At 33.9% G+C, this 144,179-nt stretch overlaps 4 protein-coding genes and 1 long non-coding RNA gene across 5 annotated transcripts; 3 read left to right on the top strand and 2 right to left on the bottom strand.

Moving 5' to 3' along the window:
- Positions 1-282: 282 nt before the first annotated feature.
- LOC123656786 (patj homolog) lies at positions 283-35,018 on the top strand. Its single transcript, XM_045592436.1, has 16 exons — positions 283-372; positions 707-863; positions 1,274-1,446; positions 1,735-1,864; positions 2,786-2,898; positions 6,113-6,249; positions 19,450-19,598; positions 20,487-20,564; positions 21,272-21,473; positions 22,697-22,837; positions 25,717-25,862; positions 26,307-26,492; positions 26,917-27,116; positions 30,767-30,902; positions 34,070-34,236; positions 34,414-35,018. Exons 1-16 carry the CDS (start codon positions 283-285, stop codon positions 34,570-34,572), a joined length of 2,364 nt encoding a protein of 787 aa, XP_045448392.1. The 3' UTR covers positions 34,573-35,018.
- On the top strand, positions 12,294-14,300 carry LOC123656817. The gene is made up of 2 exons (XR_006743605.1): positions 12,294-12,904; positions 13,862-14,300. It is a non-coding gene; the product is annotated as an uncharacterized LOC123656817 (long non-coding RNA).
- A 1,036-nt stretch (positions 35,019-36,054) lies between the features above and the next one.
- LOC123656802 (long-chain-fatty-acid--CoA ligase ACSBG2) lies at positions 36,055-65,506 on the bottom strand. Its single transcript, XM_045592437.1, has 16 exons — positions 65,276-65,506; positions 55,949-56,041; positions 54,347-54,548; positions 53,053-53,187; positions 50,646-50,847; positions 49,362-49,463; positions 46,954-47,103; positions 43,689-43,798; positions 42,830-42,970; positions 42,531-42,596; positions 40,846-41,064; positions 37,774-38,008; positions 37,324-37,464; positions 37,002-37,127; positions 36,517-36,637; positions 36,055-36,275 (listed from the first exon to the last, which is right to left on the bottom strand). The coding sequence occupies exons 2-16, from the start codon at positions 55,989-55,991 to the stop codon at positions 36,199-36,201; spliced, it is 2,070 nt and encodes a 689-aa protein (XP_045448393.1). The 5' UTR covers positions 55,992-56,041; positions 65,276-65,506; the 3' UTR covers positions 36,055-36,198.
- Positions 65,507-74,498: 8,992 nt separating this feature from the next.
- On the top strand, positions 74,499-80,530 carry LOC123669564 (Golgi phosphoprotein 3 homolog sauron). Its single transcript, XM_045603167.1, has 5 exons — positions 74,499-74,801; positions 74,891-75,038; positions 75,821-75,919; positions 76,242-76,417; positions 80,204-80,530. The coding sequence occupies exons 1-5, from the start codon at positions 74,616-74,618 to the stop codon at positions 80,450-80,452; spliced, it is 858 nt and encodes a 285-aa protein (XP_045459123.1). The 5' UTR covers positions 74,499-74,615; the 3' UTR covers positions 80,453-80,530.
- Positions 80,531-86,644: 6,114 nt separating this feature from the next.
- Positions 86,645-133,714, bottom strand: LOC123656824 (C-Maf-inducing protein-like). Its single transcript, XM_045592448.1, has 15 exons — positions 132,585-133,714; positions 126,866-126,969; positions 103,993-104,226; positions 100,624-100,752; positions 100,471-100,521; positions 100,317-100,388; positions 99,009-99,098; positions 93,404-93,642; positions 92,546-92,764; positions 91,506-91,776; positions 90,699-90,797; positions 90,465-90,620; positions 89,495-89,650; positions 87,767-87,911; positions 86,645-87,528 (listed from the first exon to the last, which is right to left on the bottom strand). Exons 1-15 carry the CDS (start codon positions 133,240-133,242, stop codon positions 87,404-87,406), a joined length of 2,748 nt encoding a protein of 915 aa, XP_045448404.1. The 5' UTR covers positions 133,243-133,714; the 3' UTR covers positions 86,645-87,403.
- Between the last annotated feature and the right edge of the window lie 10,465 nt (positions 133,715-144,179).

Genomic DNA, 144,179 nt, shown 5'->3' on the forward strand with positions numbered 1-144,179 from the left:
ATGTCAGTAATTTAAGGTGTTATGGTATTTAGTACCTATTTACTATTTGGTATTACTTTTTTAACTGGATTCTTGGATACGATAATTTTTAGTTTTATTTATTGTTTTGTTTATATTGATAATTAATTTAAAGGGTCTTTCTTCCAGACACTGGCGAAACTATTTCATTAAGGGGGTGAGTCACACGGTATTGTATCTTTAAACATTAATTTGTGGTATTTTTGTTATCAATGATATACGTAATTATATTGAAAGTTTTTTGAATTTTTAGGAGGCACGACAATGCATCTCGGTGTGAATATATCAAACGCTTTGCAGCAATTGGAAAGTGTAAAAGCTGTTGTCGATCAAAGTGATGATCCCAAATTAAAGGTGAAATACAAGAAATTAAAAATTGTATCTAAAATTTTTAACATATGCTTTAATTTTTGGCAAACTTTTGTCTAGTACAATATTTAAAAAAAGCCATTTTGTATTAATTCTAAGCATCAAATTTTTAACAAGATAATGTTCAGTATAATTTTAATGCATTATTTTTTTAAAAGTTTAATTAGTTCTATGTTCTATGAGACAAAGTGCGATCTTTCATAGTCTACATTTTACTACCATACCATTAACCAAAATTCAAACTCAAGCCTTCCTTTGCTGTTTTACACTAACATTAATATGTTAATGTAATAATTATTAACTTTCTTCAATTTCATAGGCTGCAACAAATGATGACCTAAATCTTATCATAAATCTTTTGGAAAGTCCAATATTAAAGAGTATTGCTACTCTCCATGACTCTGTTGGATTGCTTGCAACTCAAGTGGCACATCATCCATCAATACTACCTGGAGATTTTGATATCACACCAGCTGGTAATTTATTTTAAAATGATAAATTTTAAATAAGCTATATTTTTAAGTGAATTTGTATATTGTTCTCCTTTATTCTCTATTAAGTTTACTTAGTAGAGTGTGTATATGGCAGTAATATAATATGTAGTGCAAATTTAAAATACCCTTTGAGGGAATATGAGGTACAGGGTGTGAAGTCCCTCATCCCCTATTGAAAAGGGAGGATCCTCCGACCAGGCGGATGTTGTGTCTGGAGTTCGTAGTTCGCATTTTGCACGATAGATATCGCCACAACCCTAAAATAATTTTATACTTTGTAACAATACACCAAACTAAGTTAATTAACTTAGTTTGATAGTAAAATTTTTTAATTTGTACATTTTGCTGTAAAAACAATTGAATCAATACAAATTAAGGTTTGAAATTTTTAGGTGACTTAGCTATACAAACTAAAAACCTTTATGGTAATCATGAGGGTGAGGAAGAACAACGAGTACCTCAAGTGTCACCACCGCACAGTTTGGAGTTTGGATCAGGCTCAGATAATGAACGCATTTTAGGTCTAGATTCTGCTTCTGTAGATTCTAATATGTCTCCCAAACAGGTTAGTACTTACAATACTAGTCTATTATTGCAGGAAACTACAATAAGTGAAACAGCATTGAAATTTGGCAACTATTTACCTGAATAGGCTTTGAGTGAATAAAGTAATTTGTGATTTTGGTTTAGAGTGTAAATATGTGAGTATAAAAATTCCATTAAAAGTGTGTTGTAAACTATTACGTAAACAACAAAAAAACCTAAAATTGTTTTAAGTACAGACTTATAATATTGTTTAAATTTACATCTACTAGATATTTATATAATAATTGCAATAAAATTGCTTTTTTAGAATCGAGGTTTGCATGACATGTCTCGAAATGATGATTCGTTAATATCTGGTTCAACAAACATTGTGGCCGGAGATTGGGCTCAAGTTGAGATAATAAATTTAGTGAATGATGGCACTGGACTTGGATTTGGTAAGGACTGTTTATAGTTTTTAATAATAGTAAATAATTGTGTTTGCTCGCAAACGAAAAAAAAACCGACTTCAATTACATCGACGAGTAATACAACGTAGATCGACGAAAACATAGTCAAGTACTATGCGTTATCAAAGATTACTCAAAAAGTAGTTATCAGATCTCGATAAAATTTATATGTGACCACATGATAAACATCAGCTTTCGATTAAATCAAAAATTATCAAAATCGGTATACCCAGTAAAAAGTTATTGCGGATTTTCGAGAGTTTCCCTCGATTTCTCTGGGATCCCATCATCAGATCCTGGTTTCCTTATCATGGTACCAAACTAGGGATATCCTCTTTCCAACAAAAAAAGAATTATCAAAATCGGTACATCCAGTAGAAAGTTATGCGGTATAATACAACGTAGGTCGACGAAAAAAGCGTCAAGTAAAAACGCATTATTAGATATAACTCGAGAAGTAGTTGTTAGATCTCAAATAAATTTAAATGGGACCAATTGGCACACACCACCTTTCGATTAAAACAAAATTTGTCGAAATCGGTCCACCCGGTCAAAAGTTCTGATGTAACATACATAAAAAAAAAAAAAAAAAATACAGTCGAATTGAGAACCTCCTCCTTTTTTTGGAAGTCGGTTAAAAATTAATAAGACACCAGGAAAACAAAATATTGTATTTCTCAGACATACTTTCGACTGTGGTGAAAATATACATACATATCTATGTACAAACTCAGTTTATTAAAACTTTAACTTTCCTTATATTTAGTGTTATCGGAAATTTGAAATAAGTTTGAGTTTTTATACTCTTCTCTGGTACGATATTGGAACAATATTGGAATTATTCCTGTTCCTGATAATATGTGGTTATTTAGAATAACTAAAATATTTTTTTGTTATATCTTGTCTTAGGTATTATTGGAGCCAGAACTAGTGGTGTGATTGTAAAAACTATATTGTCGGGTGGTGTAGCTGACCGTGATGGTCGTCTGAAATCTGGTGATCATATTTTACAAATTGGAGATGTAAGTAATCTTAAAGTAGAATTTTAAAATACACAAAATTACGTGTTTTACAATATGTCTGTGTGTATAATTAATATATTTTTAAAACATAAATTGTGTAATTTAGTGATAATTTTATTTTTCATTTTGTTGTGGGTGTACAAAATTACTTATAGACTAAATAAAGGATGGGTGTTAAAAGGTGCGTGTATTGTGCCTCGGAGAGCATGTTAAGTAGTCGGTCCTGGTTGTTATTATAAATACCTGATAGCAATTGTTACTCATGATAGAGAATGTATCCGCCTACTCTCAGTGGAGCAGCGTGATAGATTAAGCTCCAATCCTTCTCATACAAGGGGAAAGAGGCCTATGCTACAACAGTGGGATATTACAGACTGAATGCAATATTTTAGTTGTATGTTACACATACATATATGTATGTATGTAATAAGAAAATGGAAAGCGTTAGGTCTCTTCGTAGGTCACAGAACTCTTAGATTTCGCTTATTGGTGATTATGTACCTAAGTGTTTTTAGTTTTCTATGTATTGCTATTTGCCCTCATTGAATATAAAATAGTCAAAAAGATAAAGTTATTGCTAATAGAAACTTCTTCCTATAAAACAAGCCCATTCCCTGTCTTGATTAAAAAAATACCTCAAGGTGCACTATTTGTCACTTAGTATGTTTTTATATCTCTAATAATTGTTTTTATATCTCTGCATAACATAATGTATGAGTATTGTTGCACTTGTATTTTGTATTCTATGCTTTTATCCATATTATATGTATTTCGTTTATAAGTAGGTATAGTATATTTATGCATATGTTTATATATGTTTATATATATATATATATATATATATATATATATGTCTGTATGTATGTATCTATGTATGTATGTATTTGTGCTGTATATGTATGTGTATTTGTACTCGATAATTGATATTGTTCTAGGTGACACTAATTGTCACTTCTCTGTGTATACTTCCCTACCGCTTTCACTATGCTGTGTCCTATATGCCCAAAAGTTGTCTGGAAGAGATAGCTCCTCTAGCGATAAGACCGTCTTTGTACAGCTTTTTATGTGTAATATGTTATTGTGTTGATTGTTGTTGTGTACAATCAAGAGTATTATTATTATTCATGCTTAGTTTAGTAACGCAACCTAATAAGTTAAAAAATTAAATAAATCAGAAAGCTGGATGAAACGTCGACTAGTTTAAACAAAAACAGATGCTAATATGTTAGAAGATTGTTTTCAATTGTCTACAACAGAGCTGTCAGATCTGACACGATGAAAAGTCAAACTGTCACTTATAGTGACCACATAAAGGCAGGTTTCATCAGTACTGACTTCAATATTCCCGCTTCATATTTTTCGGCGTCAGTCCGCGCCCTCCACAACCCACGCTAGCGCAACTGACGCCTTGTAAATGCCGAAGTCAGTCGCTGCCGCTTTATTGTACGGGGACCACGCTGCGTTGCACCACATCACAAAATGACGCGAAAATTAAGCGATACGGATCACTTAAAGATTATTGAACTATACCGCGATAATGAATGCCTGTTGGACAATAAATTAGGGCAAGGCGTCTCTCATAAATGTGTTTTGACGCTGAATAGAGCTTGATAACAACATAAGCAAATCATCAAAGTCTTTTGGCGTTATTCTCAAAGCCAGTTTGTATTCCCCAGGATCTTCAATTCTCAACTGGGATAACAACAGCTGAGCCTCCAGTTTGATCTCTGTCATCTATCCATTTTCTTACCCACATTCGTTTCTTTTTGGATTTCTCTTCTTCTAACATACCAGTTAGTCCTTGCATAATCACAAAGGTACATTTTCTCAACAAATTATTAACTCTGATTTTTAGCTGTTTTCGAGAATTCATTTATCCGCACTCACTTTACAAACGTGTGTACACCATAAAACTACTGACGAAATACTGACTGCGTGTAAATCGTATGAGTCAATTTTCGGCGCTAGCACTGGCGACAGCTACTGACCCTGTGTAAATCTGCCTTAAAAGACTTTATAATACGTCACAGTGGTCTGATGATAGTGATAGTGACAACTCCAATTATTTATATTTACTACTAGCCGACCTGGTGAACTACCGCCTTATTTTTTTTTTCTTGAATATCGGTTTAAAGAAATTTATTTCTCATATCATAATAATAATTACATATATTATATATATTTCAAGTATTCAAATTTTAATATCAAATTAATAATAATCTAACTTGTTTAACTACATTGTCAGATTATGCTTGTGGTGTAGTTTTTTTTTTTTTTTTAATTTAACCGAGATCTAACGAATAGTTTTTTAATTATGCTAAATAATGCGTATTTAATTGACTATTTTTAAGTCGACCTTATTTAACTCGATTATTTCTTTTTAGTAACATAATGAAACATTTTATTTGGCTTTTATTTTAAATACAATTAGGTACACTTAGTTTATAAATATATATTAATACGTGAAGAAAAAACTTTGTACCCCCTTTTACGAACATTCGCACGGACTAAGGAGAATGAAATTTCGTTTCTCTTGAGGGGTCCGTGGATCGAAATTAATTATTAGACAATACTCATTTTTTATTGATATTACAATAGTTATATCTACACACACTTTATTATTTATAATCTAAGGTCTTCTTGAGGAATTTGTAGAGCGATGGAGCGACACACAACCGGTAAGCGGACATGACACAGGAAGAGTGCAGGGTTGCCCGGTGTAAGACATCAAAGAAAGAAATTAAATAAATATAAAGTATGGCCAGCTTCAACAGTTTCATTTCATTACACACACTACCATGTATTTGACACACACACACACACAACACACACACACACACACACACACGCATATAAACGCTTTTGTTTATTACAATTATGGTCGAATTTCAACCACCGGGCGACCACTAGTATTAATAAAAATCCAAAATTCTTCTGTGGAAAATACACATATCTAATTGACATCCACCCTTTTTTCATCCATCTTTTAACTTTTAACTTTTAATGGGTATGATAATTTAGTAATTTTATTTTTCTGTTTCAATTATTGTCGATAGCTAGTTTCAATTGTTACACCGCTAGTGGGCGCCACTGGGTGTTTTTTTATTATTATTGTGGGGTTGATTAATCAGTGGACTACTAGTGAGTAACAGTGGCCGGTTGTTGTATCGCGGGTCGTGAGGTAGCGCTAGTATATTGAGTTCGTGCGGCGCAGACTCACCTGATGGAGATGGGGTCGGAGCAGGTGGCGGGCGTGCTGCGCGCGTCGGGCTCGCGCGTGCGCCTGGTGGTGGCGCGCGCCGTCGACCCCGCCGCCGCGCACGCCTCCGCCGCGCCCGTCGTGCCCTCCAGGTGCGCGCCACGCACGGTTTTATTTATTATCATTATTACTCTTACTGAGGTAGGGCACAGCAGGAATTTCCTGCTCAAAATATGGAGCAGCCCGACTGGGGTAGTACCTCGACCTTACAGAAGATCACAGCTAAATAATACTGTTTTCAAGCAGTATTGTGTTCCTGTTGGTGAGTAAGGTGACCAGAGCTCCTGGGGGATTGGGGATTGGGTCGGCAACGCACTTGCGATGCTTCTGGTGTTGCAGGTGTCCATAAGCTACGGTAATCGCTTACCATCAGGTGAGCCGTACGCTTGTTTGCCAACCTAGTGACAAAAAAAAGATATATATATATATATATGTCAGATATTAAAAAGAGGAAGAAGGTATACTTTTCGGCTTGAAGGTATATTTCTCTTTTTCATGATCTCAGAGTACTCACTCAGTCTACTGTGGGCATAAGTGGGTAATGTTGACACAAGTAAACACAATTAATGATATCACCAAATTATTATAACACAGGAATCAGTTAACAGAAAGGTAACGCAGTACGGAAGGCGGGTAGTTATTAGTTAAGGGGGCGAAGACTAACTTCTTAGCATTCGATGGATTCACGGTTCACCGTGCGGGCACCGAGTCCATCGTGTGGCAGAGGAAGTAACTCAGAGCAGTGCCTAGGACTTGCGACCCAGGTGTAGGTTTAAGGAGATCTCCTTTGAGATGCGCATCAACGCTCACCTTCACTGCTCGAGTTATCCGCCATAATATGTAACAATTAATTCGTATGCACAAATTAATTATCGAATGAGTCTAGGTTAAGCTACTAGCAGGATACAACAAATGTATCGTGCCAAGCCAGAGCCAAGACTACCTTAGCCGAGGTGACACCGTTCGTTTTATACACGTCAGAACAATTCGAGTAATATAATAACTGAGGGTAGGTGACTATGGAACGATGTGCTAGGTGGCGCGTCGATCACCCCACTACTCTAACAGCTAATAATTGACAACTGACATTATCTGAATACACCCAAGTCAAACACTTGACGTTCCGTATTCATACTCTGCGACATATATATATATATATATATATATATATATATATATATATATATATATATATATATATATATATATATATATATAATGTTTTATTTTATATCTTGTATATTTTGAACAGTAAAACAATAATTGTGTTGCTCTGAAAAGAGAAGTTTTTTTATTGTAACATATAAACTAATTTTACAAAATATTATTTACTATTAAATTATTTACAAACTAACCTGAAAAGAGAAACAACATTTAAAGCTATTGCTTCACCAGTTCCTTATAATAACTATTATTTAAATATTTACAATTACAATATAATTCTTACAATCGTTTAATATGAAAAAAACAGCTCCATAGCAACCAATTCGCAGATCAAATGTCCATCAAAGAACAACTACAAATTATATTAATAACTACTTAAATGAAGTGTCACGCACTTTGTTTACATCTCCCCCCCCTTTTTTTTTCTAAATTACAAAGTTTTAGTGTCATACTTTACTACTGGAATTAGTTTTGTAATATGGAAGAGGTTTGATTCTGCCTTTTTGTGACCCGTGTCTACTTTATAAATTGAATTGGATATTTTGTCTACAATTTCATAAGGTCCTATTCTCAATTCATCAAGTTTTTTTCGGTTTAATTGGTTTCCGTTTTCAACGTATACATAATCTCCTACTTTTAGTTCGTGATGTTTTCTGTTTTTATCAAATCTTTTTTTATTATAATTGTGTGATTTTATACTATTTTCTAAGGCAATTTTTCGGTCTTGCAAAAGACAATTATGTGTTGTATTTTTCTTCAGTTCATCTGGTAGAACGTCAAATTTTTTTCCCTCCAGTAAATATTTTGGAGAGAACCTTGTTACACCATGTTCAGTTTCGTTATATTTTTCTGTGCATTCGTGAGCAATAGTTGTCCAAGCAATTTTGCCCTTCTTTTCATTAATCTTGCAACGAATTTTATTAACCAACGTTTGGTTTAACCTTTCATTTAATCCGTTTGAAAATGGTGCATTTACTGCAGTGAAAACTATAGGTATATTTTCTTTTTCTAAAAATTTTTTAAAATCTTTTGAATTTATGCCTGGATATTGATCCGATAAAATCATGTCAATTTTATAATCTTTTGTTACTTTTTGGATCAGTTTTATAAAATCATTCGCACTTTGGGTTTTGGATGTCAAAATATAGGCGTAACGAGTGAAGTGATCTACTAGAAGATGTAAATATTTTTTGGTTGAACGAGTACCACCAAATCCCCCTATAGTATCTATAGACACTATTTCAAACGGATAAGTAGCGGGACCTAAGTGAGACATTAATCCAAACTTGTATTTTCCTCTAGATTTATTTTTTATACAGACATCACAATTTTCGCAAACTTTTTTTATATTGTCCAATAAATTTTTGGCGTGATAAAATGGTTTAATCTTGTTTTCCATTTGTTGTCTGCCTATGTGACAGTAGTAGTGATGTACATGTTTTATAATATTTTTACTAAATTCCTCAGTTAGATAGATAGATAGATACTCTTTATTGTACACAACAACAATCAACACAATAACATATCACAAATAAAAATAAAATAAAAATAAAACAGTGTACAAAGGCGGTCTTATCGCTAGAGTAGCGATCTCTTCCAGACAACCTTTGGGCATATAGGACACAGCGTAGTGAAAAAGCGGTAGGGGAAGTGTATACAGAGAAGTGACAATTAGTGTCACCTAGAACAATATCAAACTATCGAGTATAAATACACATACATATACAGCACAATACATACATACATACATAGATACATACATACAAACATATATATATATATACACAGACATACATACACATATATATACATACGCATAAAAATACTATACCTACATATAAACGAAATACATATAATATGAATAATAGCATAGAATACAAAATACAAGTGAAGCGATACTCCTACAATATGTTATGCAGAGATAAAAACAATTATGACGTACTAAGTGACAAATAGTGCGCCTTGAGGTATTTTTTAAAGCAAGACAGGGATTGGGCTTGTTTTATAGGAAGAGGTAGAGCGTTCCAAAGTTGAACAGCTTTAACTGAAAAAGAATTGGAGTAAAAAGAAGTAGTGTGAGCTGGGGTTTCGAGCATCAAAGTAGACTCAGATCTAAGGGTGCGTTCGTGTGTATTACAAAGATACTTGAAACGCTCCTTAAGGTACAGAGGTGTATCAGAATGAAAAAGTATACAATATAGTAGCGAGAGTATGTGAGTATTCCTGCGAAAGCGAATCGGAAGCCACTTGAGACAACTGCGAAATTCGGAAACGTGGTCATATTTGCGAAGACCAAATATGAACCGTATGCAAAGATTTTGAAGGCGCTCAAGCTTATTTAATTGCTCCTCTTTAAGATCAGGATAGCAAGTGTCAGCATAGTCAAGAATTGGTAGAAGGAGTGACTGTGCTAATGTAATTTTGGTAGGCAAAGGGAGGAAATATTGCAGTCGTCGTAGTGATCCGATAGCTGCAAATAGTTTACGGCTCATCTCACTCAGCTGAGGTGCCCAAGAAAGATGTCTATCGAAGATAATTCCGAGGTTTTTGACTGTGTCGCTGTAACTGATTACGGCGTTGTTATAAACGACTGGTGGTATAAGTGACCAATCTATTCGACACACAAGCTTAGGACTACCGATAATAATGACTTGACATTTTGAGGGATTTATGTTTAATCCGTAGGAGTTACTCCATCTATATATGTTCTTCAAGTCATTATTTAAATTACTTATTGACGTAGGTAAATCTGTCAACTTAGCGTGAGAATAAATTTGAAGATCATCAGCATACAAGTGGTAGAGAGAAGATATGCGGAGAGTTATTGAATTTATGAAGATCGAAAATAAGAGCGGAGACAACACGCCACCTTGCGGAACGCCAGCATTAACGTTGGACCAGTCTGAATATGAATCCTGGACACGAACGCGCTGCCGACGACCAAACAAGTAACTATGAAACCAATCAATTGCTGATGGAGATATGTTAAGTGAGCACAAAACAGCCAGCAGTAAATCAAAATCCACCGCGTTAAACGCATTGCTAAAGTCCAGCAAGGTCAACACGGTGAGATTCTGACCGTCCATTGCCCGCCTAATGTCGTCAGTGATTTTCACAAGGGCCGTTGCCGTACTATGACCTTTACGGAAACCGGACTGATAAGGATTTAGGAGATCATTGGAAGAAAGAAATAAAGTTAGCTGTTGATGGACAAGACGCTCTAAAACTTTGGACAGGAAAGGGAGAATGGCTATCGGGCGAAGATCGGAAAACGTAGAGGAATTAGGTTTTTTAGGTAGGGGAATGATTTGAGCGTCTTTCCAGCTAGTAGGAAATGTATTGGAACTTAGGGATTCGTTGAAAATATGGGTTATGACAGGAAGGACTGAGTCTATTATAGGAATGATCATATTACGGCTGATGTTATCGAAGCCCACTGCATTAGAACTAACAGCTAATATGCTCTTCTTAACATCACATTCAGACAATTGTGTGAAGGTAAAAGTTGACGAAGAGTCAGGAGTTTCAATGGCAGAGAGATGACTAAGGGTATCGGCTTTAGTCGCACTGTCTATAGTGACAGAAGAAGTAAAATGTTTATTGAGATTATTGAGATCAAAGGAATTTGAAGGCACGTATTGTTTGACTTTGCCAACTCCAAGTGTTTTTAGAAATTTCCAGATTTTTCCAGGATCTGCTTCCTCTGATATAGATGTGTGGATATGGCGTCGTTGTGCATCTCTACAAGCCTTGTTGCAACGATTTCGATGAGTTTTATACTTCTCCTTATTAGATGGGCTCGGACTAGATTTATATCGAGCTTTAGCTTTATTTTTTAACTGCTGCAGTGCTCTTATTTCAGCTGTTAACCAGGGAGCAGGAGCATGCTTAATACGCACAGGTCGAACAGGAGCGTGTATATCGAATAGCTGGGTCAGGAGAGAATTAAAAGCTGCCAATTTTTCGTCCACCGCAGACGCGACAAATACTCTATCCCAATCAATCCCCGCAGCATCTTCACGTAAACGGCTCAAGTCCATGCCTCCAAAACTACGCTGCAGAAAAATTCTTGACTTTGCCTTTGGGGGCCTAATTTTATAGGAAAGATATAAGAGATCATGGTAAGAGAAAGCATCAGCTGGACACTGACCATGCTTTTCAACGTGATCAGATGAAGAGACAAGGATCAAGTCAAGAAGAGAGGGAGAGCAGTTAGGATAAGAGTGAGTAGGATTCAGGGGAAGGATGGACAAATTTGTGGAATTCACAAGAGAGCGCAAGCGTGAAGCTCTGCAGTCTTGCTTAAGCAGGCACGTGTTAAAGTCACCCATCACTACCGTATGGCTATATTGAGGAGTATATAGTTCTAACAGATTTTCGAAGGATGCAAAATAGTCAATAGTAAGTGATGGGTTATAATAGACACCTAGAAGGAGCTTTGTGCTAAATAAAAGGAGTTCAAGGAAGAGGTGATCAGGGCCATGTCCATCGTGAGAAATGGATTTGCTGATGATGTTAAAGGAAATGTGTGAGCGAAGATAGATGGCAACGCCACCACCAGTTCGCCCAACACGGTCGTTACGGATTAATTGGAACCCTGGAAGGGAATAGGAAGATGATGGCAGACAGGGTTTAAGCCAAGATTCACTTACCAAGATCGCATGAATGTTTTTATTTTGAAAAGATGACAGAATATCGGGATAGTGTGCAGGAATACTCTGCGCGTTAATGTGGATGATATTAAAGTTTTTTGAAACATCTTTAAATTGAAAGTCAAGAGTTTCGCTAAGAGAGGGAATGCTAAAAAAACTGGAGTCATTACTCCGAATTGCAGAAGAGGAAGAGGAAATAGAATGGAACGAATCATCATTGTCACTTGTCATAGATTTAGAAATAGAATGTTAGTAATATAAATATATAAATAACAGGCCTATAATATAATAAATAAGTATTAATAACTAAAAATAATTAAATTAAAATAGAATTAAAAAAATAAATATATAAATAGAATATAATAAAATAGTATAAAGCTGTGTCTATAATGTGGTCCATACACCTGCCGGCTGTAGTGGAAACGGTGAAATATCTTTAAGTTATGCAAAGAATTAATAACAAAAGAAAAAAAAAATTAAAAAAAAAAAAAAACAACAACATGATAATGACATACAATAAGAAATAAAAAGAGAAAAAAGAAAGTCAAGAAAAGTAAGCAGGTAAACAAAGTATTAGATCGTTCGTCTTAAGTTATAAAAAACAGAATTAAAAATACAGAAAATTAACATTAAGGCAGAAGCTAAGAGAATCTATAGTTACTATTCTTAGTTGACAATAGTTGTATCCGAACGAGCGACATTGACAACAAAATCTTTACAAAGATATACACTATGGAATTTCAATGTCAGTACAAAAAGCATAGTGTCAAAGTCAATCGACAAGTATGCTGTCAGTTGTCACCAATGTCGCAAATATTTAATGTAAACAAATTTGTAAATATAAGGAGTATAATGAAATACTTATGTACCCTTCAAGTAAAACAAAAGAGAAAAAAAAAGATTAAATTTACAACAAGGTAACAAGGTACAGGTAAGAGATATAAAGGTGAGTAAAAAGAAAAGTGAGAATAACTTAATATAGTAATATAAACTAGCTAAACACAAGCGAAATAATTCGCACTAGATGAGTATAGTAATTATCACTTCACAAAATTATAAAAACAAAAGTATTTAAATATAAGTTGATTTGAAATTGAACAAAAATAAAATAAAAAGATAATTTACCGACCGTCAGACATGTTGACGCTGTATCAAAATTAAAGCCTAAATTTGTAATTTTAATAATAATAAATATATAATTTTAGAAATTAATTATTTTACAAAAGAAAAAAGCAAAAATAAATCCTTCAGCTGTTTATGCCGGTAGCAAGCAATTAACTATAAAATGATAAATAATTTATATGGAGTTATTGTGAGGGTTCTTCTAAGAAGTGAGGCAAACAACTTAAACTTAGCGTATTAATAAATATGATGTTACTACGAGGAGATAACTAATGAACAGTATACTTAATTTACTTATTTTTTAAGACCCTTTTCGTGCGCGACGTTAATGGTTTTTGCTCGACACTTATACTTGCTGTAGTCTTCTCCGGTGTTGGGAGCTTCTGGGTTGTTGAGCTTGGGATGCCCTGGAGGTCCAGCAAGCACTCCGCTCTGTGACGCTGACCGTCTGACGTCACAATGTGAATGTAGCCGTGTCGCGTCCAGCAATTCGCTATGCCAAACCGCTGCCTTGCCTCCAAGAAGACTTGATGACGGGTCCGAGTTAGAAACTCGGACTGGGTGTATCCCGTACCCTTGAGTTTTGTCTTTGCGAACCAAACCCTATCACGAACAGCATTATCAGTAAACTTGATCACAATGGGTCGAGGTTTTTTATCTAGAGGTCGACCCAGCCGGTATGATGATTTGATACTGCTGCTCGAGAAATTGGCGAGGTTGAGGTGGTCCGCGACAATAGTGGTGACTCTTGCTGATGTGTCCTCAGATTTCTCCTCGGGCAGACCATGTAGCAACAGCATCTTGCGTCTCCTTCGCATCTCATGGCGGTCAAACTCCCTGTCCAGAAAATCAACCTGACGTTGCAATGCACTAAGGGCAGAGAATACAAAGGATCTAAATTTGCAGAAATCAGAAGTCAGTGATGTTGTAGAAGCTGGAGAGTTGGAGTTCACTTTCTGTAGGTCTCTCTGGAACTCATTCATAGTATTGATGAACATATCTGACATAGCAGAGATAGACTCCTTCACTGATTCCATTTTTAGTTGTCTGGTGATATGTATTAGTTCTGAATTTTACGTTTAAATCTAGGAATGAAATAGCCAGCAGGTAGTATGAACTGTTACTATTAAGTCTTCATAAAAAAACTAGTGAAACTTTTGGAATATGAATTAAAATTCAATTAAAAATATAGCACTAACAAAAAATGTGTATTGTCACTTTCACACCAGTTAATACAATCTTTTCATTTTTTCCTATCTTTTTATAATATATATTATTTTTTAAAATAAGTTTATTTATATTTTGTTTTATTTTATCATTTTTATCTTGATCATTTCGTATGTCTTCTAATTTTACAAAATTTACTATTTTTAAACTACTATCTTTATTTTCATACGATTCTAACACTGGGTTTCTGCTTAGAGTATCTGCCTCTATATTATATTTGCCTGGAGAATATATTATTTTAAAATCGAACTGCGACAAATAATATGTTAAATCTCCTAGTTCTTCGTCCGTTCTGGCTTTAATATTCATTTTTTCTAAAGGTTTGTGATCTGAATAAACCGTGAATGTTTTTCCCATAAGCCAGTGCTGCCAGTATTTTACTGCCTCTTTTATTGCCAAGCACTCAAGATATATTGCTTTTTTCTTTTTTTGGGAGTCATTTAATTTCTTTGAAAAGAATGCACAAGGTTTTTCATCACCGTTGGGTTGAATTTGTTTTAAAATCGCACCTACACCTTGTATGCTAGCATCTGTATATATATGTATTGGCAAATCTGGATCAAAGATGGCTAGAATAGGTTTTGAGCAAAGTAATCTTTTTATAGTATCAAAAGATTCTTGGCATTTATCTGACCAAACAAATTTTTCTCCTTTTCTTAATAAATTATGTAAAGGGTCCAGTATAATTGAAACATTTGGCACATATTTTCCATAGAAATTAATCTTTCCTAAAAATTGTCGTACGTTTTTTTGTGTTTTTGGAGTTGGAAATTCTTTTATGGCAATCAAGTTATCTTTTAATGGAGTGACAGTATTGTTTTTTATTATGTGTCCTAGATATTTTACAGAGTCCTGTGCAAAATTACATTTCGTGAATTTTAATTTAAAACCTTCTTTTAAAATTGCTTCCAATAACAAAGATATGTGCTCAATGTGTTTTTCGAACGTTTCAGAAAATACTAAAATATCATCAATGTAATTAACAGTAAAATTTGACAGATTATATTTTCTTATAATGCTACTTAATATTCTTTGAAAAATAGCGGGAGCAGTTTTTAAACCAAAAGGTAAGCAAGTCCATTGGAAGTGTGCCTCTTGAGTAACAAATGCAGTTTTATGTCTATCTTCAATTTTAAGAGGTATTGACCAGAACGCTGAGTTTATATCGAATGTTGAAAAAAATTTACATTTCCTTGTTTTAACCATTAGATCCTCGATTAGCGGAAATGGTTGCGTTTGGGGAACTATAATTTTATTTAATTCGCGAAAATCTATACAAAGCCTCGATCTCCTTCCTTCTTCTTTTTTAAATGCTAGTATTACCGGAGCGGCAAAAGGGCTATATGACTCCTCAATTAAATTATGTTTTAGCAGTTTTGATATTTGATGTTCAATTTCTTTCATATCCTCAACAGAACATCTATACGGTCTTTTACTACAGTATTTATCTATTAACAAATCAATATGGGCTTCATAGCCTTTTACAGTACCTATATCATATTTGTCTTTAGCAAATACTGAATTATATTTGCGTATCATTTTATCAATTTCATATTTTTTTTTATTGTCTAAGTTATTTAATGAAATATCAAAATTATCGACTATTATATTTTCATTAAAGTTTATTTTATACTCATTATTTATAGTTTCTTTTTCATATTTTTTTGTAATATTTACACCTTTTTTTTCATAAGATTTATCTTCTTTATTCTCTATAGCACTACCTGAACTGCCAGGAATTTCTTCAGTGCTATTAGGTTGCTTTTCTTTATCTTTTATGTAATCTTTATTATTATTGCTGATAGCATTTTGAGTTATACTTAAATTCTCATTTTGAGTTAAATGATATTGTTGTATACAGTCTAACCCAACAAGAAAATCATAGTCGAAGTTGTTTTCATCTATAACAAAAACATTAACATGTTTTTCGATTTCAAAAATTTTAATTTTTAAATTTACCATTCCTATTGATTTTTTTACGCCATTAATAGTTTTTAAACCTGCATTTTTATCGTAAGTATTTATTTTTTTCAAAGATAATAACCTTGAATTAATTAAAGACACATTAGATCCTGAATCATATATTCCTAATGTTTCTAAAGTGTCATTAATCAGTAATTTAATTTTTATTAATGGCGGCACTATTAGTTTTTTTGGTCGATTTCATTTAATTCTACCTCTAATTCAGAATTGTTAACACTCCTTATTTGAGCTTGTTTTGGATTATCGTTATTTTTATTTTTGAACCAACATAGAGATTCAGGATGGTAACGTATACCTTTATTCTCTTTTTCACAAATTTTACATGGGCTAACTAAGGGCTTCACATTTTTCTCTATAGTTTTATTTTTCAAAGTTTCTATTTTTTTATGAAATACTTTTTTTTGTACCATATGCTCTAAGCTTCTTAAGTTATTAAATAAGTCTTCAGTTTCCTTTAAACTATTCCTATCAATCATATCTGCAATAAAGTTCGGTAATCCGGTGGCAATCAGATCAATTATAGTGAGTTTATTTATGGACTTATTTATTTCTAATAGTAGTCTCTCTTTCTTTAATGCATACTCCAGTAATGAGCCTTGTCTGTATTTAAATAGCATTGCATACCTGATCGGCGACCAACCTTTATCCGCATATGTTTCACAAAATTTCTTTTTCCACATTGCCCATTCTGAATTTATTGTATGCTTTATAAGCATTGAACTATACCAGTCTAAACAAGAATCTTCTAAAAATAGCCTAAAAATTTCAATTTTTTTGATATCTTCTTCTATTCCTATACGGGTACATTCCGCTTCAAAGGTAGTCATCCACTGCGACACATTGGTAATCTTGCTATTAAATTTTTCTATTAGAAATTTTTCTACCACTTTCCCCATATTAAAAGGTTTTACTGAATCTTTCTTCATTTCAGCGAAGTTTTCTATGATTTTTGCTAGAGATTCTTCTGAAAACCCTGGTGTAGTTTCTGGTATTGTTTGTTCCTCCAGTATGTATCCCATAAATTGTTTATTTCCATCTTCATCACAATAAGCCGCTTTCATCTCCGGATTCATGGATATCCATACCTGTCGTTTCTCATGCCGTTTTTGTAATGTGGACTTTACTTTCTGAAATATTTGGGTATGTACTATTCCATCATGTAATTTTACAGGTTGTAACTTATCTGGGATCGCAAAAGTCCGGCCATCTAAATCCGTGATTCTAGTTACACAAATAATATTTGTTTTCATATCTTCACTGGCTTTGACTATGAATTCGAATTTTAATTTTTCCATCTTTTCTGGTAACAAGCTGTAGAAATGTTGTTTTATAATGTTTTATTTTATATCTTGTATATTTTGAACAGTAAAACAATAATTGTGTTGCTCTGAAAAGAGAAGTTTTTTTATTGTAACATATAAACTAATTTTACAAAATATTATTTACTATTAAATTATTTACAAACTAACCTGAAAAGAGAAACAACATTTAAAGCTATTGCTTCACCAGTTCCTTATAATAACTATTATTTAAATATTTACAATTACAATATAATTCTTACAATCGTTTAATATGAAAAAAACAGCTCCATAGCAACCAATTCGCAGATCAAATGTCCATCAAAGAACAACTACAAATTATATTAATAACTACTTAAATGAAGTGTCACGCACTTTGTTTACATATATATATATATATATATATATATATTACATATTATGTGTATAATTATTATATGCTTATTCCTTTTTTATTAAATAACTAAGTATCTAAATAAATATCATATAACATACACGCACGGTCGCCTGTTCCAACGGTAAGCAAACCAATGCTTTTGTTCATAGATAACGACCGACTAATATTTTGAATTATTCTCTTTCAGATTAAGCCTCAAAAAAAAAATATCCTCTTTCGACGCGTTGGCGCAACGGTCACAGCACTTGCTTGTGACTGTTGCGCTGATGGTTGCTGGTTTGTTTCCCGCACATGACAAACATTTGTATTGGCCATACAGATGTTTGACGTGATCTGGGTGTTTATGCAGTCCTTGTGGGTCTCCCCACCGTGCCTCAGATAGCACGTGGAACAAGCGCTCATGTGTTTTTTTGTTTCAAGCGCGCAAGGTGGATTAAGCGCTGATCCTTCTCTTACATGGGGAAAGAGGCCTATGCCCAATAGTGGGATATTACAGGCTGAAGCGTAACTAAGAAGAGAATTCCGAGTTTAGTTCCCATTCCGCTCTATATTTTTGTTCATATTTGCGCTTTATAGTGAAACAAACGCCACAAACCGATCGAAGTAATCGAAACACAAATAGGCACCAAATAAGGCAAAAATCTTGCCGTGGTCTGGGTGTTTGTGCAGTCCTTGTGATTCTCCCTACCCTACCTTGGAAAGCACGTTAAGTCGTCGGTCCCAATTGTTATCATGTACACCTGATAGTGATCGTTACTCATAGTAGGGAATAAATCCGCCAGCCCGCATTGGAGCAGAGTGGTGAATTAAGCTCTGATCCATCTATCTATCCACCCACAAGGACTGTACAAACACCCAGACCACGGCAAACACTTGTATGGCCAATACAAATGTTTGTCATGTGCGGGAATCGATTCCGCAACCGCCAGCGCAACAGGTATAATCCATGGCTGTGACCGTTCCGCCAACGCGGCGTTTACTAAAGGACTGTTAAATTTTAATATAACATTATCGAGAATGAATGGTTTGTTAGAAAATAAAATGGTTTACTGAATATAGGAAACGGCCAAAAAATATGTTCTAAATTTAACGGTTCGCATGCAAAACGTATCGTTTTATGAATATAGGAACCGGAGTAGAGCAACTGGAATATGGTTCATCTTTGAAATACATACAAAATCGACTGTTCCTAATGTACGTAACTTAACAAGCAGGTAGTTATCTAAACACAACAGTGTTTTAGGTAAAAGCCGACTGATATTTAAAATTGTAATTTATTTTTTTGCGGATCATAACACATAATTGTATAAATATTACATCCAGATTTCAACCCTGGAGTGAAAAGCAGGATGCCAACTGTGCTAAATAATGCATAATATTATATGTGATTTACGAAATGCGAATGAAGTTAATTGCTCACTTTTAAATAAATGTTATATCTTACCTTAGACTCCTGTCAAGCCCCGAAGCTTTGGACCGCTACTTAATGGAAGCTGGTTTCGAACAAGTGTTCCACACGCAGCCGACTCCGATCGCCTTAAACTCTAACGTGTCGAGATTTGTATTCGACGCATCCATTACACCCCCACCAGATACCGGTAAAAATTAATAATCTATTGAATATCATAATAAGATATATTAAATATCTATATTATAAATTAATATTTATTTACAATTATCCATACTATTAAAAAGATTTTTGATTTGAGATGATTGAGCTTAAAGTTAAAGTCACAGAAATCCCATTTCAATAAATTTATTAGTGCTTGGAAGTAATATTGAAAAGGTCAAGCATCAAGCTATAATAATTGGAAAATATTATAATACATTTTGCTTAATACTCATAGTGCAAATACATGTTGCACTAAAGGTAAGGTACGGAAAAGGAGGAGGTTACTCAATATATATATATGTTCGGGAATAACACTGCCACATCCAGTAATACGAAATCTTAACCGTGGTTGGCAGTATGTGATACAGTCATGTTTTTATGATGTACCCGACATTAGTAATTCTACTCTTATTTTGTTGTCTTGAGTGCTCATTCCTCTGTTGCTTATTTTATAATGTATTTTCCCAGTAAGTGAATTAGTTGTATTTCGAGAAATAAAGATCTAAAACCGTTATATATGTACATTATCCGTGGTATTAAAATGTTTTTGATCTTTTATAGTAGTAGTAGATTAAAATCTCGAAACTGACATCCGACTTCAATAAATCTTTGTAATTTAATAAATATGTGTAACACATCATGCTATTGCACTTAAAGTAAGGAAAGAAATTAGATAACAATCAGAATAGACTGATTGTTATTGTTTTAATTTTGTATATACTTAGTAGGTACGTGTAATATGTAGAACAGGCTGTAAAAGTTTCATACCACAAGTTAACTAGGGTGTCCTTGCCTAACTTTTTTAAATTTACGACATCTGTCGGGTAAGCTAGTAATAACTATTATAGAAGTACAACATTAATGTACGTTGCAGATGCCGAGTCACCCGAGGTCGACAGATTTACTGTTCAATTGAAGAAAGATGAAAACGGCTTAGGAATTACTATTGCAGGTAATATATTTTGTTTGTTATATAATTCGAATTATACTTAATTTTTTCAATTTTACATGCAAATGTTAGGGTACCCTAATCTGGTGTTTTTAATCAAATCAATCAATCAGTTAGAGAAATCTTCACTCTCAGTAGCCCAAACTAAGATATTATGTGCTCAACTCACAGAGAGTTTGGAAATATGTTCAATAAAAACCATTAACCCATTTAAATGCTTTTCGTAAACTCAATGTTCAAGGGCCTTCACATCTTCAATGCGATATGCGTTTATGCGGTTTATTCGTCTGCACAAGACAAACGGTGTAAGATTCTTGATCTGGGTTATTTTTTGCTTACTTACTTTCCTTGTATTTATATGTTTTTGGCCGATATTGAAGGTCACAGGTAAATAATACTGCTTTTAAGCAGTTTTATGTTCCTTTTGTACGATTACTAGAACTCTTGGTGTCACCACATTTTGGGTAGGTTCGGCAACACGTTTGCGATGCTTCTGATGTCGCAGGCGTCTATAAGCTACGGTAATTGCTTACCGTCAGGTGAGCCGTATGCTTGTTTGCCGACCTAGTATAAAAATCACACCCATACACACAAACACACAAATAAACATATTTGGTATATATCGGCACAAAGTAGATGACGTTTGATATTGTAATTTTGCGCGACAATGGCATACCGTTTCCACTACTCGTATATTATGTTCGCTGCAGGTTACGTGTGCGAGAAAGAGGAGCTATCGGGAATATTCGTGAAGTCGGTGACGCCGGGCAGCGCGGCGGCGCTCAGCGGCAAGGTGCGGGTCAACGACCGCATCGTGGCCGTGGACGGCGTGTCGCTCGCCGGCAAGTCCAACCAGCGGGCCGTGGACGCGCTCAAGCAGAGCGGGCACATCGTCACTCTGGAGCTCGAGAGGTATTTGATACAACTGGGCGACTGGGACGCCCTCCGGCCCGCTGGACCGACGATCCACTTCAGATCTCTGGTGGGGGCTGCGTGAGGACTGCCGAGAACCGGTTTGGCGCGAACTCGGGGAGTTCAGCAGTGGATTACGATACGCTGAAGGGATGGGACAACTCGACATCCGCTCTATTGTAGCTGTGGTCCCGGTCGTTATGCTGATAGCGATCGAAACTCATAGTAGGAAATATTAGCCAACTTACATGGAACAGCATGTTAGAAAAAGCGGCCGCTACCTACCTCTTCTTCGTCACCATGGAGAAGAGTTCAGGCTCTCACCAGTCAATCCGCGTACTTTCTTTTTTTATGTATGTTCGGGGATAACTCCGTCGTTTCTGAACCGATTTTGATAAATCTTTTTTGTTGGAAAGGGGATATCCTTGGTGTGGTACCATGCTAAGGAAACCAGGATCTGATGATTGGATCCCAGATAAATTGAGGAAATACCGATTTTAATGATTCTTAAGTTAATCGAAAGTTGATGTTTATTATGTGGCCACATTTAAATTTCACCGAGATCTAATTACAACTTTTGGAGTAATCTTTGATAATGCGTATTTACTTGACTATTTTTTCATCTACCTACGTTGTATTACTTGTCGATATAATTGAAGTCGGTTTTTTTCGTTTGCCTGCAAACACAATTATTTAGTGTAGATTGTTTGATTGTTCATGATTTTTAAATCATTTAGATGCTTATTTGTATTGCTCAAAATGAGTAAGCTCAAGATGAAATATGAGTACTATGTTATAATTAATTCTAAATCAGTGAAACCCAAAAATCGCATGCGAATTCACCTACTCGCTCATATCCACCTGCTATACTTTAGAACTTAAGTCATATATTCAGTAAGTTTTTTATTGAAGTAAAACCTCTTTACGCACGTTTGATTTGGGGAGTAAGCTGGTGAATGCGTGACGAGAGCGTTACGAAAACTGTGATCGGGTGAGCCAAGCAGAGCAAGAAAGAAAGGCGAGCATACCATTTCTTTCTCTCTTTCTCTCATAGCCAGTTAAGTTTCGTATATCTAAGACACATTGCAAGCCTATTGTGCAGGTCTATTGCCAAAGAAGTTTTACTTCAGTCGTGTGGACTAAAGCATCTAATGCAGACTCGTTTTGTTGTTATTATAATTTTTTGAAACAAAGAGCGATGTAACAACCAGAGCGTGCGGCAGGTACCTCCGCGGGCCGAAGTTCGAGCAGCTGCAGCAGGCCATCGCGGCGGGCGAGGCGGCGCCGCACAACCCCTTCCTGCACATGCACCGGCCCGAGCCGCCCGCCGCGCACGACATACAGATGTCGCACCTCTCTGCCGCGTGAGTATCACACGACCCTCGATCTCTATCTAACCTCGCACTCGGACAATGGCCATTATAAACTGGTGACACAGATTCAACTTTAAAAGAAGTATCAGAAGATGATTCTATTTCAGACTGTATGCCGAGTGAGTATGAGGATTCTGTAGAAACTATAGATGATGATTATCATAAAAGTCAAGACCTACAAGAGAACGTCACGCTCCGGCTATCTATATGACGACGTAGCTCTCGTAGCGACGGAACGATTCCGATACGGCTTTTTTAAAAATAAAAGTGTGGTTTAGCTATCTTTGGTAAAAATCGATCTAGCAGTTTGAACTACACGAAACTAAACGAATGCGTGGTTGGTTCATAAAACGTTACGGTAAATTATTTATATTTTATGACAATGGCGAAACTATACCGGCCGTTTTCAATCATCTGTCTATCTCTGGTTTCACCTATTAGCAATAGATTTTTGAAACAATTTGTATGGAGTTAATGTCAACATTGAATCTCTAGTAAGCAAATTCAGAGATAGATAGAATATTGAAACTGATCGTAAGTAGTAGTACCGATATAAACCCGGACCTTATATTTAAAGATTGTTACGGTTCACTCACAAAGTAATAATTTTCAAAATAATGTTCTAAATTTAGAGATGTGTCAGCAGGGTCAGTTAGTGAGCAAGTTAAGAAACGGCTCATGTGATATGTTTAGTATGGCGTCCTTTAAATAAAGAAAATGTCCGAGTTTTGACGACGTGGCTCAGTGTTGTATCGGTTTTAAAGCAATTTGAAAGTTAATTTATGTACTATGAAATTAGAATAGTGGAGACACTATGGACATATTAAAAAGCAACACGTTAGCAACATTCGCTAGAATTTTTGTATCTTCAACTGAATTCAAGCTTTTTATTTAATATAACTGTACTACATATTTCATTTACGCAGTTTTAATATATCAGTAATAACTGTGTATGTAGTAGGCGTGCGCGCAGGTGCATGTGTGTGGGGAAGCATACATGTAGGTGAGTGTGTGTGTTATACGGGTGTGTGTGTTAGTTAGTTCATATGTATAAATAAAGGATAATGGCTAGTATTATAGTAATCACATGTGTGTTTTTTTTAAATAATCTGCCAGTAAAAAAAAATCAGTTGGTAATGCTAGTCGAAATATAAATATTTTGCTTGTAATTAATAAAAATCTAACTATAATCGTGCAGACATGTAAAATGTGTCAAAAACAAATGTACAAACGGATTAGATAGAAAAGGTTATATGTTTTTTTATACAACTATGTCGGTAGCTCACCTGATGGTAAGCGATTACCGTAGCCTATAGACCCCTGCAACACCAGAAGCATCGCAAGCGCGTTGCCGATCTTATCAATATCTTATATATGATCTAATGGGCATTTTTATTTACCATAGGAGCACATCAATGCTTGAAAGCTTTGTGTTATTTATTTAGCTGCGATCTGTAAGGTCCGAGGGACTTCCCCAGTCGAGCTGCTCCAGATTTTGAACAGGATATGTCCTGTTATGCCCTACCTCAGTTCTCAAATATATACAAATAGTATACAAAAATCAATTGTAACATTTAATTGTTAATCAATTAATTATTTTACCGAAAAATAATTAATTGTTAATCAATTAATTATTTTACCGAAAAATATACAATATATTTTTAGTTCACATACAGTATTCGTAACTTTATTATCTTTTAATTGATGGTGTGGATAAGTAGATTAGAGAGAGTGCTAAGTATTAACAGCAAAAAAGCATTTTAATAAAAGATGACTGAGAAAGTATTCATGAAAAGGTTTTATGAGGCTAATAATATGCTATTGCTTGTGTAGTTTTAGTAAGTTTTTAAATTAATGGTATTTTAGGGCGCAATATATTTTGCAATGCAGTACATTTTGCCTATTTTTTACATTTATATAAACGAAAAAATAATTTTGGAGTTTGATTTTATAATTAAGCTGGCTAAATTTCAACCAAGGCCCATTCCAAATCAGTCTAATCATTCTCAAGTTATGCGCTTGCGCTATGCGCTATATATTTCGTTAGAATAAATTTGTTAAATTTATCCGGTTAAATTATTCCTAATTTTTATTAATCATACAATTTTAGATTTTTTAAATAACCAATTTTTAGTGTTCCGTAGCCAAATGGCAAAAAACGGAACCCTTATGGATTCGTCATGTCTGTCCGTCCGTATGTCACAGCCACTTTTTTCTGAAACTATAAAAAGTATACTGTTGAATCTTGGTAAGTGGATAAATTCTGTGAACCGCATTGAGATTTTCACACAAAAATAGAAAAAAAAAAACTAAATTTCGGGGGTTCCCCATACTTAGAATGGAATCTCAACATTTTTTTTCATCAAACCCATATGTGTAGGGTAGTATATAGATAGGTCTTCAAAAATTATATTGAAGTTTCTAATATCAATTTTTCTAAATTGAATACTGTGCGCGAGAAACACTTCCAAAAGTGGTAAAATGTGTCCCCCCTGTAACTTCTAAAATAAGATCATGATAAAACTGTACAAAAAATATGATGTACATTACCATGCAAACTTCCACCGAAATTGGTTTGAACCGAATCTCAGGTAGTTTATTTAATACGTCATAAATCGTAAACTGTAATTTACCTTTTATTAAATTAACTCAAATATATATTAAAAAATATATTTAATTTCATAAACATTAACTTTATGCATATATTACTTACTGTTACGGAACCCTTCATGGGCGAGTCCGACTCGCACTTGGCCGCTTTTTTAACTGAAAACTTTCTTATACGTGTCTGTCACATTTGTCTATAAAGCTATTAAAAACAATAACCTTTCAGTTAAATTTACCTATATATTCTACCAAAACGTGCACAGGTTGGAAACAAACGCGGAGGAGAGTGAGCCGTCCCCCCCTCGCAGCCCCACACTGCCGCCGCCCGCCCCACCCGCGCCCGCCTTCGAGATGCCGCGCACGCACGAGCAGAAGGAAGCCATTAAGAGGAAGTGGCAGGCTATACTCGGTATTGTGGCTTATCTGATATTTTAATAGGTTTCCAAATTGCATCGAATAAACATTGCTAGCCTGGTGCCAACTATATGATCGGCTCGTTAGCCAAGTGTGAAGTTGCCCTGCTGCCCCGGGAGTTGTGGGTTCGATTCTCGCCCCTAGTCTGGGTGTAATATACGTATTATTTATATTTGTCGAAAAAAAATTTTTTGCTAAATCAGGCGGCTGTTACTATAACACAAGCAAGGAACAGTGTGTGTTATGTTAAAGATGTTTATTCGTTTATTGTTATTTACTTTTTGATAATTTTGAATATGGAAAAGTGAAAATGGAATGAATAAAACATAATCTAAAAATAAAATAAAATATTAGTAAAAACTTGTCAAACCACTATGGAATAAACGATATATGTAAGTATAGTTAAGTAATGAAAGAGTTTGACACGAGTGTTTGGCAGGTGATGAGGTGGAGATAGTGGTGGGCGTGGTGGTGCGCGGCGGCGGCGGGCTGGGCATCTCACTGGAGGGCACGGTGGATGTGGAGGGCGGGCGCGAGGTGCGGCCGCACCACTACGTGCGCTCCGTGCTGCCCGAGGGGCCCGTGGGCCGCGCCGGCGTGCACCGCCCCGGCGACGAGCTGCTAGGTGACGCCGCCACGCGGCACTTACCTTTTAGCAATACGCTTCTATTGTTCATTGGCGCCTGTGTCGATTCCTACGTCAAGGGACCAATATTGTATACCCAAAAGGTGCTAAGAGACCTTATAGAGCCCTTATTTATTAAGTGTCGCCATCGATCCATACGACATTCTATATAGAAATTTCTTCTAGAATTCTGTACTTAATAGGCGCAGGATGATTTTTATAATGGCAGAGCAGTTGACTCATAAATCACGGAACAGTATTTTTGGAACCTAATGTGTAGCATTTTGAAAATTTTATGAATTGATTTTTAAGGCTATACAAATAATAATAAAAAAAACTTTAAGTTTAGGGCCCCACAGAGCTATCTGTATTTACACACGTTCAAAACTTTTATTACGAGTAATTAACGTGGCTGTCGTTCCAGAGGTTAACGGGCACCGGCTTCTGGGCATGAACCACCTGGAGGTGGTGTCGATCCTCAAGGAGCTGTCGAGCGAGGTGTGCATGGTGTGCGCGCGCCCGCGCCCCGCGCCGCCGCTCGACCTCGCGCCGCCCGCCGCCACGCTCGTCAAGGTGCGCGACACGTACACACACACACACACACACATGAACCACCTGGAGGTGGTGTCGATCCTCAAGGAGCTGTCGAGCGAGGTGTGCATGGTGTGCGCGCGCCCGCGCCCCGCGCCGCCGCTCGACCTCGCGCCGCCCGCCGCCACGCTCGTCAAGGTGCGCGACACGTACACACACACACACACACATGAACCACCTGGAGGTGGTGTCGATCCTCAAGGAGCTGTCGAGCGAGGTGTGCATGGTGTGCGCGCGCCCGCGCCCCGCGCCGCCGCTCGACCTCGCGCCGCCCGCCGCCACGCTCGTCAAGGTGCGCGACACGTACACACACACACACACACACATGAACCACCTGGAGGTGGTGTCGATCCTCAAGGAGCTGTCGAGCGAGGTGTGCATGGTGTGCGCGCGCCCGCGCCCCGCGCCGCCGCTCGACCTCGCGCCGCCCGCCGCCACGCTCGTCAAGGTGCGCGACACGTACACACACACACACACACATGAACCACCTGGAGGTGGTGTCGATCCTCAAGGAGCTGTCGAGCGAGGTGTGCATGGTGTGCGCGCGCCCGCGCCCCGCGCCGCCGCTCGACCTCGCGCCGCCCGCCGCCACGCTCGTCAAGGTGCGCGACACGTACACACACACACACACACACATGAACCACCTGGAGGTGGTGTCGATCCTCAAGGAGCTGTCGAGCGAGGTGTGCATGGTGTGCGCGCGCCCGCGCCCCGCGCCGCCGCTCGACCTCGCGCCGCCCGCCGCCACGCTCGTCAAGGTGCGCGACACACACATACATAAATGGACAAACGTACACGCATTCGTACATGCACACGCACACGCACATTTAGGCTAAATACTCATCTAACGATTTCGGTGCACGCCTTAGCACACCTTTATATAATCATGGTGTTACCGTTATAGCCATAAAACATTAAGTAACCATTAACACAATTATTAATCTATAATAAATATCTCTTTATTCGTGAACAGTATTAATATAGTCTCCAAAGACGAAGTCATTGTTGAATTTTGCTCTCTTTACTTTAATAAGAGTATTGTAAATGCTTCTTTTATGATCATTTTTTTACTCTCCTTTGTATAGGAACAAACAGTGATCTTACTTACGGATAAAAAGTATACAAATTTTCTAAGTTCTGACATAGTTTTAGGGCAGTGGTTCTCAAACTTTTTTGTGTTGTAGACCCCTTACCATGTTTTTCGATTTTGGGTAGACTTATTAGGAGGTTACTCAATTCGACCGTATATATATATATATATATATATATATATATAATGTATGTTCGGGGATAACTTTGTCGTTTATGAACCGATTTTGATAATTCTTTTTTTGTTGGAAAGGAGATATCCCTAGTTTAGTATCATGATAAGGAAATCTGATCTGATGATGGGATCCCAGAGAAATCGAGGGAAACTCTTGAAAATGTGCATAACTTTTACTTCTAATTGAAAGCTGATGTTTATCATGTGGCCACATAAAATTTCATTGAGATCTGATTACAACTTTTGGAGTAATCTTTGATAATGCGTATTTACTTGACTATTTTTTCGTCTACCTACGTTGTATTACTTGTCGATATAATTGAAGTCGGTTTTTCTTCGTTTGCCTGCAAACGCAATTATTATAAGTTCAAAATGTATTGCGACCACAAAGCAAATGCCTACATCCTACAGCTTACACAATTTTATAAACATATACCTATAATACATTTTTTACTTCATAGGTACTTTTATAAATAATGTATATGTGTTAATATTATAAGATAGTATAATGCAAGTAAATAGTTACTATCAGTGTGTGTTGAGATCCACTATCGTGGACCCCCATTTTCATTTCGTAGACCCTAATTTTTTTTTCGCTGACATAAACTCCTTGCAGGTTGTCATTGACCCCCGGGGGTCGAAATAGACCACTTTGGGAATCACTGTTTTAGGGGTATCTACTTTATGATAGTAAATATTATATTCAATATATTTATCAACTTTGCAGTGATCAGCAAAATCGACATATTTATCAGCTTTAAATAATTTCAAGGTATCAACTTTTGTATTATAGATATGAATTTGATAGCATGAAGATTAGTGGTGCATCTACTAAATATTGTGAACCATAAATGCATAGCATGAATAAATAACAATGACAATTTAAACCATTTGCCAGCGAATGTTAATGGGTTATGAATGATCATTAAAGTTTGTATGGACTGTTATATAGTGTTATTTTAGCACATTGAAACCATTTTTCAAACTACAATAAAAAATTTATGTTTTTAAACTTTCACGGCTATACTTGATTCTATGGGACTCAACCTTGATCATGGCGTTTGCAACATCGCTTAAATATCGAGAATTTCAAAATGATAATCGCTGCAATTCCCGTAAAACTAAAAGTAAAAAATTGTTGTATAAATGTAATTTTGAAACCCGGTTATATTAACGGACTGGATATATTAAGTCTATTGATGTAATTATTAAGAAATTAACAATATTGTTTACGAACCCATGGAATGAAGCAACAAATCTTAGCTTTTTGGTATGATTTGTACTATGTTTGATTTATTTCGTCAGCAACTAATAAATTAATAACAGTTTTGAGAACATTATTTGAATTCGTTTTTACGGGATTTATACCATGTACCTTTTTATCTTTGAGGCTGAGTTTTGAGAACTTTATTTATAATGATTAATTTTATAAAATACTCGTGTTTAATTAACATTTCTATGCCAATTTTTTTCATCTGCATCATTTCCATATACTAGTTATAAAATAGACGATCTAGATTATCTTAAATATACAAACGTTTATTTTATTTATAGAATTTTATGTGATTTATATTTTAAATAATCATAACTAACTGTATGCGGTTTTAATATTCGTTTTAAATGTCGTAAAAAAAGACATGATTCGGTTACTAAGCCGCCATTCACTGTGTGAGGGAGGTGTCGATGTCGAGCCCGTTGGCGCAGTTTGTAGTGTACCCTACTTCCTGCTTGGTAGTGTGGGTGCGATTCCCGCCTGAGTCTGAGTGTAATGTTTATATATACATACTAGCTAACACCGCAAACATTGTTTTGCCATATATGTTATTAACCCCCTCCTTATAAATTAGGAGTATGAAAAATAGATGTTGGCCGATTGTCAGACCTACCCGATATGCACACAAAATTTCATAAAAATCGGTCCAGCTGTTTCGGAGGAGTATGTTAACTAACATTGTGACACGAGAATTTTATATATAAAATATAAACATTTTTGAATATCATATCAAAAATTGACCGCTCCAGCGGGGTTCGAACCCGCGTCTCCGACTGGCCGTGTCATATAAAATATATTTAGGTAATATGTATAATATGTACGTGTATATCGAAAATAATATATATATCAGTCGGCTGTTATAACTGCTAACCTATTTAAATATATATATAACACAAGTTGCGGTCACCAACCCGCCTGCCCAGGGTGGTGACTATGGGCAAAACACATGAGTTCACGTTATTTTTGGCGTAAACTTGTGGAGGCCTATGTCCAGCAGTGGACTGTATAGGCTGTAATGATGATGATGATGATAACACAAGTCGCTTAGCTTAGGAACAGACGACCGCGTATGTATGTTCAGATATTTTTATATTAATAGGGTTAGCTTTTTCGATGTTTTTGAAGTGTAGGTTGTAATGTTTGTAGGCGAAGTCGGACGGGAGCCTGGCGGGCGCGGGCGCGGAGGAGAGCGGCGCGCTGGGCGCGGGCGGCAAGGTGCGCTCGCGCAGCCTCGAGCCGCTCACCGGCCTGGCCATGTGGGCCTCCGAGCCGCAGGTCATCGGTGAGCGCTTGCGCGGCTATACACGCCGACCACACCAGGAGCGTCGCGAGCGCGTTGCCGACCATACCTCCAACACCCCCCAAGAGCCCTGGTCACCTCACTCACCACTGGAACACATGCTGTTTGAAAGCAATATTTATTTATTTATACGTTACTGCCACAACTACATTTTAAACATTAAACACATTTAAAGACAGTTATAGACCGTGGTACAATGGGTGGACTTATGCATATTTAGCTATTTCTTCCAGATGACCCAAATATTACTTAGCTGTGATCTTCTGTAAGGTCGAGGGACTTGCCCAGTCTGGCTGCTCTAGATTTCAGCATGATATTGCCTGCTGTTCCCTACCTAGCTTATCGGTATAATTATATCGAAGACAATGTTTTACAATCGTCATACATCGTGTACGGTGTATGTGAGGTAATCGAACAAAAAACTACGACGTAACTGACATAATCTTCCAATTTAAGATTTTTACAAATTTCTTAATTGACGTCTCGCCTACTTTGATTGAATCGTCCGACGGTACTGCAATCCTCCGAAAAACTGTCAAAGACGTGAAGTTTAAGTAATCGTTTCCGTATAATGTTGACCAGTTTTCTGCGGAATTTTTTATTTTTTTATTCCATGACCATATTCAAATATTATTCAACAAAAAAAAAAAACAAAATTGCAATTATTACATAGTCTTGCCTTAAATATTGATACAAAGAAAAAAAAATATTTTTACTATTGCACGTAACATTTATTACTATTACAATGTGTTAGTTTAATACATTAATATAAAACTATAAAAATATATAAAGCCTATTTGTAATGGTCTCCATTGGCTGCAATACAGTCCTTTAAACCTTGAAGCCAGTTATCAATAGAAGCACGCACTCTTTCCATTGGAAAATTCTTCACTGCCAATCGTATGGATTTTTTAGGTACTCCAAATTATCATGGCATTTAGAGCAAACCTTTAAACATCTAAAAGCAAAAAGCTCTAAAGCTCTAAAACACCATAAATCATAAGCTAGCGGTTTAAGATCGGGACTAGATGACGACCAGTCTCAGGTCTGATTAAGTCCGGAACGTTGGTTCCTAACTAAGATTGGGTGGATCGAGCATTATGACCTGGCGCCGAGACTTGCTGAAAGAACCATTCCTGTGGAACATGGTGTTTTTAAGGGGCTTAATTACCTTCTCAAGAATGGTATCTTGATACACTTGTACCGATGTTGTGATACCCTTTTCACAAAAAAAAAATGGCTGCCCCTCCTTCATAGCTAACACTCCACCAAACCATTACTGAAGTCGGATAATGCCCACGTTATACTCTTTTGACTGATTGAGAAGCTTCCTTTGAGCTTTGAGCATAAATACGGTTATTTGGTTTGTTAAAACCCAATCAATCCACGACAATTCCAAATTCAAATGTAATATTTTGTTTATTTTTAATTGTAACAGTATATAAATACTAAACAACAAAAAAAGCTTGCAAAAGTGAATCCAAGAGCACCTTCACACAGACGACGGACGGTACTTGCTTGATGAGACTACCCCCGCGCCGCGTCCTTCTGAAGTAGAGTGGGGTCGCTAGTATATAATAGTATGACACGTAAATTATATCTTAGGCACATATATTGCCTTTTGTGTGTGTGTTTATGTTACATCACGATAATAGCAAAAATGTTGGCTTCATTTATTATCTTTGTAAATTATCAATACCAATAAACGTTATGAAATACCGATAGTGTATATATCACATGACAACGGCGTAGGTAATATTAATCAATAAACTATTTTTATAATAAGTTGATTCCTATCTAATCGCACCTCAGTATTATATATTCCAGTAACATTATTTATATTACGATAATTAAGTTATGACTCATGAATGTAATATTTAATGACAATCGTTGAATGTAATATAATAACATAATTTAGCCATTTGATTGACTAAAATATATCAAAATCTTTTAAATTTAAGTATGCATCAAAAGAATTGAAATCAATCATCATTTGAATCGCCATTTTACAAATTGATTTTTTTTATACCACTAGTACAACGACAAACAAGCGTACGGCTCACCTGGTGGTAAGCGATTACCGTAGCTTATAGACACCTGCAACACCAGAAGCATCGCAAGAGCGTTGCTGACCCAATCCCCAATCCCCCCAGGAGATTTGTTTTTAATGAATGATTATTAAAGTGAAGGCACCGACGATTCGCAATTAACATTCTTCAGAGGGGACTCGGGCATAAACTCCGCAGTTGTTCATTAAATTAACTCAGTTATCATCAATTTAAATTTCGATTTGTTTGATTGACATTTGTTGTACTCGTGTCTGCATCGTCCCTATATTATGTATATAACTTTTTTTTTAAATAGGTCCAATAACGCGATGCCAAAGTAAAACTTTACGCCACAGAACAGAAGTTTGTCAAATTTAATAACATAGTTTTTATTCATACGATCATAATAGCCATAGAGCGTTGTTTATATTTACCTAACTTCTTCTACCTCTGTGCCTATAGTTTTGTCGCTCGGTACAATTAACAATGTTTGCAAATGTAAATTTTCTGGTTGAAACTTCATGATGGAAAAAATATGAAGACTAATTAATAGTTTTCTGTGGGTCAAGAATTTTTAAAATCCTACAATATTTTTATTATGTTCATTTGATAAGGGAAGTTAAGAATGTGAAATAACTAATAGATTATCTTATTGACTCACATTTCCGATAATTTTTAATACATACGTTTTAAATAACTATAAAGACGAAATTATCTTTAGCGCACGATTAAAAGTAATCCTTTTAACACCATTAATTGTAGAAACAATATAACGATACCTAATCTTAAGCACATACATATTTTACCTTAATCTACACTATTATACGCTTATATCTTGCTATATCTTATTGGATAAAAATACATTTAAATTTGAGCGAAATGTGACGGAGTAGTTTTAGAATTAATTATCCCTAATAATGAGTATTAAATTGACTTCGACTATGATGATTTACTCATCGTTAATGAAGTTTTCATTTCATTACTTGTCGATGTAAAGTGAATAAAAAACCTGTATAGGATGGTTTGGAAAATTTTACACACAGTATTTATTATATAATTGAAGTCTGATTTGGAAATTATGCCGATTTTTTTTTTTTCTAGAATTGGTGAAAGGGGAGCGCGGGCTCGGTTTCTCAATCCTCGATTACCAAGACCCCCTCCGTCCATCCCACACGCTGGTGGTGATTCGCTCGCTGGTGCCGGGGGGCGTGGCGCAGCAGGACGGCCGTCTCATCCCTGGAGACAGGCTGCTGTTTGTAAACGATCAAGTGAGTTTATTGTTTGTTTCATTTTTGATTGATACCGTTCAGAGATTAACTATTTATTTTGTTGTTAAAACACAGTTTTTAGGTTTTTGTAATAGGTATCATTCAAAACAATTTTCTCAGGTTCTCCGTTTCTTCAGGTTCCTTCTAACTAAATATATTCAACTCATGTTTGTGCAGAACCTGGAGAACGCGAGCTTAGAGCAAGCAGTAGCGGCGCTAAAGGGCGCGCCCCGGGGCGTGGTCCGCATAGGCGTGGCCAAGCCTCTGCCGCTAGCCGACGCGCCGCCCCCGCTGCCGGCCAGCGCTCCCCCCGCGCCCTTAACCCCCACTGACTAACTCACATGTACAATAAATAGCTATAGCTAATTTCTCGCGCTAGACTAGAAATTAAGTCGTTCAATTTTAAAAACAATATTTAATTATTATTGTTCAGTTCATTAGCCAGATACTCTGATACTTGACAGAAGTTCGAATGACTTTTGGTCAATATTAAGTAATGAAATGCTTGCTAAATTACTTTCTTAATTAAATTGAAGCCTAGCGCAAACTAGTTCCAACGATACACGATGAACTGCAAAAAAGCGGAAAATGTAAACGATAGCGACGAAGATGTCACGCGAATAATCACTGTTTTATTATATAGTTTTCATATTAATACTGAATTTATATTACCACATTATTGAGCGATTATCTTTTTTATTAATGACACAGTGTGCAAATCTGTATGAAATTAAATCTAGTATAAAATGATTTAGTTAAATATACAAATATTTTTATATAAATGTAAATGTTTTATTGTTCGTTTATTTATAAGCGTGTCACACTATTGGTACCTACGTCAATTAATTTTTCATATACACTAATATTATTTTTGTAAATGATAATTAGTGGTCTAATTCGGGCCGTGACGCGCCGACATCTATTTTATCGCATCTATATTGCTTTTTTATTAAAAAAAAAATCGAGTGTGCTCTAGACCACACGAGTGAAGTAAAACTTCTTCAGTTGCCCCTACAGTAATATACAAAACGTGACTCTCTCTCTCTTCCTATCTTCACAACTTAATCTCCCTCTAAACTTCCGTTCGACACGCCCGATCACACTTTTTGTAACGCTCTCTTCCCGTAGATTACTCCCTAAGTCAAGCGTGCGCAAAGAAGTTTTACTGCAAAAACATATGTTCTTGATTTCATTTCCAATACTATTAAATGTTCTATCTTACATTTTTATTCAAAAATAATTCTATATGTGTAATAATACTATTTGTTTTTTTTTTTTTTTTTATTTATAAGCCATGTTTTTTTATATATAAGCCATGTTAGTAAAGTATTGTTAATTCACACGCCGTATTCGAGTAGCGTATGAGATCTTAAATACATGGCGTTCGTTTCCTTAGTAAAAAAAAGAGCATCGGGTTAAAGCAACGCCAATGCGAGCAACCAGGTAATTGCTTATATTACAGCGACCATATTTTTTGCATGTATATTACAGAATGATTTCATTATTCAGTATTACTATGTATCACTAATTAATTTTTTATAGTTCTAATATTGTACTTAAATATTCTTAGCTAGTTAAATATTTTATCAAAAATTTTCATTTATCTCTATACTTATTTATATGACACGTTATATTATAGGATTAAAGAAAATATATTTTATTAAACGTAAGTTTTAAATGAATTTGACTATTAGAAGTTTGTTATTGTTAGTTCATGTTTTATTTTAAATGCGATTTCATCTTTGTTATAAATGTATCTATGTGTCAAGCTGATTTTAATCGGAAATAAAGGGTTGAAAAAATAAAAACTTTGAATTACAAAACTATATATAAATATTTGGTAACAAAAAAATATTACATTTCGATGATCACAACTGATGGAACTATTATTCTATTTGAGCAACATGATTGTATAAAATTTGTTCATTTCTCCCATTTCCCTAATAACAATTAATCTAAATATTAATCCTTGTAGAATCCTTCAATTATATCCTTGTACTTCTCGTATACAACATTTCGTTTTATTTTTAGTGTTGGACCTGTAATTAAAAGGAAAAATAAGTTTATCGCTTGTAACTGTACTTAAAATGATTAACTTAGCCCGCAACGTCCTATTTCTGGGCATAGACATGTTTTAAGTGTAACTTATTAATACACACATAATATTATCTATACAAATAAGTATTTTAAAAAATAACGAATTTCATAACATTTGAAAACGATATTACTAATATAATGGAATAATAAGAGTTTAAAGAATTAAAGTAAATTATTATTCACCTAATTCTCCACTGTTCATAGAAAAGTCTGCGGGAAGAATAGCAAACTTTTGGACCTTTTGCGCGTTTGAAATAGCGTGTTTGTTCGCACGTGCAATACCTTCTTCGATAGCCTTATGTACCTATAAAAATAAATAAAAAATATTATGTATTTGACCCTCAAAAGTTTAAAGTCTTATGAAGAAAGAGAATATTTGAATCTTAAAATACCCCTGCTAATCTTCTGCAAATTAGCGTATGTATATATATTATAATTCGTCCAAAATATGCATGCTTTTATAGAGCCTAAATGCAAAATATGGATTCTTAAATTCTTCGACTTGATAAATATTCCGGCTCTAACTTTTTGTTAGATTTTAACCTAAGCTCTTAAAAAAATAAAAAATAAATATGTTATTTCTGTAACTTTTTATCAATAAACTTCACTTTTCTAATTTACTTCCAATAGTTATTTATCTTCATGTGTGCACTTGAATGTAAACTTACAGCTGTGTCTTTGGTTCTGACAATCTCACTAAGCGTAGTAGCTGTGCTTCCGAGGCTTGCCACCCATTTCTTAGTTTCAGTGTCCAGCTCGTCGAGTGCATCGCCGGTATTTGAATTAATTTTGCACTAAAATTTAACATTGTTTTATTATATAAGTACAAAGGTGAATGTACATCATTAAAAGACTTTACTTTTTGTGAACCTTGTACTTCATACTATGTCGTATAGGTATAATTTTATGTTTTATATAGTATGCAATCATAAAAACTACAAACTAAATATTTTACGACTCTTACACGATTCTAATAAAACATAGTTTTACCTTAAGCGTGAGAAGAATAGCCAAGAATTTTTTCCTATCTCCAACTAATACAGCGTAACCAACATGCAACAGTTCGGACTGTACGGCTTGCTCGATTAAAACTGGTGCAATGTTTTCACCACCGGCCGTAATTAATAGTTCCTGAAAGAACACGAAAATTTTCATTCACAACCAACGATTCTGATTAAAATATTAAAATTTAAGGATAATATAGTTTCGTAATATACTATAAAACACCAACCTTTAATTATGTACGTAAATCAGTCATTCTAAAGAAGAATCGGGCGGGCGCAAGCGGGCGCGAAAAATCGGCAAGTATTTAATACAATCTTTTTTTTTTTAATCATTAGTTGTCAGAAGATCTGATATTAGCGCTTCTACACAAACATTACACATTTTAAAATTAATTAAAATTCTACGAATTGTCTACAAAAGATGGCTTTTCCTAACCTTTATCCTGCCAGTAATGTATAGCAAATTATTGCTGTCTAATCTGCCTACATCTCCCGAATGTAGCCATCCCTCATCATCAATGGTGCCTTTGGTTTTTTCTTCGTCGTTCAAGTAGCCCATGAACACGTGTCGGCCTCGCATTAAAATTTCTCCTGGACCGTTGATGCTTGGTGAACCGTCGAATTTAGTTTCTGTGCCGTCAAGGATTTCGCCCGAAGAGTCCACCTTGAATCTGACAAGAAAGCATAAAAAAATATTATATAAACTGGTGGCTAAACTTTTCTTAAAACCAGTTTTCGTCGTTTGCCATAAAAGATGTATGTGTAACTCGTCTGTAATAAATCGATTCTATTCAGAAATGGCAGCCTTTTTTTATTAGTTTTATTCCTTTTTAACCGACTTCCAAAAAAGGAGGAGGTTCTCAATTCGACTGATTTTTTTTTTTTATGTATGTTACATCAGCAGGCCTAGCATGCGCGCCACGACAAAATTTTGTCTACCCCTTTTCTCGTATTATCTCTCTATGTCTACAGTAGCTAACATGCGTGCACGCGATACTCTTCTCGTTACGTCAATAGAAGAGATAATCATTAAATTTTAGTGATCTGTGATATTTATCTCTACGGAAGCTAACATGACATCGTAATTTTGTCGAATTTTGTCGTTTTAGGAAGAGAAACTTCTCGTTTTCAATATTATCGACGAGAAAGACGATAAATAAAAAATAAATAAAACCGGGTGCGTATTTTTTGTATACCATGGCGTTTCCCTATTATAATTATATAATTTCGGTATACGAAAAGCGGGAAATGCGAAAAGTCGAGTGAAGTGTGCCATATAATGACACAAAAAACGTATTTGCGCCCTGTTGCTTCTTATTCTAAATAATAATAATAATAATACTTTATTTCAGACCAAAGTATAAGTCCATATTGGGTTAGTACAACAAGACAAGACAACATTCAGAATAAAAAACAAAACAAAATTATATTAAAAAAATCAATAAGTAAAAATAAAATTAAATAGAATAAAAGTAAAATCAATAATCAAAAAAAAAAAAAATCAAAAATTCAAAAAATTTTAAAAATTAAAAAAAAAAAAAAAAACAATGCGTGATAGAATTACAATTATCTAATGTGCGACAAGATATAAAGCACAACACGAGCATATTGTTTTACATATATAATTAAATTCATTTACTTACGCAGTTTTATTTTCCATATTAGATTTTTTAAATTAGATATACACCTTTTATCTTAGCCAAAAGGCCGAGAACATTGTTAAATAAAACATGTGTCACTCGTTTGAAATTATACAAACGTTGGCTCATCCCGGTTTAGCACGATTGGTCAATAACCTTGTAAATTCAACTTTACGACATAAGAAATAAGAATGATATTCAGTTGTGATTTATGGTTGATAATGTTTCTCTACTCGACAAGGCGAAGTCTTCGGAAGAGAATTTTGTCTCTCGTAGTGCGCATGTTAGGGTAATCGAGAAAATACTCGATGTAGACATTATCTCTCTCTCTCGTCAAGAGATATCTCGTTGTATGCATGCTAGGCCGGCTGAACTATTGACCGGGTGGACCGATTTCGACAAATTTTGTTTTAATCGAAAGGTGGTGTGTGCCAATTGGTCCCATTTAAATTTATTTGAGATCTAACAACTACTTTTCGAGTTATATCTAATAATGCGTTTTTACTTGACGCTTTTTTCGTCGACCTACGTTGTATTATACCGCATAACTTTCTACTGGATGTACCGATTTTGATAATTCTTTTTTTGTTGGAAAGGGGATATCCCTAGTTTGGTACCATGATAAGGAAACCAGGATCTGATGATGGGATCCCAGAGAAATCGAGGGAAACTCTCGAAAATCCGCAATAACTTTTTACTGGGTATACCGATTTTGATAATTTTTAATTTAATCGAAAGCATATGTTTATCATGTGGTCACATATAAATTTTATCGAGATCTGATAACTACTTTTTGAGTAATCTTTGATAACGCGTAGTTGCTTGACTATTTTTTCGTCGATCTACGTTGTATTACTTGTCGATGTAATTGAAGTCGGTTTTTTTTTTCGTTTGCGAGCAAACACAATTATCTCTATGTGTATGCTGAAAAATTAGAGATTGCTTCCGTAAAAATATTTAATCGCAAATATAATCAAAACAAGTTATGGGGTTCAGAAATTTTATATACTTTGCTAAATTTAAATACTCATTTAAATAAAAATTACTAGTCCTTTTGGCGATTCATTCGCATGTAAACTATGGAAGCCTGATTTTTTAAGCAACATCGTAAGCGATATTCATACGAACGTTGCACATATCTATGTTTATATAAAAATTTCGTGTCATGATGTATGCTATCGATAAAGTCCGAAACTACTGAACCAATTTTTATCAAACTTTGTAAGCATCTGTAATTTGGTCCAACTTGGGAGATAGGGTAGTTTTAATCTTAATTATTGATCTCAATATTTGTTATTGAAAATTAAATGTTTATTTTACGACTTTAGTGTGTATCTATTGGTTAGTTCTATAAAATCTTAAAAAGCAGTTTGGTATTTAAGTTGAACAGATATCCAGTAGATGGCGTCGTATTTCTATTTCTAGACTATAGATGGCGCATTTGAATATAGAATTTACATATATTTTAATGAATTATAAATTACTGAACCACAACAACACGTGGCTGGGTCAGCTAGTTAATATTTAATTATAGTCCTATACGTGTGTTTGTTACCAAAATTCTCCTCAACGGCTGGACGATTTCGTTAAAGTTTTGTGTGTAGATTACAATGGGCTTGTAAATGGTTTTAAAACGTAATTGGACTCGGTAAGTGGCACCGCTGTCAATATATCAGCAATCAAATTTTGAAGCTGCTGTTCCTGGCAGGATAATGTTTGCCGGGTTTGCTAAGTAAATAAGTAAATAAACACCACACACACATGTATGTCATTTGCAGGGATAGAACCCACGACCGCCAGCGCAACAGTCTTGTGGCCGTTGCTCTGACGCGTCGCCATTACATATAAAGTGACACATGCGCACTCACTTGGGGTATATGCTGAGGGTGTGGGCTCCAGAGGCTTCACTCATACCGAAGGCGTCCATGATGGGTATGTCCAGAGACAGGAAGAATTTCTTGATGTCGGGGGAGAGAGGTGCAGCGGCCGTCACGAACAGGTTGCAGCGGTCAAGGCCCAGGTTAACGCGCACTTTGTTGAACACCAGCGACTTGGCCAGCTTGTACCCGCATGAAGTACCGTCTTGCCTATTCATATTTTTTTCGTTATTTTTTTTTCCTTTTTTAAACTTTTGTTACGGTAAATATTTGATGATATTTATGTAATTTACATTGTATATAAATATATATGTTTTGTAAAACCCTATTGTTTTCATATTCCATTATTTTTGTAAATCTAAAAGAAATAAAATATATATAATATGACTAACAACTGACACTAGAGGCGTAGAAAAATAATTTTATTTAATACTAGCTGACCCGGCGAACTTTGTATCGCTTAACACAAACTTTATCGTATGGTATTAAAGTTCAAATTGATTTTTAAGTATTATCACAAATCTTTTGTATGGGAGTATAGAAAAGTGTTGTTTTTAGACTTTTTCAGGAAATATAATTTTTTTTTTTTAAATACTTTCTCTCCGTAAGAACCATCCTCGTACTTCAAGGAATATTTTAAAAAAAGAATTAGCGAAATCGGTCCAACCGTTCTCGAGTTTTGCGCTTAGCAACACATTCAGCGACTCATTTTTATATTATAGATTACGTATATGAGTAATATGAGTTTACTACAATATTTTATATAAAATTTTCCTCTTGTGAGAGAAGCGAACAAAGAACGCTTTCTTCATAATCACGTGTCATAAATTTACCGTTCCGTAACATTTTTTTTATTTTTTTTTTATAAAAATCTCCCTACTATTAGAAAGTATATAATATACGTATTCCACATAAATAAAAAAAAATAATATAAATGTTCTATGTTACGTAAACGAATAGACATTTTCTTTTTACAAACAGTAAAGACAAAAAAGCTAAAATAATTATAAGTAAAGCTAGTTGAACGAAAAGACATTTTACATCAAAATTATCAACAAAAGGTCCTTTAAATATAAACGAGGAAATTTACGAAATCAAGTTATTATGTAAATATCACACATCATAAAATTAAATATAAAATGTAAAATAAACGGTTAATCATTTACTATTTGCATATACAACCAGTCAAAATACATTGTTATTAAATTAAACTAAAATAACTGCAAATGAAATTGATTCTAGTATTTCGAAGAAACTGATCACAATAACATAACATGCTGCGTGCAATATTTTACTTATGATGTTGTGCATTCATACAACTGACTAATACTTACTACTTCTACTACAACTGCTACTACTATAAATGACATGCAACGTAATGTTGTTGTAATATGATTTATGTTTCTTTTAAGAATTTACTTTGTTTTCAATGTATTAAGAATTCAAGACCGATAAAGTTAATGATAAAAAATATTTTATCATACGTTTAAATTTCGAAGAAATACTTAGGTTTAAAAGATTAATTGTATTAATGTTTTTAATGAAATCACTCATGACTAATTTAGCCAACATTTTATAATCCTTGTGCGCCGTTTTATCCATAATGTAAAGAAACAGGAAAGAAAACAGTCACTACATTTTAACTACGCCAAACTGCAGGGCCTTACATGACGTACCAATATTTAATCATTTCGAAGAGGGTGAAGTCTATCGGCAGACCTGTCATCCCAGCTGACAGGGCGCTAGCAGAATTTATAAGATTATGAATAAAAGTAAAATAGTAACAAATTTACTCAAACTCTTAAGACAGCAATCTTAATACTAGCACAATTTGTAAAATAAATAAAATATTTATTGAAAGGCTTATTTACCGAAAGTCATTTTTAATATGAAATAACTTTTGAATACTTACAGAACAAAAGTTTTAACATGAAGGTACTGTAATTTGTAAAACTAAAGAAATCAGCGGACCTACCCGTTAATTCTCGCCGTGTGATGTTCAGTTCCTTTTTGCTTTGCCCATACTGCTATGGAGCGTTTCAAGGAACCGCTTGTCGCACCTACAGCCACGATCTTTTCATGCATTTTTTCCCATACTCGCGGCACACCTAAGAACCTGATGAATAGAGGTTTTATATTATAATTAAAATACTGATCCCACTGCTATAAAGGCATATAAGAAAGGGCACGAATGAACGTTTCTTTATTTATCTTTAGTAATACTCGACACGCGTGAAACATTATAATACCTACTTACAACATTTATTTATTTGTTTATTAGAAAGACATACAGTTTTGATATCATTAAAAATAAATTCAAGTGACATTAAATAATTAAGTTTTCACATAATAATGGCACAAATAATAGCAACATGTGTATACATAAATATACAAAATAAAGCCACAAATTTCAACTTTTAAGAATCTAAATTTACACATATAGAGAGAATTTTAACAATAACTATTTCCCCATGTAGGAGAAGGACCAGAGCTTAATCCACAACGTTGCTTCAATGCGGGTTGGCGGATATATTCCCTGCTATGAGTAACGATCGCTATCAGGTGTACATGATAACAACCGGGACCTACAGCTTAACGTGCTCTCCGACGCACGGTGGGGAGACTCACAAGGACTGTACAAACACCCAGACCACGGTAAACACCTGTATGGCCGATACAAATGTTTGTCATGTGCGGGGATCGAACGCGCAACCGCCAGCGCAACAGTCAAAAACCAGTGCTGTGACCGTTGCGCCAACGCGTCGTTTTCTAACAATAACAAAGATAAAAATATAAAACTAAAAATAAAAATTAATAGCATAAGATGTTATTACTTAGTTGGTCGAACTTCCTTCAATGTTTCTACGAGACTTCCTTTCAAGGCGTCCGGTTGTGCGAAGTACACTGCCACAGCGTTGTTCAGTGTTGTATAAATATCTACCACCTGGAAATAATAGTTAACTTAAAATAAAATCAAGTTTGTGTTAGTTTCTGTTAGAAACTCAAGTTTTCTTTCATGCACAGATTATGTCAATTTAACGAAGAGAGAAAGCGAATTATATAACTTAGTATAGTGACTGAATCGACTGCAACCATTTCGATAATTAACTACTGTGGCTAACAGTTATATAGATAACTGTTAGCTAGATGTTAATTACCTGTCTATACAGTATTTATACCAAACCCTGTATATTTTAAGTCATATTGACATTTATACTAGCCCTTTAAAGAATACACCTGTACGTTTGTTATTTTTTATTTCTCAACGTGCTTATCTTGTTGATCGATTTATTGCAGTGAAGTAGCGAGTTTAATTCGCGCCCGGGGCACAATATCGTATAAGCGCCCTCCCGGATTCGAAAACTATAAAACATATCCAGCAATTTTTCCATTCGGCGCCCCTTTGTGTGTAGCGGGACGTGTGCCCCCCCCCCCTTGCTTCCCCTCGCTACGCCACTGATTTGTTGATTTCGATGTAGTTCAAACTAGTTTTTTGGTTATGTTTCCAACACAGCCTTCTCATAGAGGAAGTAGTTACATAAAACACGTGGTGCTAGGAATCATCGGTCAGTTCAAGCTAATCTTATTTTATATCTATTTCTATTCTATCTTTATATTTACAGATAAAACGATGAATGTACACTTCACATTAATTGTACATTCATGTACATCACAGCGATTAAAAACACATTCCAATATAACAAAATTAAAAAGGAAAAAAAAACCGGCAAAGTTAATATAGGTAGGTACACGAGATTAGATTTGCCTGATGTTTTCCTTACATTTGATAAATTAAAGGTTCTGTTCTTTGTTCTAATGCCGTTTTATAATGTTAAAAGATTGATTAATCACTTTACTTAATTATTACGTACTGAGTTTATTGATTACAAATAAACAAGTGCTTTAACTAATACGTATAATATATAGGTATAACGTATAATTTATAGCACAAGAAATTAAGATATATTTTCAGATTTATTGACATGCTGAATCAGTCCGAAAATGTATCATGTTTGATCAGATGTATCTTTACTTAATGAGAATAATAATATAAATAAAAATAAAATCAATAAATAAATGAAAATGAGAAGGTTTGGAATTAATCTACGCTGTTCCACTTGTAGTTGACGGAAGTACAAATACAAATATATCTGCTCCAAAATAACCGAACCCACAACCGTCGGTGTTGGAACTTTCGTCACCTATCTTCATATATTTTAAAAGAAATATATAATTTTTTCTTACTTATCAACAGGGTAACAATATCAAGGCTACAACTATATAGTTACCTACTTTATAAACAACTAGCTGACCCGGCGAACTTCGTATCGCCTAACAGTGACTTTTAAGTATTATCACAAATCTTTTGTATGGGAGTATAGAAAAGTGTTGTTTTTAGACTTTTTCAGGAAATTTAATTTTTTTTTTTTTAGAATTTTTCTCTCCGTAAGAACCATCCTCTTACTTCAAGGAATATTTAAAAAAAAGAATTAGCGAAATCGGTCCAGCCGTTCTCGAGTTTAGCGCTTAGCAACACATTCAGCGACTCATTTTTATATTATAGAATATCATTAAAATTATCTTGTAAAAGTGATCTTCAATAAACTTGATGATAATCATAATTAATGATATTTATATATTATTTAAGGTCGGGGCATTGCTATCGCAACACCAAGATTGTATACCTATCTCGGAACGGGAATATTATCAAAAATAATCATATATGATTGTAAGTGCAATTAAAGAAGCTTACGCCGAGTTGCACGGAACAAAATTAAAATTTAAGTAGAGATTAAACTTATTTAATCACAAGAATTTCATACAATTCTTGCCATTAAATTAGTTTGATTAACTACTTAGATTTTAATTTCTTTTCGTGCAACTCGGCGTTAATCCGTCAAGTTGCTCGACTGGGGTTTAGCGGATAACTATATTATTATCGTTAATATTTATAATTGAACAAAAAAAGTATCAATTTTTATTATTTTATATATATTATCACTTTTATTTTAATTGAATTTGAGATAAATTTTATCGTTTTTTACATAGTTATTTTCATACAATGTTTAATACCTATGATATTGCAAACTTCGTAAATGGAAAGTTTTTAAAAGTTAAAGTCAATACATTCATTATCGTCCATAAACTACGTAAATTAGGATATTTAACAATAGCATATAATTGCTACTCGTTACCTACTGCTGCATTTACATTTCGCCTAATTTCGTCACTCGTTTTCGTTTTTTTAGCAAATTTTTAACCTCGTACTTCCCCTTGGTGATATATGGTGAAATTTTAGAGTACACTCCCACACATCCAAAAATAATGTGTATTGTTTTTGTGAAAAGTATAGTGATTTCCATATTTACATCTATAATAATTGCTGGCTAAATTGAAGGCAAACGAAAAAAAAACCGACTTCAATTACATCGACAAGTAGTACAAACGTAGGTAGACGAAAAAATAGTCAAGTAAATACGCATTATCAAAGATTACTCCGAAATTTGTAATCAGATCTCGATGAAATTTAAATGTGACCACATGATAAACATCGGCTTTCGATTAAGTTAAAAATCATCAAAATCGGTACACCCAGTAAAAATTTATGCGGATTTTCAAGGGTTTCCCTCGATTTCTCTAGGATCCCATCATCAGATTCTGGTTTCCTTATCATGGTACCACACTTAGGATATCTCCTTACTAACAAAAAAAAAAAGAATTATCAAAATCGGTTTATAAACGACGAAGTCATCCCCGAACATACATAAAATATATATACTCCCTACGTTGTATTACTTGTCAATGTAATTGAAGTCGGTTTTGCTTCAAATTAGAGGTAAATCCTCCTCCTCAAGTAAATCAATATATAACTTTTGTAATACACGACGTTTTCCTTTCGTAGACAGCACTTGACCGATTTCGAGCTCACATCTAAACTCCGCTACGCATCTCCTCTCCACTTTGGTGGAAAAGCCTGCTTAGCTCGCAGTACATCTCTTGTCTCCGCTTTGGTGGAAACCTTACTTAAGGTTGCAGTGTGTTTGTGACATTAAGGTTCCAGACATTAAGGTTGCTTGTAATTTTTATTGCTTTACTCACCTGAGCGGCCACGTGGCTAAGAGGTAAGAAGGAAACAAGGCAGTCGTAGGTGGGCCTTAAATCGCCGACTCTTTCTGAAATTGCGAATGCGTCCCACGTGAGGTTGTCGTGACTAAGCATCACAGCCTTAGGTTGTCCCACGGTCCCAGACTGGAAATTACATTTAAATAATATAATTAGGTTATGGAATTACATTTAAATAATATAGTTAGGTTTAGGATGCCGCGTTGGCGCAACGGTTACAGCTATGGATTGTACCTGTTGCGTTGGCGGTTGCGGATTCGATCCCCGCACATGACAAACATTTGTATTGGCCATACAGGTGTTTGCCGTGGTCTGGGTGTTTGTACAGTCCTTGTGGGTCTCCCCACCGTGCCTCGGAGAGCACGTTAAGCCGTCGGTCCCGGTTGTTATCATGTACACCTGATAGCGATCGTTACTAGTAGTAGGGAATATATCCGCCAACCCGCATAGTAGCAGCGTGGTGGATTAAGCTCTGATCCTTCTCCTACATGGGGAAAGAGGCCTATGCCCAGTAGCGGAATATTACAGGCTGAAGCGTAATATAATTAGGTATATTAACAGTTCATAAAAATAATTAAATAATTATTCTATAACGACGCGTTGGTGCAGCGGTCAGACGACGCGTTGGTGGCAGTCGTGGGTTCGAACCTCGCTCACTACAGACATTTGTATTGGCCATATAGATGTTTGTCGAGGTTTGGGCGTTTGTGTTTGTGTATATTGTATGTTTCCGGACCCCCGACACAAGAAAATTTTACGGTGACCGTTGAGTAGGTATGAAGCGTTTATTTTAAGCGTCATTATGTGTGCTAACACATAATATGTAGAATGAATAATAAATAATAATAAATAATTTCAGTTTACAAATTTATTTTTATGCTAATTTTTGTCTGTGTAAGGCAGCAAAAACTCATTCCTCCCGTGACTGTAAAGTGTGTAGCTGTAAAGTATCCGAAATGTCGGACATTTGAAAAACTTAATAAACCGCTATAAAATCCGAAAAAGTTATATCGAAAGGAGTTTTTTCAGGAGGTTTTTTTTCAAAGTAATTATCGAAAGGAGTTTTTTCACGCTTTGATTTTTATCATTTTTATATAAATAGATTTTTTTTTATACAAATGCAAGACCTGAAAATGGATGATTTAACTTTTATAAGGGAATTAAAAACGTATATGATTTGTATATGATATACCTACACTTAAATGCGCAATTCATTACAACAGTCTATCAGCGATTTATCTTTAAACTATAATTTTAGGTACATATTTGATTCAGTAACGTTGAATTTCAGATAAATTTATCTTATAATGGCTTTAGAACTTAGTCATGTCAATTATAATTAAAATTACGGTTATAGACGATATTTGACGCGATATGGAAAAAAAACCGTAACATTGATATCTAAAATTCTTTTAATAATATTTTTGTAAATTTTATTCATGGTTGCTAAAGTCCTTCATAAACTCATAATTAAATATTAATATTTAATATTACAATATTAATAATTAAAAAAACAATTTTACAAAAAAAAAATATTATCTGGATTTCGCATAATTGTTATTCTAAAATTCCTTGAGAGACTGGACTTTATACATTAAAGAAGTTGAATGTGTAGGTATTAAATTAGCAAATATGCATTATGTATGAATGACGCAAAAAAATGAATACTAAAAATTAATTTAAAGAGATGAATTAAAACAAAAACATTTAAGTATATAGTAACTTGCATAGATTAATGAAAAATGTGACTATTGATAAAATGAAAAAATGTCAATACAATATACATATAGTTTTAATTTAAACAACACATTACGTTTTTACCTGTGCTTGACCTAAAATTTTATTTCAATTTAATTTATAGGGTATTCTTAATATAATACGACAATTACAAGTCATTCAAATCATCATTTGTTTGATGTGTATTAGGTACGTTTCAAGTGTAAAATACTTTATCAGAATACTGTCATACATACTTATCTAACTTAGAACCGCATCATGCGATGAAGTGAAATCAGTTTAATTAAATTGATTTTACGATAACAGGACTTTTTTTTAAATCACTTTAATCAATTATTATATTTACGACAGTTATACTTAGTAAAAAATTATATATATGTATAAGTATGTACTGTATACTAAACGTCGTTTTATTTTAATTCTATTTCGGAACGTTGAATAGACTTGTATTGAAAATAAAAATAGTACCTATCCTCTAAGACTTTCTACTAAAAGAAGACTAATTAATTTTTTGCTTTAATTGTCTACATTTACATGTCTGTTTTTCTTAAGTTTTATAATTGTTATTTAAAATATGTGAATTAATACACTGCATGTGGTGTTTTCTCATATATGTTCAAAAGTTTGTTATACTAGCGTGTACTTACAGTATAAACTAGAGTGCAACATTCGTTGACAGCAATCGATTTTAGCACGTTGTCGAGCTGCGTGTCCGGCTCTTTAGCGCCCATTTCCATAACTTGCCCCCACTGGAAATTTAATTAAAATTGTACTTAACTAAAACGATAAAGGAAAGTTACAATTTCATATGTATACAGTGCCGTAGGGTGGTTTTTTGCCGACCGGGCAGTTTTGATTATGTTCATTAACCGACTTCAATTAATGAGGAGGTTCTTAATTCTTCCGGTACCCCCAAAGTACGCCACTGTGTAGATATTATAATGAACGAAAATATTGTAAATGTGTTCATTTAAATATGTCAATAGCGTTAAAAGCTAAAAAGGCTTTGAGCGCCCACGATACGATAAGAGTAAAATGCGTTAAGCTATTTAATACTTACAATAGTCTTTGAAATTAAAATAACCATCTTTTATGTCCTGGTGACTTATTCAATGCAGTTGTATGTATATATAAATAAATAACGAGTATATATAATATGAATCTCAAAAACGGCTAAAACGATTTTCATGAAATTTAGTATGCATATTTAGGTGGCGATACATCGATCTAGCTAGGATTCATTTTTAAAAAATTTCGTTTTAACCGTGTTATGAGGCACTGAAAAAATGGCTACAATATCATTAGAATACGAAGCTAAATTTCGCCACGCTCTATCTTAATATATATATAAATTACGCGTCACCTTGTTTGTCCGCGATGGACTCCTGAACTACTTAACCGATTTTAATCAAATTTGCACACTGTGTGCAGTTTGATCCAAATTGAAAGATATGCTAAATTTTATTTTGGTATATGCAATTATTATACTTAAGAAAAAAAAGGCGATACGAAGTTCGCTAGGACAGCTACTAAGCTATAATATATGGGAAATCGGGCGGCCCCGAAACAAGATGAACATGGTTCAAATCTCCAGATCGAATATTTTCCCCCACTTTTTTTTAAATTGCACTCGTGAATTTGTATTTTCAAAAAACACGATTTACAAAAAAACCAAGCTAAGTTAGGTTATCCAGGTACTTTATATTTATATATATTGCATGTGTTGTTTTCCTCAGTCGTGCGCATTGACCGTGAATGACAATCTTGACTTTGACTTTATCAAATTGGCACGTGCAACAACCAATTAGGCATGTTAAACTCGAAGAATAGTATTAAGCTAATCGCCACTTTAATTTTAATAAGGTAAGAAATTTATTATGTAATTACACTCTCATATTACATGATATTGAATATATCATATTTTAACTCACGCTATATACTCCAGGTATAGAAGTGTCCACCTGTCCCTCCCATTGAATTATCGCTTTTAGGTGCTTCAAGCGACTTTGTATCGACAATATTTTATCTAACTGCTTCTTGTCCTGCACGACGCAGATGTTCGCGCGAGATGTTTCCAAACAGTGGAAACATGCTTCCGCGGAATTTGTTGTGTAAATACCAGCAGCATAGCCTCTGTAAAAGGTTACCTTAAGTACTTCCTGTCCATTTTACATCCTATCCATGCTTCCGTGTATTACAGATAGACACACAGATAAACTTGCAGATAAAAGATAAAAAAGCACTGACATTTTGTTGTCTCATATTATTTTGCTGGGTGTACCGATTTTAACGATTATTTGTTATTTGAAATGAAAGCTTGTTTTTTTTTATATCACTAGGTCGGCAAACAAGCGTACGGCTCGCCTGATGGTAAGAGATTACCGTAACTTATAGACGCCTGCAACACCAGAAGCATCGCAAGCGCGTTGCCGACCCAATCCCCAATCCCCCCAGGAGCTCTGGTCACCTTACTCACCAACAGGAACACAATACTGCTTGAAAACAGTATTATTTAGCTGTGATTTTCTGTAAGGTCGAGATACTACCCTAGTCAAATGTTTTGTGGTCCCATTTAAATTTAACCGTGATCTGAGTACTTTATTATAGCAAGCAAACATAACTTTATTATACGATATAAGAAAATTTTAGCTTATACTCGTACAATTAGGCAAAGTTGTCATCCAATTGTTTGGTACACACAATTTTTACGGCCATACAAATGGCCGCAAAAATTAAAAGTCATTTTCCGATGTTTAGGTAAGTTTTAATAATAAAAATAATAACCATTTATTTCAGACATCATTCCATATTTTTGTTAGTTATATGTTTTTCTTAAGCTATAGTAGTTTCAATAATTGTAATAAATAATATTGAATAAAAAAATTAATAAATTGGGGTAATTAGTTTTTAAAGCCATGGGATAAGAATAGGATTCTCTAATTTTCTTTTTCTTTATATTTTAAACTAGCGACCTGCTCCGGCTTCGCACGGGTGCAATGCTGATACTAAATACACTACAGAATGTCTTTATTTATAGTATGAAGCTAGCTTATAGTATGGTTATTAACATAATAACAACATTCAAATATGCGTCGTTAGATTACGCGTTGTTACAGAATGCGTGGAAGAAATAAAGGTTCACTGCTCGTTCCCCGTAGGTATAGCGTGACAATATGTAGCCTATATGTTGACCCGACTTCTTAATAATATTCGTGCCAAATTTGAAGTAAATCCATGCAGTACTTTTTGAGTTTATCCCGGACATACGTAAAGACAAACAGACAACTAGACAAACAGACAACTAGACAAACAGACAACTAGACAACTAGACAAACTCTAAAATAAATAAATAAAATTCTAAAAACTATATTTTTGGCTTAGGTATCGATTGTAGATCACACCCCAAGTATTCTTTTCAAAAAATATTCAATGTACAATGACTTTCCTACCATTTTATTATATGTATAGATTCATTAATATCCTGGATTCAACCAAATTATGATAACACTTATAAACAATGAATTTATTTCTATTTCGATTTCGAAAATTATTGGTATATAGTAAATAAACATGTAAACAAAAAATATACCGCTCTTCTTTCGATGATATTATTTTTACTTAATATTTGTAAATTTCAAAAATATCCAATCGGTTTGTTACAGCGGAGAAGCTGTCTTGTCTTTTAAGTAATTTCAAAATTATTAATGTTATAATAATTGTCAACTTTATAAGAAATTACCTTAGGTACTTCATCTGAAGCACCCTTAAAGAAATAATTTATGTGAAACTGTAACTATACCATACTATAGATGTCAATGAACTCTATGTTTATCACTGTGAAACCACACGCGTTTACAAATTTTGTATTCCACTTTATCATTCATTCTTTATCTTTATCAGTCATATCTCCCTAAGCAGATTTCGTAAATCTAAGAGTAAAATTAAGTGATTTTTATTTATTTAATCGTACTCCACCATTTCAGCCTATCGCAGCCCACTGCTCGACATAGGTCTCCACAAGTTTGCGCCAAAAATGGCGAAAACTCATGTGTGTTGCTTATTGTAACCACGCTGGGCAGGTGGGTTGGTGACCGCAGGGCTGACTTTGTCGCACCGAAGACGCTGCTGCCCGTCTTCGGCCTGTGTATTTCAAAGCCAGCAAATGGATGGTTATCCTGCCATCGGTAGGGTTTATAAGTTCCGTGGTAGTGGACATTTCCACTTATCCCCATATTCCCGTTATCCCTTAGGCGCATCTTACGATACCCACGGTAAGAGTGGGGGTGGCTGTATTTTTTACAGCCGTAGCCAGTAGCCACACAGCTTTATCGTACTCACCCAGCATGTATTACGGCAAGATCTGCAACGAACCATTCTTCCGAATTAAAACCCAAAATGCATACGGAGTGATGTCTTTCTAGTCCTAATTTGAGAAAACCTTTTGCCATAGTACGAACGCGTTCTTGATATTGTCTGAAAATAAAATTTAAGGTAAATTGCAAATATTTTTATAAAAGATAGAACAGACCTAGGATGGTGATTGCACGAATCATGCTCGCAATCATGAAAAACAATAAATTAGGTTACAAATCTATAAGTTCTAACGATATTGTGGCTAAAGATAGGTTGCAATATAATGTTGTCGATGAGAATCTGTCGCCGCTGAAAACCCTACATTGTGCGTGGAAAAAAACAGACTGCTTTTGCCAAAATAAAGTTATTTTAATTTTGTGATGTTCCAGTAAAATTAATGATACCTATAATGCAAATGTGCCAATTAGCTTTTTAATGAACAAGTACACATATTCTAAAATTTTATTGCAGTAAGTTTAAGTAAAAGTAAAAAGGATTATTCACAACAAATGTAAATATACCTAACATGTCTTTTATTTACCAATTTTCTTTTGTAAATTACTATTTAAATTCAAATAAATTCAAGTGATATGAAAATTCAAGTTATATCGCAAAAACAATAAGCGATTTTTGTTAAGAAAAATTTGATGCAGTAAAGAATCCCCGCTGAAAATTCCAAATACAAAACGATATCTGATCCAGATAGGCTATCTAACGAATCCAGATAAAAATTGTATGAAAACTTTGGAATCCCTGTTTCAAACACACAATAGTTTACAATAACTTCCCATACAAATCATTGTTTTTTATTTGGAATTTTCAGCAGGGATTATTAAGTGACATTTAACTTCTTAACCCGTGAATTACTATTTAAAAATCTCATTTGAAAAAATTGCTAACAAGAACGCTTATATACTGGTCGATTATGCGTAACAACAATAAATAAATGGTAACAAATCAAGCTATACGTGCAAGTGGTGAAACATATCTTATAATGTTATTTTATTGGCATTTAATACAATAGGTATTGCTGGATATGAGCCCCTACTCATATGGCGTGCATTGTTATACGAAATAAATCTCTTACGCCGAGTTGCACGAAAAGAAATTAAAATTTAAGTAGTGATTAAACTAATTTAATCGCAAGAACTGTATGAAATTCTTGTGATTAAATTAGTTTAATCTCTACTTAAATTTTAATTTTGTTTCGTGCAACTCGGCGTTAGTCTTGTTTCATCAGTAAAAATATATTGTCTTGAAGTTATAAATTAAAACTCACTTATATGTAGTTTTATGCCATTTTCCGTCTTTTTTGGTTGCTAGAGCAGTGGCGTCAGGGTACCTAGCGACAGTTCTGTTTAAAAGGCCAGGTACTGAAATAGGGGGCTCTGCAGCGGTCCCTCGCGACCCCATCCGAAGTTTGACGTGTCCTCCAGGCAAACAGCATATGTAACTGTCTGCCGGTATGATCTGGTCGGGTCCTAGTATGAAATTATTATTTATGTTAGATTGGGTTTAAGAATCTTAAATTTACATGGATACTTACGTACAATTCGTTCAAATCTTAGATTAATTGATTGATTAATTCAGCTTGTATATCTTTCTCTCTGTAGAAGAAAGGAATATTTTTCCACGAGTGACGATTGCTATGAGCTCTATGATAAGGCCATTAATTACGTGAGCAATTTTTCGATCAGTTTAGACCCCTGTCCACCCTTATGTGAGGTTGACGCCGAATATAATATAGATTGACGGGAAATAATAAACTGTTCAGGTATACTTATAGTTAATTTATTTAAATTAAATAAAATTCAAAGCAAAAACTAAATGATTTTAATAGCCATCAGATTTGTTTTAGTGGGCAAAATGAACACTCAAAACATTTTATTTTTAATATCTGTAATATTTTATATTTTTTTGAAATTTATGTGAGATTTTCGACTATCCCTCGGTTTAAATGAGATTTGGTGAAATTTCATGGGACCCCTCCGCCCGGCTGAGCTCACGCAATTAATGGATGTCCCCTAACAACCAGAAAGAAAAACAAGGAAATTTAAATATTGAAAATATAAAATATAACTACTTTTAGCAATGAGGGTGCTACAACAAATTACAATCGATGAGTAAAACCTGTAGTATTTTCTAATGTTTACGCGAATTTCACTCGTTATTGTGAAACAAATTTTCCGGATTTTATCACGGTTTATTAGGTTTTTTACATGTCCGACGTTTCGGATACTTTCCAGGAACAATGGTCACGGGAGGACCTGTAGTATTATTATATGCTTTTGTTCTTTACTAAAACGTGTAACGGTTTAAGATATAATATTTTTTTTATACAAAAATGATTTATTGTTTATACATATTTAACATGTGATATGGACTTAAGGTTTACTTTGTACTCTTACGATTTATCTACTTCAAATAGCAATTTGTCTACTTACGAAACCTAATACGCTATATGTATGTATATGCCTTTATAACTATTAATATACATAGACATATAATTTTACTACAAATACGGAATAACACAGTATGATTTTTTTTATTCTTTAGTTCAGATAATTTAAATATTATGCTTAAGTACTTAAAAAATAATACACTGAATATAATATATTGAACATATTTACATAGCGTGGAACATGTAGGATTATCGATCAACCTTATTGTTACCGAAACTCGATAAATAGTAAAAATATTTCTTATTATTACACTCACACACACACACTTTAGTCTAAGGCAGTCCACTGCTGGACATAGGCCTCCAAAAGGTCGCGCCAAAAATGGCGTGAACTCATGTGATTTGCTCATAGTCACCACGCTGGGCAGGCGGGTCGGTGACCACAGGGCACTATTAATAAAATAGAAAAATTCTAATTACCGTTTAAATATTTTTGTTGATCAGTTCCATTGGGGACTTGCATGTTGATGAGTTTTACAATTTTTTCTCCGTTTTCAACAATTTCGACGATCCCTGAAAAAGTACCTTTTGTAAATGATGTGTATTATCACTAATTTTATACTTTATTATCTGATTTTCTCCTACTTATGCAATGATTATCAGAACAAATGATCGTTTTCGACCTCCAGCACCACTTTGTCGTTGTGATACTGAGTATTAAAAGATAACAAATTATTTATTAAATAATGACATATTTATAAAAGACAAAACACTTAAGAGTGATTCTAGAAATATAAGTGTAATTTATGTTTATAAATAATACATAGTGTTTGTAACAAAATGTTTTATATCTACCTGCCACGATGGATTTATTTATTGTTTTATGTTGCTAACCTATATGTGATACTTATAAATACTATAACCCATATGTACAGAACGAAACAAGCCGTTTAAATATACTTATTTAGTTATGCCTTTTCCGATTTAATTTTTTTTTTATCTTTTTTATTGGAAAATTCCTGCTTGTTAAAGAAGGTTCTGTGGTATAAAATATTACGCAAGATTAGTAAAACTGCAATTTTATAAATCGTTTAGGATAATTTAGGTGGAAGCTTTTAAGTATTTTAAAAATACTAGTTATGACATGAAAAAGGAAATCACAAAGTATGAAAGACCTTTTCATATAGCGTTGTAGACACTAATAATTGTTTTTGAAACGTAGGCACCTAACGTTGTACATCTCTGATGTAATAAAAATATTTAAATGTAATTAAAAATATTTAAACATAATTACAGAGTGACCTCAGTGTTGAACAACATAATTAATTGCTTAATTGTGTTTATTCAAAGTCACCGTGTGGTAGCAAGTATTATTTTATTAAAAAATGAATAAGAATTTACTTTGAGAATGATAAGAATTGTAATCTTCCCACGGTAATAAAATCTACTCATTGTTTTTCTTGTTGTCATTGACTTGAATTACAAGTTTAAGTACAGCTGAGGCTCTGATACTAATGCTAATTCCTTGTTATATCATATCTATACATTTAACAAAAATTTGAAATTCGTGTATCAGACAAGACAACACAATAAAGAATTATATGAAGAAATTGTTGCCGATAGCTAAATTACTTAATTTTATAAATAGATGTAATTTTTAAAAATGTATGTTCGTATGTGTTCGTATGCAATATATGTTTCAGAAGCATCGCAAGCGCGATGCCGACACTCCCTCGGAGGTCTGGTTACCTCACTCATCACAGGAACACAACATTACTTGAGAGCAGTATTAGTTAGCTGTGAATTTCGAAAACTACTGAAGTAACTACAAAAATTGTCTCATCGGTAGAAAGCCACATTATTCCTGAATGTCTATTCGATATTTTGTTTCTGTAGTAGATAGATACTAATAAGTTTTCAGTCACCAAGAATACATGCTAAACAAGTTAAAAAAAAGTAACACAGCGCCGCTTCATTCGTCTAACGTTAACGTAATTAATAAAATTAAAAAATAAAATCAAATAATTAATCTTCACATCTATACCTATAAATAAATAAAATTGGAGTAGGTATCTGTTTGTAGTATTAAAATAACCGCTTTTTACTAAATGCATTTGGATGGATACACGGTACATATACCAAAATAACAGTTTTGTATAATTTTTACTGTCTGTCTGTCTGTTTATTCCGGCTAATCTCTAAAACGGCTGGACCGATTTTTACGGGACTTTCACTGGCAGATAGCTGATGTAATAACGAGTAACTTAGGCCACTTTTATTTTACATTTTTTTAAATTTTATATCTCTGCGAACTAAACAATAACTATTTTGTTAAATTCCACGCGGACGAAGTCGCGGGCACAGCTAGTAATACAATATATTACAAAAATGTTAGTTTTTACTAGATCTTAAAAAAGTGACACTATATATCTAGTTACCTACACTATCTCTAGTAAGTAATGTTCAAATTTATAATTGTTTGCTCGGAAACGAAAAAAAAAACCGACTTCAATTACATCGACAAGTAATACAATGTAGATCGACGAAAAAATAGTCAAGCAACTACGCGTTATCAAAGATTACTCAAAAAGTACTTATCATATCTCAATAAAATTTATATGTGACCACATGATAAACACCAGCTTTCGATTAAATTAAAAATTATCAAAATCGGTACACCCAGTAAAAAGTTATTGCGGATTTTCGAGGGTTTCCCTCGATTTCTCTGGGATCCCATCATCAGATCCTGGTTTCCTTATCATGGTACCAAACTAGGGATATACTCTTTCCAACAAAAAAAGAATTATCAAAATCGGTACATCCAGTAGAAAGTTATGCGGTATAATACCACGTAGGTCGACGAAAAAAGCGTCAAGTAAAAACGCATTATTAGATATAACTCGAAAAGTAGTTGTTAGATCTCAAATAAATTTAAATGGGACCAATTGGCACACACCACCTTTCGATTAAAACAAAATTTGTCGAAATCGGTCTACCCGGTCAAAAGTTCTGATGTAACATACATTAAAAAAAAAATACAGTCGAATTGAGAACCTCCTCTTTTTTTGGAAGTCGGTTAAAAAATAGTCAAGCAACTACGCATTATCAAAGATTACTCAAAAAGTAGTTATCAGAACTCGATAAAATTTATATGTTACCACATGATAAACATCAGCTTTCGATTAAATTAAAAATTATCAAAATCGGTACACCCAGTAAAAAGTTATTACGGATTTTCGAGAGTTTCCCTCGATTTCTCTGGGATCCCATCATCAGATCCTGGTTTCCTTATCACGGTCTCAAACTAGGGATATCCCCTTTTTAACAAAAAAAGAATTATCAAAATCGGTACATCCAGTAGAAAGTTATGCAGTATAATACAACGTAGGTCGACGAAAAAAGCGTCAAGTAAAAACGCATTATTAGATATAACTCGAAAAGTAGTTGTTAGATCTCAAATAAATTTAAATGGGACCAATTGGCACACACCACCTTTCGATTAAAAGAAAATTTGTCGAAATCGGTCTACCCGGTCAAAAGTTCTGATGTAACATACATAAAAAAAAATAAAAAAAATAAAAAAAAAATAAATACAGTCGAATTGAGAACCTCCTCCTTTTTTGGAAGTCGGTTAAAAACACAGTAAAGGAAAAAAAATAACAACATTTACATGTAATTATTAGTAGGTAATACTGTCATTGTGTGAATGTCATATGTGTGAATAATTTTAACATAATTGTAAATTTAATGTCCGAATAAAGGCTTTTTATTTTTATTATATTTATTATAATACTGTCATTATCATAAAAGTACCTGGGTGACCGAGCTCAGCTCGGTATTTTCAGTAATTCGTGAAGGATTAGTTTAAGAGAAGAGAAGATTTAGTAGAAGAGAGAGTTAAAATGATTCGCTGTCGGTTTGGGTAAGTCTTTTTTAACCGACTACAAAAAAGGAGGAGGTTACTCAATACGACCGTATATATATAAATTATTTTTTATGTGTGTTCAGGGATAACTTCATCGTTTATGAAAAGATTTTGATAATTCTTTTTTTTTGTCGAAAAGGAGATATCCCTGGTGTGGTAGCATGATAAGGAAACCAGCGAGCTATTACAACTTTATTCATCATTACAGCCTATACAGTCCACTGCTGGACATAGGCCTCCACAAGTTTACGCCAAAAATAACGTGAACTCATGTGTTTTGCCCGTAGTCACCACGCTGGGCAGGCGGGTTGGTGACCGCAGTACTGGCTTTGTCGCACCGAAGACGCTGCTGCCCGTCTTTGGCCTGTGTATTTCAAAGCCAGCAGTTGGATGGTTATCCCGCCATCGGTCGGTTTCTTAAGTTCCAAGGTGGTTGTGGAACCTTGTTATCCCTTAGTCGCCTCTTACGACACCCACGGGAAGAGAGGGGGTGGCTAAATTCTTTAGTGCCGTAGCCACACAGCACAACTTTATTGACAGTTGCGAAATTTACCTTCGTATTCTAACGATATTGTAGCTATTTTTTGACTCCCTAAAAACAGGGATAATACGACATTTTCTAAAAATGAATCCTAGCTAGATGGATTTATCTCCCCCGAAACCTCCTATATACTAAATTTTATGAAAATCGTTGGAGCCGTTTCCGAGGTTCAGATTATATATATATATATACATATACAAGAATTGCTCGCTTAATAGTATAAGATAAGATATATCAATATTTAATGTGACGTTAGTTTTCTGTATTGCGATGTCAAGATTTGCTGATGCAGAAAAATGCAGATTTGCGATAAGAAGTTTTACTATCCATAAATAACAAAATCTCTACTTTATATTTATTAACATACTTTGTGGTTACTGTGCTTTTTCAATTCCTCGCCAATAAACTTTGACAATAGGCTTTTAACTTCTAAGATTATAGCGTTCAAAGAGCATACATATATTATAGTATTATTTTATTATATTTGTAAAGATAAAATGTGCGTTTGCACAGCGTTTAAGTTTATACTATAATATTATTGTAACCGCCTTGTGATATTAGATAGCCTCCTAACCTTAGTTATTAGATTATCAAACTTTTTTATTTAACATATAAATTTAAAGAAATAAGCTTAAAATATAAGTGTACCACATAGTGTCGTTCTATGTTGTATCTTTGATCATAATAAACACATGTAAAAAAAAAGTACAAAACATATTCGGAATCGCATATCCTTTAAATATAATACACTGCGTATTTTAAAGTTCGAGCAAATATCGCCGAAACACGCATTTCTGGTATAGAAACTCTTTGATTTTTAACTTTGTTTCGTTCAAAATTTCGTAGCTAAAAAAATGTAATATTTCCCGGTTAGTTGGTTGTAACTTTTTGAAAAGGATGGTTACTCATACTTACAAACAATTACAAGGGCCATGGTCACTGGTGCACAAAGGGCTAACTCAACTTAAAATTACTTCAAAAAAACAAAATAAATATCTCCTTTTACATATGAATCGTAAATACTGGTACTGCAATACGTTTAATTTGTTTTTAATTTTTACAGAAAGATATTTTTTTACTGTTTTTCGTCTACTTACCTACGTTGTATTACTTGTCAATGCAGCTGAAGGAGATTTTTTTCGTTTGCGAGCAAACACAATAATTAATGAACGGTTACTCAATGCTTTAAGCATTAGCGTGACCATAATATTAGTCTCTTATCATTACACAAATTAAAACTCTATAACTATATAGTACAGTAGAAACAGAATATTTTAATTGTGAATACTTAGTGTCTCTCTGTTAGTAGTCTTAGCCTTGTATCTTTTTATGATAAACTAGCTGACTCGGCAAACGTTGTCTTGCCGCTAAACGCTATTTAAAAATAGGAGTTGGTGGTAGAAGGGTAAAAATTTAGGGTTGTATGCATTTTTCAACGCCAAATCATAATAAAATAAAGAATAAATAGTTTACCTAGTTGTTCGATTCTCAGACCTACCCAATATGCAAACAAAATTTCATGAGAATCGGCCAAGCCGTTTCGGAAGAGTTTAACTACAAACACCGCGACACGAGATTTTTATATATTAGATTTACAAACAGTTGTTGAGATCACAAAGACAATGAGATTTGTCGGATTAGTAAGTGAAGTGTGGATTTATATGGATTTGTCTGAAGCCATGAGTTTAAATGTTATGACATAAAACTTTATCAAAAGTATCTGAGATATTTGAAAGATAGCAGAGATAAGTTGTACGTTTTTGTAGTAGTTCTCGATATTAAAATCTTCCTCTTAGTTCCTTGTTAATGTTTTGCAAATGATTGACATTATTTTGTCAGCTGCGGTTACGCTATGATTAAATACATAAAGAACAGTGATTTCTGGGGTAATGTCTTAGTGATGGAGGTAATAAAGCTAAATAATTAACGGTACCTATCTGTACAACATTATTAGATGTTGTTTGTTTAAGCTCAATCTTCAATCGTATAGGTATTAAAAATTTGTAGCGGTACAGAAGGTCGCTGAATAAAGATTTATTAAAAGATTAAGGATAGATCTAAGTACGTATATTTTTTTATTATTATTAAAATACTAGTTTTTACGGCTTCGTCCGCAAGTTTTCGCACGTTATTCCAATAACGATAACTTTTGATAGAGGAAAACCAAAACAGAAACTAAAGGTTATATTTTTTTCGATTAAGGATGACGTGCACGTCGAAAGGTTTCTTTACATTGCTGGTTTGTTGAAAACCAAACACTGTAATCCAATGAAATATCTCCTTTCTTAGAGAAAAACTATGAATGAAATCTACGGTTTCATGCTTCTATTTTTTTATGCGCACTCCTTTTGACTGTTTACCGATTACCGCTCGGGATCCACAAGTTCACGCCAAACATGGCGTTAACTTATGTGTTTTGTCCATAGTCACCACGCTGGGCAGGCGGGTTGGTGACCGCAGGGCTGGCTTTGTCGCACCGAAGACGCTGTTGCCCATCTTCACCTTGTGTATTTCAAAGCCAGCAGTTGGATGGTTATCCCGCCATCGGTCGGCTTTTTAAGTTCCAAGGTGGTAGTGAAACTGTGTTATCCCTTAGTCGTTTCTTACGACACCCACGTGAAGAGAGAGGGCCACGGGAAGAGAGGGGATGGATATATATATTTGTATTTAGAATCCATGTGGGGCTCCCCACCATGCCTTACAGCACGTAAGCTATCAGTCCCGGTTGATATCAAGATTAAGCTCCAATCCGTTTTCGAACATGGAAAAAGATGCCTATGCCGAGCAGTGGGACGTTACAGGCTGAATCATCATCATTATATCATACCAGAATCAGCAGGTATTTAATTGTATATTATACGCATATTTTTACAAAAAATACTTACGTCTTTATAAAGATAATTATATGTTTGTAAGCAGACAAAAAATAATAATTGTTTTAGGAATAGTAGCATAATTAAACTAGCAATTATTGTTTAAATAATATACGTATTCAATGTAAAGAAGTAACTTTGTTTTTATGATCGTTTTGTACGATAATACATTTCAGGAAAAAATATATATTATTTGTAACTCTTATTTACACTTCGCGAAGAGAATAATTATGTATGTTTTATATTGAACATAATATTTTTTATTAACTAAACATTAAACAAGTCAAAAAATAAGTTGTTTTTATTATGTACATACTTTTTAAAGGGGGTATTAAATAGGCTTTGTCGTTATTAAGTTTATCAATTATCCACCGAGCTTATCAACTGCCATAAAAGAATTATTATTAATCAATATTTTCCGATATTTAAATAACCTCGAGTAGTAAAAGAATTAAATTTAATATTTTAGAGATTAAGTATATATACTCTTTTCTTATAAAATAGCATGTCTCGAATGTGTGATTCGTCGTCGCTGATCGTAAACAATTAAAGTCAGATACATGAGGGGTCAGTAGAGAAGTAGAGATCTTTCGTAGCCTTAGGGCCTGTTTCACCAGTAGTGGATAAACTTTATCCTGAAAATAAGTTACGATTGAACAGCAGGAGGCAGAATAGGGCATAAGGTACTGTTTCACCTCAATTGATAAACTACAAATTCTACAGATGCAGTGAAATTCGATGATAAAAAAGAATAATACATCAATGGCTTTAGGTACCTGTTGGATATCGTCATCCGTCAAATAGCGTTATCCACAACTGGTGAAACAAGCCCTAAATCTATACCTACTAATATTATATAGCTAAAATGTTTGTTTGTTTGAGCGCGCTAATCACGGGAATATAGGCTCTAATTGAAAAATTATTCTAGTGTTCGATAGCTTTTTTACGTTTTACCGCAAAGTAACGCAGGTGAAACCGCGAGATAGCACAGCTAGTTCTAAATAAATATAGAACGGTCCAGACTCATGTGGGTCAAATTAAAAAAGGTGATATGTTTTACGAGTATAGGCTATAAAAATAATTTACTTTTATACTTTTAATGTAATAAAACATAATGTCGTACGAATACGTATTCTGGCTGGTGTCTTTTTAAAGGCTAAGATTAAAAGACTATAAATACACATTTATTTTCTAGTTAGGAAAAAAGTTTACGAGTATAATAGTACAAAACCAATTCCTTCATGTGTTGACCTACCTAAGGTGATACTTTTTAGCACGATGTGTCGGGCATATCTTGTGAATTGGTTTTGATAATATCACTATCGCACCTTCGAGAGTCATCACATACCACCACAATGTAAAAAACAATTAAAAAACTTACGTTTATAGAAAAAGAAATACATGACATAGGTGCACAACCATTTATTATATCAGGTGTAGTTTTTCATCGTAGTTTTTAAAGAAAACGTCTGCCTAATAATCATAACCGACTCTACTTGTATAATGTCTGTATTTGATACAAAAATGATTAATTATTTACTGATTACTTTTACAATATTCTTACTCTCTTTTACTATTCTTCATATACCTACATATAAATTACGCATCCCGTTGTTTGTTCGCGATGGACTCCTAAACTACTTAACCGATTTTAATCAAATTTGCACACTGTGTGCAGTTTGATCCAACTTGAAATTGTAATTACATATTATATTTAAGAAAAAAAAAATAAGGCGTTACGACGTTTGCCAGGTCAGCTAGTTTTATATAAAAACGATACCGTATAGATAATATTTAATGAATGCACTTTTTTCTACATAAAAATATTTAAACGAATTTTTTTTGTAATTGGTGTTATTTTTATGCGATAAGATTGATCATCATGAAAATTATCCTTGTTAATTTTGTGAGAACCAAAAAAAACTTAAAATGTAAAAAGTTGTATGTTAAGTTGTATATTAACATATATTTGTTTATAGATTACGTTACATAATATATACAAACAAGGCAAATGTGTAAATTTCGGCAAACCGGTCAGATAACGGGCATAACGGGTTTATCACAGGTATCGTTCGACACTGACTAACTAGTGACGTAAGAATCTAACCGCGTGCGCTTTGAACGACCAAAATAGTATGGAAAACATACAAATCAGTATTTACAGCGAAGTAAGTTTAATACCAGTCTAGCACCAGGGCACGAATTTTATTAGCACAATATTACAATCTGCCTTCAAAAAAAAAAAAAAAAACAAAACTGAATTGTATTTAAAAAAATCAGTCTGTGTTCATATAAATTTTAACGTTATGAATATCTATCATTAAAATTCTTAAATGTACACATCTTACATTGTATAGTAAATGCTATATTAATTTTAAAAAATGTAGGAAAACCATAAAACAACACGGACAAATAAGAAATACAAATATAAAAGAATAGAACCAATTGTTTCAGGAAAACCATCTTACCGGTATATTACTATTAGAAAACAACTATTTTCGAAGTAATTACTTCACTGGTTTTGCACTTTTCAAGTAATTATCATAATGAAGACGATACTTGTAAATTTAAAAAAATTATACAATTTTTAACTGAGTTCGGAAGTATAATACGAAAGAATACACATAGGAAAATTTAGATTACAAATTTACAACGACCGCGACGATACAAGTACGCCAGCCAACTGGCGACTTGCCCTACCTATCATCACACCACACGACGGTTTAAAGTTCACCACTGGCAGAGCTGTGCGTGAAGCCGTGAACAATTTCAAACATCTCTTCTATCTATTTTATTCTGCTTAATTTTTACACAACACTAGCAATATTTAATGGATTTGCATACCGTGATAGAGTCGTTTTTCGTCGTAGATAGACGACCGTACAGATGGCAAAGTGTTCGTTGTCTGCTCGTGTATGACTTGTTTTTCTCTCCCTAAAGCGCTGATAAAATACTGACTGGCTTTGGTTATCAGTGCGTGGTAATTGACGCATTATCTAAAAATTATCCAACGATGTAGTAAGTGCAAAATCTTATCTTTTAAATTTATTCATGCAATATAATGAGGTTGAGTTTTAAATCTATAAAAACGAAAATTAAGTACACCTGTACTTTTTAACCGACTTCCAAAAAAGGAGGAGGTTCTCAATTCGACTGTTTTTTTTTTTTATGTATGTTACATCAGAACTTTTGACCAGGTAGACCGATTTCGACAAAGTTTGTTTTAATTGAAAGGTGGTGTGTGCCAATTGGTCCCATTTAAATGTATTTGAGATCTAATAACTACTTTTCGAGTTATATCTAATAATGCGTTTTTACTTGACGCTTTTTTCGTCGACCTACGTTGTATTATACCGCATAACTTTCTACTGGATGTACTGATTTTGATAATTCTTTTTTTGTTGGAAAGGGGATATCCCTAGTTTGGTACCGTGATAAGGAAACTAGGATCTGATGATGGGATCCCAGAGAAATCGAGGGAAACTCTCGAAAATCCGTAATAACTTTTTACTGGGTGCACCGATTTTGATAATTTTTAATTAAATCGAAAGCTGATGTTTACCACGTGGTCACATATAAATTTTATCGACATCTGATAACTACTTTTTGAGTAATCATTGATAACGCGTAGTTGCTTGACTATTTTTTCGTCGATCTACGTTGTATTACTTGTCGATGTAATTGAAGTCGGTTTTTTTTTCGTTTGCGAGCAAACACAATTATACACCACTCATGTTTGTTTAAATCCTCTTTTTCATAAATTCATAATCACATCGTCGTTATAAAATGAAATAATATGTTGCTATCGATTCCAATTTAATATAAGTATTATGTTATAATAATATACCTAATTATATATTATTACAGCGAGATCAAAAATATTTCAGATATTGACTACATTTAACACACTGGAAAATATCTTGCTCTTTTCGTCATTAATAAATAATAGATACATTGTTCTTTCAACGTTGACTTACCTATTATATAACATAACCAGTAACTTTGTTGTAAACAAATAGTACCTACACACGCACTATTCTTTGGCAACTAGTCATCCTTTGTTAAATACACATATTTTCTGAACAACAAGTAGGTACTGAAAACGTTTTAGTTTTAGTATAATATTTCGCGCATTTAACTGAATAACTGAAACCTAGTCAAAGTTCTTCAAACGATGCATTCACTAAGTAAATGATATTTGATAACTATTTTGAAGAAATCTATGTAAATGTTTATTATAATAAATTAATAGTACCTAACTAAAAATGCGACCAAAAGAGATTTATCTATAAGTATTAATATTATAAAGCTGAAAAGTTTATTTATTCGTATGTTGCCGAACGATTGTATAAAGTAGACAACTCTTTTTTTTGTTGTAATTGTACGGATAAAGTTTGTATAAAAAAATTTAATAAATAAAAAGACGGTATTTCTCTTAAAAATGTATTCCAATGAATAGTCAAAGCCGAATACAGAGCTTTATTATGTTTTTAAGTCAGTTAAAGAAGAAAGAACGCTGATGATTTGCAACTATATGTTTTCTAACTTACTACCTGTTGTTGACATCGCTAATGCTATCACCACTCTAAATATTTGAATTAAATACATTAAGGGTTAAAACCTAGATATTATGTTATGTATGAACTATTTCTATATCTTTTAATGACTGTAACCTGTTCTGTACGTAATTAAATAAACAAATAAATAAATAAAATAATACGTTTTAAATATACGTTATGTCATTCATACGGTGTACTCCAATCCAAATAAATCTCAAGTGACTATTATTGGCAATTCATAAAAGCTATCCAAAATTAATTCACTCGACTTACCTACCATCTTATTCGATTCCGTCACTCTTTCAACTCTTCCTTTTGTTAAAGATCTGGAGTTATTAATTGACAATACTCTTACCTGGGCGGCTCAAGTTGCCGAGGTGAGTCGAGTGAGAAGGGTCTTTGCAACAAAAGTTCGCTAAAACGTTGGAAGAACTTTCTCATCTTTATAACCAAAGCTACCTACTAACTAATCCTTACTGCTACTCTTATTAGATTATGCTGGCATTATTTATATTGATTTATTTGAACAACTGTTTAACAAATTAGAACGATTAAAAACATATGTTTAACGATTAATACCATATATCTCAACATCGTCAACAGTTGGGTTAGCTACCGTTTAGACAGCGACGAAATATGCATGCTCTTTCTTTGTTGTTCAATATCCTATATCAACCTTACACATCCCCTTATCTTAAGGAAAGGTTTAGTTTTTTAGGACATGACACTGAATGTAATTTGCGTTCCCGTAGTAATAACTTGCTTGTAGTACCTTTTTGTCGTCAACAAACAAAAAGCAAACGTTAGTAAGATATTATTGAAATAGTTAATATAGTGAAGGTAAATATAAAAAGAATTTTTCATTTTTTAATTATTGAAATTTTACATTTATTTGGTTCTGCTAGAGTTACTAAAATAAAAGTTGTAAAATCATACACCAACTTGCAGTGAACTAGCATGACGGATTGAGCTCACTTATTTTCTACATATTAGTTTTTTTCCCTAGTAATGGGACATATAGATATGAGAAATAGATAAGTATATAGTTTATAGTTTATAAGTTTCGTTCCTCTTCCGACTTTTCAATTTATATTAATTAATTCATAATTATATCAATTATAATCATTTTTAATTTAAATTTTAGTTAATAATGTAAAGTTGTTATTGATCGATAAAATTGTTATTTATTATTATTATTTTAATGTTAATCGATAATATAATTAATTGCACACTCTCTGTAATAACAATTATTCAATTTAAGTTTTATTTGAAAAAAAATTTTACTCCACCTGTGTGGGGCGAGGTGGAGTCGCGTTAACACGCATCACCTAGCCCCGGTGGTTGGTCCGAATGAATACATCCGGGCCCGGCACCTATTGGGGTGGCACCCACAAGACTACCCCTCCCGACGTGTGGGGTCTCAAGCTAGCCGAAGGTCTCCCGACCCCCAGCCCGCCACCCCACTTAAGAGTCGCTCAACTGGTCTAACGTCTGCAGAAGGAGGACGCAGGGTCCAGGAGTGTCTCACCCCCAAATCAGGCAAGCCTGACCTCCAACGCCGTATCACACCTAGCAACCAAGCAAAGACTTCTTCTTCTTCTTAAAGTGCCATCTTCTCACGAAGTTCAGCGATCATTTTGGCAACTTGTATCCTTGATACCGCAGCCCTGAATAACGAACGGGTGCTTTTCCCAAACCATTGGCGTAGATTTTTTAGCCAAGATATTCTTCTACGACCCACACTGCGCTTGCCCTGGATCTTGCCTTGGATAATAAGTCGAAGCAGCTAGTACTTAGAGTTTCTCATGATGTGGCCGAAGTATTTCAAGCAAAGACAAAGAAGCATATATCACTTGCCACTATCATGGCCAAGGTGTTTGACGGATTGCTTTACGCGCAGTTGGGAAAACACATAAAGTTGCACGATAATCAATTCGGTTTTCGCCCTCAGATGTCTACAGAGAGTGCTATACTGTTAAGCACACCATTAAATACTACACAAATCGCAAGACACCTATGTGCGCGTGCTTCCTCGATTTATCTAAAGCTTTTGACCTGGTGGTATATGTACTTTGGAAGAAACTCGAGAGAGTTGGGTTGCCGCAGGGAATTATAAATATATTTCGATATTTGAACGCGAACCAGACCAATAGCGTTCGATGGGCGGGGGCAATGTCCGATCCGTATCTGCTCGAATGTGGAGTCAGGCAGGGGGGGGGGTTAACATCTCAAACACTTTTTAACCTCTACATGGATGATCTGATCGTCGCGCTCAGCAGACAGCATGTCGGTTGTTATGTTGATGGAGTATGCGTAAATAATATAAGTTATGCGGACGACATTGTACTGCTGAGTGCGTCAACCAGTGGAATGAGACAGCTGTTACAGACATGTGTGGATTACGCGTGTTATCTTGGCTTAAAATATAATGTTTTAAAAGCCAATGCATGGTCCTTGAGGCTATTGGAACAAAATGCATCCCATAATACCCCACCCGTGCTCCTCTCTGGTGTACCCTTAAAAGTGGTGGAGCATTTCAAGTATTTAGGGCATATCGTTACCACTTGTCTCAGGGATGATGCAGATAGGTGGCGAATGCTAGCGCGACCCCATCTCGCCTACCCAGGCGGACGACTGCTCACACGTGGTGGTTTTTTAGTCAGTAGAAGTCTGACATAACCCTCTGACGCCTCCGCGCTGGAGGGTATCCATTATGGATTTTCCCCACGTAAAAAAAGGGTGATGCAGATATTGAGGATTTGCGGAGGGCACTGTCAGTTAGAACGAACATTTTGGCTCGAAGGTTTGCTCGTTGCTCAACCAAAGTAAAGATAACACTTTTTAGAGCATACTGCATCTCGTTTTATACGTGTAGCTTGCGGGCTTACTATACAAAGAAAAGATACAGTCACTTCCGTGTCCTCTACAATAATGCATTCAGGATATTGTTGGGGCTGCCCCGATGCTGCAGCGCATCGGGCATGTTTGCAGACGCAAGAACCAACTGCTTCCACAGCACCATGCGTAAGCGATGCGCATATTTTGTGCCTAGAGTAAGGGGCAGCCAAAACAGTGTGCTGAAGATGATCGCGGAGCGTTTTGACTGCTTCTGCCTCCGGCATTGCTGTTATAGACACCTTACGATACAAATGCCGGAGTGAAAGCTTTAAATATTAATTATTTTTTTTTTAATTAATATTTGACATTGTGTTTTGTAATTAGTTGTTTTAGTTTTAATATACTGAAATTATTGTTAAAATTATTTACATGTTTGTATCTGGTATTAATTATTATTAATGCGATTTTATTATTTTATTATTGTATTTTACAAATTGTCGTGACATTCATTAATTTTTCTAGTTGTATTTGTGTTATAAGAATTGTTTAAGAAGAATTGTTTTATGGGTCAATTGTTACCTGAAATAAAGAAATTATAATTATAAAGTTCCAGGGAGCACAGCACGAACTGGGAACTACCCTACGGGTCCACCGGCCTGCATTAACAATCGAGCAAGCTCCAGGGAGCCAGTACAGCCCGGCCCTCACGCAACATGTCTGCGGGATTGTACCAGCAACCGAACAAAGCTCCAGGGAGCCTGTACTGGCCAGTACAACTCGGCAGGCACACCGCGCTTTCGGTGTCTCTCTACGCCGTCCACTTTGATAAAACCAGAGCAGTACCCGCCACCTGGGGTCGCGCCCAGTAGTAGATCCAGCAACTCCAGTGCGAATAGATTTTAACTTCTTCGACAAGGTTTGACTCGACCTAACGGCCTAGACTATGTTTTTCCCACCATCTTATTTCTTTCCTTTTTTAAGCATAAATATTTTGCTACTATTACGTTGCTCAAATTCTTTTACTGTTCGATTGGGGACCCCTATGTTCACCGTGGGTAAAATGGTCCTTTTTAACTATGTTGTCAGGGTTTCTAGCAGTGTACCGTACTACATATAGATCTGACTATTGAATACAATCAATTCAGCAGTTTTGTTTTCCAGTGTGCTTTAGTGGTAAAGGGTTCTCATCTTCAAAGAACAAAGTTAAATAAAAAATCGATTGCTTATGTAAGCTTATATTGCTTAGCAATTATTGACTGAAAAAAAATTAAAGTATAAAGCTCTTACAAAATAAGCTGTTATAATAAATGAGCTAAAAAGAGTAAAATAAACTGGAGCGAAACGCGAGATTTAGATACTCGTGTTTAATTACTTTAAAAATTATAAAAAATTGACAAAAGTCCCTAAAAAAATAAAGAATAAAAAAAATTATAAAAATTAAAATCAATTCGATCCAGTTATTTATTATTTAAATTCTTTATTGTAAAATAAATACACTATTCTAAAACAAGCGTGTACAAAACTACCAGCAAAGTATAGTGGGTAAGCGCACAATAAAAAATAATAAAAATAATCTATACATACAATAAAATTGTAGGAAAGTCAAAACTGTACATTGAATATATTTTCAAAGAATACTTGGGGTGTGATCAATAATCGATACCGAAGCCAAAAATATGGTTTTTAGAATTTTTGTCTGTTTGTCTGTTTGTCTGCATGTATGTCCGGGATAAACTGAAAAAGTACTGCATGGATTTACTTCAAATTTGGCACGAATATTATTAAGAAGTCGGGTCAACATATAGGCTACAAATTAGGCTGTTATACTAAATCAGCTAAAAAGAGTAAAATAAACTGGAGCGAAACGCGAGATTTAGGTACTCGTGTTTAATTAGTTTAAAAATTATAAAAAATAGACAAAAGTCCCTAAAAAAATAAAGAATAAAAAAAATTATAAAAATTAAAATCAATCGATCCAGTTATTTATTATTTAAATTCTTTATTGTAAAATAAATACACTATTATAATACAAGCGTGTACAAAACTACCAGCAAAGTATAGTGGGTAAGCGCACAATAAAAAATAATAAAAATAATCTATACATACAATAAAATTGTAGGAAAGTCAAAACTGTACATTGAATATTTTTTTCAAAGAATACTTGGGGTGTGATCAATAATCGATACCGAAGCCAAAAATATGGTTTTTAGAATTTTTGTCTGTTTGTCTGTTTGTCTGCATGTATGTCCGGGATAAACTCAAAAAGTACTGCATGGATTTATTTCAAATTTGGCACGAATATTATTAAGAAGTCGGGTCAACATATAGGCTACATATTATCACGCTATCACTTACGGGGAACAAGCAGTGAACCTTTATTTCTTCAACACATTCTGTAACAACGCGTAATCTAACGACGCATATTTAAACGTTGTTGTTATTAGGTTAATAATAACCATTCTATAAGCTAGCTTCACAGTATAAATCTCACGCAATATAAGTAACTTAGGCCGATAAACATAATTAAATGAATATAAGTAGACAAGACAATTTTAAAGCAGCGCCATCTATGAGATTTTTCTGTAGATATGAAATGTAAAGAAGAAACGGGTAAATGAATGTTATTTTAAAAGATATAATCGTAGGTATTTTTGGTGCTGCTTAGCGTTCACGCAGACGACGTCGCGGGCAGCAGCTAGTATAATATAACATTACGTATCATAACATAATACTAATAATCTATACATATAATAAAATGGTAGGAAAGTCAAAACTATACATTGAATATTTTTTTTAAAGAATACTTGGGGTGTGATCTACAATCGATACCGAAGCCAAAATTATAGTTTTTAGAATTTTTGTCTGTTTGTCTGTATGTATGTCCGGGATAAACTCAAAAAGTACTGCATGGATTTACTTCAAATTTGGCACGAATATTATTAAGAAGTCGGGTCAACATATAGGCTACATATTATCACGCTATCACCTACGGGAAACGAGCAGTGAACCTTTATTTCTTCAACGCATTCTGTAACAACGTGTAATCTAACGACGCATATTTGAATGTTGTTGTTATTACGCTAATAACCATGTCATAAGCTAGCTTCACACTATAAATAAAGACATTCTGTAGTATATTTAGTATCAGCATTCCACCCGTGCGAAGCCGGGGCGGGTCGCTAGTAAATGATAAAGATATAATAGAAAGAAGAGAGAAGTTTACTTTGCGCAGTCGAAAACTTGGAGTTACAATTTTGTTATTCCTTCTCGTGTTTATAATGCGAATATTACTATTAGGGTGCAGATAAAATTTCTTCGTATTTTATACCGAAATTCAAGGTACGATTTTACAAAATTTATTTACATTAATTATGATATATATATCTCTACCATTTTGTTAGATAACTTGCAGCCATCTCGTAGGTTCCGTTACAGGAGTAACAGGATTCCGTTGTAGTAGAAATTTTGAAACTCCTCATTAAAAAACCGAGACAAGTAATTTTGATAGACATCACTTGATGTTAACTTTAAACTACCTAAAGAACGACTCTCTCAATTTTTATTGAGTGGCTAAAGATGAAAGATGAAAGACCATACCTTTTCTTTTAATCAATTCTGGCCGCTTATTCCCAACTTCTTTTTTAAGTCTCATCAGCTGTTGTTAGTAGAAATTCGAATTGGTGGTTTTGTTCGGCTCTATAAGCTCATAATGAATGCCCTTCCAATCCTAACGTACATTCAACATCACCTTATTGCGTGTCAACCCGGGTTTTGCGATAGTCCATGCAGATTGACCGACCTTTGATTATGATCTCTTTTGTATATTCTTATCACAGACGATCCACGTTTCGTAACGATCAAATCAATCTAATAATGGTTCGATATAATTACGTCATAAGAGAGAACCGCTATTGTGTCCATTAAGTTTCTTTCAGTGAGTTCAAGTGTCGTTTAGCCAGCCTTTTCAAAAATGAAACACGCACATCAATACACACACACACACACATACACACACACACACACACACACACACAAACACGCACGCACGCACGCACGCACGCACTCACGCACGCACGCCCGCACGTTCTCGCACACAGACAGACATGAATGAAAATAAGTAAAGAAATAATAGCTTAAAAGTTATAGCTATATAAGAGTTATGAAACCAAATAAAGAACATACTAACGTTCACGTTACTTTTCCCTCACTTTGTTTTTGTTATTAAAAATAAGTCCTACGAAAATCATGTGTTAAATGGAACGTTTTTAATAATCGCCGATCGGCCATATTTTTCTCACAACATACGTCGTGTGGCAAACGTCAAAGATAAGTTTACCCACTGTTTCATAAAATCATCCATCATCAAACAAAATACAAATTGTTTTTAATTTAGTGCCAATTAAATGCTAAAATGAATCGTACTGAAGGATTGGTACAACGTAGAAACGTTGTAAAGGATAATAATTCGGATGGAAATAGAGAAAATCATGATGTGGACGATAAGAAAAACGATAAAAATTATGATGACGGCGATTCAAAGGAAACTCGATTAACATTGATGGAAGAGGTACTATTACTAGGATTAAAAGATAAAGAAGTAAGTACTGAATGTTGAATAACTGTAAATTGAACGCTTTGTCATATTCCATGGAATACAGTTTCAATTTTGATCGGTATGGATTTTAGGGTTACACATCATTTTGGAACGACTGTATTTCGTCTGGTCTTAGAGGATGCATTCTAATCGAATTGGGCTTAAGAGGTCGTGTAGAACTGGAAAAAGCAGGAATGAGAAGAAAGGGATTGTTATCTAGAAAAGTTATTGTTAAATCAGGTAAGACATTGTATGCTTATGTACATGAAGTATTGTTATCAAAATTGTTTATAAATTTAGAAAGTTTTTGAAATATTCATACATATTAATTTGTTTAGAATTATTATTGTAGAATATTTGTATATATTATTACAGAATGTGTGCTTAATTACCATTAAAGTAATTGTTATTGTTAGAAGTGGATACTCATTTTGAAATTTGTGTATAGTTTGTATTACTATGCAACCATAATAATTTGAACTTCATGTTGTTTAAATTAAAAATACAAAATCGATTATTTGAAATGTCTATAGTAATTTGTCTGTTATTAATATGTGTTTTATATTTGTTTTATGTTGTTAACCAAGAATTAGATAATTAGTAGACTATTATTTCAAATACATTTTTTATTTTATCACCGAGATTTATTAATTTAGTATTTTATCTATCCTTTAGTATAATTCATATGAAGCTTTAACAATCTCTATGTATAATCATTGTTATTTGTGTTAATTTGAAGTTATGATAATGAAATATTTACAAAGATACTTAAGTATTTGAAATGCGAATAAAATTATTTGATACATTTTATTACATTATTTAAAATACTAAATTGTTATCATATAGGGTACACTAAAAAAGGAAGATGATATCGAAAAGTGTTAAGTTCAGACAAAGGTCAGTATTATTGCTAAAAATGGTCTTTTCCAGGCAACCTAGGGGGTAGATGAGTAGTGTCAATATAGGTGTACAAATATAAATATAAATATTTATAGTAAATTACTATCATAACATTTTTTCAGATAATCCAACTGGAGATGTGCTACTAGATGAAGCTTTGAAACACATGAAAGATACTGACCCTCCCGAGACGGTGCAGAGTTGGATAGAATATCTTAGTGGTATGGCTATTTATTAGTCAAGCCAACACAACTCATTATGAAATAAATAATTTAAGAATATTTTATAACTGTTATGTTTTTACAAGATAGATGAATCTATTTCATTTGTAATTTTTAAAGAGTAATTAAACATGTGTAAACCTGCTTTACAACATTGTTTTATACTACAGATTGCTAGGCGGCAAAGGTCTTTTCAGAAACAAAGCCACCTTTTCATGTAAATTCTATTTTTAGTATGGTATTTAATTTTTACAAGCAATAAAGTGTATGTATGCTGGAGCTATTAAATGAATATTCTAAAAGTAATTGTATCTATTTTTAGGAGAGACGTGGAATCCAATGAAATTGAAATATCAATTGAAGAATGTGCGAGAGAGATTGGCTAAAAATCTTGTTGAGAAGGGTGTGCTAACAACAGAAAAACAGAACTTCCTATTGTTTGATATGACAACTCATCCTCTTACTGATAATGTTGTTAAATGTCGCTTAGTCAAAAAGGTATGTATATTCTGTGATTATATTTATACTATTTATATTTGTATATATATTATATATTCATATTTCTATATATTTGTTACAATAGTATCAACGTCATACAAATATGTTAGTACATGTTCTTTAGAACTTGGAGTAGGAAAGTTTTAGAGCAGGGATGTTAAAGATACGGTCCCCGATCAGCCGTGATTTTTAACAACCGCATCATCATCACTTCATCCTATCGCAGTCCACTGCTGGACATAGGCCTCCACAAGTTCGCGCTAAAAATGGCGTGAACTCATGTGTTTTGCCCATAGTCACCACGCTGGGCTGGCAGGTTGGTGACCGCAGGGCGGGCTTTGTCGAATCGAAGATGCTGCTGCCCGTCTTCGGCCTGTGTATTTTTAAGCCAGCAGTTGGATGGTTATCCCACCATCGGTCGGCTTTTTAAGTTCCAAGGTGGTAGTTGAACTGTGTTATCCCTTGGTCGCCTCTTACGACACCCATGGGAAGAAAGGTGGTGGCTATATTCTTTAATGCTGTAACCACACAGCACCGTATATTATATACTATATAATTAAATAAATAAAACGTTATAATAATTCAGTACATTTTTTTTATTTGCATCTGGCCCGCCTACGCCTTCTAAATTTAATATATGGCCCTCTGCAAAATTGAGTTTGTCTTCCCTGTTTTAGAAATATCATATAAATGTGCAATAATAGTAGTCTATCATCGATAAAAAAAATATAAAAATGAAGGCAACACAAATAAATAATATCATATGTCATGTGTCATAATGTTTGTCTGTATCTCCTTTATAGAATCGTAAACTATGCATTTCATCATGTCATGGTCTTCAGCAAAGTGTTGTGCATAAGTCCACAAAAGTTTCTGGATGAGTATGACCAAAAAAAAAAATTTTTTTTTTTTTTTTTTATGTCACTAGGTCGGCAAACAAGCGTACGGCTCACCTGATGGTAAGCGATTGCCGTAGCTTATAGACGTCTGCAACACCAGAATCATTGCAAGCGCGTTGCCGACCCAATCCCCAATCCCCCCCCAGGAGCTCTGGTCACCTTACTCACCAACAGGAACACAATACTGCTTGAAAACAGTATTATTTTGCTGTGATCTTCTGTAAGGTCGAGGTACTACCCCAGTCGGGCTGCTCCAGATTTTGAGCAGGAAATTCCTGCCGTGCCCTACCTCAGTTATAAAATTAAAAAAAAAGTGTAGTAACTCGCGCAGGGTACTGCTAGTCTCCTAAATATATAAAAATCTCGTTTCACGATGTTTATTTAGGCCAATTTTCGTAACTACTAGACCGATTTAAAAAAAAATATTTGTACAGATATGTAACTTTGTCCAACTTAAAATATAGGCTATATTTTTTTTGGTTATTCAGCGTAAGTGAAACCGCGGATCACAGCTAGCTTATCTATATATTCTTCTGTCTTGACATGTTAAAAACAGATTTTAGATAATTTTGTCTTATAAATAAATAAACAGAAATTAACATACACACATGGCCATCTATTCCTATGGTAGGTAACTTAATACCCGTTTGAGATAAACGACTGGTAATTTTTTTTATTAAAATACATTATACTTATATCAATAGTTTAGATGAATTATTAAAAAATAAATACATTAGACTGGAATTGTACCCTTGAGCGAAAAGCAAGATCACTGCCAACTGTGCCAACAAACAAGTAGTTCTTATACAAAGCTATGAACAGTTTAAGCTGAGTTCAGCAACAATACACACTTTTAATCCGATTATTGTAGCTTCATGTTTACATGTCTATATATGTTTTAAGGTACTATAGCGAATCAAAAGTGCTTTTAAAACTAACTCGAATAAAGTAAATTTTGAATTTTACGCAATTATACATGCATGTACGCTGTGTAGCTACGGCAATAAAGAATATAACCACCCCCTCTTCCCGTGGGTGTCGTAAGAGGCGACTAAGGGATAACACAGTTCCACTACCACCTTGGAACATATAAAGCCGACCGATGGCGGGATAACCATCCAACTGCTGGTTTTTGAAATACACAGGCCGAAGACGGGCAGCAGCGTCTTTGGTGCGACTAAGCCAGCCCTGCGGTCATCAACCCGCCTGCCCAGCGTGGTGACTATGGGCAACCCACATGAGTTCACGCCATTTTTTTGGCGCGAACTTGTGGAGGCCTATGTCCAGCAGTAGACTGCGATAGGCTGAAGTAATTATGATGATGATTCATGCATGTTTGTCTTACTGCCAAGTTCTGCAACGTACCTGCTTTGTGAGAACTTTCGAGTGCACAACAATGAAATTGCACTTAAGTTCTATTTTTATCTTTGCTGATTATTTTTATCATTTAGTTACTTTTTACTTTTAATTGCTTAATACATAATTATAATAATTAAAATTAAACATTTGTTATTATTTTGTTTATTTTTACATACTTGAAATTATTGCAGAGATTGTTATTTAAATATTATACATATTGGTTTGGAATGATAATCTTCGTGTGTAATTTCGTAAACATGTCGCAAATTCTCAGATAGTAATCTAATAGTTAATTTTTACCGATGTTGATAATCCAATGATAAAGAAATTAAATTAGCACTCAAGTGCTACTATCTAAAAACAACTGTGTTAATATTAAATGCTATAGGAATTTCGAAATTCAAATGAAACGATGACCTCAAGCCAATTTATAAATAACTAAGGTCGCGTTAAACACGCGCGCTTCATTAAAACATCAGTTTTCTGGTTTGTTTGGAATTACAAATAATTACCATGGCCCATGACTAATTAGGAAAATTATATACTGATTAAATAATTAACATGCCATATAAGGTTTCGATTGTTTAAAAGGAATTTTGTATGTCGTATAACGATACGTTACATTTGTTCATTTAGGAATTCGTGAAAAGCTATATTTGCAACTGCAAATTAACTTATCAATGTTCTGTAATAATTTGTAACCTTGCCTTCACAGCAAAGAGAGCAAAGAAAGATGTAACAAATGTTTTATATTTTATTGATAACAAAATATCACTAGCAAACCATATATAACACGAATCGACCTTATGAATTATATAATTTACCCTAATTTGACCCGCTCCGGCTACGCACGTATGGTATATAACGAACGATCTTACGAGTAGTTACTGAAAGCGAGGAACGCGTCGCGGGATATCCGATCGTAGGATGATAGACAGATAAAGAATTTATTCCTGTGTCGGATATCCGGAAACACACAATACACAATCACAAACGCCCAGATTGCGGTAAACATCTGTTTAGCCGATACGAATATATGCCATGCGTCGAAGAATCCACAATCGCCAGCGCAACAGCCACGAGCCAGTGTTGTGACCGTTGCGCTTAAAAAAAGGAGGTGGTTCTGAATTCAAATATATTTTTGGTGTATGTTACTTCAGAACTTTTGACTGGGTGGACAAAGTTATCCCTATCTATTTATTTGACTATTTTTTCGTGTACCAACAATATAATTACTGGTCAATTATCGTAATTGAAGTCGGTTTTTTTATCATGACTATTTTAGCGTTTCCTTTTTATTATTATAAACTAGCTGTGCCGCTCGGTTTCACCCACGTTAATTTGAGAAAAAAAAACACTTAAATATAATATTATAAAGCCAAAACATAAAAATATAATATTGAAAAAATATTTTTTCAATTCGAACCAGTAGCTTATGAGATTAGCGCGCTTAAACAACCAAAAAAACTTTGAGTAGTTGTATAAATATCGATTGTGTTGAAATATATTATCATTATTTATATTGCAGGTGCAAGAAGCGGCTCTTCGGCGGTCCATCGTGGACGTGGCGCATGCGGACAAGCGGTCCCTGGCGCTGTTAATGCTGGCGCACTCGGCCGACGTGCTCGAGAACGCTTTCGCGCCGCTGTCCGACGAGGACTACGAGCTGGCCACGCGACGAGTGCGCTCCCTACTCGACCTCGACTTCGAAGCGGAGGCCATGCGGCCCGATGCCTGCGAGATCATGTGGGCCGTGTTCGCGGCTTTCACCAAATAGCATCAGATCTCCGTCTAAGCCGCGAGTGAAATTTTTAAATTTAGAATTCTATTCTATTTTTAAAAATGAATTACGCGAAATGTTTTTTAAATTAAAATTCTAAAATTCTAATTTAAAAAATTTATAGCGCGAAATTTGTTTAATTTGGAATTTTAAAATTCTAATTTTAAAAATTTATAGCGGCTTGTCCTGTGAATCGTGTGCAATGAAAAATAAACAATATACTGTATGAATTAGTTTAATTACTTGTACAGGAACTCGATTGACTTTATGTGATCAGTATTAGGTTTAGATTGACGGTCTATTGGGTATATGTTAATCCTTCGTCAGATAAAAGATGTGTAACTGGGAATTTGATAATCTACGAATAACAAGATGGATTTGATACCTAAACATTGTTTGAACGATAGCAAGTTGTGAGAAAAATGGCACAAAATGATAAAATGTAATTGTAATGACTTAGTGAGTGTTTGTTCCATTGATATTTAGCAATAACATAATTATGAGATACAACTTGGATCGTGCATATGTATTATAACTTAACTTTGAATTTGTAGGTTTATAATATTTGTCCATTTAAAATAAAATATTTTATGAATGTACTTGTAATATTTGTGTTATTCGAAAATTGTGTTTTCATTTTATTTTTGAAATACTGCACACTGCTAAAATGTGTATTGTTTTACGTATAAATTAAATTATATCAGGTTTCGTTTACAATATTGTAGAATATAAGTGGTCTGATTTTTAAAGTAACATCTTGAAACTAAATAAGTATTTAATTTTGTCCTCATTACATCGTCTTTGTGCTACTTGAAAATAATTTTGATAATAATTCAGATATATTACTATAACACTCATAGTTATATAAAACGATACAAACGGACTCATCAAAATATTTGAAATTAGTATCAAAACAGGCATTCCATAAAGATAATAATTATAAATAAATATTTATCAATGCTATTTTTACATTTCTCCTCCATAGCTTGTTTAAATTAAAACAGGTTATCTGTGAAAATAATGAATAGAAAAATACGTGCAAATAATCCAAACGAGTGCCATGATATTAAAAAAAATTATTATAAATACTATTCAGTTTCAAGTCACTTAAAAGTCATCTTTAATAATATCTTTATTTATAATCTAATACAAAAGATAGATGTCAGTTAAATGTTTAATCTAATTTTAGATAAGTACCTACGATTCATGTTTTAATATTACGAAAATAGGGTTATTGATAGAGATTGAACTATAGAAATTCTAGAATAAGTCCAGTCATTACTTGCCAATGCTATTCTATAGAAGTACTAGAAATGATATGTGTTAAAATCTAAACATTATATTCATAAAATATAAAAAATACCCTTTTTTTAAATTTGTATTGTTGATATCATTAATAGGAAAAATGATTAAGGTAAACCTAAACCATAAAATTTAAATATCAAATCTAGTAGAGAAACAGATTGATTGATTTTAATGCACTCTATGCACGCACGGTGGTTCTTGGTATGGATTAACATAAAGAGAGTACCTTAAGTTTTTTTTTGGGCACTTATTTTAATGTCGTTAATTAAAGTTTATGATTTGTTCCTTGCATTGTTTAATTTTAAAACAAAATAGGTACCTTTTAGAGACGAAACGATGTTAGAAATATCGCTTAATATATGTATTCACATCATAGATATATTTTAGTAATAAAATTGCTAATCGTTTTAATATAGACCTTCGTTTATAATCACAGTAGCTTAAGATATCATAATTACTTTATTTATTTTTTTGTAAATTAACTTTTAATTTTTTTGTGTAAAAACATTTGATGATAAATTATTATGTAATATGATGGTAGATTATATTTGTATTTTACTATTTGTCAAAGATATCATACATAGTGACTTTTAAACCTTGTTACTTTTAAATATTGAATAATATATTGTATAAATACAACGCTTTATATCATTGAGTATGCATTGATACGAAGACATGTAAATTTTGGTAATTGTTGGTAATGTCAGTGTAATTAAATGCAAAGGGATAAAAAAATAGAATAGAATTAGAGTTTTATACAAAATTATCATATATATTCAAAAGCTCCCTAAATTATTTAGATATTTTGTAACGTTTACTACAAATTATTACATAGGTATTTCCTTAAAATACGAAATACTTACGTTGATGTAATATTAATATTATTTTAATCAAATATTCTTTTTTATTGTTATACAACATTATTGTCTATTATCGGATTCCTTTTATTCAGGAATGGTTAAAAAGTTTGGTTAATTATCAATTTAGATATTATAATAAATAATAATAATAATTATTATTATAGGTTAACTTTAATTTAACTAAACTTTTAATAAAACTTTTTTGTAAGTATGTTTTCAGGGCGCAGCATTGTTTTAATTACAGCGTTGCTTCGTTGGATTCATTTTCACTTAATTTTGTAGTGTTGCTAATAATTGTATAAAGTTATCATTAAGAAATGTATTATACACTATTGAAAATTACTGAAATATACTATTCCTTAGACAAGTTTGTTTACCGTTTTCCTCGCTTTTTGACAGCTTCGATTGATGATCTTTAAAAGATAAGAGATTGGTGAAGATGTAGACTCGTGTTATATTTCAATTTCACAAGGTTAATTCACAAGATTGTTTTCAACGCGTCTAATTTATATAGTGCACAGATATTACCCAATATTTAGTAAAATGGACAGTCGTAGCATGTTGTGCTGTGATGATAAATCATCAAGTTATACTTTATTTATACGTGCGTGTATTGAGTGTATTTTTTTACATTTGAAAATAATGAGTATAATATTTTCTTTTTGTATTATGAATTTATAGAACTATACCAGGAAATTAAAATTATAAGTCAAATTTTATTTTAATTTACTCAGGATCAAAGCGAAGCATATGTTACTCAGATGAATATAAGTAACGCATTGTATACTGATTATTCGGTTAGGTTTAATGGCGTATAAGCAAGTTAGTGTTAACATTTTACATAAGAGAGTTGAAATTTAGAAAGTTCATACACAGCGTGTTATTAAACCGGCGTCATTCCGTTTAGGGCCATATAGAGATACGTGGAGACATATGTACCATATTCAAAATTATACGTGAAAGATGTGAAGCAATGTAAGTACAGCTCATTACTATGTAACTTTAAAATCGACAAATTTGAAAAAAATTGAGATAACATGGGAAATTGGCTATAAATAACTAATTTTACTGTACATGTAATGTACATTTACATTATATAGTATGTGTAATTAAACTTAGGTAACTCGGTCATTGACCCGACACTAACGTACACGATGTTAATTTTATAAATAACTAGCTGTGCCCGCGACTTCGTCCGCGTGGAATTTAACAAAAAAGTTATTGTTCAGTTCGCAGAGTTTTAAAATAAATAAATTTCTAAAATAACAGTAGCCTAAGCTTCTTCTTATTACATCAGCTATCTGTCAGTGAAAGTCCCGTCGGTCAGTCAAAATCGGTCCTACGGCTACGTTTGGTCCTTGGGCTACGATTTTTTTTCACTTTGAATTTGATATATATACATGGTTACTTGTAATATGTCACGATCCCTTTAAGGAGTTGTCAGGGGTATGGGCAATCACAGAAAAATATTTTAAAAAATCCATGTTCACCTATTTTAGATTTCTTTTTAATTTAATTATTGGCGAAAAATCCCCGAATCTATCCCTTTAAAGGGCATTAAAAAGAAATTAATTGACGAATATTCGTAAAATCTTCATAGAATGATAAACAATATTCTAAATAATAAATAATACCCCCCTCCCACCATTTGTAGGAACACACTTGGGGGTTGAACACCTATATGTACAATATAAATTATTTCTGAACCAAGTTCAAATATCTAATATTTTGTAAATATTTAGAAGTATGCATTTTAGTTTTGGTATAAAAATAAACACAGTTTTAATTATTATTATGAACTTTTATTAAAAAAAAAGTCATTTAAGTCTTAAACCTCTTTATGAATAACTAATTTTATTTTTATATATAGGTATGTGCAAGAAATTATAATACATTGGGCTCAAGCTAATTTACTAGTTCAACCAGTAATATTATTAAATTAAATACCTAACTATATTCACTAACAATAAACACAATAATTGAAGTTAATACATAATAAACAGAGACGATAAGCTAATTCGGATCAATTTCACGGAAGGTTTTTATAAAAGTAGTAAATACAATCCGATATTCCACATAGGAAATAATAACAAAATAGTATAAAACCGAAAAATTGTGAGATCTTTATTTATTTTTTCTAGAAATAGTTTCATTGAAGTTTTAAGGTTACTTTAACTGCAACAATTATATAATTTTTATAGATTTCTTTTTGTTAACAAGTATAATTATAATATTACTAATTCGCACGTTGATAATACAGACAAGTTACATCGAGTTACTCATATTCATAGTACAGATCCCATTCCTTTTACGCAGTCTCACAGCCATGTCGATTAAAAACAAACTTAAACTAACAATACTTACATTGAAGCGTATTATTTATAATGAAAATCTGACCATAGTATAACATGAAGACATTGTTTAATTAATCTAAACTTTTATCGTGATAAGGTAGTTACAGCTCGCAGTTCTCTTGTCACGCAAAACGTTCTGTCTTCAATATTACAAGGTGGGAAAGTAATTTTTTTTTTAATAACTAAGTTATAACTTAACTAATTTGACCGTAAGATTTTTTTTATATATAAAAAATAAATGCATTATGTGTCAAATTGTCGCCTTTTTTATAAACATGAGATATAAAGAGTTGGATTTCTTTAAAGTATCATATTATTATGGTTTTGGAATGATACTAGAATATAACATAGATTTATATATTATTGGAAATCGTTGTAGGTTTCTTGGTATTGCTAATAAATAATAAACCCAGCTTAATATAATTGATATTAAGTAATCAAACACTAAACAAAATGGAAAGTTAAATAAAGTCAAAGAAATATTATAAAGGGGTATATAGTCGATTAAAACGATAATTAGTATGAATATTACTAAAACATGGTTATGAATGTAAAAAATATAGACGGAGATTATTATGCAAATGAAGCGATATGTATGTGATTTGAATGGATACACAGGCACACACTATATGAGAATACCAAAAGGGGCTGGGTGAAAGTTTAAATTAAATATACAAGCGAGAGTCATTAAATTAAACTATACATTTTAAAGCAATATATTAAAAAAAAATCAGTAAATCAAAGTACCCTATGGAAAAAATCTCATAAAACATGGACAAATGCAGACCCAAATTCTCATACCGACTTATGAGAGTCTACGAGAACTCTTATGCTCTCATAACTTGGTATTCCATAGGGTAGTATTTTAAAGTCAGTCGTAAGTTTGTAATAGTTTACAAACTTACAACTGACCTACCTACCTACCTCTATTTGGCAGATTTTTTGCATATTGCTTAGATCGACACCTGATATGAAGAACCTTGTAACTAATGAAACAATGTTTTCCAACTATACCATCAAAGTACTGAGGGGAAAAAGGTATCTTCTGGGAAACGTATTTATACGACCGCTAAAACGATTTTTAAATGAAAAAAAAAACACTGTAATTCAAGATAATCCAGATTTCTGCTACATTATATACACATATATATATGTGTATATGATATTGTTACTTACAATATTTCAGCTGGCTTATCGGTTACGAAAAAAAAAAAAAAATAAAAATTTAAACTAAAACAATTGTATTCTTAATCTTTGTAACTTGAACAAAAACTGCTTTTCTTTTGATATACCGCGCAAAAATTAATTGTAGAACGATCAACTTCATTACGGATGCGGCTTTATTTAAAATCACTTGAAAACTTTTTTAAATGCAACAAAATAGTAAAACTCTCTTCTGAAAACTTAACAAATTCAGATACAATGTTCTTCATATCAGGTGTCGAGATATATGTAGAACATACTTATGTGTTTTAATTTAATATCTTTCGTTTGTATCTACTTATTATACACACACATACATACATATATGTAATAATCACAGGAGCTAGAGTACTTTAGTAGTGTATTTTAAGATTCAGCGCGCCGGGCCGATAAAGTAAAAAGAAAAAAAGGCAAAAGCAGCGTATGTATTAGGGAGGTGACTGTTCGGAAAAAAAAACGAAGTAAAATAAACTGATTAATAAAGTTTTAGATTTATTTTGGATCGATTATTCTGTATCATACTCGACGAAACTAACAATACCCATTATATTTCGGTTGACTTTTTTTGGGCGTCCATTGTATACATTTATCGAGTAAAAGGAAAACATTCGAAATATATTTCTGGAATTGTTGACTTATATATTTTTTACGTACAATTCAATTATATCGCTTGGCTTGCGCCGCCCCTGTGCTCAGCTTGTGCCGCCCCGGGCCATGGCCCTTTTATATGCACATGGAGTAATTTCATATTGCTTATAAATAAGATTATAAGTAATTTCATATTGATTATAAATTGTTGAATGGTTTGATCATACTATATGCCATCTATTTAATTGGACCTGTTAAGAAGGGTTTTATGACAAATTAAGATAACTTTTAGTGATAAAGAGAAATATCATATATAATGTAATGAGAGTCAATATGTAGTGATGCACTAATGTATTATTTTATAAAATAATAAAAAGGTAACCTAATAAGTATAGATTTGTTGAGTTTATTATAATAAGTAATACATATATAAATTAAAAATTAAAAAAAAAAAACACCACAATAGAGAAAATAAAACGTTTTGAGATTATTATCGTTCTACTACCCTCTAAATGACCTTAAAATTTTACAAAACTATTACTCTAGCTATATCCACTTAATGAATTTTCTTCAAGTCCTGATTTACATCAAGGTGTTAGGAAAGGAGAAGAGCAACAGGAGCTCGGCTGCGCTCGTTGTCACCAAGCTTCAGTATATCGTATGTCGTACTCCTGAAGTTGAGGCAATCTTTTTCGTAGTATTTCAAAGGCTTCCGCCGAAAGTTTCGTACTGTTCAAATTTAATCGCCTCAAACTTGATAAACCTATAACACAAAAAAAAATGTATGTAATGTCTATGTAATGTCTAAATTCTTCTTTAGAATTAATGTATGCCTAAATATCATATCAGGCTCTTAATTTTAATGTCTTAACTGTACAAAATATATATAACATAACAGAATAAAGACGGTTTTAGCTGTTAGGCATGAAATATTTTGTCATAATGGTCCATTGTAATAATAATAATATAAAAAATAGTGTGAAAAAGAAAATAAGGTTTACCTGACAATGCTTCGATCCCCTTGTCTGATACAGGAGTTTCACATAGATTAAGAACTTGTAGACGTGGCAAATGCTCAGCTATGAGCTGTACTCCACTATCGCCAAACTTAGTTGCCCACAAATTTAAATAGCGCAGTGAAGGTAGCTAAAGAGGTGAAAAAAAAAATATTGTTGGAATTAATATTCTTACTGTATCAAAACATGTTTTAGTATTTTTCTGGCACAAAACAAATTTTATTTTCGAAGGAAATAAAATCAAAAGTATACAATATTAATTTTAATTGTCGGTACATGTGTGTATTGTGTGTATAAGCTATAATTGATTGGAATGAGCACACATGTATATTTAGAGAATAATTTAAGCCAGCGAGTTAAATGTCGTTATTATATATAAATTGTACATTTTAAAGCACTTAACTGATAAAAACGTACTCAAATCATCAAACAAAAACAATTAACAAAAAATGTAAGCGATCGCTGACCATAAGTGATATGTTTATCGCGTGTGTGAACTAAGGTTTATCGTTTCACCTCCATGATTTGTAGCGCAATTATTTTGTTTTTCGTTAGTAATTTTTTTTTGAAACCAAATAGCTAACATCGGGCCGGTAAATCTTAAGACAAGCGTTAAAAATAATAGTTGGTACTTTAATATTTCGGTATGTATTACTAAATTTTTCTCACCACTTTTTCTCTAAGCTGTATTAAAAGAATTCCGGCAAACATTGAATACAATTGCCGTTAAAAGAGTAGCGAGAGTATTTTTCCTCCGGCTTTTTTTTCTCTCGGCCTATACTAGGGACATTCATTATCATCATTACAGCCTATACAGTCCACTTCTGGACATAGGCCTCCACAAGTTTACGCTAAAAATAACGCGAACTCATGTGTTTTGCCCATAGTCACCACGCTGGGCAGGCGGGTTGGTGACCGCAGTACTGGCTTTGTCGCACCGAAGACGCTGCTGCCCGTCTTCGGCCTGTGTATTTCAAAGCCAGCAGTTGGATGGTTATCCCGCCATCGGTCGGCTTCTTAAGTTCCAAGGTGGTTGTGGAACCTTGTTATCCCTTAGTCGCCTCTTACGACACCCACGGGAAGAGAGGGGGTGGCTAAATTCTTTAGTGCCGTAGCCACACAGCACACTAGGGACATTAGTTTATCTTATTTATTGTAATATTTAATAAAGCCGAGGACATAATAGGAAGGTAATGTCTACCGGGACATTAGAAATTTAAAGTAACTTAATATTTTGATTATTTTGACAAGTTAAGGTTGCACGTAACACTGGGTGTATTACCTAAGTTTGTAATGTACGCAATGTTAAGATATAAGTTTTTATTTTATTGTTTGACTTTTTTGGTACTTACTTTTAGTTTCTCTTATTATTGTCGAGTTTTTTTTAATTTATTTGTATTATTATTTTTATAAATGACATTATTTTGACTTTTGTTTAGTGTGTATATCACCTTATGATGAAATAAATGTTTTCTTAAAGTTCGTAAAAGTATTGCGTTCACAGAAACAAACTTATAGCATTATTGTATGAATACTAGCTATGTCTATGGATACACTCTCGTTAATTTGATGAAAAAAAGTACTAAGATATTATATACCTTCCTCGGTCAATGGTTTCAATTCGAGTCAGTAGTTCCTGAGATTAGCGTATTCGAACGAACCAACAAACTCCTCAGCTTTATATATACGTATAGATGGAGCGAGTCTGTTTACTTTGATCAAGTGGTGCGCGCAGGCGCTGGTGACGCTGGTGAAGGCCAGGCTGAGGCACTCGAGGTTGCCGAGCGCGCCCGCCTCCAGCAGCGCCGCCACGTCCGCGTCCGTGGCGCGCACCGGCAGCGCCAGCCGCCGCGGCCCGCCCTGCGCCTGCTGTTATATGTATGTATTTGACTAACCCGATGGCGCACTTTCTAGGATTGTGGGTTCGATTCCTGCCTGCCCCAAGTCTAGGTGTAATATATATTTATTTTATATTAGTCGGCTGCTACCTTATAATACAAGCAATAAATTTCTTACTTTAGGAACAGATGACGGTGTATGTTAGTTATAGATATATTTATATATTTATTTTGGGTTGACCGGTAGAGATAAATAGCCATAACCCCGCGCACGGTACTAGACAATCTGTAACTACTTTTCTTATGCTTCAAAGGCAATACCAGAGGCATTGCAAGCGTGTTGCTGACATTATTCCCAACCGTCCCCAAACCACAGGAAAAAAACACTACTTGGGAGTAGTATTATTTAGATGGGATCTTCTGTAATTCTCCAGACGGGGTGCTCCAAATATTGAGCAAGTAAATATAAGACATTTCTATATGACAATTTTTAGTAGAGCAGGGTCACAGATTACTAAACGGGACATTTACTAATTTACAGATTGAGGTAATTTTTTACTAGTCAACTCGGCAGACTTTATTTATTCTCTTTAAATTACATAAAAGATTTGCAAGAAAATTTATTTTCAAACTTCAGAAAGTACAAATTGTAACAGCTCAAATTTTTTTAAAGTCCATTATTAAAGCTAAATGTGTCATATATGTAAGTACATTACGAAAGATATTAATATCAAATTTATAAAAGCTATTTGCCGTATATTTAACTAAGAATTACGTACTTAATACTTTTGTATTATAAATAGTATTATATATTTATGTACTACAAAAACAGGAGTTTTTCTTACCAATCTTTGTAGCGTCTGCTGTCGCTCACATAAATCTTTATAATAACGCTGCCCTAATTCTGTTCCTTGCAACGCAGCTATGATTTCAAGCTGTGTCTGTTCCCCACTAGCAACTTCCCACTCTAGCATTAGACATAAAGCTTCTAGTGCTGCTGGCTGAAAATATATATAACCTATAACTATATGGAAATCAAAATCTTTTAGATAAAGAATGATAGCTTAAAGCTAACTTACGTGTTCGGTGAGAGCCACTAATACAAAATCGGGTAAATGCTTGCTCATACTCTGGAGAAAACTTTTCCGCTTACAGCAACAACTGAGAAGAGACTTTAACTGAAAATAAAATATACAATTTTGTTACTCTTGAGTACATGTATGTTTGTAATTAAGGCGTTATTGTGCTAGTAACCCCAGATTTGTAACCCAATATTTCTGTTTCTACTACCAACAATGAACATTATTGACAATAAAATATAGAAAATTTTATTTCATTTTAGCTAGTTCGACGAGGGTAGTAAAATAGTTAGATAAATCTTTGAAATCATAATAATTGTTATGCACAGTTTTGATAGTATGATTTATATGAAAAAAAAAACCGGAATATTTATCATGTTTGTTTTAGAGCATTTTTAGGTCTCAATATTTTGACATTATTATGAGTGCCACTATCACGAATAAACTAATAGTAGTAGTTGTAGGTTGGTTCTCATTTCGTTCGTATTATATCTGTTATATTCGACTATAAATTGCATAAAAACATGTGCCCGGGGGAAGGCATTCTGCGAAGGATGGCACAACCTGAGCACGAGGGTAGCGCAAGCCTAGGGACTAGGGACGTGAAAATATAATCGATTTTTACAGGAATCGATATTTTGTTCATCTGTGTAAACAAAGATAACACAATATTTTTAGGTAAAAATACTAAATAATCGATTATTTATTAATGGATTTTTTTGCCAAATGTCACACTCCAAATACATTGCCTTTTTCCACTACTTTTGCCTTTTTCCTTTAATTATTACACAAGCACCTAAATTTTACCATATCACCCCAGAGTTGACACAGCTCGTCGTGCGGCAGAGCGAGCGCGGGGGCGGAGGGAGCTGCGGCGCGAAGCCAGGAGGGCGGGCACGGCCGGGCGGCGCGGGCGGGCGCCAGGCGCGCGTGCGCCGCGCAGCGCGGGTCGCGCGCCAGCCGCGCCAGCACGCCGCCCAGCCGCGCGCCCACCCGCGGGCAGCGCATAGCGCCGGCGCTGAACGGCACCGGCTGCAGCACCCCGCCCACTACGATCAGCCAGTCGTCGTATTCGCACCTGAAATTACGACCATTTCTAAATTCCACTGACGTAGCTGTATGTATATTTTGTAGAAACCTTCTTGAAGTAATAAAAAAGTGTGCGTGTCGGAGCTGACTAGGAGTTTATTCTTTTACGACGAAGATTACCGTGATATTAATAGAGCCGTTTCTCACAAGAGAAATTGCGCGGTAAAACGTCATTCATATTATCAGAGCAGGCCTCAGCGTCACTTCTTAGCGTTACTGCTTCACACGATTTTTTAAACTCAATAAATATCGTCGTAAGCCCGATTTCCTAAGACGGCTAGTGGTATATAGAACGAGTATAATTTTTGGGAGAGCGGATAATTTTGAAATAGGCACCAGCAATTCTTGTGACTCTGTTCTTAAATTTTAAAACGGTATGTAATGTAACGATTTCCACTAACGTTACCTTATATTCTCTTCTCAATGTGAATTTTACTATTACTCAATTTAGCACACCTACAAACGTCTCCTCTTATACGTCCTAAGGTTGGCTGGTAGAGAATGCTTTTAGCATTAAACCCGGCTTTTGTACGATTCTTTAATGTATTGTGCAATAAAGTATTATTAAATAAATAAATAAATTGTTTGTTTTATAATCGATGATTCATCGATATCCACAATCGACACAGTTCCTTTTTTCATATTTTAGACTTCCTTAGAAGATTCTGAGCTGTTCAGTATACCGTCATTCTTACAGATAGCTAGTCCAAAGCCTTAATAAAAACTCATATGTATGCATATTCTTTGTAAAAACTCACATATGTTCCAATATATCCGCAAAGCAGAGCACTTCGAGTTCGCTGTCGTCGCAGCGGTGCGGCGAGCGGTCCTCGCGGTAGCGGTCGTCGATGGCGGCGAGAGCGACGGAGGCGAGGTTGGGCGCGGCGCGCGGGTGCGGGCACGCGGCGCCGCTGCCGTGCGTCACCTGCACGAAGCGCCGCACGAGCTGCTGGCCCGAGTTGTGGGCGCTGAGAGCGCTGACAACACACTCACATTACACTGCGTTTAATGTGTTCGAACAAGTTGGATTTACTATCCAATTCTTACATTACTGGTATTATTTTACGAGTAGTAATACGATTCAGGCTGTAATATCCCACTCCTGGGCATAGGCCTCTCAACATGTAGGTTCGGCCCTTAATCCACCACGCTGTCCACTGAGGGTAGGCGGATATATTCGGCGGATATATACTATGATTAACGGCCGCTAACAGGTATTTATGATAATAACCGGGACCGACAGCTTAACGAGGCATGGTATGGAGACTCACAAGGACAGACATTCAAACCTGAAAGAAAATTTGTACAAATACAAATATACATTCCGCTCGGGAATCGAACCCGCAAACAATCGGACGAAAAATAGCATGGGGTCGAGTTTCAGTTTAGAATTATGAAGGTTCATAATTCTTCTTTGTCCAGTAACAGAATATTTACAGGGTTTTACAGGTAGTTACATATAGGTTTACGGTAGGTAGAAGGTAAATATTATAATAATTCAATTAATTAACCTTGAAGTTGTTCTTAATTGCCACCAACATTATTATTATTTAAGGACTTTATTGATAACAAAACAAACTATAGTGTCGACAAGGGCGATGCTAATTTGTCCTTACCTAATATAATCTCTAACGAACTGCCGAGCAGTAGGTGCTTTCCCGAAGTCGACGTTGCGGGTGAGGACGCGGCGCACGGGCGGCGCGAGGGCGGGCAGCGGCGCGGACCGCGGCCGCCGGCGGCACAGCCGCGCCAGCAGCGCGCACAGCTCGCCCGCCACACAGCGCTCCGCGAGCAGCGGGGCCGCCACACTCGTCACATTCTCTGCCCACTCTTCCCAGTCTTCACCTTCCTTATTCTGTAAATAAATTGTATGTTTCTCAAATATTATTTAATATATAATATATATAATTTTGTAATAAAATCCATTTACTACAAATTATATCTTTTGTTTTACTTTGATCGGGGAAGGTACAGTTCCGATTTAAAAATTCAATATGGCATTTCCAAACCTTTTTTTTCTATTAAGGCTAGGTATTCCTGCAAAAGTAGGCATTTAGCGCTGAGCCGGCCGCGCGTAATAATACTTCGCGCGGACACTGCGGCAGTGAACTCGCATTGCAAACGTGACCCCGCCGTCAGTGACACAGTGCAGAATTAAGCAGTAGGATAATTTTATTTGGCTTTAAAATAGAAAGGCATTTATTATGATCATTTTTTATAGTAGTAATAAATAATATCTAGTTTCGTAAATAAATGAAAGTAAAGGATTTTAGGGTTATTTATTTTAAAGACTGTTTGACATAAATAGAATAAAGGGTATCAAATGAAACAAATTACATTACAAAATTTAAAATATTATTATGTATCATCTCAATAAAATAGTCTGTAATTAAATTAGTTCTCCGATGTTGATGAATTTTAAAATTACTTCATCGGCATAGGCGTAAAAATATAACAGACAGACTGACTTTTGAATTTTGTAATTGTATTTACTTAACATAAAAAATAATTGTATTTGCTCGCAAACGAAAAAAACCGACTTCAATTACATCGACAAGTAATAAAATGTAGATCGACGAAAAAATAGTCAAGTATCTACGCGTTATCAAAGATTACTCAAAAAGTAGTTATCAGATCTCAATAAAATTTACATGTGACCACATGATAAACATCAGCTTTCGATTAAATTAAAAATTATCAAAAGCGGTACACCCAATAAAAAGTTATGCGGATTTTCGAGAGTTTCCTTCGATTTCTCTAGGATCTCATCATCAGATCCTGGCTTTCTTATCATGGTATCAAACTAGGGTAGCAGTAAAAAGTTATGCAGTATAATACAACGTAGGTCGACGAAAAAAGCGTCAAGTAAAAACGCATTATTAGATATAACTCGAAAAGTAGTTGTTAGATCTCAAATAAATTTAAATGGGACCAAATGACATACACCACCTTTCGATTTAAAAAAAATTGTCGAAATCGGTCCACCCAGTCAAAAGTTCTGAAGTCACATACATTGCAGTCGAATTGAGAACCTCTTCCTTTTTTGGAAGTCGGTTAAAAATATAATTTAGATTATTCATTTTTAGCTGTGTACGAGTGTAAGGTTTGACATGTAGCGTTGCTTAGTTTAAACTAGTATCAAAATTATTTTAAAACTCATTAAATTTTAATTAGCGTGTGCTTTGTGCCGGCATTGAATCATCAGGGTTATCAGAGCTAGGATTAGGGGGATCTATGGCAAGCTTTTCATATTCCTTTTGACTTGATATGTCTCTAATGGGCATACTCCTTGCATTTCTACTGTCTATTATTTCAGGCAGCAAGCAATTTATATAAAATGTTAATAATTTAGGTTTCATATTAGTGTTCCAAAATACATCATCCTTTTCTATCAATTGTGTGTATATTTTTTCATTCTCGCCTGCCCATATGGCCAAAAGACACTTTTGTCGTTCTGATACGTGCAACTGACCTTGTATTTGGCGATACCAGTTAATTTTTTTATTAATTGTGGTTGTTTTAGTATTTTTATTATACTTTAAAATTCGTATCTTGTTTTCTTCTACTGCAGTAGAAAGTCCTTTTTTATATGCTGCAATTGGACACTTGACTTCGACAATAGTATCATGTCCAATTAAGCCGTCAGGCGTTGCCCCTATAAAAGGGTAATCTTTGTCAATAAATAAACCACAGGGTGCAATGATAACACCTTCCTGCTGTTGTAATTGCTGCAAAGCTTGTTGCTCATGCACGACTCCGTGTGCAACAGTCGTGACATGGGACAATTTTTTTCTGTTAAGTAAGTTTTTTACGAGAGGAGCTGTACTTGAGGTTACTTTTCTTTTGCATATAAGGCCTAAGTTTGAAGCAGTTACTAGGCTTTTTCTGATTTCAAGCCACTCGCCGCTGTCTCTCTGCAGTATCGTAGATCTTTCTACCTTGTGTCTGTCAGATGTAACAGTTTCTAAATTTTTTAGAAATTCTTTCTTTGCTGTTTCGTATTCTTTTGGCGACATATCAGGTGCTGAACAGGTTGAACCATAGTCGTTTTGCCCATTGTTTAAGTCTTTTAGCACTCTTCGTTTCTTTACTGGATTTTCCATATTTAATTTTCGTTTTTTTGCACGTCGTTCTTCAATTTCTTTTGCTTTACCTCCAGAAGTGTTACCTTTTAAGTAAGTTAACAGTTTGAATTGTTGATACTGCAGCTTTCGTGTTAAACGAAACAACGGCGGCTGCACACCTTCCTTGGTAGCCACCTTTTAAAGCAAAATTTATTCTTTTGCCTCCAGTAAATTTTGCTATTACGCTGTTGAAGCACTCTACCTTATTTGTGTTCACATTTTCGACCAAAATTCGTGTTTTTGAAGCTACGTTGGACACAATTGCATTGATCCTGAACAGAAAATTGAATTTATTATTTTTATAATTGAATATATTATTAAATATGTTTATATGCGAGCGACAAAGACAAAATATGGGGAGTCGGTGTGCGAAATTCTTCGTACTCCGCGTCCGTACTATAATAAGTGAATAGTTCCATATAATATATTTATTATTCTTCTTTTTGAACCTACTGATAAAGTTAGACTGTGGTCAGTAGGTATGGATATTGAATCCGCACTAATATTAAAAATACGAGAAATAAAACTTACCATATTTTATTCGCTATTATTATTAGTTCTATTAATCAAAATTATTATAATATGAAAATATGCTTTACGCAACAGAAGGGACTCGCGCGCAAAAAATCGTCACACGTCCTATCTCGGTAACGTCCCGCTGGACAATGCGAGCGCCTCGCGCGGATCGAAAATCACTTGAAAAATCGATAAAAAATTAATAAATTTATTTAAAAAAAAAACATCGGGTGTAAACCCTCCAGTTATATATGACCTTTATTTAGGTAAGTAACTCATAATATTTAATCAGTTATTTTAAAAATAAAACCGAAAATAGAACATAATATGACCCGAAAAGAGGTAACTTTGTGAATTTATTCTATCGAGCCAAATTTATCAAATCATGTTTTCATCGGATATAATCCCTAAAGTATACCCTAAACAATATTAATTAAATTTATTAGATTACAATTTCACTGTTTACTATTTCAAAAATGAATAACTAGAAACGTGTTTTGCAGGAATACCTGAAACAGCTCCCCTAACGTTTCAATAAACAAAGGCGGCGCCTTCTCGTGGTAATATATTATCTTGCCTAAAATTAACTATTAACAAACACACGACTATTTGATGGCTGATATTTATTCTACAATTTATAGTATCTAAGACCGGGCTTAAATTTAGTTTTGCACAATTTTTATCACAACCTTGCTTATTATTATTTTATCGCGCCATTTGACGTCACTACTCACATTGTGTATATTTGTTCCTCAATTACTGCAGCAGTTAACGCTTATATTAATTAAATTTGTATTTATTAACGAGTTGATAATAATGCCTTTAGATAAATATGTTGACTACGTCAATGCCCCTCCAACGCCTGCCGGTTACAAGTGGCAAAAAAAACTCGTGGAAAACTTTCAAGAGAGTAAGAAAATGGAAGTCGAAGATTTCATAAAGACAAAAACAAAACACCCGCACAGCTCGTAATAATTAGACAAAAAAAATTAATTTAGCGTTCAATGATGCCAATAAAAACATCAAAGGCCGACTTTATTATAACTTTTTATGATCTGTTAAATATTACTTTTATTTCTTAATGAAATGTTTTGTTTGATCTATGATAGACAGCTTTGGTGATGTATATTAATACTTACTAGAAGCTCTAGTTTGGAGTTCGATAAGCGTTTAGGGGAGGACATGGAACTTCGAGATCTCGCGAGTTTACAGAAATATTGATACTAGATTACTTTTGGTCAAGGTTTTTTATGAAGTGTCACATGTCAATGGTATAAAATGTTATGTATATTTATTTTTGAACATTCACTAAGAAAGGATTTTGAAATTTTTTATTTCTAAGGTGATAGGGGTTGAAAGCTTGTATAAAATTCCCTTCTTTTTGTAAGTTATAAACACAAAACTTTCTTTTTGAAGTAATGATTAAAGTAGTAACTAATAAATAATTGTGTTTGCTAGCAAATGAAAAAAAACCGACTTCAACTACATCGACGAGTAATACAACGTAGATCGACGAAAAAATAGTCAAGTAACTACGCATTATCAAAGATTACTCAAAAAGTAGTTATCAGATCTCGATAAAATTTATATGTGACCACATGAATAACATCAGCTTTCGATTAAATTAAAAATTATCAAAATCGGTAAAAAGTTATTGCGGATTTTCAAGACTTGTCCTCGATTTCTCTGGGATCCCATCATCAGATCCTGGTTTTCTTATCATGGTACTAAACTAGAGATATCTCCTTTCCAACAAAAAAAGAATTATCAAAATCGGTACATCCAGTAGAAAGTTATGCGGTATAATACAACGTAGGTCGACAAAAAAACGTCAAGTAAAAACGCATTATTAGATATAACTCGAAAAGTAGTTGTTCGATCTCAAATACATTTAAATGGGACCAATTGACACACACCACCTTTCGATTAAAAAAAAATTGTCGAAATCGGTCCACACGGTCAAAAGTTCTGATGTAACATACATAAAAAAAAAATTTATAAATACAGTCGAATTGAGAACCTCCTCCTCTTTTGGAAGTCGGTTAAAAAGTTAGAAAATTATATGTCACCTAGTAACATGTTCATTGAAGTGGAACAATTACGTCTTCGATTTTATGACACTACTAGCTGTACCCTGCGCGCGTTGCTACGCTTTTTTTTGGTCGTACCATCTCAGAAACCTTTGTGGGCTCATGCACAACACTTTGCTGAAGATCATGACATGATCAAATGCATAGTTTACGATTCTATAAAGGACATAAATGAATGTTTATGAATATACTTTCCCACAGGAAAAGGAGGAGGTTCTCAATTCGACTGTATATATATATATATATTTTTTTTATGTATGTTACATCAGAACTTTTGACCGTGTATATATATATATATATATATATATATATATATATATATATATATATAGTAGGAACAGTAGATTTGTCAAATCAAATTTGTTCAGTTACTAATTATTTGACGTATTTATAAAGCAGAACCTCTTCCTTTTTCAAAGTCGGTTAAAAACTTAAAAACTATTGAGAGACAATTATAGTATACGATTTTAAAATTTACAATTATAACTCACCTCGGAAAGTAAATCAGTAAGAATTTGTAAAGGAGCGCGAGTCACGCTCTCGTCTTGTAGGGGAGTTGTCATTACAAAGTCCACCATATTCTGAAAATTTAAAATGCTTTGAGTTATGAAATTTATAACTAAGTGTTTTTAATAGATTGACAAATTCGTGCGCGATTGGGAATTCATAACTATAAGGGTAAAGTTAAAAAATTATAAGGAAATCGAGGTCAGATATTTGAGACATGCCCACTCATAGAATCAAAGTTGAGTAAATAATTGTGTAAAGGTTAAATTTTCTTCATCATTCATCATCATTTCAGTCTATTGCAGTCCACTGCTAAACATAGGCCTCCACAAACACGCGCTAAAATGGTGCGACCTCATGTGTGTTGCCCATAGTCACCACGCTGGGCAGGTGAGTTGGTGACCACAGGGCTGGCTTTGTCGCACCGAAGACTCTGCTGCCCGTCTTCGGCCTGTGTATTTCAAAACCAGCAGTTGGATGGTTATCCTTTAGTCGCCTCTTACGACACCCACGGGAGGAGAGAGGGATAGCTATATTCTTTAATACTGTAGTCACACCTTTCTTAGTAAATATTAATTTTAACCGCTTCTAAGTAATAGACAAGGCTGTAATATGTTGATTGTAAGGTACATGTTTAACATAAAAATGCTTTTATTACTAAACTAGCTGTGCCAGCGACTTCGTTCCCGTGGAATTTAACAAAATAATTATCGTTCGTTCGCAGAGTTATAAAATAAATAAATTTCTAAAACAAAACTAGCTTAAGTAACTTCTTATTACATCAGTTATCTGCCAGTGAAAGTCCCGACAAAATCAGTCCAACCGTTTTAGAGATTAGCCGGAACAAACAGACAGACCGGTTATTTTGATACTACAAACAGACACTCCAATTTTATTTATTTGTATAGATATAACATTTAAAGATACGATCTATAGGTTGACGAAAAATAAATATTTTTTTGTAATAATAGCTGTTAGTGAATGAATAAGTTTATAATATACTTATTTAATCCTTCCTCGTCCTTGTGGGTCTCTCCGACCTGTGCCTTGTGGAATATATTAAGTCGTTGGTCCCGGTTATTATCACAAGCACCTGGCTACTGTGCTGTGGTTAAGCTCCAAATATCCTCTTACGAGGAGAAAGAAGCCTATGCCCAACAGTGGAACGTAATAGGGTAAAATCGTTATCAATTAATATTCAATAAGTTGACAACGTGTAAATACTATATTTCAAATTTAAGACAAGATATTTTTAAATTCATTATTATTCGCTTTAAATTGCTAATACTAACCTTAAGCTCTTTCAATACCACTTCTTTCCTCACGGACTTTGTCAGGAAGTTGCGATATCTTATTATGTTTCTCTGCAAATAATATATTTTGATGAGAATACTCATTTCTAATAATAACTAAATTGAATAAGTTATTAGACATGTATATACTTGCCTTCCATACTATTGAGTAATACCATTGATCCCTTGTATAAGCATCGTTTGCCTAAAAAAATGTTCTATTTATTTATTTTTGAAGGGAAATAATCGCACATAATAATATTTTGTTACATAAATTTATCACTATTTTTCCTGATTAAGAACTTGCCTGTAGTAGGAGTGAACCATGAGGCATTACAATTCGTAAGCAGTATTTTCTTGCAGGATCCCAGCGGGAGATGCAATAGATCTCTTGCATGCAGCTGTATGATAGTGGACGTTCTAGTAATCCCGAAGGCTAAAAGAATTGATATTATAAATATGACATATAATAACATACAATGATATAAGTATGATAAAAGCATCGGCACGAATATTGAGTGCTCGGCGATAGAGTGGGGGATCGCTATGCGCATCGTGCAGGGGTCGCGCAAATATTTTAGTTATCGATTCTAGGAGAAGAAATTGATTTTATTAAATTAAAAAATATATATATTTCTATTAAAAAAATATAAGAAAATATTTTTGTACAGTACAAAAACAAAACTAAATAAAATATAATTATTTAGAACTTATTATTGATCTATATCTAAGATATCCATAAGATTACGAATGCTATAAGTAACAGTGAAAGCTATTTCGTCAGAAGTGAAGTCAAAGTCTATAAAATAATGTCTTCTTATAAGGGGATCTCATTAGTACCTAAGGTTTAGCGTCCCTGGAGAAAGGAACGAATCACGAGAGGCGCACGAGTGGCAGTTTCAGAACTAAAAGTAATTTTTACCCAGATTGCAGGCGCTCAATATCCGTGCCGATAATTACACGCCGTGTACTTCTATTGAATAGATAAAATAAATAATATAAGTTGAATTTAGTCTAATTTTTTTATCTATGGTCGGCGTAAGATAAAACACTACTATTCCATAGAAGTTTTATTATTATCAGTTGATAAATCCTCTCTAGTTTAGCATTGTATATACATACATGTATCGAATATGTCAAATGATGAACGCTTAAATTCTATTTTTTAAATCACTTATTATCTACTCACTAATTCAATACAAATATTTGCATTTACATCTACATGTGTACAACCTGCTATTAAATTACTCATGTAGCGCGTTGCCCATTTATTCAAATTAACGAGAACGTATAGAGAATAATAAAAACCTCCGTAAACAAATTAATCAATAGATTAATTTCCAAACATGTGTGTAGATCTTGGGGATTAGTTACGGTTATAATAATCACGTAGTTTATAATGTCTATGTATTACTTTGTAGAGCCCACAACACAAAGCGTTCTATTAATGATCATATTGGAGTAAGTACGCGGAGTATAAACGCGTGAATGTTATTTTTCTGACGTTTAGGAGCGATGGCCGACAGGGCGCGAGCCCAGCGCGAGGTTGTTTATGACGTCACGTCAGTCTCATCCTCATCCCATTTGTTGGACTTTCGTTGGCTGACATTCCGGTCGACGTTGTTGGCCTTTATGAACCTTGTTTTACCTAGTTCACCTTCAAACTTTTATGTCTACCAAACCATGACTTTAGTAGATATGTAATTTTTGTATCGCAGAAAATTCCCGTAGGTACATATTATGTAGAAAAAATAAACAGAAGTATTCGAATTAGTATTTTTCAAATTTTCATTCATCAATACAAACTAAATTAGACCTCACTTAAAACGCGTTATGATCATTGTTTGTGTCTTACAAACACAGTTGCTTTAAAAGGTATGAATAAATATTTACACAAATTCTGTTTTGTCTGAGAACGTTATCGCATCAGCCATACAGTGACGTAGAGAAAATAGTTCATAGGACACAATTATATCGCACCTGCACAGAAATACGATCAACTAATTTGTAACTTCCAGACATTAGAATGACGTACAACTATTTCGTTATCTGCTCGTTGACCTCAATGAATTTACGATAAAAAAACAATTGTTTAATTTAAATAACAAACGTCATTCGCATCGTACTTGTACCTAAAACGTTTTAAGCGTAGATTTTGATTTAAACGGTAATATTACTAAAATCGAAACAAATGACTCGATTCCTAGAAATGTGTTTCAAATATTTTGGCGCTAAATATCAAGATATATTAAGGTATATAAGGTTGAGTGTGAAGCGTTTATATAAGGTATCGAGTGAGTACTTTTACGCTATTTATGGATGGTACACGTCTTAAATAAATAAATAAAATTCTTTTTTTTTAATTAATATTTCTTGTCAACGAGCATTGCTGTGATTTCATACTAAGCTTTTGAATTATGTGTAATATTTTAAGTCAAAACAATTTTACTTTTGTCTAATGATGTGATGAAGAGTGTAGACTAATTTATCACCGTTAATAATAATAATAATAATAAACCACTTTATTGCAACTAAAGATAGTATACATAGCAAACCTTAATTCTTTATTTTAGTAAATTTAACGTTAATGTAGGTGTATACGGATATAGGTGGAGAATGGTAGCGCGACCCCATCTCGCCCCACCGAGGCGGATGACTGCTCACACGTCGTGGTTTTTAGTCAATAAAAGTTTGACATAAGCTCTCCGGTACCCCCGCGCTGGTGGAATATCCATGAGGATTTTCCCTACGTTAAAAAAAAGGTGTATACGGATACACCAACATTTAGTACCTATTTACGTTTATTTGAAATACCCAGGGAAATCCTAAAATACGTATAAACAACTATAGTCCTATAGTATACTAAAGTGTATAAATAACCACAGCTGTAGAGTTGTCGATTGAGTGAGTATACGCAATATTGAGGTTATAAAATATACTTGTATATTATATGTTGTGTTGTATATTATATGTTATGTCTTATATGTTGTGTGTGTACAAAGGTTGTCTGGAAGAAATCGCTCTTACTCGTAGCGATTAGACCGCCTTATTTGAATATCTTTCTTTGTTTGTATTATTTTTTTTTGTAATTTTTCTTTAAAAGTATTTATTATTATTATACCTAACTCTTTCACATCTTTAAGCTAGCACAAACACAACTTCACAAGCTTAAGTAACCTAACTACAATAAATCGTAGGTATTTACTACCCACCTTTACTGAAAGACAAGATTTAAAATAGTCCTTCTAGTAATTAAAAAGTTTTCATACTCGAGTGAAGCAGCGTGGTGAATTAAGCTCAAACCCTTCTACGCGGAGAAAGAGGCCTATGCCCAGCAGTGGGATGATACAGTTTGAATCGTAATCGCAATCGTATTAATGACAATAAATGGAAATACTCCCTAGATTAATATAGTTAAAAGGTGTAAATGCAAATCAAAGTATTATTTTTCACTAAAAAAATATAATATGATGAATAATAGGACTTACTGATATTCATTAATATACAGCTGGTATTATTCTCAATATCTTTAAATATGAAATTTGAGAATGACAGATTATTTTTATTCTACGAATAACGACCTAAAACTTTTTTTTTTAAATATTGGCTAAGCAAGTCCAAAAACTATGTTCCTTCTCAGAAGTTAAGCGAAAACGACTTTAATTTATATGCTTACAGTTTTGGAAACAACGTGATCTTCAAGTAGGCAGAGAACGTGGGTTTCCCATCTTCTGAAAAATTTAGCACCCAATATTTTGTCCACGACAGTTCTTGTGTGCTGGAAGCAGCAGACTCTGAGAGCTCCTTCTGTGGCGAGTTTGTAGCGCGGACCGGGCGGCGGCACGGGGACACCGACTGTGTTGTTAATTTTCGACCCGCTGCTATCAGCACAACATTCTGGACTAGACCCCTGTTAACAAAACAATGTAAATATATATATGTACATATATATTTTTTCTTTGTTTTTTAAAATAAGTAGGAGTGTCTGTTTAATTGGAAAAAATATATGTTGGTATGATAATTCAATAGGTGTGTGTACTGCCGGGAAATGAGTGCCGAAGTGCATGCGTCAAAATCATGGTAGATAACGCCCACAGTCACCAAGATGGGGCGGGTTGATGACCGCAGGGCTAGCTTTATCGCACCGAAGACACTGCTGCCCGTCTCCATGGTTATCCGTCGACAACTTCAACTTCTTCAACAGTTTCAAGTTGGTATTGGGACTGTCATTCCTCAGTCACTCGAATCATTTACGACACTCACAGGAAAAGTGGAGGGTGGCTATATTCTATTCTGCTGTAGCCACACAGCAAACGTAATAATGGTAAATGCTAATATTGCTTGAATACAAGTAACAAAAAAATGCCCTTAAAACTAACGCTCACACTCGCTTCACAACGCTTATCCTTAAGTTGCATTAAAATACGTTGTGGATATTTCTTTATATAAGAATAGATCGAATATTAGCATGTTTTCGATTAAATAAGCTCTCGATTAAATAACAGGAACTAACAGTCGTCATTAAGAATTTTGTTGTCTCAAATACGTACGTTTAAATTTTTAATAATTTTTAATAGTTATACCCTTGACGATATGATATTATTCAGTCTATTAGACCCCACACTGCTGGGGATAGGTGTATTTCTCCATGTAGGAGGAGGCTCAGAGCTTAATCCATCAAGCTGCTCCTCTATGGGTTTGCGAATATATTCCCTACTATGTAATAATCGCTATCAGGTGTGTATGATATCAACTGGGACCGACAGCTTAACGTGCTCTCTAAGGCACAGAGGGGCACCCACAAGGAGACACCCAGACCGGAAATAAACATTTGCACAGTTAGAAAAATTCACTCCGAGCGAGAATCAAACCCGCGACCACCCCGTAGCGTGCATTTCATATAGGCAGAAAGGCACTGCCTACCTTGGCATGTTACTAATCTAATATATAAAATTCTCGTGTCCGCGGTATTTGTAGTTAAACTCCTCCGAAATGACTTGACCGATTCCCATGAAATTTTGTGTGCATATTGGGTACGTCTGAGAATCGAACAACATCCATCCCCCCCCACTAAATGTTAAGGGTAGTCCACCCATAATTTTTTTTTAATTTTTAGGTAAACTATTTATTCTTTATTTTATTATTATTTGGCATTGAAAAATACATACACCCCTAAATTTTCACCCTTCTACCACCATCCCCTATTTTTAAATAGCGTTTAGCAGCAAGACAACGTTTGCCAAGTCAGCTAGTAATGATATATAAAGCATGATTATTACATATTTTTGTAAAAGACATAGATAATAATTCAATTTAAATCCGCTCCAATTTGAAAAACGCGCCGTCATAAATGCGCGATATCAGCGCTTCGCGTAATCGACGACGGGACTTTTATGAAACTTCTGCCTACAATCGCTAACAAATGTTAGCAATCACAGTAGGACGTAAATATAATCCTACAATTTTATAATGTCGCGCGTCATATGGAATACGAACAAAGTATTGTGTTTTTAACATTGGTCGGTTTAACAATGACAGTAAGCACAGCACTCAACTGAGGTAGGGCACAGCAGGAATTTTCTGCTCAAAATATGGAGCAGCCCGACTGGGGTAGTACCTCGACCTTACAGAAGAGCACAGCTAAATAATATTGCTTCCAAGCAGTATTGTGTTCCTGTTGATGAGTAAGGTGACCAGAGCTCCTGGGGGGGATTGGTGATTGGGTCGGCAACGCGCTTGCGATGCTTCTGATGTTGCAGGCGTCTATAAGCTACTGTAATCTCTTATCACTAGGTGAGCCGTACGCTTGTTTGCCGAACTAGTAATATAATAATTGTGTTTGCTCGCAAACGAAAAAAAAAACCGACTTCAATTACATCGACAAGTAATACAACGTAGATCGACGAAAAAATAGTCAAGCAACTACGCGTTATCAAAGATTACTCAAAAATTAGTTATCAGATCTCGATAAAATTTATATGTGACCACATGATAAACATCAGCTTTCGATTAAATTAAAAATTATCAAAATCGGTACACCCAGTAAAAAGTTATTACGGATTTTCGAGAGTTTCCCTCGATTTCTCTGGGATCCCATCATCAGATCCTGGTTTCCTTATCACGGTACCAAACTAGGGACATCCCCTTTCAAATAAAAAAAGAATTATCAAAATCGGTACATCCAGTAAAAAGTTATGCGGTATAATACAACGTAGGTCGGCGAAAAAAGCGTCAAGTAAAAACGCATTATTAGATATAACTCGAAAAGTGGTTGTTAGATCTCAAATAAATTTAAATGGGACCAATTGGCACACACCACCTTTCGATTAAAACAAAATTTGTCGAAATCGGTCTACCCGGTCAAAAGTTCTGATGTAACATACATAAAAAAAAAAAAAAAAAATACAGTCGAATTGAGAACGTCCTCCTTTTTTGGAAGTCGGTTAAAAAAAAGCACAGCCTAAGAACAACCTGTTAAAACCCTACTAATTTCTGACACGGTCGCATAATCGCATCCGCCATCCGAATCATTCTACAGTAATATTATGACAATTCACTTTGAATTTTTCGTTTGTCTGTTTTTGTTATAAGTGAAAATATATTAGTGATAGATAAGTTTAAATATGTAACGGAGATGTGTGTTTAATGAAAGTAAATAGTGCATCAAAAGTCATACGTACGATTTTACAGATGAATTAAAAATTGTTCATTGTAGGCCCATACCCAGCTTAGATATAAAACAGAAATTGATAAGCTCAATTCGGCACGACTTGTACCACATGCCAAGAAAAGCTGGACAAATAATAAGCGTGGTATCTATAATTAAATTTATTTTATGTAGTTATGTACTGCCTGTATGTGTCATCATTACAGCCTATACAGTCCACTGCTGGACATAGACCTCCACAAGTTTACGCCAAAAATAACGTGAACTCATGTGTTTTGCCCATAGTCACCACGCTGGGCAGGCGGGTTGGTGACCGCAGTACTGGCTTTGTCGCACCGAAGACGCTGCTGCCCGTCTTCGGCCTGTGTATTTCAATGCCAGCAGTTTAATGGTTATCCTGCCATCGGTCGGCTTTTTAGGTTGCAAGGTGGTAGTGGAACTGTGTTTTTCCTTAGTCGCCTCTTACGACACCCACGGGAAGAGAGGGGGTGGCTATATTCTTTAGTACCGTAGCCACACAGTACATGTACATGCCTGTATGTGTATGCCTGCATTATTAGTATAAATGCACTTTACGTGTCCAATAATTGTCTCAATAATACTTGTCTTGTTCTTGAAATTATCTAAAAGCTTCTATTGCCAATGAAATTGAAATAAATTAGGAAAAAAATCCAAAACTCTGACGACTGCTTGTGTTTCCAGGAAGATCTTGACTCTTTCAGCTCTTATTGTTTAAATAATTCCTTATTTCTAAATTTGAAAAAATGTAACGTAATAACGTTTACTAGGAAAAGATTAGTTATTGATTTTGCGTATAAATTATGTGGGGGGGTCATTTCGAGAGTTAACATTGTCAAGGATCTTGGTGTCTACCTGACTTGGTGTTATATATCTGTTAAGGCTTACCGAATGCTTGGTTTTGTGCTGAGGATTTCTAAAGAATATAAACGTTCGTCTACGCTTATATTATTATATAATGCTTTTGTTAGTTTTACTTTAGAGTATGCTTCTTCTGTTTGGAATCCTCAGTATAATAATCACATCTCTAGAATAGAACGTATTCATAATCGTTATGTCAAGGCTCTTAAGTCGACCACGACTTTTAACCAGAACAATTTTGTTACAATGACGACGGCCGCTGACCGACGTGTTCAACGAGACCAAGTACTACTGTTTAAAATTATAAAAAGTCACGTTGATTCGCCTTATCTGCTATCGAGATTATTTTTCCATTGTCCACGAATTAGTTCTAGACGTAAGGAGCCGTTCTGCGTTCCTGCAACCAGAACTAATTTCGCACGAAATTTGTTTATCAATAGAAGTTGTAATAAGTACAACAAGTTGTTTCTGGACTGTGATATATTTAATCTTTCATTGACTATATTTAATTCTCATATTAAAAATATTTTGTCTAAGGGTAATCGTATTTGAAATTATGATTATAATTATTACTATCACTTTTTTAACATTTTTAATTTAAAATTTAAAATTTTTGATCGATACTATTGTTTTATTTATTGTATTTTAATGTCATCTGTAAATTGAATAATTTCACATTCTCTCTTATTATCTCATTGCTTCATGTAAGTTTGCTTGGTTTTAAGGCGCATCTCCGCCACGTCCGGTACTTATGTATTTTTAGTCATTGGAAACTGTTCTGGTGATGATTTTTCAAATATGCTATTCTATAAAAAATATTATATACTGTTTGTTTCTATTAAAAATAAATAAATAAATAAAATAAAAAAATAAAAAATTGCGAGAAAGTAAATGCAGTGTGGCTCTTCATATTTTTTTGACTGCCTATCCTGTCTAAAAACTTTATGCACGCCACTGCGACCACCGGTGTCTGGGCGCTAACACAACACGCGCACCACTAGACCAGAGCGGTCGCGATGATGTCACTAAGCAGTAGAGAAACTATTATTATTAGTGTAATTAAAGATACTTACTTGAAACGTAAGAACAATAGATCGGCTCGCGAGACCGCAGCCCGTATCGGGCAACTCGTTCTAAATTGATCCTATGTTCGATTGAGAATATTTAAAACTTACATCACTCAACTAATAAGCAAATTTAATGGTCTTTTACATCTGTACACGAATAGGACCATTACACAATCATTACAGTCTAAATGTTGTATGATATCGTTATTGTTGGCTCCCTATTAAACAATTAAAATAGAACACTACTAAACAAATGAAAGCATCATGATTTATATTCTGAATTCTCATTTTTATTCTGTCGTTATTTGAGTGTCACGATTATTTGTGTTAGATCTTTACAATCTTACTGAGAAATTCTCTTTTTAACCGACTTCCAAAAAAGGAGGACGTTCTCAATTCGACTGTATTTTTTTTTTTTTTTTTTTGTGTATGTTACATCAGAACTTTTGACCGGGTAGACCGATTTCGACAAATTTTGTTTTAATCGAAAGGTGGTGTGTGCCAATTGGTCCCATTTAAATTTATTTGAGATCTAACAACTACTTTTCGAGTTATATCTAATAATGCGTTTTTACTTGACGCTTTTTTCGTCGACCTACGTTGTATTATACCACATAACTTTCTACTGGGTGTACCGATTTTGATAATTCTTTTTTTGTTGGAAAGGGGATATCCCTAGTTTAGTACCATGATAAGGAAACAGGATCTGATGATGGGATCCCAGAGAAATCGAGGGAAACTCTTGAAAATCCGCAATAACTTTTTACTGGGTGTATCGATTTTGATAATTTTTAATTTAATCGAAAGCTGATGTTTATCATGTGGTCACATATAAATGTTATCGAGATCTAGTCACTACTTTTTTAGTAATCTTTGATAACGCGTAGTTACTAGACTATTTTTTCGTCGATCTACGTTGTATTACTCTTCGATGTAATTGAAGTCGGTTTTTTTTTGGTTTGCGAGCAAACACAATTATTTCGTTTACAGCACCAAAAAAATTTATACGCACATGATAAACAATTGAATTACAGACACGTCATTGATATGTATTTGTTTTCTGTAAGGTTTTATAAAAACTTTAACGTATAAGCAAAATGGGAATATTAGGTAAATATTTGATTGTTTATTGTCTTTTCAAAAAATATGATATATTATCAAAGCACTATAACATAATACGCTCACAGTGTTAATAAAAGGATTTGTTGAGTTTTGCCATAGAGCAACACAGAGAGTTTTGCTGTATTTTAATGGCTACTATTATCCATATTATTTTTACTATATTTCACCCTAGCGATCCACACTAGCTTCGTATGGGTTGTAGGTAGATATAGGTAGGTAGTAATCATCAGAAGTAGCATCAAGCGAGCCTCTTCATCGGTGTGAGACCCTTGCTTAGAATGTTTTTTTTTTTTAATTGACAGTGTAGTATACGGTGTAAGGGTTTACCTATCACAATTTGTACAAAATTGTGAAAAATCGAACGTATTTAAGTTAATAAAGATTAATATTGTATCCGCCAATGCAATAAAGATATGCATGTCTTAGCGCTTCATCGTATCAATTTGATCTCTATAGAAACAATGTTTATGATCAATTTTGCAGCATTTAACTGCATTCCAGTGCTTTTAGACTTTGCATTCTACCTTGGAAACGGTTAGACGTATAAATTAATTTAAGACAAAATTTGTAGAGAATTTTACACTATAACTTTTATAAGGAATACATGTAAATTAGCGCTTCTGATTATCCACTTCATCCATTCACTCCATGATCCACTTTCGTCACATGTAATAATTCGATTAAAAACTCCTTCATTATTGTGCAGGTTGAGTACCTAATGTAACGGAGCAACCTAAGCGTGTTTGTTAGTTTGCTTCACTCAGTTCATGAGGTACCCACCTTTCAAGCTTTTTACCTTCCCAATTTGCTTCAAGTCGATTAAAACAGTTTTATCACTATCACCGCAGCTTGCGGCTAACTCGGATGTGGTTTGTAATGGAGCCGCTTCTACAATAGCCTTCAATTCTTCATTATCAACTTTGGACGCACAGTGTTTTCTTTTGCGACACCGCAGCCATATACATCATTAGCCCTGCGAACCGTTCTGCAGCACTGGTACCACGGTGGAACTCGTACTCGTAAATAACACGATATTTCAAGTTTTCCATTTTGTAAACTGAGTGACGCAAAGATGAAAAACAACAGAGGAAAAAACAAATGAATTACGGTTTTCGAAACGCAAATGCATGAGTAAATAGCTGTATAAATTTGAATTTGGAATTCTTAACCAAAGGGGAAATATTTGAGATCAAAGTGGCTAGTACGACAAAACGCCAATTTCATATGTAGTAGGTAATGTCGGTTCTTAATTCTATATGTACGTAAAAGCTCAATCGGATTTTCCATTGACGTGATTATCTATACATATAATATAATTGTGTTTGCTCGCAAACGAAAAAAAAACCGACTTCAATTACATCGACGAGTAATACAACGTAGATCGACGAAAAAATAGTCAAGTAAAAACGCATTATCAAAGATTACTCAAAAAGTAGTTATCAGATCTCGATGAAATTTAAATGTGACCACATGATAAACATCGCCTTTCGATTAAATTAAAAATCATTAAAATCGGTACACCTAATAAAAAGTTATTGCGGATTTTCAAAAAGTTCCCTCGATTTATCTGGGATCCCATCATCAGATCCTAGTTTCCTTATCATGGTACTAAACTAGGGATATCTTCTTTCCAACAAAAAAAGAATTACCAAAATCGGTACACCTAATAAAAAGTTATTGCGGATTTTCAAGAGTTTCCCTCGATTTCTCTAGGATCCCATCATCAAATCCTGGTTTCCTTATCATGGTACTAAACTTGAGATATCTCCTTTCCAACAAAAAAAGAATTATCAAAATCGGTACATCCAGTAGAAAGTTATGCGGTATAATACAACGTAGGTCGACGAAAAAAGTGTCAAGTAAAAACGCATTATTAGATATAGCTCGAAAAGTAGTTGTTAGATCTCAAATAAATTTAAATGGGACCAATTGACACACACCACCTTTCGATTAAAACAAAATTTGTCGAAATCGGTCCACACGGGCAAAAGTTCTGATGTAACATACATAAAAAAAAAAAAAAAAAAAAAAAAATACAGTCGAATTGAGAACCTCCTCCTTTTTTGGAAGTCGGTTAAAAATGGTAGGAAAGTCAAAACTGTACATTAAATATTTTTTTAAAATAATACTTGAGGTGTGATCTACAATCGATACCGAAGCCAAAAATATAGTTTTTAGAATTTTTGTCTGTTTGTCTGTTTGTCTGTAGATATGTATGCCTGGGATAAACTCAAAAAGTACCGCATGGATTTACTTCAAATTTGGCACGAATATTATCAAGAAGTAGGGTCAACATATAGGCTACATATTATCATGCTATCACCTACCGGGAACGAGCAGTGAACCTTTATTTCCTCAACGAATTCTGTAACAACGTGTAATCTAACGACGCATATTTGAATGTTGTTGTTATTGTGTTAATAACTATGCTATATAAGCTAGCTTCACACTATAAAAATCACGCAATATAAGTAACTAAGCCGATAAACATAATTAAATGAATATAAGTAGACAAGACAATTTTAAAGCAGCGCTATCTATAAGATTTTTCTGTAGATATGAAATGTAAAGAAGAAACGGATAAATGAATGTTATTTTAAAAAGTATAACCGTAGGTATTTTTGGTGCTGTATAGCGTTCACGCAGACGACGTCGCGGGCAGCAGCTAGTTAAAATTAAAAGAAAAGCCAATAACTACTTAAATTTATGTGACGAAAAATAATGTTAATAAAGTCAATATCTTTTTTTACGTTTTAAGTAGGAGTACTTAGGTATAATAAATAACTTTATTACATTTATTAAAATTTTGTCTAATTGTAGGTAGATCTAAATTAAAACTATGTCATAGGCTTATAATATAAACCAAACCGTTTCTATTAAGCCCGGTATTGATAGAACATATGTTTTTAACCGACTTCTAAAAACGGATGAGGATCTCAATTCAGAGATTGTTTTTTTATGTATGTTACCTAAGAACTTTTGACTGGGTGGACAGATTTGGATGTTTTTTTTTAATCGAAAGGTTCTATTTAAATTTAATTGAGATCTAACAAGTAATTTTTCAGTTATATCTAATAATGCGTATTTACTTGACTTTTTTCCGTCAACCTACGTTGTGTTATAACTTACACCGCATAACTATTCACCGTTGTACCTACCGATTTCGATGATTCTTGTTTTGGTCGAAAGCTTATGCTTGTCTTGTAGTCCCATTTAAATTGATTGATCGAGTACTGAACACTACTTTTTGAGTAATCTTCGATAACGTGCATTTACTTGACAATTATTTCGTCTATTTATTTTTTTATTTATTCATTACGTGTTATTTATTATTTGTCGATGTAATTGTAGTCGGTTTTATTTTGTTTGCGAGCACACAAAACACAATAATATTATTTCACTATCATATCATTTAATAAATACAACTAATAACCATAAACAGTATCATCTATCACTAAATATTTTCCAATATATTTTAAACAAGAGAAAAAACGTAAGTAATTAATAATTACATGCCTTAAAATCTTTCGTTGTCTCTTGAAATTGTAAATCTGACTCTTATAAATACAAACAAACATTGTTTATTTGGTAAATATTCTCAAAGTAAGATCGCGCTGCAGTTTGCACGTGCTTTTCATAATTCGTGTTGATTCTTCGGTGGATTACGTCGAAACACTGGGAATTGAATTGACTACAATAACTAATGACAATTGGGCGCGACCGTCTCGGGAATCGAATATCAAGATGTCAATGATTCAGATAGACTTTGCATGAGTCAAAATTATATTCAACAGACCGATGACGTAGAATCGAGGCAGCGATATTTCAGTAGCTTCTAAAGTAGGAATTACGGTGTTCTGTTTGGAGAGTAAAATAACTACTATTAATGCAATTTTAGTAGCGCAATAAAGTGCTATTTCTTGAATTTATACCTTAGCTCGTATAAAAAACATAAACATTACTTTAAAGTTTAAACAGTTCATTTTTAGATTGTTGTTAATTATTGGTTAAGTGATGTTGCTTTTAAAATATATTGCCGAAAAAAACGATGTTCGATATTACAAAATAACGTTAGAAAACTCAAAAATCATTCATCTCAAAATTTAATAATAAATGAATGCCTTTAAAACGTTGTTCGATTTATGTAAGACAATTACTAACACGCAAAATTGTGGCCTTTACCTTGAAACAGCATACCATGATTAAAGAAGAATGTTATTTTTTTTTATACATACATATCTGTGCAGGTCTAATCAACTCAACATAACGGGCAGCCGACAAATCTTGCCAATTTTTACATTTTTAGCGGGTTTTACCGTGCATTAAAAATACCTAATCATAACAGTTTATAGCGTTGCTGTATGTTTTGTTGTATTATTTATTACTAGGTGTGCCTGCGACTTCGTCCGCGTGGAATTTAAATAAAATTATTGTTCAATTCGCAGAGTTACAAAATAAATAAATTTCTAAAATAAAAGTAAGTAGCCTAAGTTATTCCTTATTACATCAGCCAGTGAAAGTCCCGTCAAAATCGGTCCAGCCGTTTCAGAGATTAGCCGAAACAAATAGACAGACAGACAAGAGACAGACAAAAATTATAAAAAATGCTATTTTGGTATATATACCGTATATACATACATATATATGAATTTAGTAAAAAGTGGTTATTTTAATATTACAAACAGACATTCCAATTTTATTTATTTGTATAGATGTATAGATTAAAAGATATTTAAATCTAGATAGTTTTTATTTACTTAACGTTTGAAGTTACATATGACTAGCCCATTGGCGCAGTTTGAAGTGTGACCATGCTTTCTGATCCGGAGGTTGTGGGTTCGATTCCCGCCTTAGTCTGCATGTAACATTTATATATGTTTATTAAAAAAATGATATATCAGTTGGCTGTTAGCTATAACACAGGTTGCTTATTTTAGGAATACACCGACTTGTGTTTGAATGTTAAAGATATTTATTTATTTACATACTAGCGACCCGCCCCGGCTTCGCACGGATGCAATGCTGACACTAAATATACTACAGAATGTATTTATTTAGTGTGAAGCTAGCTTATAGCATGGTTATTAACATAATAACAACATTCAAATATTTGTCGTTAGATTACACGTTGTTACAGAATGCGTTAAAGAAATAAAGGTTCACTGCTCGTTCCCCGTAGGTGATAGCATGATAATTTGTAGCCTATATGTTGACCCGACTTCTTAATAATATTCGTGACTTTTGAAGTAAATCCATGCAGTACTTTTGAGTTTATTCCGGACATACATAAACACAAACAGACAAAAATTCTAAAAACGTTCTATTTTTGGCTTCGGTATCGATTGTAGATCACACCCCAAGTATTCTTAAAAAAAAATATTCAATGTACAATTTTGACTTTCCTACCATTTTATTATATTTAATAACATTACTAGCTGACCCGGCGAACTTCGTATCGCCTAACACAAACTTTATCGTATGGTATTAAAGTTCAAATCGACTTTTAAGTATTATCACAAATCTTTTGTATGGGAGTATAGAAAAGCGTTGTTTTTAGACTTTTTCAGGAAATTTAAAATTTTTTTTTTAGAATTTTTCTCTCCGTAAGAACCATCCTCGTACTTCAAGGAATATTTTAAAAAAAGAATTAGCGAAATCGGTCCAACCGTTCTCGAGTTTTGCGCTTAGCAACACATTCAGCGACTCATTTTTATATTATAGATTACATATATATCAATTTAAAGTTAACACGCTCATCTAGAGATTCATGGAAGCTGATCTGAAAAAATATTTCTGCACTAGGTACTTTATTAAGGAAGGCACGAAACCACACTTTGTGACTCATAAGACTAGAGTAGTAACCAAAAATGTCAACTAATGTGACGTGTAAGTACTAAAGTGATTGAAGCCACATGCCTTATGCTTTGTTTTAATAATTATATAGCGTCATACAAATTCGTCATACAAGATACGCTTCATTAACTTGTAATGCGCAGCTGAAGAAATCGGTACAAATATTTTAATATCGTCTGCATAGATTTGATTTGAACATAGGTATATTGTTTTGACGCCTAAGTTACACACTTACTTTCTAAAACAAACCACATAATTTTGTAATTGAAATCATTTATGAAGTGGAATTGTGCAATTAGTTGATCAGTGTTCTTGAGCCAAATGTAGGTGTGGTCGTGTTTATCCAAAATGAAATTGACATTATAATTACAACGCTCAAACAATGTCTGTTTTGACGTCAGTATCGACCTTCTATTTCAAACGTACAGAAAGATATTTTAATAGAAAATTATGTAATTTGAGACTATCTTAAGATTTTTTTTCATCATGGTACGTGTGCAAATACATAAGAAAACGTACCCATACTACGTGACCTGTTTTTACAATTTTTAACACCCTCCCTCCCCGTAGTATTTGCTAATACCTCCTCCTCCTCGAGTTTTCACGAAGTAATAATTCAGAAGTATGGTTTAAATAATTTTTAACCATACTTCACTTGTCACTTCACTGTTACGCCAGTTTTAATCAGCTGACGTCCTGGCATATATGCGCCAGTGTTGCCACTTGTGAGTTTTAAAGCGCGCCATATTTGAATATATCTCGAAAACACATGAGATTTTTTTAGAGATTTATGACTACTAGATGAAAACTTAAGATCACACTTGTGATGCCGCCCCTTTGATCAAGCGTGGTATTTTTAAAGACTCCCTGTCACCCTCCCTGAGCGGGTCACGTAGTATGGGTACCAGAGGCGGCTCGTCCTAAAGAACGCTGAGATTCCACTTCAAATATTATTACCTGTGTAATTTTAATTCTAAAAATTTTAGGCATAGAGCTATACATAGGACCTATAATATTATTATATTACGTACATTTGGCATTAAGTTGTACGAGTGGAGCACCAGTGATTGCGTTCCAGTGACAAGTTGTGTGACAATGTTTTTAAATCAGAACAATATTTCAAAACCCATTGGTTGTGTGGATGTGAAGAAAGCAATAAATAATTTTGTTTTCCGTATCTGGTGTTTGGAGCTGGCGCCTGCAGTGGTGGTGAATCTGCATGGACGGAATAGATTTTCTATAATGCAAATAAATTTTGTGAAAAAGTCCCCCATCAAACAATGTCACGGGCCGCCTTTGATGGGTACGTTTCGTAACGAGCATTGTTGTCTTATATCTAAGAAAAGTATTTTTTAAATATTTTTTAGTAATCTAAACATGTGCTGTGTGGCTACGGCACTAAAGAATTTAGCCACCCCCTCTCTTCCCGTGGGTGTCGTAAGAGGCGACTAAGGGATAACAAGGTTCCACAACCACCTTGGAACTTAAGAAGCCCACCGGTGGCGGGATAACCATCCAACTGCTGGCTTTGAAATACACAGGCCGAAGACGGGCAGCAGCGTCTTCGGTGCGACAAAGCCAGTACTGCGGTCACCAACCCGCCTGCCCAGCGTGGTGACTATGGGCAAAACACATGAGTTCACGTTATTTTTGGCGTAAACTTGTGGAGGCCTATGTCCAGCAGTGGACTGTATAGGCTGTAATGATGAATCTAAACATGATTAATTCACAAATGTTAGAGACGATCAAAACTCACAAACCGTATTTAATTATAATAATTATTGTTAGCATTTAAATTTGTAATTCTGCAAATTATTAAAAATTGGATTTTGTGTCGATATTACTTTTATTATTTATTCGCTGGAACCAGAACAGTACAAAGATAGTGACGCCATCTTCCGAATAGTTAATTTAAAACCTATTCATTTACGATAAGTCAGTTACTATCTTTGTTGTTTTGCAGGGTAGTTACAGAATAATTACTGTTATCTTTTAGATTTATGCTTCTAAAATTATGATAACAATCGGGACCGATGGCTTAACGTGCTCTCCGAGGTACGGTAGCGAGACCCACAAGGATAGACATCCATCCTCTTGCTTCTAATAATTTTATAAGATTGTATTGTTCTTACTGTGATTATTATTTGTTGAAATGCCGGAAGAGCATAAAGATGGAGACAGCATCTTCCGTATTACTATTTATATATTACTTATTAATAGTTAATACTAATTTTACGATTGGTCAGTCGCCGTCTTTGTCATGTATTGGCGGGATTGTTGTCCTATAAATATGATAATTTGTAAGTGAAGTAGTTATTGTTTAATTAACGCTAACGCAACGCGATATGTGGTGTATAAGAGATTAGTATGATAACGTACCTACATATTCAATGTAGTTAAAAGTGTGTATTGTGAATGAATAACTAGGTATAGATTTGAAGTGAGGAATATATTCATTTTATTATTATTAAGTGAGAAATAAGTGTTTCGTTGAGCGTTCTCCAGCGTAGCGAGCGTTGTACATTATACATATACACAGACGTTCATTAAAAGTCAAACACCAAGACGAATTTAGATGTAGGCGCCATTGTCAATATTTATTATTGTATCATTTAGTAGGTATATAAACATTGTTAAAGTAACGAACTGTTGCTAAGAATTATAGTCATTATTTTTTATGTCGGTAACAAAAATGCGCCACCTACATTTTCTTAGCATATTATTCTTTATAATCTGAGGTTGTCAGAAAGAAACGACTACTTTGCGATAAGCCGCCTTTGTACCTTAACATTGTTGTATATTGATTTATGTCATTGATGTTTATTCCTCTTTCTTTATTCCGAAAGTGGTCTAAAATAAAATATATTCTCACTCTAAGACTTTACAGCCCGCGCCGAATTCGAATCGTAAATTCAAAACCTAATAGGACATACAAAATAAACAAACACTGGGAAATTGTACTGAATGTGTAAAAAAAATAATATTCTTCTTACGAATACGTTTTGTACACAACAAAAAAGAATTTTGGCGTTTTTAGGTTTCATACTGTGTGAGGATCCATATATATGGAATCCTTCTTTAGTTTAATTAGCACTTAGCCGCCTTTCGATGCTTAAATTGAGTGAAAGTTGTGTATTTGGCACATAATATTATTCATTGTGGTTTATCAACTCACTTTCATTTTATGTTTTAATAGAGATTGTGAATGGTATTTTTTAATATGGTTAGTAAAATGGGACAGAGAATAATTTAAAAGCATTAAAACAATTCTACGCTTATGCTTCACCCTGTAATGTCCCACTGCTGTGCATAGTTCTCTTTTCCCATGTAGAGCAGAGTAGAGTTTAATCCACCACGCTCTCCTGATGATATATGAGTAACGATCGCTATCACACACATGAGTTCACGCCGTTTTTGGCGCGGACTTGTAGAGAGCTATGTCCAGCAGTGGACTGCGATAGGCTAAACTGATGATGATGATTAACGATCGCTATCGCTATCAGGGGTACATGATAGCAACCGGGACCGACAACTTAACGTGCTCTCCGAGGAACAGTGGGAAGACCCACAAGGACTATCAACCACCGTAAATAAATATTTCTATAAACACAAATATCCACTCCGAGCGGCAATCGAACCCGCGACTGTAGGTGTTTAGGCGCTGCCGACACGGCATACGCACCATTACACCAGAGCGGAAAGGAGAGAGAAAACAATATATTCTGTTCAAGTATAGTTTATAATTAAAACCACTCATATAGTTCCTTTTATTGAACACCTTTTACTTTATCTTCCATAACATGTAATATATGTAAGATATTATAAGTTATAGAAGTTCTTTATAGTTATATTCTTTTATTTATTTTTTTACTTATATACAGTGTGGATTTAATTGGAATAAAATCTTTACAATAATAAGATATAAATAAATTGTTAACATTTGGGTCTTGCAGACAGATTCCAAAAAGTTTTTCTTTTTAGTTACTGCGTTGTTAACCGACTTCAAAAAAGGAGGCAAGAGGACCGATTCGATTCGATATATATATATATATATATATATATCGAATATATATATATATATATATTTTATGTAAGTTTGGGGATAACTTCGTCGTTTATGACCCGATTTTGATAATTCTTTTCTTGTTGGAAAGAAGATATCCTAAGTGTGGTATCATGATAAGGAAACCAGGATCTGATTATGGGATCCTAGAGAAATGGAGGAAAACCCTCGATGATTTTTAATTTAATCGAAAGCCGATGTTTATCATGTGTTTATATTTAAATTTCATCGAGATCTGATTACAACTTTTGGAGTAATCTTTGATAATGCGTATTTACTTGACAATTTTTTTTCGTCTATGTATGTTGTATTACATTTCGATGTAATTGAAGTCAGTTTTTATTTCGTTTGCCTGCAAACACAATTATAAATGTGTGTTTTTCATAATAGCTCTCTTCTACGAAATATAGAATCTCCTAGACCATTGTTTCAACTTACCTCATTAGTAAGAGTTAGTTAAGTCACCAGATGACTTAAAGTTGACTTTTTATAGGTACAAAGGAAATAGAGACACCGTTTATCGTACCCCTTTGTGAGTTAATAAAACAAGATTTTATTTAGTATTAGTTTTAAAGTTATCTCTTAATTTAACAACTGTTTCAACTCTCCTAGGTCTCTTACCATTTGCGTCAAGTGTCATATATAAAACAAATTGTACTTGTAATTGTAAAAATGTATTCGAACTTTAGAAGATGAATAAAATATAGTATTTATGTTATAAACGATCAAAATTTTACGAGCTATTAAATAAATGTATAATATAAGTAGAGCGTGAAAGAATAGTAATAATTAAATAAATTCTTGAATTGTTTAAGATATCTTTTAGTTATGCTTTTCTTACATTTTGATCAGTATTATAATTGAGTAACCTCCTCCTTTTTTAAAGTCGGTTAAAAAGTTAATGTTCTATTAAAGCGTTAGCTTAGCTTAGCGTAATCTTATGGACGCCTCCGGCTGTGCTTTACTCTCAGAAAAAAATATATGGAAAGCTCTTACTCTAAACCTATATATTTTTATAACAATGACAAAATGACAAATTAATATGCTATAAAATCCGACAGATTTTATAGAAAATACACATCAGGCTATCATTTGAAGTCTTTTTTTTAATACTATTATAGTTTAAAAAAAAAATATTATGTTGGACGTCAACATTTTGGATGTACGGATGATAGCAAAATAACGCGAGAATCACTTTACGGAATATGCTGTTATTTATTATGTCAAGAAACTAGTAACTATGAAGCCTATTGAATATGAAGAATAAATATTTTAGTTTCTACCATATAATAATGTTTCACACTATTACATGAATCACAGCTAATCTGTGATTATCTGCAAGGACAAAATGCAAGCGAGGTAAGTTGAAACAGACTGTTTCAACTCACCTAGCTTATAAAATTTGGTTGCCAATATGTTTGAACCGGAAACTTCGTAAAGCAACACAGTAATTCCAAATTTTTATTGCTATCTAAATCTGGATTAGTGAGCTGACAAATATCATAGAAAAGTTACGACGAAACAGCTAATAAACAAAACAGAGGTGAAGTCATCATGAGGATAAAAACTTACTTTTATCGATTTTGTGACGTAATATTTTATACAGGACAAGTTGACGTTGGATGTGTTGGGAGATGTAAACGAATTCATAATTGCTGTAAACTGAAATTAATTTAATTACTTACAATTTACGATCTATTTTTTTTTATAAGTACCTAATTAAACTAACGTGAGTTTTTTTTCCTACTGCTTACTACCGAACGTGTGAATTAGTCAAGATATTGCAAGATGATAAAATACAATTTTTTTGGCCATTGCCGATATATCCGAGATTGTGTGACATATGAAAATGAATTTATGTATAAATTTTGAAATTGTCGAATTAAGTTATCTACAAAAACAATTTATTTTAATATTTAGTATTTAATTTTCAAAAAAAATATCATCCCATTAAACACAGCATAGAATTTGCAGGTTTTTTTTTTCTTTTCTCATTTTAAATAAAATGACCGCTCTGGGGTAATGGTGCGTGCGCCCTGTCGCTGTCGCTTAACACCGACGGTCACGGGTTTGATTCCGGTCTGGTTGTTAGTCCTTTTGGGTCTCCCCACCGTGCCTCGGAGAGTACGTTAAGCTGTCGGTCCCGGTTGTTATCATGTACACCTGATAGCGATCGTTACTCATAGTAGGGAATATATTCGCAAACCCGTATTGGAGCAGTGTGGTTAATTATGCCCAGATCCTTCTCCTACATGGGGAAAGCGACCTATGCCCAGCTGTGGGATATTACCGGCTGAAGCATAAGCGTATGTTAAATAAAAGAGTTTATTATAATAGGAATGGTGATAATTTTTTAAATATCCTTCTATAATGTAGTGCCTATTTTTTTCGAAAAATACAATATTTCAGTAATAAACAATTTTTTTAACGCATTTTTTTACACTTTTCTTATCTACTTTAAATTGCGTTTGAAACGTTTCTAGCTGCCAATGGCGGCCGCTTATGACGTCACGCCTAAGATAAACATTGCATTGTGGCAAGTCGTAGCAAATGAAGAAAGTAAGGAAAATATTCTCATAAAAATTAATTGCAAAGCTTACAAAAGAAAGTGTTTTTGCAAAACAAAAACACGTCATTATAATGAAACCATTTTTTCGGATTTAATCGCGGTTTATTAGGTTTTTTTTACATGCCCCATGTTTCGGATACTTTACAGCAGTTGCGGGAGAACTCCTTCCTGTGTTCATACTAATATCCGTGATAAAATCGGAAAAAGTAGTTTCATTAAAATTAGTGAAATTCGCGTAAACATTAAAAAACACGTTTATAGCAACACATGTTAAAGTTTGTTAGTGTTCCTATTAACAAAATAATGAAAGTGTAAATAATGGAAGTTACAAGGAAGTTTTAACGTTTCGAAATTCAGATGAACAAGTCTTTATTTGATGTAAGAAAGTCTCCCAATATCAACAAGTCTATTCTGGGCAAATTACAGCTATTTGCATTAGTAAATCCTTGTTCCATCGTTAATCCTTGGCTTTTTATTTCTATTACCAAATCGTAAACAAACCACAAGTTCAGTAATCAAATTAAGCAGAAATAGAATAATAGAACGCGTTTTCACAAAAAAGTTGGAGTAACAGCGCCATATTTACTAAGACGCGACATCATTCGGTCCGGTTGGTGTTTCAAGTAACGTGGTGGATTGCAGTAATTTTTAGTTCTATTTTATTAAAAATCTTAATCTCTCAATTTTTTTTTAAACTGGGTATATTTTTAGAATCCTTTTGACATTTACTTTTTAACTATACCGTTCATTTATCAACAACCGTTCTGGTGAAGTGGTACGAGTAGTCGCGTTAAACACCGACGTTTTGCGGGTTCGGGTTCCACTCGGGATAGATATTCGTATTTGTACAAATATTTCTTTCCTGTTTGGATGTCTGTCCGTGTGGGTCTCCCCACCGTGCCCCGGAGAGCACGTTAAGCTGTCGGCCCCGGTTGTTATCATAAATACCTGATAGCAATCGTTACTCATAGCACATATCTGCCAACACGCAGTGGAGCAGCGTGGTGCCACTGTCATTATGTCTGTTAGTCTTTTTTTCGTTTTTCTTGTATAACCTAAGAACTAGCTTATTACGAGAAATACACGTAATAAAATTTTCGTCAACATGGCGAGTCACCTTTTGTCATGGATTTACTAAATATCGTTGACGCAAGAAAATCGAGATGACTTCCATGTAATATATACGTATGTCTACTTAAGTATAGTTATGTTTGTATGAACTAGGGATGTACCCGTATAGGTACAAAGCCTCCGAGTAACAAAGGCCTCCATACAATTAGAAAACAACCAAATTAAAATTAAAAAAATATTTTATTCCAGTAAGCTTCAAAAGCACTTTTTAAATCGTCGTAACGTAAACTTAAGCCTAGGTTCAACTACTCGTACCATGGTTGTTGGTTGTTAGTTTGATTTTGGTATGGGGCTATATTAGGGACTATCCGCTCATCTGGCCGCTGTCCACACATAGATGATATATGAGAAAGACTTTTACTGGGGGATTTGTTTACTGAAAATAATACAAAACGAGAGAAACGAGATACCTTAAAATTCGGAAACGACTCGAACCATTTTCATAAAATTTAGTATGCAGGGGATTTCGGGAGCGATAAATCGATCCCTGTTTTTAGGCAATAAAAAAAATGTTAGAATATCATTAGAATACGAAGATAAATTGCACCATTATCTAGCTCAGGTGGCAAATGGGCTGGGCCCACGATCGAGAAGACAACGGTTCAAATTCTCATGTCTACCGATCGATTTTTTTCCTTTTTTTTCTAATTGCACTCGTAATTTTTTTATTTAAATAACCAGTTCATATTTTTTTTATTATGACGCTAAGATCGAAAAATATTATTCATATTTTATCAGTAGGTATGTAATTCGTATTTAAATAAAATTTCCAAAAAAAAAACGATTTACAAAAAAAAAAAACCAAGCAAAGCCGGTCATCCAGGTCCAAAATGTATTATAATTGTATTACATATTAAATATTAATTTATTTTTATATAAGTATTTTATGTTTATGTAAGTCTATCATAATTATCGTAGTTTATATCTACGTATTTTTGATAATGCTACTTATTTTTATAATTAAATATATATCAAAATTGATTTTTTTTCTTTTTCTTCTTAATATGTGCACACTTCTAACCGCTGCTACTGCATCGTGTCCTATGACCAATGCTTATCCTGAAGATATCGCTCTTTAGCATATTTAACATATTTAATATATTTAATATTAAAAATAAATAAATAATAAGGAGGCATTTGTTCACTTCTGACTATTGCTACAAATTGTCTATAAATTAATTATTTATTATATAAAGAATACAAGAAAGTTCCGCTGAAAACATAAAATATAGCAAAATATGTTCATTCCCTGTTTGTTTTTTAACCGTAGCTGATGATTAATATTTGTTCTTTAAATCGAAGAAATTTCTGAAAATTCTAAAAAGTTATAATTACGGAATTAATATCACTTCAGTTAAAGTTTTCTTCTAGAGATAAACATTCGCTATTTTGTAATGTCAGTATGATGATACTGATATTACTAAATGTTAGATATTCGGAGAGAAATCCAGCAATAAATACTCCAGAAGCTCCTCATTCGGGAAATAAATCATACTATAGTATTGACGAGACGTGGCTTGACTATTTTTGTAGATCAAAACGCACTTATGCATTTTTACCCGACTGCAAAGGAACGATTATGTTTTTCGCGCGTATCTTGTATGTAGATAACGATAGTGGAACCAGTGGTGGTAATGAAGATAAAGAAAAAAATATTATTTACAATTAACTATAGGGTTGAAAGTTTAGATAACTCAATAGGGTAATGAAATCGAAATGATTGAGGTTATTCAAATTCATTGTTTTCATATAAATTGTTGAGTTCTGGACTATAAAGAAGTTATAAATCTCTAAAAAGGATATAATGAGAATTGACGGACATGTAGAGATGCTTGGAGACTGCGGTAATAGCAACTTATTCTCACTGTTAGTAGCAATGTTTTCAGTAGTATTAGAAATTATATGTTTTATAGATAAAACGACTATTATTATTGCCATGTTTTAATGCAAATAATGCTATTGGTAAAACATACTAGATTTTTTTTTAAATATTATATCATTGTAGGCCCGTATTTTACTTATTTAAGACTTTTATCCCAATTAACGCAGGGAAAATGTGGGTTTAGCATGTATTTTACTGTGATGGACTATGTACACGCCTTAAAATCATTCGCTATAATTAAGATGAGGATTCAATTAATAATATAAAAGAATTGTATATATTATCGCCTGTACCTAAAAATTACAATTAAAGTAAAGGCAATCGATCATTCCATATCTAACCTACATCTTAGCGCACGCCTTACTCCATTTTTTGAATACGTTCCAATATTTTAGCAACGACATTTTACGTCTGAAGATTGTTTTTTTTATATTATAGGAATTATATTGAAACAATACATGAAAAATTGTGTATCAACAGCATTTTTTTTTTCAAAGTATTAGAAGTACGTATTTAGATGTACTGATCACATCAACACAATGTAGAAATCACGGTTGTAATGTGTATAAATAAAATAATATACTAGAGTCACCCGTTGGCGTAGTTTGTAGTGACTCTGCTTTCTGCTCCGGGGGTTGTGGGTTCGATTCCTACCCGGAGTCTTGGTGTCATATAATATATTTATATATATATGTATATATATTACTTATAAGTATGTTTATCGAAAAAAAAATGCTATGCTAGCTATACCAGTCGGCTGTTACCTGTAACACAAGCATTAAGTTGCTTACTTTTCGAACAGACGACCGTGTGTGTATTGTATATGTAGATATTTATTTTATTTATTAACCGACTCCCAAAAAGAAGGAGGTTCTCAATTCGACTGTATTTTTTTTAAATATATTTATTTAATATAGAAAAAAATCTGAAATGAATATAAAAACCGCATTTAAACCACTAATTACAATTTCGAAGATTTAAGCGACAACCAGACAGTTGTGAAAAGTACTCTTATTAGGTCCTTACCATACAAAAATAATTTTATTTACATTTAATAAAAGATAATAATAAATTTAAATAAAAATTACTAATACATTAATTCCTAACTGTTAAGGTTTATGTTCTTTGTTAAATAAACAACAAGGAACTGTTTTTGACTTAAGAGAAAACAATATATATAATTTAATTTATATTATATACGGCCAAAAATCGCTTTCAAAATAAAGTAATAAGAATATCTTCAATATAGGTTATGTAACATTGCATTTTAGATTCAACGTTTGTAATCCCGAGATGCGGTCAGAAGGTCGCTGTACCGTCGACCTACAAACATGTCTTCCTGTTGATGACGTCGGTCCTAAAATTTGGGTCATGAGGGCGCGAGGTACAAGTCTCGCTTCAATCGACCCGAACTGCTTATCTACTATAACCGAGCCATCTTTCAGAAAATAGAAACTCACTGACGTAAAACTAGATAAAAGTTTTACTTGTACCGTACCACTGACCTAGCTTATGACGGAATAATTACAGTTATACTTACTAAAAATCTAAGCTGTCTCATGTGAAATATTTTTGGATGTTTTAGCTTAGTTATTATTTTAATTATTAACAATGTAGTATCTAATTTTAAGCACTTGTGTACCTTTAGGTAGTATGTAGGTATGTACTAGTTTCATTTCCACTTCGATGGTTTCTCAGAATTATTTTGTTTTATATTTAGTATATATTTTATTTATTAAAATCTTTAATTTAATTATTAGCTTACAAGAACGAGAATATAGATTACAATGTGAAGAAATAATATTAAATAAACTGTTTGTAACTACTCAGCTACAGCGCTAAACCATTAATGTATGCGAGTTAATGGACAGTAAGTGGTCAGAGCTATTTATTGGCGACTTCAATCGACACCGAAATGTTTTGTGATGTCACACTTAGGTTAGAACTATGATATCAACTCACAAATAAATTATCAAAATTGATACATTTTGCCATTAATCCATATCTAGCGATTTTTATTTTGCACGACTAAAGATTTATTATATTTCATTTTACATATTTTTAGGAATATGTTAAGAAAGTATTTGAGTACAAATAATAAGTTTAATGATTTTTTTGTTTTACGCTGACTTCTTATACGAAGGACAAATGTACTTAAGTATCTATAATATGGTATGAAAATTTCTCTCGTTATTATATAATGTGTATATGTATATTTACTTCTGTTAATATCATACTGCTTGTTAACTATATACCAATTCTTTATCAACTGTTTGTACACTTCCCTACCGCTTCTCTTTTTCTTCGCTATGTCCTATGCCCAAAGGTTGTCTGGAAGAAATCGCTCTTAGCGATAAGATCGCCTTTGTACATCTTTCTTTTCATGTATCACTTTTGTTGTAATGTTTCTTTGTGGTGTACAATAAAGAGTATTTATTATTATTATTATTATTATATTATTTTGTTCACTTTATAGTTTATATAATATTCCAATATTTTTTTAAAATAATACTGTTAAAATTTTTTGTCAAAACGATAACCTACCGGTTTCTCTGTTGTGCGTCAGATAATATGTAAGGCTATCGGCCGATAGATATTATAACGTCAATTTAACACAGGTCGTTACGTACGTCTTTACTATAAGATTCTATTTTTAAACATTCTATTGCTAAGCAACGGCAATTTTTTATTCAGATAGATATATAATATAGGGGAACATTAGCTAATAGTGAGACAACATATGATTTACTAGTTACAAATATATTGCAATAAAATAAATAAAAATACACTGCATATAATAAAAATGAGAAGTAAAAGAAGTAGACCATGTGTATGTGTAGTACTGGATTTAAATAAAAAGACCTAACCAGTACTTGTTAAAACAAAATTATCATATATATCAACATACTTAGTAATTTTATTTTATTCATAATTTGGTTTATTAAATATTTTTGTAATTAATTACTTTACAAAAATGATACTTAATTCACTCAAGAAATATTTATTGTACGGCATAAACAGCGTTTTTAACTGCCTCCAAAAGGAGAAGGATCTAAGTTGGATTGAAGAAGGTTGCGTAATTTTTTTCCTACTCCTACTAAAGTTGCTTTTGCCCAATCTCTTCTTCATCCTATCCTTGATTACGTTGACACTTGCTATCTAGACTTAAGGGAAGATCAACTAAATAAACTTGAGCGTCTCCAAAACTGTATTCGGTTCATATTTGGTCTCCACAAGTATGATCACTTCTCTGAGTTCCGTGCAAAACTCAAGTGGCTTCCTATACGTCTGCGCAGGAATACTCATGTACTATCTCCCCTATATTCTATATTATTTAATCCCATCCTTCCATCTTATTTGAAAGAATGCTTTGAATTTCTCTTTGACTCACACAAAAAATCACTTCGTTCTAGTGAAAATCTCACTTTGAAAATCGGTAAACACTCTACTGCCTTCTACAGCAAGTCTTTCTGCATTGAGGCTGCACGGTTATGGAATATTTTACCATTACACATTAGACATGCAACATCACTGGAATCTTCCAAAAAGAAGGTTAAGAAACACTGCTTAAGACTTTGACATTACTGTCGTCCACTTCGTCATTAGTCACTGCTATTTGTACTTATAATATATTTATATACACTTATTTGTTCTATTACTGTTCCTTAATAATATATAGTTATATATAATATTATATGTATATATGTGTATGTATATATGTTTATATGTGTATATGTCTGTATGTGTATATGTTTATATGTGGACTTTAGTGTACACACTAAAGTCCTTGTATACCAGACCTGCGTCCTTAGTATACTGTTGTACGCTTCGGAAACATGGACTACTTACACAAGACAAGAACGCAAACTTAATGCCTTGCATATGCGCTGTCTGAGGACTATACTTGGAGTCACTTGGAGAGACAAAATGAGTAACGAGGTAGTTCTCTCAAAGACAGGCTGCTGTAGCATCACCGCAATGCTGAAACAGCGTAGATTGCGTTGGCTTGGACACTTACATAGAATGGCCCCCGAGAGACTTCCACGTCAAGTAATGCTGGGTCAGATAGCGGACGCGAAGATACCCGCAGGGCGCCCAGTGCTACGGTTTAAAGACTCCTGCAGGAGGGATATGATCAGCTTTGGGATCCCGACCGAATGCTGGGAAAATCGCGCCGAAATGAGATCCGAATGGTGCCATGACATCAAAATCGGAGTTGCCAAGCACGACGAAGACTGGCTCGAGAATATCAAGCAGAAAAAACTGCGCTATGCCTCATCTCCTCCTCCAACGGCTTCGCGATTTGAGTGCAATCGATGTGGCAAGAAATGCCGGGCCGCAATAGGGCTCTATAGCCATCAACGACGATGTGGGATCCTACCAACATACTAGAGCTGTGACAATCATCTGCAACAAATGCTGTGGCCAATATATATATGTTTATATGTATTTATGTTTGTAGTGTGTTTATATATATTTTTATGTAATAAGTTCTTTAATTTTTAGTATAGTTAATATTGTGTATGCATGTATGTGTGTATCTTTGATTTTCTTCCTGTTTTCTTTTATTTTAAGTCTGTACACCCTTTCCGCCTTTTTCACATTATCTCCTCCAAGCTGGTTGTCTGGAAGAGATCGCTGTTTAGCGATAAGAACGCCTGTTGTACATTTCTTTTTGTGAATAGTTTAATAAATTGTAAACGTCTTTTTATGTGTACACTAAAGAGTAAATTATTATTGGTATTGATTGAAGTGTTTTAATGTTTGTTACCTCAGATCTTGTGACTAGGTAGACCGATTATTTCGATTATTTTTTAATTGAAAAGTGTTGCGTGTCATGTGGTCCAATTTAAATTTAATTGAGATTTGACAGGTCCTTTTCGAGTTATATCTAATGCGTATTTACTTGACTATTTTTTCGTCGACCTACGTTGTATTATACCACATAACTTTTTACCGGATGTACTGATTTTAATAATTCTTTTTTTTTGTTGAAAAGGAGATATCCCTAGTTTTGTACCATGATAAGGAAACCTGGATTTGATGATGGGATCCCAGATAAATCGACGGAAACTCTCGAAAATCCGCATAACTTTTTACTGGGTGTACCGATTTTGATAATTTTTTTTTTAATCAAAAGCTGATGTTTATCATGTAGTCACATTTAAATTTTATCGAGATCTGATAACTACTTTTTGAGTAATCTTTGATAACGCGTAGTTACTTGACTATTTTTTCGTCGATCTACGTTGTATTACTTGTCGATGTAATTGAAGTCGGTTTTTTTTTTGTTTGCCTGCAAACACAATTATTTTTCAAGCCGTCATATTAAAGAATTTCCTCCATACTACTCGAAAAGTAGTTGTTAGATCTCAAATAAATTTAAATGGGACCAATTGACACATACCACCTTTCGATTAAAAAAAAATTGTCGAAATCGGTCCACACAGTCAAAAGTTCTGATGTAACATACATAAAAAAAAATACAGTCGAATTGAGAACCTCTTCCTTTTTTGGAAGTCGGTTAAGAAATTCTATCTCTTCATACGATCACACTCACCACGCAAACCGGCAGATTAATATTTTTACCTTATCAGAAAAATGTAGAGCGCATATACTATTAATTTCCGAAACGGTTGTATACCTATTTCTTTTTGACTGACTCTCTCCACTGCTGAAACACTGCATAAATCTTAAAACCTTTTTGTCACTTTAGCATTTAATCTTCACAATCCAATAGGTTCCTACGACGCTCGAGTAAATCCACATATAGCTTTCTGGCCTCCAGTACCAACGGCAACCGGTAAAACAGGCCCTAAGGCTCGAGTCAGTAATCAAAACATTACCTCCAAATACATTGGTTCTAAGTGTAGTTAGCAATTATGATTAATTTAATTATTGCAATAAATAAATAAATGCCATTATCTAAACTACTTTGTAGAAAAAATTATTAAGTAAAACATAAGATCTGTTTAAGAAGTACAACTACAGAAACATTTCGGCGTAAGTAACTAAATTCAAATCGTAATGCTTATGTATTCAATAGCATTGAAGATATATTTCAACCGGCGACCAGCAGCGTTCCGATGACGTCAAGAAACTTGATTTATTTAATAAATATTCTGGGATTCTTCAACTGTAAATAAAACTGTCGATAATAAACTTATCAACCCATACCTTGAAATAAAAATGAGTTGATGTGAACAGGGTATATGGTATTAAAATATCACCAATAAGATATTGCCGTTTTGGGATACTCTTTTTCCTGCAATCAATAGTGACCTAAAGAGTGCCGCGTAAGTGTTGGTTAGAAAGAAAAACAGAAACCGAATTTACAGCCACTATTTGATTTTTATGATTAGTTCTTGTAATTAACTCGGGAATCTTTGATATATGTGCGGACGTAATTTTTGTATAGGTCTTTGTGGTTATTGAAACCGCGTAGTAAATTAATACTTCATTTGTCCTTTGTTTTTTTTTTTTTTTTTTTGTAAATCTTAAGTATTTAATATTGTCAAATTTTCATTCATAATTTACGTATGGTATAAATTTTTAGCAATAAATTTAATCGAATTTTGGTTATAAATAAATAAAAGAATAAACCTTCTTTTTTCGCAGTGTATTGTTTTTAAACGTTCCACAGTTTGGCTGCTCCTATAAAGAATAAGGCTTATCCTTGCTTATTCTGGCTCTGAGAGCTATAGGTATTATAATAAATATTTTATCTAACAAAAGATAAAATAAATAACATACCTTTAAATCTTATCACACAAAGAATGCAAACGCAATAATTTATGTAATGTTTGTGAAAGTTTTTGCCGACGCATATCGGTTTTGACGTCAAAGAGAACTATCGGAACACAGTGTTCGTGCAGTTCTGTACAAATTATAACTTTATTTATAATATGCTGTGATAACAGGTACTATGTAATTGATACATATTTAATGAAATCTCTAAATTAATAAAATAAATTAAGTTGTTGAAATATTTTTTTATTGCGTCATGTATTTTAATAAAGGTTTATCAAAATTTACTTACAAAATATTCTGGAGAACTTTGATCTACTAATGAAGGTGTAAGCAAACATCCAGGAGAGGGCGGCGCAGTAGCTGCTAGGGGTGGTGGTGCTAACGATAGTAGCTCTCCAGCTGATGCGGACATGTTGCTTGCTGCAGCTAAGCTCCGTAGGCGATCTGCTAGATCCGTATGTCCGCCATTAAACGTTTTCACAACACCGTTACAATCATCATCCGTGCTTAAATTGTTGATAATGCGTGGTCGTCGAAGTTTCCTAGATGCCGCTCGCCACCTTCTCAACCGGCATGCAGCATTATTTAGAACCTCGTCTGTCTCATGACTATGGGTCGGTTCCTCTTCTGATTGTATAGCATCTTCCGTGTCTACAGTTTCATCGATAAAAGGCAGTTGCTGTTCTATGTTGGACGGAGATGGGCCGTCTTCGGCAAAAACCATATTGGAAGGTCCCAAAAAATCTCTTAATGCAAAAGCTAGTCTTTGGTCAGCGTTAAGCCCATCCGGTGCTCCATTTTTAGCTAGATCTGTTGCTACATATTTAACTGGTTCTTTCTTGTTTTCTTTTATATTCACCTTCAAAGTGTTATCATTATTTGAATTTACGTCCACGTTAATTTCTTGGCTATAAGAAGGCATCACGATTTTTTTAAAACACATAAATAAAATAGTCACACATGTTTGTATCTCTTTACGATAATATTAAATGCACTTATTACACTCCTAGGCTAACGATTGATTAAATAAATAAATAAACGTTAAAGGATTTTCACATTTTATCAGCATAAGATAAATGCTACCTATAGAAAGAGCTCATGAAATTTATCTAAAATGTGAATTGTATTTGATGTCATCACCATTATAATACTATATTCACAATGATTTTTCACTGTAGTTTGGTACAATCAAACGTCTGGGAAAATAATTTACGCGAATCGATCATTACCCGCATAAACTATACGAATTATATGCGTCAAAACGTAACACAATCAGCCTCGAGTATCTCAAGCAGTGTGCGCAAACTGAGCACCACTGACTGGCTGGCGCTGTCATCGAGCTATACATATACATAGCATACCTACTCGATTGTGGACTTCTCTGTTGTTTATATTGACGTACACTTCACATGCGCAAATGCGAGGACAAAATTCAACACCTTCAAGAGATAGATTTAATGCAACTACTAGCTCCATCTACATTCCATTCCGTACACTAGATATTTTACTCGGTAATACACTGTTGTAATCGTCTAAAAAGTTCCCCAGTTAAACGTTAGATGGCAGTTTAATAGTTTAAGATTAACTAAAAAAAACAATATAAATTGTTTGTAGTAATATTACTTACAAAAAATGCTTCGTGTATTTTTTTGTAAAATTAACCGTTTTCAGAGTAAAGCGGTCTAAAAGCGACTAAATGATGACGATGAACTCGTTTCCTCACCACCTTCGAGGTAGACTGCAAGGCGCGTTTTTACATGGTTTCCCCCATATGTATAATCCATGATATGTAATAAGAGTTTTTTTTTTTAATTTAATAGTCAATATTTTTTTAATGCAATACTGAAAAATACAAAAAAAAATAAACTAGAACATTTTTTTTGTCATTCATTGTCGATATGTTCAATTTCTATATCATTAACAGTTGCTGACAAACGTCGAGTGGACTTATACCTGGTCATTTATTAACCGATAATTTGAAAAAGAATAGGATGGTAAAATCAAAACAACTACTTAAGCGGTACGCAAAGGGAGGTCACAGAAAAATTTTGTTAACGGATGAGAACATTTTTACAATTGAGCAATATTATAACAAACAAAATGACCGTATTTACGCTCAAAGCTCTAAGGAATTAGTCAACAGAGTACAACGTGGTCATTATTCGACTTCAATGATGGTTTGATGGGGTATTAGCTATGAAGGAGCCATAGCCACATTTTTGTGGAAAGGTATCAAAATATCAGCACAAGTTACTAAAATTATTCAGAAACGGGATGTTTACCATGTTTTTACTTTCTGTTTACGGAGCTCGATATTTCGACATTATCTACGAATGTCTTGTTCACGAGAGGAGGTATAATCTCGAGTACTTAGTTATTTAATACAATTTTAAAGAACTTCGTAGGTGTAGCTAGGTAGCTTTTGCAGATCACTTCAGGCGCTTCCAGGGACCACTAGTAATGTGTAATGTTAAGAATTACTGCTCTAAGGGGACATCCATTATTTACGTGAGCTATTTTTCGATCAGTTTAGACCACTCCTCCTCTTAAGGAAGATGTAGTGAGTTTCGCTTGGACGCCCCCCCCCACACCCCTTGCGTGAGATTGACGTTGACTATAATAGATATTGACGGGAAATAATAAACTGTTCAAGTATACTATGGCTAATTCATTTGAATTAAATAAAATTCAAAGCAAAAACTAAATGATTTTAATAGCCATGAGATTTATTTTAGTGGGCAAAATGAACACTCAAAATATATTTTTTTAATATCTGTAATATTTCATATTTTTTGAAGTTGATATGAGATTTTAGATTATCCCCCCCCCTCGGTTTAAATGAGATTTGGTGAGATTTCATTGGACCACTCCCCCCCATTCTGAGCTCATGTAATTAATGGATGTGCCTCTAAGGCGACTATTTTCATAATATTTTAAATATTATAATTGATTTATGACCGGTAAAGCACCATCATATAAATTGTTTTTGCTTTATATGTAAACTATTTCACATTTTTAGTTAATTAATATATTACCTATCAGTTTTGCTAAAGATTTTTTGATAAAATTTGATTTTTTTTTCAAAATAATTCGAGGTTAATTTCGAGGGTGAAACAACGATTATAGCGGTCATACAATTTTTCGATACCATTTTTATGATACGATTTGTCTTATCCTCAGAATAGACCTAAATTTCGTCCAAAATTATTTCGTGGACTTTTTTAATGTTTTCATCGGTACCAGCCTTTTTAAGCATTCACTCCATGTAACGTCTGCGGTGCTCATTTTACCTTATTTAAACTTAGCAAACCACTTTTTAACGGTTGATTTTTGGTGCAAAGACAGAATAAAGGGGAATAGAGCCAAGCTTGGCTTCAAAATATTTTTTTTTCGCCAAAATTAAAAAGCTATATTAACACAAGAAATTCCTTCTATCCATTTTCTTCACACTAACAAAAATTGATTCATTCAAAAGGCTTTATCCCACAAACTAATTTTATGACAGCTGTGAAATTTGTACACGTGTCTTTTTAAAGTTGGAGTTAACTAAAAATCATATGGATTTAATACTACTAGCATCATCTGTGTGTTAGCCAAGGAACTTTTCAGCTAAACCTTGTATACCTAACTTAAAAATTTGGAAACCCGATTTTTTTTTATGTCACTAGGTCGGCAAACAAGCGTACGGCTCACCTGATGGTAAGCGATTACCGTAGCTTATAGACGCCTGCAATACCGGAATCATTGCAAGCGCGTTGCCGACCCAATCCCCAATCCCCCCAGGAGCTCTGGTCACCTTACTCACCAACAGGAACACAATAATGCTTGAAAACAGTATTATTTTGCTGTGATCTTCTGTAAGGTCGAGGTACTACCCCAGTCGGGCTGCTCCATATTTTGAGCAGGAAATTCCTGCTGTGCCCTACCTCAGTGAAATACAAAAGCTTCTTGGATAAAGCTAGTGACGCAGCGTTGTGGAAAATATAGGCATCACACAGCTGTACGGTTGTTTACGTTATTTAATCATTTAAAAACGTTAAAAAGTGCTCAAAAAAAGAAAATATGAGGTACCGTTGTGTTGTGGGGCGTAAAAATTATCAATCTTGGAATCGTAAATTGACTTTTACTCGTTTCTAAGACGGTGTTGGAGCGCCTATCAGTTTTTAAAAGCAAACTCAATTTTGTAATTTTGTATGCGTTTGACAATTTTTAATTCACCGTCATTTTTTATTTTATATTTTATATTACTTTGTTCGAGACGGTTCGTCATTATTAAAAAAGACTTCATCCATACCGGCAGCAAATTATTTTAACTCTCTCTTCTACTAATCCTTCATGTGGTCCTTCGAGCCGGATATTATTTAAAGAAGAATCAGCTGTTATATTTGAGGATTTATAAATTTTTAAAAAAGAAGAAAGATTAATTTGCAATCGTGGGATTTGGATGAAGAGGATTTTTTCAATGGTGTTAATATTGAACATAATTTAAATTTACTAGTCATAATATCTTAACCCAACACTCAGGTAACATAATTAGCATAAGCTTATTTTGTAAGGTGAGTTATTATAATTATTATCTTAGAATATTATAGTGTTAATTGTTATTTATTGTAAACCTGTAGCATTTAAAAAAAAATTGTTAGCAATAAAGTTAAAACGTACCTATTATTTTTATATATTTATTAGGTACAGTAAGAATTAATGCTTACATTATTTTAACTATTATAATATTGTATAACAAGTCATTCTATTCAAGTTAACGTGCCTAGTTTTAAGGTACAGTAAGTTTAGTGCTTTCATTATTTTAGCTTAGCTTGCTTTTTAAAACAATACTAATTATTATCTTATACTATTAAACGAGCAATTCTTGTATATATATATATATCTATATAATCTGAATCTCGGAAACGGCTCCAACGATTTTCATGAAATTTGGTATGCAGGGAATTTCGGGGGAGATAAATAAATCTAGCTAGGATTCATTTTTAGAAAATGTCGTTTTATTCCTGTTTTTAAGCAATGAAAAAATGGCTACAATATCGTTAGAATAAGAAGGTAAATTTCGCATCAGTCAATAAAGTTGTAGTAGCTCAGGGGAAATCGGCCGATCGCGCTCGCTCGAAAAGATCATGGTTCGAATCCTCAAGTTTTCCAGATCGATTATCGTTTTTTTTTTCTTTTTTTTTCTAAAAAAATAAAATCGAAATATATTATTCATATTTTATCAATATGTAATTCGTATTTAAATATGATTTTCAAAAAACACGATTTACTAAAAATACCGAGCTAAGCTCGGTCACCCAGGTCCTTTAATAATTAAATAGTTATGCACAGGTATTTGTAATATAATAATTATATACTTTACGTTGGGTACTGCTAGTAAAATTATTTGGTTACCCACATTTATATTTTGCGCTGCGTTAAGTTGTTTAATTGTTTGATTGGTACTGTTAAAATTGTATTCCCTATATAATTAGATACTTGTTTCTTATTGTAACTAAATTCTCAAAATAATTACAAATAAAGTTGATTATTTTTGTTACTTTCGTATTAAATTGTAGATTAGTGAAAGTAGGTGTATTAATTAGTTTTTTGTCAAATATAAATTTGTTATCAGTTTACTTGCGTAATTTTAATTGTTTTAGCATAGATTTTGTACCGACTTAATTATAATTTATACTAGTCACAGTTACTTCAGATTTTGCAATTTTAAATTTCTATTAATCATCTTGCATTAGATTTCTGTTAATCATCATTATTGTTTTAAAAGTTTGTTTAACCTTATTACTGTACAAATTCCAGATTGACGGCACTCGACTCCCAGAATGTCTGAGGAAAGAGAACTAATAAAAAAGCGAGGGAGCTTTAAAGGCCGATTAACGGCTTTCATTAATTATCTCGAAGCTCTCAATATTGAAACATTAAACGAGTTTGATGCAACTGAGATAAAATTACGACTGGGTAAGATTGAATCTTTGTACGAACAATATGATGAGGTACAGACGCGTTTAGAATGCATCGTCGAAGATGCTCGCGCACAGTTCTCTGAGCGATCCGAGTTTGAGTCACAATATTATAAATATTTAGCAATGGCTCAGAATCTGTTAACTAAGTTTAATAACGACAATAATTCGATTAGTACTAATAGAAGTACTCGTGCTAGTAATTATAAATTTGTTAAACTACCCACTATACAATTGCCCAAATTTAACGGTTCTTATGAAACTTGGTTGGAGTTTCACGACACCTTCACTAGCCTCATTCATTCTAACGATGAAATAGATGACGTTAATAAATTTCATTATTTACGCGCTTCCCTGGAGGGATCTGCTGCTGTGGTAATTCAATCCATCGAATTTTCAGCGAGTAAATACTCGGTGGCTTGACAGTTATTGTGCGATAGGTTTGACAATAAACGGTTGTAAATTCAAAATCACATCTCCGATTTGTTTAATGTTGAACCGATTGTAAAGGAATCATCGTTAACTTTGAAACGTCTCATTGATCAATTAAATAAAAACTTGCGAGCGTTAGAATCGCTTGGTGAACCGGTGAAGCACTGGGACACTCTTTTAATTTACATTATTACACGCAAATTAGATCAAAAAACATTTCGTGAATGGGAGGAATTTAAGGGACGTGAAGATAAAGACTATTCTATAAAATTTAAAGATTTCATTAGGTTTATGCGTAACTGCGCTGATTTAATTGAAACAATAGAACTGTCGCGAAATAATGTATCTAATTCATTTGTAAAGGGTCCTAAGTTGAAGTCTATGGTGGCTCAAAGTCCAATCAATTCCGGCACAGATTTTGTTAGGAGAACTTGCCCTAAATGTAAAGGTGACCATAATCTAAATACTTGCCCACAGTTTCTTTCGTTGAGTAACAATGATCGTTTTAAATTATTGCCAGATTACAAGGTGTGTTATAATTGTTTTCATAAGGGTCATTTTGCTAACCGCTGTAAAAAATCGGGTTGTAAGTTATGTAAACGTAAGCATAATACGCTCATTCATATTTCGAACTTTAAGAATATTTTGAATAATCGCAACGACAATAATTTTAGTAGCGTGACCGATAGACTTTTATCATCACCATCACCATGTACTATGAGCGGCACAAATAATGTAGCCTTGTCAGCATAGCGTAGACATCCTAATAGGCGCTGACCTATTCTGAGACTTGTTAGGGTCACACAAAATAAAATTAGGTGATAGAAAACCTGTGCTGTGTGAAACCAAATTAGGTTGGATAGTCTCTGGTACTATCAGTAACAAGCATGTTACATTATTTTCTAAAAATACATGTTGCAATTTAGCCAACATTAGTCCTTCATTTATTGGTATTATGGACCATATTAGAGCCTTTCATTGATGCGGACATCACGGCGTTGCATGAAGTCACCAAAGCATTCTTGTCAGCATGTATGCCATTGAGAAAATGGATGTCAAATGAACCAAGCCTAGTATCAGATTCTGCTGAATCATCATTGAACTTAAATATTGGATCTAATGAGGCCAATAAGTTACTAGGCCTAGGCTGGTTTGTCAATTCTGATGAGTTTTCATTTTCTATAGACTCATCGATGGCATCTCATGGTAATACGAAACGTGATTTACTTTCAATTATAGCTCGCATCTTTGATCCTTTAGGGCTGTTGTCTCCATGTGTCATTAGCATGAAAATACTATTGCAACAAATGTGGTTAGACAATATCATGGGATGACACATTACCGCCTAAAATTAGTATGCATTGGCAAAACATTGTCAAAGATTTGCATCTTTTAAATAATTTCCGCATTCCTCGTATTGTAGTCTGTGATTCATACAAAGAATTAGAGCTTCATATTTTTACAGATGCATCTGAGCGGGCATATGGGGCGTGCGTCTATGTTCACTCCTTAAATGATAGAGGCAACTGCATGGTTCGTTTGTTAACGGCTAAAAGTCTAGTAGCACCGATAAAACCTATGACAATACCACGATTGGAATTGTGTGGAGCTTTGGTGGGAGCCCGTTTATATGACAAGGTCGTAGGCTCGCTTCGGGCAAAGATAAGTCGTGTCTTTTGCTGGACTGATTCGACCATAGTGCTGGGTTGGTTACAGATGTTGCCATGTAAGCTTCAGCCATTTGTACGCAACCGCGTTGCTGATATTTTAGAAAAAACGGACACTTGCATATGGAGACACGTTCCAACCTGCATGAATCCAGCTGATTTGATATCTCGTGGTGTCGATATTAGTACTTTGCACAAACATGATTTGTGGTGGTCTGGTCCCGAATTTTTGATGGAGGATTCGTCTCGTTGGCCTTCTCAAGTCAAACATTCTGAGGTTCTACCGGGGACTCGATCTGACGTGTCGTTAAGCGCTGTCGTTGACAACAGTACATTACATAATGGATTAATTCAGTTTAATCGTTTTTCTAACTATTTACGTCTTGTTCGTTCCGTAGCCTATGTAATGTGGTTTGTTAGGTGTTGCAAAAAACAATTACCAGTTAATAAGTTTTTATCTGACGATGAATTGAAGGATGCATTAAATTTAATTGTTTTGAAATGTCAAAAAGAATCTTTTCCAGAATATGGTTTATTGATTAAAGAACAAAGTTTACCTAAAAGTAGTCCTCTCTTAAAGTTTAATGTTTATTTAGACGAAAATAATTTAATGCGTGTTGGGGGACGTCTTGAGAATTCTAATTTTCTTTATAATAAAAAACACCCATTGTTACTACAGTCCACTTATCATTTTACGAAAATATTATTTGATTATGAGCATAAAAGATTGATGCACGCTGGCTCAGTTATTGTTAGCTTCAATTAGGGAAAACTATTGGCCTATAGGAGGTCGTAATTTAGCGAAGGCTTGTTATCATAAATGTGTGCACTGTCATCGAATGAAAGGTAGGGTTGTTACTCCTTTAATGGGTAACTTGCCACGGGAGCGCGTCCTTCCAGGTGGTCATCCCTTTGAGACAACCAGTGTAGATTACGCCGGCCCGATGACGTGCTCTAGTCGCCAAGGTCGCGGATGTAGGTTGGTGAAGGTGTATATAGCAATTTTTATTTGCTTCACCACCAAGGCTATACATTTAGAGCTTGTGGGTGATTTAACATGTAAAAGCTTTTTACTAGCCTTATATAGATTTATTTCGCGAAGAGGAAAACCGACTGATATTTTTTCTGATAACGGTACCTCATTTGTTGGTGCGTACAATGAGCTTTCGAAATTTTTAAAAACTAATAGCGATTACTTGGGTGAAAGTATGGCCAATGATGGAATAAAGTTCCATTTCATTCCCGCGTATACTCCTCATTTTGGCGGTCTCTGGGAGGCGGGTGTTAAGTCAACAAAGTATCATCTACAGCGAGTGTTGGGAAATTGTAATTTGACGTACGAGCAATTTAACACCATTTTAATTCAAATTGAAGCCATATTAAACTCTCGTCCACTAACACCGCTGTCTTCAGATCCTGCTGACTACATGCCGCTGACTCCAGGCCATTTTCTCATCGGTCGCCCTCTTACTTCCATATCACAGCCAAAATATCAAGATCACTCCATAAATCATTTAACTCGTTTTCAAAGAATCGAGCAACTCCGCCAACATTTCTGGGCGAGATGGAGTAAAGAGTACGTTTCTGAATTGCAACAACGCACTAAATGGCATTCACGTAAGGACGATTTACAGCTGAATTCCTTGGTAGTGATAAAATAAGAAAATCTCTCTCCACTAAAATGGAAATTGGGACGAATTGTTGCCGTCCATCCGGGGACCGATGGCGTCGTTCGTGTTGCTGACATACAAACATCAACGGGAATAGTGAGAAGAGCATTTAACAGAATCTGCCCGTTACCAGTTATAAGTTCGAGTTGAAAGTTCCTTTCAACGCCCACACATGCCCAACATTTACATGTTGGAGCGCCTATCAGTTTTTAAAAGTAAACTCAATTTTGTAATTTTGTATGCGTTTGACAATTTTTAATTCACCGTCATTTTTTATTTTATATTTTATATTACTTTGTTCGAGACGGTTCGTCATTATTAAAAAAGACTTCATCCATACCGGCAGCAAATTATTTTAACTCTCTTCTACTAATCCTTCAGACGGTATTGGGAATTTAAAAAAGAGGAGTGTGGACAAAAGCTGTCAGAAGAATGTAACTAAATATTATTATGACGATGTGATATCGGGAACGTATCGAAAATATACATACTCTACATTTTCTGTTTGTGTGTTATTGTATATCGTATTTTTATTAGTACACCATCATTCCGCCCACGCAAGGGTATTTAACAAAAATTTCAATATATATATATTTATTTTTTATTTCCCTATTTTTTTTAAATATAATTTTAGAGCCTATTCAATGCAAACAAACAATCCCCTTTTATAATATTAGTATAGATTAGATATCAAGCCGTGGCAGCCCAGTCAGAACACTCGAATCTGGAGTCCTCATTTTGTTGGAGCTAAGCGAGATAGACCCATCTTGCAAGTACACTCCGTCCTTCGTACCGTACGATCTAGGTTCACCTGAAAAACAATCGGCTCCTAATGGAAAGAAAACAGGAAAATCGGGAAAACGCACACAGAAAATTTACACAGATAATATGTATACATACACAAAAAGTATTTGCAAAACAATATATACGTATTCGTTATTTTGAATTCATACACGCACCAAAACCAGCACAAAATAATTGTGTTTATATATATTGTATAATAATTTCGCAAACGAAAAAAAACCGACTTCAATTACATCGACGAGTAATACAACGTAGATCGGCGAAAAAATAGTCAAGTACTAGTACAATTTCTCAAAAAGTAGTTATCAAATCTCAATAAAATTTATATGTGACCACAAGACAAACATCAGCTTTCGATTAAATTAAAAATTATTAAAATCGGTACACCCAGTAAAAAGTTATTGCGGATTTTCAAGAGTTTCCCTCGATTTCACTGGGATTCCATCATCAGATCCTGGTTTCCTTATCGTGGTACTAGACTAGGGATATCTATTTCCAACAAAAAAAGAATTATCAAAATCGGTACATCCAGTAGAAAGTTATGCGGTATAATACAACGTAGGTCGACGAAAAAAGCGTCAAGTAAAAACGCATTATTAGATATAACTCAAAAAGTATTTGTTAGATCTCAAATAAATTTAAATGGGACCAATTGACACACACCACCTTTCGATTTAAAAAAATTGTCGAAATCGGTTCACACGGTCAAAAGTTCTGATGTAATTAATATACATTAAAAAAAATACAGTCGACTTGAGAACCTCCTCCTTTTTTGGAAGTCGGTTAAAAAGCGAAACCAACATGCAGAATGTTAGGTAAACATGCTTAAGAGCCATTTCACAATTTTACGCTCTGCAAGTTTAGGTAAATTTGGTCGCATCGCGCGAGTCGTACGAGCCGCGCGATCTTTGTGCTAGTACGTATAGTGTGACAACTAAAAGACCATCGTGATCATTTTCTGATGTATAATAAAAATTATAACTATGGTATAAAATGTTTTTTATATAATTAATTTGTTAAAAATTTCAAGTATGTTATATAACAACAGTCAATAAATTTAAAATAAAATTAAAAAAATCAATTTTATGAAACAATTTTTTTAAATTGATTTAGTTTTTTTCAGTTTACGAATGAATCTAATATTTACGATATGAATAAAAAAGCATTTAATGACATCGACACCGACAAACATATTAATTAACAAATAACAAGACAAACAGATTGAAATGCCTATTTGTATTGATAGTGTGAGAAAAGAAAATTAAATAATACATTTTTTTACAGAAATTATCATTATATTATTTTACAGTCATTTTCGTAATATGTTTATTTTATTATGAAAGT

The sequence above is a fragment of the Melitaea cinxia genome, chromosome 1, assembly GCF_905220565.1.
Source record: "Melitaea cinxia chromosome 1, ilMelCinx1.1, whole genome shotgun sequence".
Classification (NCBI taxonomy): Eukaryota; Metazoa; Arthropoda; class Insecta; order Lepidoptera; family Nymphalidae; genus Melitaea; species Melitaea cinxia.

Excerpts from the sequence above, each read along its gene's own strand:
- LOC123656786 (XM_045592436.1), top strand. The coding sequence starts at position 283 with ATGCATCTCGGTGTGAATATATCAAACGCTTTGCAGCAATTGGAAAGT. Across the intron at positions 25,863-26,306 it reads GAAGTGGCAGGCTATACTCG|GTGATGAGGTGGAGATAGTG; the intron begins GTATTGTGGCTT and ends AGTGTTTGGCAG. Across the intron at positions 30,903-34,069 it reads CTCCGAGCCGCAGGTCATCG|AATTGGTGAAAGGGGAGCGC; the intron begins GTGAGCGCTTGC and ends TTTTTTTTCTAG.
- LOC123656802 (XM_045592437.1), bottom strand. The coding sequence starts at position 55,991 with ATGCAAGTCCCCAATGGAACTGATCAACAAAAATATTTAAACG. Across the intron at positions 37,465-37,773 it reads ACATTACTGGCAGGATAAAG|GAACTATTAATTACGGCCGG; the intron begins GTTAGGAAAAGC and ends GTGTTCTTTCAG. Across the intron at positions 36,276-36,516 it reads TATGAACAGTGGAGAATTAG|GTCCAACACTAAAAATAAAA; the intron begins GTGAATAATAAT and ends TTTTAATTACAG.
- LOC123669564 (XM_045603167.1), top strand. The coding sequence starts at position 74,616 with ATGAATCGTACTGAAGGATTGGTACAACGTAGAAACGTTGTAAAGGAT. Across the intron at positions 75,039-75,820 it reads AAAAGTTATTGTTAAATCAG|ATAATCCAACTGGAGATGTG; the intron begins GTAAGACATTGT and ends ACATTTTTTCAG. Across the intron at positions 76,418-80,203 it reads AATGTCGCTTAGTCAAAAAG|GTGCAAGAAGCGGCTCTTCG; the intron begins GTATGTATATTC and ends TTTATATTGCAG.
- LOC123656824 (XM_045592448.1), bottom strand. The coding sequence starts at position 133,242 with ATGTGTTTTAAAAAAATCGTGATGCCTTCTTATAGCCAAGAAATTAAC. Across the intron at positions 92,765-93,403 it reads TTCGTTAGAGATTATATTAG|CGCTCTCAGCGCCCACAACT; the intron begins GTAAGGACAAAT and ends GTGTGTTGTCAG. Across the intron at positions 90,798-91,505 it reads GTCAACTCTGGGGTGATATG|TTAAAGTCTCTTCTCAGTTG; the intron begins GTAAAATTTAGG and ends TTTTATTTTCAG.